Genomic DNA, 111,835 nt, shown 5'->3' on the forward strand with positions numbered 1-111,835 from the left:
GAAGAACGGGATAAAACAATCCTTTATTCATTATTTAATCCACCCTGTATAATGACCACAACCTTCCTTAATGTGACTGTGTGTGTGTGTGTGTGTGTGTGTGTGTGTGTGTGTGTGTGTGTGTGTTGTGTGTGTGTGTGTGTGTGTGTGTGTGTGTGTGTGTGTGTGTGTGGCTACGGTGTCAGTTTGGACCGCGGAGCGCAAGGGAGAAATGAACTAATCACCGGTAAAAATCCCAGTAAAACTCCAGAAAACAATCACCAGTAATAAATATTATCTCCCTGGTAAAGACAGTAGCTCTAACAACTGGTAAAATTATAAACTGATGATATTACAGCCTGTGAAGGATGGATAGGTGACGCACTTACTCTGCTTCTGGGTCCTAGTGCCTGCCGAGCGGTGAAGCCTGTTCCTTTTACCGTGTTTACTGAGGTCCGTGTGTGTTTAATAAGTCCGTGTGTGTTTAATAACTCCGTGTGTGTTTAATAAGTCCTTGTGTGTCCGTGTGAAAGTCTGCATGTTTATGCATCTGTCCATCCACTCTTTTCATTATATCCATGTCTTTTAAGGCTTTATTACATAATATCGGCTGTAGTCCGGGCCGCCGCCATCTTGGATTATGTCGTCACCAGCGCGTCATCGCCGCGCATCACAGAATGAGTCAAATAACTGTAAAGAGGTCTTATATTAGTCTATTATCTTTTAAAGTGGTGTTTTTTTGTGTCTTTAGACTCCAATTACATGTATGTATACAATATGTTCCCCACAATATAAACAGGTTCACAATATAATTAATTTTTATAGTTTCTGTTTCCAGAATAATAATAATAATTCTCAACAAGAACTATTGATTAATTTGTTACATGACTGTTCCAGTGTTTGAGTTTGTTTTATTTAGTTTCACATCTACCTGTAGCTCTATGTTTTTTACACTGATGACAACTTGTTTGTAGTTTTATTTCACAAAGTTTCACTTTTACAGTTACAGTTGGAAACCTTTGTTAATTGAAAATCCTAGTTACATTACAGCAACCAAATTAAACTATATCAACTAAGTGAATTAATAAAAATAACCCGTGTAAAGGCTTTTTCAAACTAAAAAAATATCTTGTGAACTCTGTGACCTGTTAAACCTGAACAACTCAAAGAATCAGAATCAAGAATCATTATTTCTTGGCAGAAATACTTTTAAACACTTGCTGTACATTCAGCTGACATAAAAATCTTGTTTTCAAATATGTAGAATAAATTGTGAATTTATCAGTAGCAGTTTTAATATTTTAGTTAATTTTTGCAGGCACCTTTTTTGTCCATCAAATGTATTTAAAAAACTAAATTAAAGAGAGAATGTTATTTAACTGTTGAACCTTGCCATAATTTTATTTATTTATATATTTTTTTAAATTGAAAAAAAAATGTTTATGGTCTTGGTCTTGGTCTTGGTCTCGGCTTGTCTCAGTCTTGGTCTTGACTCGGTCTCGGCTCCCGAAAGTCTTGGTCTTGTCTTGGTCTCGGTGCATTCTGGTCTCGGGCAAGTCTTGGTCTCGGATAGTGCGGTCTTGAACACAACACTATGAATTTTGTGACACAGGCTTCACTGTTAAGACCAGAGCTGTGGATGAGTTTTCTGAAAAATAAACAAAGCTTTAAGCAGATGATCACTCTAAAACAGGGGCATATTTTATTACAGTAGGGGACACACAAATATTTTGGGCCACAATATCAAAAATCATGTCAGCATTTGCAAAATTAACAATCTGGGTAATTGTGTATGTCTTGAAGTCATTTTGTGTAATTTTCTTTTTAAAAAAGAAAGAAAGACACCATGGATAAAGTGGTGGCTAAGCAGCTGACCTCATTCATGGAACAACATTATTTTTTATGATAAATATCAATCTGGCTTTAGGTCAAACCACTCCACTGAAACTGCTTTTGTGAAAGTTTCCAGTGATGTGTTGACGCTGACTCTGGTCGCGACACAGTTTTGATTTTACTTGATTCAACATCTGGCTTTGATATTGTAGATCAGTGGTTCTCAACTGGTGGGTCGGGACCCAAAAGTGGGTCGCGGACCTGTACTGGGTGGGCCACGGACAGCTTGGTCAAATTAAATAAATGCTTATTGTCTCTCATGTTGTATTTTATTTTGAAAGAGACTTTTATTTTGACAGGCATGCTGTGAAATGCATGTTAGACAGGGAAATATATAGATTTATGTTTGAAAAAAAACCATTATAGATGTGTGTTTTCAAAATCTATTTTTGAAAAACTTTTGTTGAAAATTTTGTTGGTTGAATTCTAAAAAAAAAAAGAAAAAAAATGTGGGTGGCGATTTAATGTCCGTGGTAAAATGTGGGTCCCAGGGTGACACCAGTTGAGAACCACTGCTGTAGATCACAGTATACTGGTTGATCGACTCAAATGGGGTTTTCTGGTGCTGTTCTCCAGTGGGTCACTTCTTATATAAATGGAAGAACTTATAATGTTGCTATTAACGATGTAATGTACAATGTGGTCCAACCTGTCATGTGGAGTAGCCCAGGGCTCTGTTCTGGGACCTGTTTTGTTTTTATTGTATCTGATGCCTCTTGGTCCGTGGTTTTAAAAATGTGTCTCATCTTTTTTATGCTGACGATATCCAGTTGTACTGCTCCTTTAATGACTCAGAGTTTCGCAGCCATTGGTCTCCAGACCAGGGTCTCCTAAAGATCCCAAAAACTACATTTAAAACCCGAGGAGACCCGGCGTTCCAGGCTGTGGCCCCCAGACTCTTGAATGACCTGCACCAGTCTCTCAGGGAGCTCAACTGTGTGGACACTGTGTGGGGTAATTTTAAGAAACTGTTGAAATATTCGCTTTTCAGAAAAGCTTTTAGTTAACTGGATTTTACATTTTTATTATCCTTTTATGTAGCTGCTCCTGTGATGTAAATGCACCATGCTTTATTATTCTACTATGATGTTGCACCTGTTGTTCCTGCTCTGTACAGCACTTTGTGATTTTCTCTGCAAAAAGCACTTTATAATTAAATTACTTACTTATCTACCTACTTACTTACTTACACCAATGTCTAACCTATGATATGGTCCAAATACAAATACTGTGAGATGACTTCTATCAAAAAAAAATATATATATACAGTATATACTGTATATATAAAGTATGGTTGAAAAAAAAAAAACATTACAAAAGAAAAAACTGAAATAACTGGTAGTGAAATGCATGACCAAAAAGGAGTGGGATTGCCCAATCCAGAGACGTTTTCATGCAGCCCTCAGAGAAAACATACTGATATTTTCATAAAAATCAGCAGTGAATAACTTTAGTATTTTTTTAAACATTACTTCTACTTGCTTCAGAATATCCATCCATCATCTGACCCCGCTTTCTTCCTTTTCAGGCTTGCACACGCTTCAGAATATATTGTAATTAATCCTCTTTGAATAAAAAATACATGGCCAACAAGAATAATAAAACAAGGGATTCAAATTGTAAAAGGGTTGTGATATTAAATGTATCTAAACCGATATATAGGAACCCTTCATCACTTTCTTTGGTGCTGTATTATCCCTCTGTGTCAGTACAACACTGGTTTTTATTAAAGACTCAACAGCAGTGAAATATAGAAACTCACATCCCTGCACAAGAGGAATTAGTGCAGTTATTTACCAGTAAGCTTTACACACTCAAACCATGATGGCAACAATAGCTGACAATAGTAAATATTGAAAACTTTCCCCACTTTAAAGTAAAGCTTTCTCTTCTCTGATGATGCTTTCTCCTATGTCTCCAGTGTCAAAGTTATATAAAATACTTTAAATAATATATTTTCTTAAACCTTTGATGTTTGTTTTTTTGTTTTTGCTATTCATTTATTCAACAGTTTAGATATCTACATGTTTTACAAATTTAATTTATTCAGTTTCATCTATATCAGGGGTCACCAACCTTTCTGAAACTGTGAGCTGCTTCACAGGTACTGAATAGTCCGAAGGGCTGTCAGTTACAAAAGCACTTCTTTAATACTAATGGTTGAAAATTTCACCTTAATTAGATGGTAAGATAACAAGGAAAGCTAACAGTAACGTAAAAAGGTAGGAAATGTTTCAATATGCAACACTTTATTTCTCCTAATTTATGCAATTCTTTCATTTTCATTAAATTTCATAGAAAATGATCATCTTCCTATTTTACTAGCTTCTAGCAAACTGATCGTATAACAAGTAACGTTTGTAAAATGTAACAATTATGTAATATTTTATGAAAATCCATCTTGCGTTTTTGAAAATATATTTTACATATAATATTATACATAACATACCACAACCCATACATGAAATCTGCAGCACTTTTAGTGAAAATTAATATTTAAAGATGGTAATTTAATACTTAAAAAAGCTTCTGAGGGCCCCTCACATGGTCCATGTGGGCGACCTGGTGCCTGCGGGCACCGTGTAGGTGACGCCTGATCTGTCTAGTGCCAAATACAACAGAACAGAATAGAATAGAATAGAACAGACCTTTGTTGACCTCCAGAAGGGAAATTCACATGTCGCAGCAACACAATAGAGTAGCAGACAGTAAGAAAATAAAATAAATACCAACATAAGATAATAGTGCAAAATGTATGACTGTAGGACATACATAAAATAGAAAAATAAATATAGATACACACACACACACACACACACACACACACACACACACACACACACACACACACACACACACACACACACACACACACACACACACACATATATACATATATATATATATAAACAACAGCAGAAACAACACAACAAATGTGCAAATGATATTTGAAGGAATTTGGTTGGGGTATATGATTATTGAATAGGTTTTGGCGGCTGCTACTTTCTTGCCTTGAAGTTTTTATAATTCTAAAGAATACGGACTGAAATACTTAATGACAACATAACATGACAACAACTTAATTACAGTTACTTGAAAACACAAATGACTACATAATGAGGCAATTAGAGACACAGAGACCAAAAATTATTTGAAATTTATTTTATTTGCAAAGTCGACACAAATAAAGAAACAAGCCACATCTGTACTAATTGTATTTATAAAGCAGGTAAATAAAATAAAATAAATAAACAATGTTCAATATTCTTTCCAGATAAAACAATAACATCTTCATGGTGTGGGACGGGCTCCATCCACTATCTGTAGTATGTTTGAGTTACCATGTTAAAAGAACTAAGCCCATAGATGACACCTGAAGATGTCACCATCTATGGAATTCAGTTCTCACAGCAGAGCACTTCTCAAACCCTGGTCCCCGGGAGTAGCCTTGTCCTTAAAATACTGAATAGTTTATTACTGTTAATAGTTCATTATCAGTCAAATGTACAGTTGAAGCACCCCGGAAATACAACAATAACAGCCACAAGGCTGTATCATAAAAAGGCGATACAGTGGCGGATGTGACTCAGTAACAGTGATCAAGAGGTTTAATCTAGGATCTGTAGAAGATCTGATGAATGGTTTATAACATATTTCCCATAAGGAAATAAGAGAAAACAAATAGTAAAGCCATCAGAGGGATATAACACGTTGTGTGAGGTTGGAGAGTTTCACAAACAAAACGAAAGTTTACTCATTGACTAGATACAAACACCAAATTAGGCCATGAATTGACACAAAAGTTAAAGTTGCACACACCCAGAAAAAGGAACTTTGATTCATGTTTGAACCCCACGGTCAGTTGGCTATCATTGACCTTTACATACAGTCATATCTAGAATGACTCATTCAATGTCTGTAGTAAATATTGATGAGAATACCTCAGTATGAGAGGCTTATTCAGTATCCAAGTGCATTTTCCACATTCGACACATTGCTATGAACATTCTGAGAAAGGTCACACCTGAATATTTTCTGGAAATTCATATCTTTCTGGTAAACAACTAGTTTAATAGCTTTTTACTAACAGCTTGGCACTCCTGGCGAGGAACGAATTGAGTCCTAAACTTTACAAAAACAAAATAATTAGTCTTCACTCAAGTTGTTTACAGTATAATGACAGTAGTTTTACTGTAGTGCTTTCTTTAAAATGGTCATTTAAAAATTACACAGATGAACAGATGAATTTCCTATTATTCCATCCACCAGTATAAGAGCTTTAAAGAGTTATACTTACCCTATAGTTTCCCAGTGAAGAATGTCAAACTTTCCTATAAACATTTACAAGGGTTCTCCACATGCAATGAACTCTCATCCCATCCCAGTTCACCTGTGGGTTCTGCTTCTTCTCCCATGTCATCCAGCTTACTGTGTGACATTCAGAGCTTAGAATCTTAAATACCACCACCTTTCACATCACAGGTCAGCCTCCCTCCCCCTTTTTTTTTTCTTTCATACACTCTCCCTGTACGGTAAACCTGACTGTCACTTCCCAGTAAGAAGGAAGTAGTGGGAGTGAACAGCACGCCCCCTCACAGTGAATCAACACATAATAGTTTCTGAGGAAAACCATCTGACTCGCCCTGCCTCGAGTTCCCATAAAGTGAGTAGGGGAAAGACTGGGTTGGACTTCAGGAACCAGGAATTCCCCAACGGGCCACAAACAGCTGTCGTGATCAGAGACAATGATGGAGCAGACACTGGAAATTTGGCTGATAAGAGGAAGTAATGTTTGGTGTTTTTAATATGTGTATGAAATCAATAATATTGCGGCAGTGGCTATCTGTACAGTTGCTGGATCAATATGCCGACATTCTATCCATATGCAGCGCCTCTATTTGGCCAGTTTAGGTCACATGATAAGTCAGTCATTGGTCTGTTTAGGTCACGTAACTAAGACTGAACCTTACCCTAAACCTAACGCTAAGCCTAACCCTAAAAATTGTTGCGATATTGGGCTATAACCTAACCTTAACCCTAACCTTAACCCTGACCTTAATCCTAACCTTAACCCTAACCTTAACCCTAACCTTAATCCTAACCTTAACCCTACCCTTAACCCTAACCTTAATCCTAACCTTAACCCACCCCCCCCCCCCTTTTTTTTCCCCCAGTACCTAAACCTAACCCCCCCCTTCCTAACCCTAACTTCCCCTCCCTATACCTAAACCAAACCCCCCCCCCCATACCCTAACCCTCACCTTCCTTCCCTAACCCTAACCTATCCCTTTCCTAACCCTAACCCTTCCTTCCCATACCTAACCCTAACCCCTTACCCTACCCTGCCATTCCTACCTAATCAATTTTTAAACTCTTATTAAATTATTTATGAATTGTTCAGCAAGTTTTTAGAGGTTTCCACTGTTTTATCAATTTGTTTCAGGTTGCTGCGCGGGGACCGCGCCCCCTGTTGTTCCAAACTCCCATGGGGACCAACGCCTCTTTTTATGTCCTTTTTACGGGTGTCTGATTGTTTGAATTGTTTTACATTTTATCTTTTATTCTTTTAAAATTTTTTATGATTACTTTTATTCTTTTAAAATTTTTTATGATTACTTTTAATCTTATGATTAAATGAAAACCCCACCTAAAGACGATATTAAAATAACAAAATGGGATTTTTTAATTGGGGGCCGAAAGGATATCCTGAGCCCGTGCTATTTTTAATAACCCTAACCTAACCTTAACCCTAACCTTAATCCTAACCTTAACCCTAACCTTAACCCAAACCTTAATCCTAACCCTAACATTAATCCTAATCCTAACCCTAAACCTAAACCTAAACCTAAACCTAAACCTAACCCTAAACATAACCCTAACCTTAACCCAAAGTCGCTACATACGTGTACTTCAGGAACCGTACCAATAGCACCGAGGGTTGTCCGTACGGCAACCGTACAGATAGACACTTTCTAATGTTTACATTACTGACTTTCTTTTAACCCTCCTATTATCCTTATTACTAACGCATTTTACCCTGAGGTCAATCTGACCCCAGGGATATTTGCCTCCAGAAAATTGTTGACTAAGTTCTTGTGTCAGGCACTTTGTATTTTTGTTGTTGAATACATAAATAACCCCTTGATAATGAAACCTTGACCTGTTCTCTAGCACTACCATCAGGCCTAACCTTTAAATTAGGATTCATTTATCTTTAATAGTTTTGAAGGTGTGGGGATGTAAGGTCACACACGGGTCACACACAGACGGATAAGTTTTACACAACTAAAACAGCTTGGGGTCAAATTGACCCCAGGGGAACACCAATACGTGTTATTATTTTATGCTTAATCAATTGTACCATCAAATCCGGAGAAGTCATGAAATATGAATATAAAAAATGTAAACTTTTCATTTTTTGAGTGATAAACATTGAATGGGGTCAAATTGACCCCCAAGGACAATAGGAGGTTTAATTATACACTACGGCAGAGGTGAGCCTGATTGATTGTCTGATCTGAGGGCCACATTATCAACATTCATGTTAGCATTTAGAACAATGATTGTTCTGAGCATTAATACAGGCAAGAACAAATAGTTTTTGGTATAATTTAATGTGTTTTTGGTGTAATATATTGTTTTGTTTTGTGTTTTAAAGTCATTTCGCACATTTCCCTCTCATTTTGTTTTGTGTGTTATAAGTCCATTTGTGTATTTTTGTTGTCATTTTGTAGTTTTGAAGATATTTTTTTGAGTATTCATTTTTGTTGTCGTTTTGTAATTTTTCCTCAAATTTTGTGGTGCTGTTTTTTTCCCTTTTTTTTTTTTTTTTGCTTTGTTGCTGTTTTGTGTGTTTTTGGAGTCATGTTGTGTATTTATGTTGTCTAGTGTATTTTTCTGTAATTTTTTTTACATCTTTCTCAGTCTTTTTGTGCATTTACTTTAGGGGCCGCATGTGGTCCCTGGGCCGCCAGTTGCCTATGTCTGCACTACGGTCACATATGAACTGACGACTTAATGCTAAACTGAGAGTTTTCATCAGTAAGGCTATCATGTAGGACTACTATCATCCCCATGTAAGGGATATTATCAGTATTGGTCATTATTTGCACAGCTGATGTCATGTCTTCTGTTGAAACCTGATAGGCGATCATTCAAAACACACATCTTAAGTTCCCGTAATACACATGAGTTAGCTTTCTGTTTGTAGTCCCATGAATCTGTGAGGGAAATATAGACTGCATTTAGTTAGTTAGTCGACACCCAAGTGGGAAATAAGTAACACAAAACAATAGCTAGAACACACAAAACGACGATATAAACACACAATAACAGAACAATATACAAAACGATCACCAAAATACATAAAACGTACAAATTTACTGAAGACATTAAAATGTGCAGAAAAACTCACAAAAGAATCATAACACTACACAACATGACTTCAAAAATATTAGAAAAATACACAAAACAACAACCAAAACACACATTAAAAAAACCCCATCCAAAATTACAGAGAAAAACATAAAACAATGACAAAATTGTACAAAATGAGTACAAAACAACAGAAGAAATAGACAAAATCTTTGTTTTTTCTCAGATTGGTCATAATTCTAAATGTTGAAATGAATGTTAATGTGGCCCTCGGATCAAACACTTGCTGTTGTGATAAAAGTTGCCCATCTCTAATTTAAAACAATTAATGAAACCAAATCCCCTCGTTTTATTCAATGGTATGTGAACTCGCTAATGTGATAACATCATAATATAGTTAAATATTATGTAAGGACAAGCCACATTAAGAGGGATGATGAGGTAAAATAAACATTATCCACTGCACTATAATGTAATTGAAAATAAAGTCAACTTAAGCATGTCACACACAAAGAATAAGCCCCGCCCAAACACGCTTTTAATACATTAAAAAACAGACTTTTAGCTTGCGTGACAGCATGAACGATGGGCTATGAAACTAAAATAAGCATTTTTTATTAATCGTGTGTCACAAAAGGCAACTGCGTGTTAAAGTAAATGACCTAATTGTTCAGGGGCTTTGTTATCTGCTAATACACAAACAAACAGCTTGTTTGTACTTGATCATTCTCTCACAATAGAAGGTGTCTGACTATTTCAGAAACAGGCATTTCTGTGTTGGTGAAATGACAGCCTACTTCCTCTCTCACACGGCTTTCATAATGTGTGAAAACCTTCAACGGGACGTCTTTAGTTTCACTGTCCACACTCAGCTTGGGTATTCAATGTAGGCTAAATAACACCTTCAGACCACTAACAGGAACAGGAACCCTGGAGAGTCCCACCATTGATGTGCAGCAACTCTAGAGTCCACTTTCAGGTTACTCCTTATGCTTGTGGGATAAGTTGCAATTGACATTTTGCTACTGGGCATCAGAAACAAGCCTGGCTTTCATGCTGCTGTTTGAACACTGACTTCCAAAGGTCACAGAGACCGTTTCCTTTCTTTCCTCCCCATGCATTTAAAGACCGGTAACAGCCGCTTTCAACCACACATTACCTACTGATCAACACATTTCTGTACAGGAAGTAGTGCTGTGCGATATGGAGAACATTTTATATCACGATATAGGTAAATCTATATCCTGATAATGATATATATCCCGATGTAGTATTTCTTCCTTAAAATGACATGAAATGAATGGAAAATTGCTATTCGTTATATATTTTATTATATATAAAAATGGTTTGTGAACTTTTCCTATTTCTCAGTAGCTTTAGGATTTTGCGACCAATTTCTGCAATTGTTACGGCCTAAAACGCCTCATTGTGACTACTTTTTTACTTTTATAATAAGTAGGGGTGTGTATTACCTGGCATCTGGCGATACAATTCGTATCCCGATACGATATATCCCAATATTAAAATATAAGGCGATTATTGCGATATTTTTTTTATATATGACTTAAGAAACAACTAATATGTAAATGTGTACACCTTCATGAGAACATTATGTATGAAATATATTTTATTGGCATATTTTACACTCAAAACATTGGCTTTAACATGCCATGTGCCAACAACTTAAAATAAAAAAAACCCAACATAATCTGCCTGTGGCTTTTAAACCAGCTTTGACTTTAGTGCAACTTAATTGAAGTATTTGCCTAGATCAATAAATAAATGCAGAAAATTAGGAGTTTATTTTGAGATTTTATTGAAAAAAACACTAGCTGGTCAACATGCCCAGGTTTCAGTGCACGTGTACATGTATGGATGCATTTAGAATCGATCTGAGAATCAAGTGACGTAATATCACAATATATCGCCAAATAAATTTTTCCAACACCCCTAATAATAAGGCATTATTATTTTCTATAACTTTGCATAGACTGGTCAATTTCCCCAAAAACACCTGACTGCCTTTCAATTCTTTCATATCAATACGGAAAAGAGCAGATTTACAATAATTTATCAAAATATGGATCATTTCCATCACAGTATAAAGGTCTAGTGCAGAGAATGTTACACAGAGTATCAGTGTTTGTGTAAGTTTTTAAAACCAAAAAAAAAAGGAAATATCTAAAAATAAATGGTACTTCTCTTTTAAAAATCTTCTCAATGAAGTAATATTTGTGAGTTTTTCTACATGTACTGTTGTCACACGTGTTCTGTATTGTAAATGTGTGTGTATGTGGAAATACCACCAGCGGGCACAAAAACAACAATAACAACAATAATGGCCACTAGTATCTCCGGGTGACGTAAACATGCTACTGCGTAGTAGCTGTGAGTGGATTAGCCTGCTTCATGATATTTTAGCAACTGAGTGGGACCATGACCACATACATTAAATTAGCGATATAAACGATAGGGCTATATCGTATCTTATGGTAGATTATTTTATATCGAACTACGATATATATTGTTATATATCGCACAGCATTAACAGGAAGTGAAAGAAAGTGCAACTCAATAAAAGAGTAAATGGGAGATTACATTTATTACAGATATTTTGATTGAACAAACAAGCCTGAACAACAATCCAATTAATTAGGCATCAGTTGATATGTTTGTTTTGGGATTTTTAAAACGCATTCCCACAACATGTCTCTGAAGTCCTTCTTTCCCATCCCATAGATGATCCACAGAAAACACTCCTTTCTGCTCCACATATGTTTCAAACAGATGTAAACCTCCACCCACGCCAAAGTAGTGAGACTTAGTGGTGAGGTAGACCAGTCCCTCTGCTGCTAACAGATTGTTGAGGGCTTCATGTAGCACGGGGTAATACGCTGTGTTGTAAATGGTCTCTGATGTTAATATTATATCATATTTAGGTGGTGGATTTTGTTTTAGAACCAAAGCTAGAAACGTGCTCCAATCACCAGAGAAGAAGCAGCACTTTGCCAGTAATGGATGCTGGGAAGGGTCGATAGCTGTTTTTTTGGGGTAAGGGGGGCTACTCTTTATTTTCTCTTTCCCTTTTGACTTCTTTCCGTAACCGTTATCTTTCTGGAATTTCCCTTCTTGGTCGTCTTCGCTGTCTTCCTCATCATCGTTTTGGCAGTTGAGCATGACGTTGGGCAGGGTGATCTGTTGGATGACTGTGCTGTTGTAATCCTGAAAGTGAACCTGTTTGGCTCCTCTCTTCAGAGCCAGTATTCCCAGTAGCCCTGCACCACAGCCCAAATCCAGCACAGCCTTCCCACCAAAGGTCCCCCCCTCTTTCTCAATCAGCTCCAGAAGGTCGTAGGTGCACTCCCACACCTTCAGCCCCCCCTCGTAGAAGCCCGGGATCAAATCAGACCTCTGCTCCGCCGTGCGGGAGAGGATGTTTTCCTCGTCGTCTCTTTCCGACGCCGTCGTCTCAAACACGGTCTCGTTGAGAAAGTGAAGAGGAGGCAGAGATCCAATAGTTACTGTTTCATAGACAGCGTCTGTGAGGGCAAACTGTGGGTCTGATGGTGGACGGTGTTCTTTGGCTTCTTTTATTGGCTTTGAAGCTTTGGTATCATCCTCTGCCTGCAAGACACAAAGCAGTCAACATGGTCAGACCAGGAAAAAATACCTACAAATAATATATGTATTTAAATACAAATAAATGATCTAAAAATCATACAATGTGATTTTCTGATTTTTTTTATTTTTTATTCTGTCTCTCAAAGTAGAAATGCACATACGATGTAAATTTCAGACCCCTCCATAATTTCTAAGTGGGAGAACTTGCAAAATTGCAGGGCGTTCAAATACTTATGTTCTTCACTGTATATTATCCACTGAACTAGAGACCAGTGTATAAACACAATAATATAATAAGAACCGTAACAACAACAATATTTATAAGAACATTTTCGAAAGAGATCCATTGATTCTTACAAAATAGTGCAAAAAAAAAAAAAGTAGTAAAATGCTTTCATAAATAACAATGATCATAGCTTTAAAATTTAAAATGACCCATTCTTATGATAATAATGCTCAAATGTGTACAAATGTTAGGCTATTTTCTCCAGCAAATCAGAGCCAAATCAGCAACTATGTGAATAGCATTAAAAACATATATAATTTCATTTGTGGATTTTTAACAAACTGTACAAAAATTGCAGTTGATTTGAAAATCAAAGTACAGCAGATTACAGGAAGAAAAAAAAAAGTGGTACATTAACAACATATCGGGTGTCATCACAGTTTTGATGCTCAGGAATTGTTCTTTGTGTAATGATAATTTGTGTTCCTGTAAAAATAATTACAGATAAACTATGTCAGTTTGTTGAGTAAAATTGTGTTAATAGGAATAACATTATAGTAAACGTTTTAAGGAGAACTGGAGTTGTGTAGAGAAAAATTCTAGAAAAAGGTTGTCAAGTTTTCCTGAACAGTAAAAGAAAAATGATTAAAAATAAAACTGTGAACATATGTGGCTTGTATCACTTTTAAAACTGGCTTCTGTTTAATTTGATAACATCATTATAATAATATTTCTAAACATACATGGCTGAGACATTTAGATATGGAAACAAGGAAACAATATTTTTGACTGAACATTAGAGCAAACAAAGGATATAATGAGGCACGTACAATGCTGACAATAGTTAACACAACTGTGCTTGTTTTTTTGGCAGACAAACAAACCACAAGAATGATGTAAATTTTGGACTTAAAATAAATAAATAATTTAGGAAATTTAAAAAAAAAATGCAGTTATTTAAAAAATATTTAAAAATAATGTGAAGTTTGTGAAATATAACCCTGCTGTCAGAATTTCCAAATTATGAGAACATTGTATTTTCTGTTTGGTTCTTGATTGTCAATATAGTGATCAGTTTTTGTATATTTTGTTAATGTGATATATAATATATATATATATATATATATATATATATATATATATATATATTATATATACACACATATATGTGTGTGTGTTGTTTTTTTTCCAAGTTCAATAGTTCAACTATCCTTAAAAGTGATCACAGCACGCCCCCTCACAGTGAATCAACACAATAGTTTCTAATGAAAACTATCTTGATCCGACTTGCCCCAGCAGGTAAATAATACTTTTTTTTCTTTTTTGTTAAAGTTAAACTCTTTTTCAAAATAAAAGCAGTAAATCAAACAAACCAAATCTAGAACAAATACAATTTAGTTGTTTTTTTTAATTCGATGCTGCACGCCATTTTTAAAAGTGTAATATTAATATTGATATTAATATTATAGTGTACTAAATATTGTCACAGCCCATTTGTGGACACGGCAGTGTGTAATCGGTCCATTCACTCATGAGGTTGTTACTCACAGTTATGGCGGAACGGTCCGTCTTTTTACTATGTGACGCTTTTCTCGCGACGTCATCAACGTTTGTCGTTTGTTCCGCAATGTCGAAGTTAAAACAGAAGGACATGATGAGAAATGGTTAAAGTTTAATGATGATAATCTTTCAGAAGAGCCACATGATCAAGAACTCCCCATTGTAGCATGTGGAGCTGCTGCTTATGGACTACATTTCCCAGCGTTTCCGAAACAAACGTCACATCACACTTCCGGTGACGTTTTTATTACAATTTTTTTTATTTTATTTATATTTTAAAAACAAATGTTGCAAATAATATAAAGATACAAAGAGGCAATATAACAAATGTTTATGATAAAAAATATGTATTTTTTATATATAGTAAAACAAATATACATATAATTATTTGGTTTGAGCAGAGCACGTGCTCGCGTGGGAACTTTACGTAGCACGCAATAAAAAAAACAAAACAAAAAAAAAAAAAACCTCGTGTCCCTTTAGGGGCTCCGTACATTTGCCTAGATTTTGTTACTAAAGCCGTTTGATAGTAGAAATATATTTAGCTCCTTAAATCAATCTTACATTAAAATCTGCCTCAATGCAACACTATAAATAATGTCATAAAATGCATCTGATTTTCCACAAAGCCCGGGGAGAAAGTGCACATCTGCGTTGGAATAATTCCTCTTTCTGCAATTAATTCAGTTATTTGCTAATGTTATCATGGCAAATATAATTTTGTCCTAAATCTGACACAATATGTATTTTCTTGAATTCATTGCCTCTTATAGGTCTTTAGTGGTTATTATTTAAATTATCTTCATTTAGTAACGTGATTATTAAAAAGTCTCTATGTTTAGTTGGGGTTTGACATTTAATATGGGGGATTAAACAAAGGTGACATCCCTGTCACATTTTTAATCTTTATTTCGTGCTGAAATGTGTTGCTTGGATGTGTCTCTTATTCATAATTAATATTGAAATAAATAATAATAATAATAATAATAATAATAATAATAATAATAATAATAATAATAATAATAATAATAATAATAATAATAATAATAATAATAATAATAATGAGTAAATAAGATTGTAATGAACTGAATCAGTTTCTCTGCATTAAAAATGTATTGATGACAAGAATCAGAATTGGACACAGTAAACTGAAATTGACACAAAAATTGACACAAACATGCAAATTTGACTCTGCGTATAATGCCATAAAACACAACAGTGGAACATGTAATTGCAAACTGTCATAAAACACAACAAAAACGGAATAAATGACGTATTGTTGGACATGAGGAAATAAGGATTTGGGGGATCAGAATTTTAAAGATATACTTTTTAGTTGTTGTTTTAATTAAAAGGTGGTGACACAAATAATATATTTACATTTTTTTTTTTTTTTACATGTATTTATATTTTTATTAGTGTTTCTTTCCCCTTTGTTAAAATTTCTACGTAACATCACTGTAACAAAACACATTCCCTCTGGGATTATTGCTGATTCTGTTATGAACAATGGGCATTCGGACGTTCAACTGGGCATGCTGGGGCTGGATAAGAGTTTTGTTTGTGGCCAAGTAAATGAATTTGTGGCTCTAAATAAAGAAACGGCTTGTCACATTTTTACAGATGGGGCTAAGGATCCGAGATCAGGAAAAGCAGGTCTTGGAGTCTACATTATGAATAATGAAATTGGGAAAAGTGTGCGTGTATCTGATTATGTATCTGTGTTCACGACTGAGTTGTTAGCCATTAGGTGGGCTTTAGATTGGATTGAACGAAATAAACCTGAGATGTCGTATATATATTCGGATTCCATGGCTGCCTTACAGGCAATTTCTGACCATCCCTCCGGGGCTAGGATAGATACTGTGGTAGAGATTTTGTGTTGCCTTCACCGGATAGAGTTGATGGGGTCTAGTATTGTTTTTTTCCTGGATCCCATCTCATTCAGGTATTGTGGGGAATGAAGCTATTGATAGGCTAGCAAAGAAGGCTCTTCTCGAGACGGAAATTGAATATGTGGTCCGATTGGGGAAGGGAGTGGGAGAATGAGTCTAGAGGGAGGCATTATTTTAAGTGTCAATCTTGTGTGCAGGGCACTAGACTCCTGTGGGCAACTTGCCGATCAAATCAAGTTAAGATAACCAGATTAAGACTGGTGCATTGTGGACTAGCTGCATATTTAAATCGAATAGGCAAACATCCGGATGGATTATGTCAGTGTGGTCAACTTGAGACTATTTCCCATGTTCTATTGGCCTGTGGATGTTATTCTGTTGAAAGGGGAACGTTATTTAAAGAACTTTCAACTCTTGGGCTGACAGTGTTTTCAATAAAGTCAATATTTGCACCAAGAACAGAGTCGATTTTAATAGATAAGGCAGTCGTGAGGTATCGTCAATCTTCCAACCTCTATTTGAGAATCTAAAATGGAGTGACTCTAAGTGAACAGAAGAGGGCAGCATTACGCTTCTTTTAGTGTACAGCCTGCCGGGAAGAAGAAGAAGAAGAAGAAGAAGAAGAAGAAGAAGAAGAAGAAGAAGAAGAAGAAGAAGAAGAAGAAGAAGAAGAAGAAGAAGAAGAAGAAGAAGAAGAAGAAGAAGAAGAAGAAGAAGAAGAAGAAGAAGAAGAAGAAGAAGAAGAAGAAGAAGAAGAAGAAGAAGAAGAAGAAGAAGAAGAAGAAGAAGAAGAAGAAGAAGAAGAAGAAGAAGAAGAAACAATGGGCATTGTTGTGAGAGATAAATTCCAGCAGGTGGCGGTATTGCAACTATTGAGTGGAAGCTACTAGAAAAAGCCCGTAGAAGAAGAAGACGATGAAGTTAGCTGTCACAGATCTCTAATCCTTCGCCTTTTTTTGATGAATATGTAGCCATAAACTCACCCTTTATTATTTCAAAGCCGTCCACTGTGGGTTATTTTAATGTGTCCGTAGCCAAGTGAGTATTCGATTTTATATCTGAAATTGTACGCGATAAAATAAAGAGTCACTGCGCTAAACTCAGATAATGATAGGGAGACAGTGTACATGTTAACAATAAGGATTAGTGGTCGCTGAGGTTTTTAGTGTCTGATGCATGGATTTAAATCTGACTGTGCTTTCAGGAGGTAGCAGGTGTAGCTAACTGCGTTAGTTACTGAGGTCAGTGCGTCACACTTTTGTCGTCTTGTAATGTCGAGGGGCATCTGCTGCTGTGTAAAGTCACTCCTGTCAGCGCGTGTCGCTGCTAGCTTAATCTCCACCCAGATCCACTCCACCCTGGGTGGAATGCAGCAAAGCCAGTAGCCAGACTTTACCCACATTGGATTTAGGACACCTTAAATACCTTTAATTGCTGCATGAATACTAACTGAAACGCACCTAAACCGATGAAGAGCCTAGACTGTAGAGCTTTAAATCTAAGGATACTCATTTTAACCTCTCTCATGCCATATACATTACAATGGGTTGCTTTTCGAGTTCTACATTTGGTAAGTTTAACTAAAGTGTTAACCTTTTAATTTGTTTACCGTGGCTATTGATACGGAAACGTATGAATAGATGCACGTTCTATTCATACGCCCCTCATTGGCCAGTTTAGGTGACGTGTTGGGTGCACCACGCGACTTAAAGTTCCGTCAGTTTTATTTTAGCTCATATTTATTTTTTTAGCTACACCGCTAACCCTTTTATTCTAACCCTAACCTAGAAAATACCCTAAAATGTTTATTTTTGTTGTCAATGTATTTTTAACCCTAACCCAGGAAATACCCTACAATGTTTTGTTTTTTTTGTATATGTTTTTTTAAAGGTGGAATTTGCCATGTTAAATGTGTTCAAATGAAAAAAATATATATAACAAAAGCGGTATTCAAACCATGACAGCGGAAGGAAGACTTCTTCCATATCAATAGACACTTCTTTTACTGTTATTTTAGCTGAAATACAAAATTACATGACTGTGCTTTGTGTTTTAAAATTATTTTTTAAATAACTAAAAATGTAACGAGTGTTTTTCGAAGAAAAGTAGATCTACCTCTACTTTAGATTTTTGTTTTACTCTGAAAATAACTTTTTTATGTAGTTAAAGGATTTATTTTAGTGCCACTCCTAGCCTCACAGTGCAGTATTATTAATTGTAGGTGTTGGTTATGACTTGTGACTGCATAATACTTTCACCCTCATTTGTCCATTTATCTTCTATTACACATCGCCTTTATGTTGCAGGGTGGAGTCACAAGTGCCTATCCCAGTTTACTCTGCTGAATGCAGCTACGCCCTGTGCCTCACAGCACACCTTTAGGTGCAAATAAGCAGAGAATGTGTCAAATTCACTTAAGAGGGATGTGAGCAGCACACAGACTCCACTCAGTAACCTACAGACAGAAAGTGCTACTGACCACTTCTCCATCAAGCAGATGCTACATTTGTCCTAATTATTTTGTTTTCTAGGTGTGTGCGTTTGCCAAATGCAGGATGCGGTGTTGTCCTGGCCAGGTGCTGCGCTGCTTACGACTGCACTGGTGCTGCAGGCGGGGAAGGAGCAAAGTGCCCCTGTGGATCAGGGAAACCTTGGCCTACACTAGAGTGCTGCAGCGATCACTTTACTATAACTCACTCACAGACTCAGATGTGGTTTTTGACTCTATTTTTGAACCAGTTTTTTGGATGGTGGACTACATCACCCGCAGGTTTGGGACGGTGAGTGTGTTTATTATTCTTATCTATACATGATCTGAAACAGCGTCTATGTTTTATTTTCTTTGAAAACACTTCAAAAATGCTCTTATGCAAATCCTCAGTATGAATATAATAATATACTTTTGCTCTAACTCTGGTGTTAATAATTAGATTATTACGACTCCTGCTAACTAGGAGTAGTTCACAGTGAGATGAGATTACACTGTGGTCACACACTGATACAATGCTTGTCATTTTAGCAAACAGGTTAACATATTTCCTTAGTCACAGACAGTACCACGTGTGTACCACATACATAAAGTAATACACATTCTATTGTAGGGATGGGCAACTGTTATCACAGCGGGGGCCACAAAAATGTGATTATCAGATTGGAGGATCAAATTATTAACATAAATAATAATAATGACAAATCTGAGCATTAATACAGGAAACAGGGGTTTTGTCCTTTTTTGTTGATGATTTGTGTATTTTTCTGTTATATTGTATGTTTCATGAATTCGGTTTGTGTGTTTGCATGATATTTGTAATTTTGTGTATGTTTGTTGTAATTTTGTATCCTTTTCTGTAATTTGTTTATTTTTGTAGTCATTTTGTGTCTTCTTGTATGTTTTATGGGAGTAATTTTGTGTATTTCTATTGTCCTTTTTTGTGTTCTGCTGTACGTTTTTTGGAGGTATTTTGTTTGTTTACTTTGGGGGCCATACAAAATTAGACAGAGAGCCACATGTGGCCCCCTGGCCACTCATTTCCTGAGTCTAATCTATTGTATTTCTTTAGTAATGATTATTAGAAGCGTAAATATTTAGTGCTTTGTGTGACTCCCACTGTTATGTGACAGGTATTTGTGTGTCTGGTGGTGGTACTGATCAGCTCCATCGTGGTCATTGCTTACATCGTCCTGCTGCCGCTGGTCCTATACACTTACTCCCCACTATGGATTGCTTGGCATCTCTGCTTTGGAAATTGGATTATCGTCATGATTGCGTTTCATTACTACAAAGCTGCTAAGACGTCACCAGGGTTTCTCCAAAAAGTAAGATATTGACTTCACTTTTCTGTTATAACGCAAGTTATTACCTGTGTAAAACAATCAGCTTCATTCGGCTGTGGATTTAAATAAATTAATTTCTCACAGGAAAAATGTGACAGACCATTTGTGTCTGTGTGCAAAAAGTGCATCTTGCCCAAACCAGCACGGACCCACCACTGTGGTATCTGTAACCGGTAAGTCATGGGCTTTTTCTTTTCTTAATATGGAATTTTTAATTTATATGTCTAACCAAGTTGGACACATGGATCTTATGTATTTTAAATAAAATAACTGTAGAATTGACATCTAAACAAACGTAAAACAAACGAGGATTGGCATGTTTTCCTTGTTTTTTCCTCAATATGGCGATTGCGATTTAATATGCAATTATTTTTCTCAAGGGCCTTTTGTCATGTATTTTTCAATGAACACAAGCAATAAAACAATCTGTTTGATAATAAACAATTTCAAATTTATTTAAACTTCAAATAAATATAAAATACACATTTTAAAGCACAAGCTACAACAATAAAGCAAACAAATCTGTGGCTTTACCTCTTCAACAATATTTAACTAACTTCACGTTTGCACTGCACTTCTTAAACACTCTCTGAACTTAACAGGACAGTACAATTGGCGCTATATAAAATAAAGTTGAATTGAATTGTAGTCACATAATGGAGGACCAGTGATTTCTTTTGTAAGCAAATGCAAGTGTTCAGCATTATTTTGATAAGTTACTAGTTCATAATGAGAAAATATTAGCTTTTCCATTACAATTTTGTATTTCATTCCTTTCTGATTTTTGTCGAAAGACGGAAAATATGTAATACTTCTATAAAGTATTCTACTTTCTTCTGTGTTGCAGGTGTATACTGAAAATGGATCATCATTGTCGTATCCTTTGTGCAAAGTTCCTCCTCAGGATTTCTAAATCAGCCTGACAATAAATATCTGTTATAGTTAAACTTTTTAACGGATAAATCTGTTTTCTTAACACGCGCATTTCAGCCTGGTTGAATAACTGCGTGGGCCACTTCAACCACCGTTACTTCTTCTCTTTCTGCCTTTTCATGACCTTGGGTTGTGCTTACTGCAGTATCAGTGGAAGAGATTTGTTCCTAAATGCCTACAATGCTCTCGAGGTGAGTTATTGTTGGAATTATTTTACGTGTGAGTGTCCTGGACTGTTTCCTTTTCTTGTCATGTTTTTTTTTTTTTTCGTGTTTCCCTCGAGCCTTTGTGTCATTTTTTTATGGATGATTTTAGTTTTTGACCTCAGGGTTTTTTCTTTGTGATGTGTACTTTTAGCGCTTTAGGCATTCAGACATGGAACAACCAGGGATACCAGTAACAGGGATGGGACCTCTAATAGGGCTCCTTCCTGTCGGGCAGGTAAAAAAAAAACTCAAAAAGAAATGACACCTAATCACTTTTAGCATGTCTGAAAAACCTGTCTCTGATAATGTGCTGTTGTTGTCATCACCCAGACTGACTTTCAAACTGCTGCGCCGCCATACACGCTTAAGGAAAGGATGATTCATAAAAGCATTATCTACATGTGGGTGCTCACCAGGTAATACATTTATTTTAACTTGTTACCTGTCAAACAGCTTTACTATACTAGAGGATTTGTCAACCTTGGGGTCGCCTGGAATTATAGTGGGGTCGCCTGAAATGTCTAGTAATAACACAATAAAAAAAAATATGAATTGTTCATTTTTATTTATCTATTTTGCATAATTAAAAAACACATAATATCACAGAAATAGATATGCAATGCAGGAAGAAGCATGAAGCTCAAAGAGCTTTAATAATAATAATTATTATTTTTCAAATTAAAACACCACACACAATCTTAAACATCTGTATTCTATTCTTTCTACTTTCTCAAATATAAATATAGTTCAAATAAAATGCAGTGTAAAAATATCTGAGCTGGTGCATATTGTCACTTTGTATTTGTAACACAGTATAACAAAAAAAAAGGCTCTGGGGTTGCCATAAATGTGTAATATAAAAATGGGGTCACAACAAGAACTATATTCCCATTCACACAAAAAAAAACTTCAAATACAATTGATTTACAGTTAAAACAACCGTAAGTGAAATTCTGTCATTTTCTGCTGCTAGTTCCTTTGTTCTTTGTTCCCTCAGTACAGCAGGACTGGCGCTGGGTGCCCTCACCATATGGCACGCACTTCTCATCTCCAGAGGAGAGACTAGCATAGAGAGGCATGTCAACAAAAAAGAGAATACGAGATTAGCAAAAAGAGGAAGGGTGAGCTTTTCCATGTAAAAGAGAACAAAAATCACATGTTTCCTTGGTGAATAAATAAGCCTAAATCGTTGAATATCGGGATGTAAATTTCAAATCGTTCTCCTATTTTTTTGTTGTGTCAGATATATGTGAACCCTTTTAGCTACGGGAGGCTGGACAACTGGAAAGTCTTCCTTGGTGTGGAAAAGAGAAGGTTTGTTCTTTTAATAAAGCTTTTAAGTCCATCATTTCACCACACCTCTTGAGATTTGTTCCTTGTTTTGTTTGTGTTATCAGTCACTGGGTGACGCGCGTTCTCCTTCCCTCCGGACACCCTCCACGCGGCGACGGTTTAACCTGGGATATCTTCAGCGTTCACCATGATGTCATACCTGTATGACAGACTCAGTCTGGCTAGCAGAGTCTCTTTATCAGACAGTCGTGTGCTCAGCCTACAGCGAGGCTGATGGAACATGAGGTAAAGGATCCTCGGCGACATGAAGACAATGGGGTCGTGTCACAAATACCTCAACAACATGCAGTGCAATGCTCTAAGGCTCTTTGACCTGCGTATTTCAGGAATTTAAAGTGTAAAAAGAACTGTTCACTCTTGACTGGTTTTTGCTATCTCTGCAAACTGGTTTTGCACGTTTTTCTGCACTGTGTCAAAATGGTTTTAACATTTTTTTTTCACAAGCCACGAATTACTGACTGAACTAACTGATAAAAATATGATAAAAAAAAAACTTAAGTCATCCTTTTTGTAAAAAAAAAAAACACCAAACAAGTAGAAGGCACTTAAATGTAGTAGTGTTTATCTCATCAACTGCCTCAAATCTCTCTTTTTAAATTTCCCAGTATATCGTGATGTTTAATGCTAAGTTATTACCAGTTTTTTTTAAAATATATATATAATCAAACTGTGTTGCTTTTTTATTGTAATTATGCTCTTATTGCTTTTTTTGTCAAATGACCAAAAAAAAGTTGTATTTTTTGGTACAACCAACTTGTTACAATTGATAAACTTGACTTTCTTATTTTCCTTTGTTGTGTTTTTTGTTCACCCACTGCTGAGTTACTTTATGATATTCTGTGCAGACACCAGCTCCAAAGTTACATCATAGTATTACGCAGACAGACTGGGACGTGTGCCGATAAAGGGCTGGATTAATCGAGATGTATGCATGATTTTATTTATTTAGTGTATGTCGATGTTACGTCACTTGCATGATTTACAGCTCGAGCCAAAAGTTGTTTTTTAAATTAGATTTTTGTCCCCTCCACAGGATGTTTATGGCATCGAAAAAAAATTCTTGTAGGCTGTAAATGTGTGATGATTTTTCATTGTATGTTATGACTTGCAACATTTTACAAATATTTCCTGCTGTCGCGACTAGTAGAAAGAGAAGCGTAAAAGAACACGATGAAAAGCCACCAGATTAAAGGATAATGGTAGATTTTAACCTTGGACTGTGTCCGAATAGTCCCTCCTATCTCCTTTCCTATCCAATTTTCCCTAACCCTGTGGATGACATCACGATAGTCAAATATAGCTTTTAAAAAATCTAGTCTGGATATGTAATACAGTAATCCGCAATTTAATTCTTCTTAGTCAAAATGAACATTTCAGATATCTACAATGACATTCTTCCTATCTACAATTGTAATGTCAGATATCTACAAAGTAATTCCTCCTAGGATAAATTATGTCACTTTCCCCGGTGATATGTATGTGGTTTGTTGTTACAGATATATTTAATTCAGTTATGGATAGGCGCAATGTGAGATGTGGATATCTGCAACTAAATTATGACTATCCATAACTCCATTTAGATGAATCTACAAGTGCATTCTGACAAGTCACGATTCCAAATCAAGATATCTTCAACTCCCATTCAATAAATACATATTTAATGACATTTGTAAATATCTTTAATCACGTTTTAACTAGTTAAAATTATGTTATAGATATCTTGGACTGGAATAACGCCTTATCTCTAGCTGGAGTTATGGATAATCATAATTTAGTTGCAGATATCCACATCTCACATTGCGCCTATCCATAACTGAATTAAATATCTATCTTCTATCTATAAAGCAAGGAACCTCTTTCTGTCTGTGTGTGTGTGTGTGTGTGCTCCTCCTCAAATATCTCAGCACATTCAGGATCAGACCGACCTGAGAGTGAAAATGGTCTTAAATGCAGCTTTGCGGAACCGCTCAATGTTGACAGGTAGTCATGACAACTCAGGATAAAGCTTGAAAGCTTCGTAGAATCTTCAGTAGTGACTGCACAAATTGGCTTTTAACAACGACTAAAGTGGGTCTAATATCCTTAAAAACACCCCGTAAATATTGACCAGCAGGTGTCCTCAGTGAGCAACGTTTGAAACTAAGGTGAGGAATAATGATAATTTAAAAATACGTGTGTGTAATTCAAAATTAAATTTGCATTAGGAAACGAGTGTTTACAAGGTAGGTTTAAAGATGATTTAACTTTTATTCTGAATTATAGAGGAATTAAAGCTCCCATGTAAACCATCCATGAAAAAGGTACTTTACCTCCATGACTCACACCCCTAACATACAGGACTTTAATATCACTGCCAGCAGAGGTCAGTGTTCAAAATTTAAATTTTATTTATTTATTTCTGAATTTATTTATTTATTTATTTATTGATTTTGTTTTCAGCCAGACGCCATAAAAAGTACTTTGCTGTCAGGTTGGTTAGATATAAATCCAAGTTTCATCAATTTATTCTTTTGCTAGTTTATTTTTATTTTGTGCAAATAATGAAATCATTCAAGATAAACTTTAATATATGTGTACATCTGAATAATGATGGCACAAATCATGTAATTAACTAAAATAAAAATAAACAATTAATCGAAAAATATCATTACAAAGAAAAAAGTAATATTAAGAAATATATATGTATATAATGTGAATTATACTAAAACAGTGACTTTGCCCAATGCCTGTAGGGTTATGTGTCTTATTTCAATCACAAAAAGTAGTGACGAATGCGAATAGAAACTTATCCTTTATTGGGAAACGTGTGTTTCACATGTTTTAACCTTTAAAAAAAAATAAATCTGATTCAGCAACAAAGATGCAATTACATTTTGAAATATTAGCTGATATTTTACTACGCTAGCAAGGTCAATAAAAAACAAAAACTTATTTTAAACAATTACTTAAGACTGATAAAAATTATTAAAATCTTATTGTACCATGGGCTTGATGTTTTTTTTCTTTTTATTTTTTATTGAACAAGTCCATATTTCACATTTCTACAGATTATAGACAAAGCTAAAAGACAAAACAATAAAACAATATGAACCAAGAGGCAAAAAAAATGTACTTACAATAAAACAACAAATTGAGCTATTGAAAAATATTATATATTTTTTTCTTCCATAAATGAAACAAGTCTAGAGGCATTTCTGTTATGAAGAAGAGGCCTTGATGTTTTAAAACAATCTCTTATTCTGAAAGTCTTTCTGATGTAAAATTCAAAGTGCGCATGCGTGCAGAGAGATTTAATACTGGATCGGGACGATCAGCCTTGATCTGATGAGCCTGTGCATCACGAGCTGGAGGAAATAGAGATATTGATCACACGGTTTTGGGAGACTTTTGATGATTTAAACAGAACCTCTGGTCCCAGCGGGAGTCTGAAGTCCTGCTGACTTCCATTTCTTAAAAAAACTTCACGCAAGTTCGGATGTGGCAGGAAAACTGCAGACGGATGCACAATTTAGCGGACTGGATCACAGGTGAGCGTGGGGAACACGCTCACAGGTGTGTCGTGTCCATGAATTAGACGTTACATGATCGCGCACGAGCCACCGTGTGAACGCGTCGCGTGGGGACACTGTGGCGCGTGTCCGTGTCAGCTGGCAGTACACGTGACGTAAACACAGCGGTCCGCCTGCGCTCAGGAGCGAGAATTGCTGAGCTGTCATTACTCAGCGCGCACACGCGCACACGCACAGCACTCAGCTCAGAGGCTCCATCGCATATGCTTTAGGGAATCACTCATGTCTGGGTGTGTGTGTCTGTCGGTCATTATGCAGACTGACCGTCTGTTGTCTCCTGGGTCTGTCTTCCAGGGTCAGTGATGGGAGGCTGTGTGAGCAGGCGCAGGAACAGACCAGGGAGTGTCCAGAGCTCCACGAGAACCAAGAAACGTGCAGGTAAGAAGTAGAAACACAGCAGAGAAATGAAGGAATACAGAGACTATTTATCAAGTGCTTATTAATGGGATTTACCTCAAACATGAAATCAAAAGGGTCCAATTTCTGTAAATTACTTAGATATTCTTTATTACTTACAAAGGTGCTAAACAGCATGTTTCTTAAAATATCGATCCGATATCGATATGACTGCTCCCCAGCGATGGGTTCAATTGCAGAGGACAAATTTCAATATATGTGTAACAACATATACATGACGAATAAAGGCTTAAAGCCCAATTTAATTTAATTTTAATTTAATATCAGCCAGAAAACAAATATCGGATTTCATGGAAAATCTCCGATATAAGCGCTCCGATAAGTTTTTGTTGTCGTTGTCTCCGCCCTCAATTGTTCCCACCATGTACCGACAGTAGAAAATAACTGAAGTGAACTTGAATTGTTGACTATTGTTCTCTGTTTGAGTACCATCACTTGATCAAGCCTTTTCTAACATTCCACACTACAAAAGAAGTCATAAAAGAATGTGTGATTCGTGCTGATATCGGCATCGGCCAATACCCAAGGCTTCAATATCGGTATCGGGACATCCCTACTTCCACTGTCCCTTCATGGTTGGATTCACTAAAAATGCACTTTCACTTAGACGTGCACTTGATCACAACCTAAATCTATGTAATTTTTTTGTAATCAACTTTTAATTTATCTGTGGTTAGTGATTACAGTCTAATTTATAGTTTAGTTATATTATACCCCCCCCCCCCCCTTTTCGATCCCACAAGTTCATTCCCCTGGCGATGGACATATTGATACATGTACACAAATGAGTTTAATACTTAATCTACTTCTGGAATTTACCAGTGTTTAATAAATTACAGTAGTGTTGTAGCATGGGAATGAACACAGAATTGTATGATAAATTCATCAACCACTAAGCCAGTGGTTTTCAACCTTGGTCAAGAAAGACACACACATTAAAAATGTGTTACACTAAATAACAATGTTAAATTGAATTCATACTCATTAATTTATATTTAAAATTGTTTTGAACAAAGCAAAACATCTGCCCAGGCTTACATGTGTGTATAAAATATATACTTATGTTTTGAAGAAATCATATTACAAATGATTCTGTGAATGCATTAATGTACCTTACAGGGTTCAGTACTTCTAAAAAAAAGTGAGGAATCACTGACTGCACTGATCATGTGCTAGCAACTACAGTTTTTTATGTTTACGTATGATCGAGGAGAAGAGGATAACAACAACTCCTGGGTCCACACATGAATATCAAACTTCCATAATATAAAATTACTTACGATATCATCATTCTGGCCCGAGATTTTCTATTTTTCAATAGAATTATCTGGACACCTCACACATTATCAATACATCATTTTACTAAACATTACTTCAATATTAGTAATTATGCACACATCAAAAGTGTATATTATTTGGTATTGTCCTTTTATTTTGTAAAACACTTGATTGCCATGTCTTTGTATTCAAAGTGATTAAAAATATATATATTATTTGGATTGACAGAGCTCGTGTTTGCTACATTCCTTTGCATGAAAGTCACTCCAAAGCATTGATTGTTATTTGAATTTTTATATACGCACTTACCTTGATCAATGCTTAAAGGTGCAGTTTAAATGATACCTTCATGGAAACCAAATATGTATATTTTTTGCCTGTGTGAGGGTACATGGACATAATCACCACACACACTCAGCAAGAGCATGCCAATTTGGCCTGAAAAAGAAGGCTAAGGCAAAGGATCACGCGTGACCATCCAGCTGAGCAACATCACTATACTCTCCATTCCATTTGAGTTGTAAATATTCATTAAAATCTAAATAATATATCCTCATTATATTAAGAGTGATCCGTCACAATGCGTTGCAGAAATAGACTCTTCTAGGTCACACGTATGATGATTATAGGGAACAGAATGGCTTCTTTAGCCTTCAGTGAAGTGTAAAAGTAGCTTTTCCTTGATTTGGATGATGTGTGCAGGTGTTGGGTGCGTATCAGGCATCCGTCATGTGTCTAATCTCTGCTGACAACCTGCACTAATATGACATATTATATAAACACAGTTTCAACCTTGGGCTTGTGTACAACAGCCTGTGTACCAGGCCAGGTTTGCATGTATTATGCATTGAGGAGCAGCATAATACAAAGTTCCATCACTGGGTCGATTCCCTTACATCCTGCATAATTTACTTGAGGCTGGTTTGCTTCGAAATGGAAGACATTTCACCTGTAGGATAGACTTGACCTCTTCCATGGATTGCTGGGACTAATATCTTGAGTTCAATTCAGACGTAAGGCCTCTGTGTGATAATATTAGTTGTAAATAAATAACAAAGCTTCCGTCAAGGTTTCCAGGAACTCTATAATTTATTTTTCAAGTGTGGGCTCTGCTGTGGTTGTCTGACAAGGGTTTTGTTGTCTGCTAATAGGTTTAGCATGTAACCTGAAGGTATTTCAACCTCGTCCCTAAATAGAGCTGATAGGATTAGACCTCTTGTGTAAAGGATCTACCCATGAGCAAGGCCGTCCAATCTGTTCTGTATCTGCCCATTCTTTGAACCGGTTTCCATGAGGTGATCTGGGGATATTTTGGGACAGTGGAGTGTTTGTTATTAGAAGGGATAAAAGAGGAGGTAACGTGGCTTTTTTAAGCAACTGTAGTGGAGTGGCCACATTGCAGCGAACTAGATCAGAGTACAGCAGGAGGCTGGTTGGTCGTCTCCAGGTTTGCCAGTTTCCTCTGGGTTATTGTGGCCGATGTGCAGAAGTTTGAGCGGCATCAAACCTTGGAGATATAGCAGTTATGGGTGTACCGAATTCCAGGGAATACAATTACCATCACGCACCGAATTCTCCTTTTAAGATTTTTCTGAAGCGTAAGTAGTTTGTGTTAAAAATGGGCTCTCGTGTGTGTGTGTGTGTGTGTGTGTGTGTGTTTATGCTTTGGCAGCTTCTGAATGTGTCCTAAAGTTTCTGCCAGAGTTTAGCGCTAAGGTGATGTGCTGAATACAAAGTCATCTGTTTATTAGTTCATGTTCTATAGGACTATTAGTCTTATAATTCTTTACACACAGAATATTGTGTTGTTATTTTACCATCTATTTAGTCTAATTTTGTAATTAAAGCTAGCTTCCTTCCCCCAATTTATGTCTCTCATTATTTGTTTACTATTATCTATTGTCTTGCTGGGATGCAAAGCTAAACATTACACAGGCCATTGTGTACTTATTTGGATGCTAATCCTTCTGACCTTTTGTATCCTCATGTATTAATAGTAATATGGATCTATAGGTCAGAGAGACAACCATAGCCACTCATTCTAAATATTACATACAGTAACAATAATGCTAAAATAACACCAGGTCCAAATATTTCACTTTGTTTTGCAGGCTTTTTCCAGCCCTTCACACTAAACTGCATTGTTTCCTTTATTCGTTTGATATTTCACCCATTTTATTAACAATTTTAACTCAGTTGCTCACTGTTTTTATCTGATTTTTGTTTTTTTGTATCGCATATTTGGTATGTTCTACATTAAGATCTTACCCCATGGAAAAGTGCTCCATGAAATAAAGTTGTTATTGTTATCACAGGGAGTATATTTTTATAACTGAAGGTTAGGTTTTTTGGACTAAAGAAGCAAAACGTGGCCCTAATTTACAGTTGCTGGTCTTAGATCACAGGTAGCAGCGGAGTTTGAGTTGAGGACGCGCTGTCAGTGTTGATCCTCGTACACAGACACTCTGTGGATGTACTGGATGGATGTGTTCGTGCTCTCAGATACCTGTCGTTTGTCATCACAGCCGTACATAGAAATGTAAAAGTTCACACAAATTATTCAGTCTTGATCCCTGTTTTCCTTCAAGCCAACATCTTAACAAGATATTTCTTAACTCTAGCATTAACACTTTGTATCATTTATTGAACAAAAAGATTTTGACTTAGCGGAACATAATTCAACAATGCCTCAAAACTCCTACGTTTGTGCTAAAGAGGATAGAACAAAGCCAATGTTTCAGGATCAGAGCAATATTAAATGCTCTGGTTATTTAGAATTTTGTTACCTGATTATTAGTGTTCTAAAATATGTGATTGCACATTTTATGTGGTATTTTTAATGAGTTTTGAAGAAGAAGATAGATGAGACACAGGTGTAGTTTGACAAAAATTACCCACAGAGCCTGGTAAAAATGCTCTAAATCAATATTTGGCTTCCTGATCAGTATTTCTTTTTCTGTAAAAAAAATTTAAAAAAAAAGAATTCTGTATCATTGGCTGAGGAGCAGCCAACACTCCAGCCTCAGCCTGGTGGGATGACGGCAGATAAATCCCGATTACTGCCTATAATCCACTGGTGTGCGTCTGTTTATGTCTGTGCACATGGATGCGTTACCATACTCCCATAGTAATCCATAGCACTAGAAAAATATCACTTTAATTTCCATCCATCTGCGAATCTGACTTACATTAATGGGTGCATTGGCTCTGAAGGGAAGATGGGATGGAAACATTGTGGATAGAAAATGTTTGATATCTGATAATGCAGTTGGAAATAAAAGCTCTGATAGGGATTAATATTAATAAAAAAGATGCTTAGCATTGCAGACAGCGACACGATTGATGATGTGCATTTTTAGAGGTCAGAGGAAAAGAAAAACCACATCTATTTGTGGGTCATAATATGGTCAGCAGCAGTCACAGCTATCTCAGGTAACAGATGGAGCTTAGCCAATTTATAAAGCAGACGCTACCTGTGCCAACCTGGCAACCATCTGCCAACCAAGCACTTTGCCTACTAGATGCTTGATGTTCAACCCTTAATCCTTTTATGATGCCATTGAGCTTATTGAACAACTAATTAAATGCAGCAATTTATATATATGTTTTTTGGGTTTTTTTTATCTTGTTTTAGGACGTAATGAGCCTTTGAAAAAGGATCGCCCAAAATGGAAAAGCGAGTACCCGATGACAGAAGGACAGCTGCGGAGTAAGAGGGATGAGTTTTGGGATACAGCTCCAGCCTTTGATGGACGGAAAGAGATCTGGGACGCCCTCAGAGCAGCTGCCCTGGCTGCAGAGTGCAACGACCTGGAGCTAGCACAGGCTATAGTGGACGGAGCGTGCATCACTCTGCCTCATGGTATGAAACCACCACACATGCCCATTCCCCTTTTTCTGATATGAAACCATCATCGAGCTATAAAACAAAAGCCGTCAATGTTTCACTCAAGCATGGGAAGCGATAATTCCCCAGAGTGCTGAAGAACAGTTTGTAGGAATCAAATGCATCAATTGTTTAGAGATTACTGTGTTGCAGTTACGTAATAGTCGCAGTGCTACGTGAGCACAGTAAGACATGAGAGTTGGGGAAAGAGGAAACCTGCTGTTCCTGCATGTTTATTATCTCCTTCTGTTAGGATTGTTTCTGATTTGACTGTTTAAAGGACACAGTGTTGAAATAAGTGATAGAGACAATCATGTAAAAAAAAAAAAGATTTATTTAAAGTGAGTTTAGTTTGAGCCAGTGGTTCTCAACCATTTCAAGCTGCGACCCCCAAAATAAAGGTGCCAGAGACTGGGGACCCCCACTGTACCTGAAGGTGTTTGAACACAGACATGAACATTGAAGAACAGTCATGTGGAGACGGAGCCATCTATAATGTGGAATAAAGGGGAGAGCTTTTTGGGGCCCATTCATAAAGTCGGCAAAAACATTGTTACATGAATCTGTAATAACCACATTTATTTATTTATCTGGATATGTTTATTATTTGCGCCATAATATATAAACATCTTAAAGATGTAAATCCTTGTTTTAATCACAAATAAAATGGGTTAAAAGTGACCAAAAATGGTGGAAAAGTTGGTGAAATGGGGTTTCGAAAACTACAGAAATTGGTGAAAAGTCGCAAAAACGGACACAAAAAGTGGTTAAAACAGTTCAAAGTGTCAATAATTGGTGAATGTGGTTAAATTGCCAAAAACTATGAAATATGGTGAAACAAGGTTAAAAGTGACAATAATGGGTCAACCTATGTGACATTAGGTGGGAAAAGTGGTGGAGGATTTATAAATATATATATATAAATGTCTTGAAAGTGGAAGTAAAGCAGAAGATACATTGAAATTTGATGGAGTATTGTAGCAAAAATGCATTAAAAGGAGCAAAAATATAGCAAGCAAGAAAAAGTGATGAAAATATATTAAAGTATAGCAATTTTGGTGTAGTTGCAGAAAAACTGTAAAGATAGGCAAAAATTGGCTTAAATTGTTCAGAAAATAGTTTTAGTTTCTTTAAGGCATCTGGTGACACCCTTCCATTGTCTTGCGACCCCAAATGGGGTGCCTACTCCAAGGTTGAGAACCCCTGGTTTAAGCAGTAGATCTCTGTAAGATGGTTAGTAATGCATGTTTTCCTCTTCCCTTCAGGCTCTCTCACAGAGAGTTACGATGAACTGGGAAACTGCTACCAGCTGCCGGCCTACACACTCGTCCCACCAGTCAACATCATCAGTGAGACGTCCAATGAGAGCAAAGCTTGTGATTCCTCTCAGAAACAAGCTCAGCCTCTTCCATGTCGACAAGAGTTTCAGTTGCGGGTGCGATTATCAACAGGTAAATGTGCTTTTGAATTTCTATTAGCTGAGTTAGCAAGGTACACACAAGAATTTTATCAATCTGAAGAGATTTTTTAAAAATCTGAACAGACTTTACACATGAAGATTTAAAAAAAACTTCTGTCCCACCACATGTCCTCCCCCAAGCCAGAAATCTAACTATGTGATCTAATACTGCATTCCAAGCAACTTGGAACTCTGGATTTTCCGACCTCCTTCTTAAAAAAGTGACTCGGTACGCCACCTGAAGTCGTAGCTCCTACTCAGTAGAGTTGGGGAAACTAATCTAATATAGCGGTCAGCCATGTTGGAGATATTTTGATGTGCTGCCGCTGAACTTGGTGGAACTCGGAAGTCAGAATTTTTAACTCGGAATTGCTGAAATCTGAGTGCCCTGGAAAGCAGCATTATGTATTTCTCAGTCAGCTTGCTTAATAGATTCGGTTCCACGTCATAAATCATGAGTCGACACACAGACACACGAGAATTTTTGGTCATAAATATTGAACAGGTATACTATTTACGAATTTTATCCCCGACTCATCTCAGAGCCGATTATCTGGACAAATTCACTTTCAACACCTCAGACCACCGTTAGAGTATAATCTGATAAGCCATAAAATAATCTGGCATTTTCCGGCCTTGGTCAAAAAGGGGGAAAATTGGGACAAAAACCAGCTTGATTGTCATCACATTCAATAATATGTGTAACATCTACTTATTGTTGTTTTATTATTGTCATTTTTAAACTGTAGGAAAAGATGTGCGTCTGACAGCCAGCCTTGCAGATTCTATTGCTGAGCTGAAGAAACAACTGGAGGAGCAGGAAGAAATCGAAGTGACTCGCCAGAGGTGGTTCTTTTCCGGGAAACTCCTGACGGACAAATCCCGCCTGCAAGATGCCAAGATCCAAAAGGACTTTGTCGTCCAAGTGATTGTCAATGTGAATCCTACAGTTGTATCCAACTGAGGATTAATGCGGCGTGAGTGAAGTGAAGCAAAAATAAAGGCTGTGCCAGAAATGAAATGAAGGGCCTGTAATTGTGTTGGTCCGAGCAGTAATAGTATATGTACATTTTTGTATAAAGAAGAATTATTGCTTTTATATTGCTCCTCCTTTTTCTATTTTTTCCTTTTTTTTCCAAACCAAGTTTGAGTAAGCACTGAAACACTTTAGATCTAAAGTAGAGTTCCAAGATGCGCATCCTGTTTGTTTGTGAAAAAAAAAAAAAAAATCACAGCTTTGTTGTTTACAAAGGCCTCCCAGCTTCTCATGTCTCTTTATTCATGTGTTTATTGATATGTGAACAACTTAAGGATACTCTTTTTTTTTTTTTTTTCTCACTCTTTCTTTTAAATGTAATAGCTGTAAATATCATGTACATTTTGTTGTTTTGTCAATGTGCAATTTTTGTCTTCAATTGTCAGCTGTACATTTATGCTGAATACATGGAATGTAATGGTGGATGTTAATAAGAAAGATCAGACTGGGTGCAGCAGTTAAATGCACAGTATAGAGCTCACTGTACTTGAATAAGTTATCAATTAAAAAGGAATATAAAAGAGTTTGTTGTATTTTCTTGATGCCTGTGTGATGTTTTATTAGCAGTAGTGGTGTCACACGAGGTAAAACAAAAGTTGAACTTGTTTTCAAAAAATAATCAAAAGATATTAATTTTTGAAACTTTCCCAATGATGAGCGAAAGGGATTTTTTTTTTTTTTTAAAACAGATCCGGAATCAGAATATTGATCTGATCCCCTCCAAAATAATCTTCCATGGCCTAAACCAGGTCTACCCTTGGATTAAATTTTGTGAAAATCTGTTAAGTAGTTTTGTAAATAACCACTTGCAAATGAAGATTCAGGATATTGTAGTCAGTGTATGTAAAGGGAACGTATTCAGTCTTAATTTTGATTTAGTTTTAATCATAGTCTTGACTAAAATACAATTTAGTTTTATTCAAGATTTACCCATCAGGACTATTTTAGTTATCTAGCTTTAGTCAACTAAATTACATCAAGATTTTAGTCGACTAAATTGTTATGGATATAGTCGTCTAAAATATAAAGGACATGAGTTTATGCTTTTTTCACCCTCTTTTTTTTATGAATAAATTACAGTTTATATGGGATGTTATTAATGAATAATACACAGACAGATTTGATGTGATCGAAGCATAAGACATGTTCACATGGATCTTGTTCCATGTGACGAAATTAAAGTTTAGTTTTTATTAGTCCACAAAAATAGCCTATATATTTTGATATCGTTTTTGTCAATGTGTATTTTTTTTTAAATGGTCATATTCCAGTTATTGTCACCTAAAACACTGTAGTCAACGAAAACTATGACGGAAATTTTGAGTCGACCAAATTAATTCTGCACAAAATATGAAGTTGTCACTCCTAAACTCACATACAGTAAATTTTAAATCTACTCAATGATTGATGATCTTCCTTTCATTTGCTTTCATTTAAGTTTATTATTTTCTGAAACTACTATTTTTCCAAAAAGATGATTAATTAATAAAATAGATAGAATACGATACGATCAACTAATTGTGGATAGCGGTGTCTGTAGGTAAAAAAAAAAAAAAACATTGGCAAAATCTAACAGTACAGACACGTGAACGCACCTCTGACGTCATCGGAAAGCGACGGTCTTCTCCACGGTTTGTCTTCGGGGTAAACGTGGATACTCCTTTGCCCCTAAAATGGTGAAGTCGGGCAAGCTGCGGTCCGGGACGGGGTCCAAACTCAAACGGTGGAAGAAAGGACACAGCAGCGACTCCAACCCGCAGACCAGTCGCTATCGTCAGGCTGCGAAAAGCCGCTTCTTCAGCCGACCCACTGGTGAGCCTCCCATTACACGTGGGTCGGTGGCTACTGCTAATGGCAGCTAACCACAAACAGTTACAAAACAGCTCTAATACTCTATATTTTACACCTACATGTTTCACTCTACATAGTCTAAATATAAACATGTGTAAGTTAAGTATTTATGGTTTAGTCCTGCTTGTATTCTGAAAGGCTGACAGTAGAGGGCAACTGTTTTGTTTTTGAAGATGTGAACCAAATATACACACAGTCTCACCCTGATCACATCTACTACCACTGATTGGAACAAATCACATGTTTTTAGCAGTCTTGAATACAAACTTATTTACTTTGCACGCTGATACAATCCACTTTTGTGTTTATATTGTTATAAAGGACAGAGATTGCATTCATTTTTCTTCTTTCCTCTACTAAACGATAATTATATGCATTAGTATTCCATGCAAAACCCTCACTTATTTAATTCTATTTCTCTGTATCTTCCTTGTACTGTTTTTTTTTTTTTATAATTGGCAATATTATTTATTCAGTTTCCTCATAAATGTCCTTTCTGTATATCTATAGTATATACTTGCTTTCACTCTTTCTTTATCTTTGGCTGTTGTAATGAGTGAATTTCCTCATTTTAGGGTTAATAAAGTCTAATCTAATTAATAAAACTGCACAATCTAATACAAAGATTATGTGTGTAGTAATTCATGCATGTATGATTATAAGATCGGGAAAGTAACTTTAAAGTTGCTTAAAGTACGGGAAGCTTTTGCAAGTGGTTCATGTTTTTCTTTTTTGTCTGCAAGTAAAGCAAAAAACATTATAACAGAACATAAAAAATAATTTCAAGTCTTAGTTTAGATTAGTTGATTTTCCTCTGCAGTTGTTTAGGTTTTAGTTGGGTTGTTTTTCATCTTAATATCACTTTATTAACCTACTGAGCTGCAGATAGGCTCTTATTTACTTTAATTGTTGTCACAGTAACAGACGTGTATCTTTTTTTTTTGTTACAGTAAATAGTGATCTTACAGTCGACGCACTCAAGCTTCACAATGAGCTGCAGACAGGCCCTCTGGAAATTGGTGGGGACTCCCGTAAAGAAGTCCGTATGGAGGAGGAGCCTGATGAGGCGTTATCTGAAAGAACCTCAGGAACCTTCCTCAGTGGTCTGTCAGACTGCTCCAACCTCACCTTCAGAAAGGTGCAGCGCCTCTGGGAATCAAACTCGGCTGCTCACAAAGAGGTGCAGACGCTCATCACATCATGAACACTGTTGGTTGCTCGTGCTATTGTTGCATTAATGGATTGACTGCTTACAACGAGGTGATGTGCAGCTGTTACACCTTGTGATATGCTTCTCAGATCTGTGCTGTACTAGCTGCTGTTACCGAGGTGATCCGAGGACAGGGCGGGAAGGAGACAGAAACCGAGTACTTTGCTGCTTTGGTAGGTGTGGCCTTGTTTCAACGCTCTTTTACTAAGCTATGGTCAATGTTTTTTCTTTGTTAAAAAGAAACATGTTGTCCTGTTGCAGATGACCACTCTGGAAGTAGTGGATTCAGCAGAGTCTATGGCTGCAGTTGCGTATTTGCTCAACCTGGTCATGAAGCGGTATGATGACCTCCACTCTGTGAGCTCTATGGACAGATCAAAGCTGCTTTGGGATTTTTAAAATGTATTTTGTGGATTTTGCTTTGTTGTAGGGTTCCTGCACCAGTCCTTATGTCTAAGTTCTCTGACACTACTCGAGCGCTGATGGATGTCATGACAAAGCAGGCGACATCTGACACCTCCTCAGCGCTAAGATGGGTGAGCTTTGTAAACAAACTTTGATTAATTCATTGTCTGACTCGGACATTCCTGCTGCTTATCTCCAGCACTCAAGGGCTCTGGTACACCAAGGGTGCTAGAAAAGTATCTTGATTTGTTTTAAACCTTGTTTAAATCTGATTTGTTATTTGGTGTTTGTAGATTCTGTCGTGTCTGGCCACTTTATTGAGAAAACAGGACACATCTGTGTGGAGTTACCCATCGACTCTGCAGGCTTACCACGGCTTGCTGAGCTTCACCGTTCACAGCAAGCCAAAGGTAGGCCTTCTCTGCCTTTGCTGGTCATGCTTTGATAGCTAAAGCCTTTACCAGATGTCTGTATCTGAATGTTTAGACAGAATCTTAATTAAGGCTTTAAGATTCAAAAAAAAGAGTTAAAATCTATAACCTGAAACTAAAAAGGCATCACATTAAAGTAGACTAACATCTACAAGCTGCAGATTGTAGAAAATATCACATCAGTTTACGTATGCAAATGAAGTCTATCATATATGGGTTTGACAAAAAATATTGAACTTTTTCCTGATATTAAATTTTTTTTAGATGTACCTGCAAATTGAAGCTTTAGGGTTTAGAAAGTGGACCAGTAAACGGAAGAAGTCCTTGGGATTATGAATTTCTGTCGACTTATCAGAGACAGCTTGTTTTTAATGTTTAGTTTTATTTAAAGCACACAATGAAAAAGTGTACAGTGTGTAAAACATAATAATCCACAGAAAACAGAAGACAGTTGGATTCATTTAATGCTCTGATAAAGAATCAAACTGTTTTTCTGTCCTCGTAGGTCCGTAAAGCAGCGCAGCAAGGCATTTGCTCCATTCTTCGAGGTAGTGACATCATGTTTAAAGATGACGCTCCTCTCCATCACCCTGCTGCACTTTCCACTGCCAAGTTTTGCATCAAAGAAATGGAGCAGGCTGGAGGTAAACCATCAGTGTAATGCATCCATTATATTGTTTTGAGAATGAACTGTTTGCAGTTTCTCACCACATTCTTTTCTTCTCAGGCAGCAAAGAGGACACGACCACACTTCACATGCTGGGACTTCTAAAGGAGTTGTTGGGAACGTTTCCTTTGGCTGCTGTTAAGTCCTGTTGTGAGACTCTTCTACGATTGATGACTCTCAGCCATGTGGTAAGAACGTGTCACGGCAAATTTGCGGTTGACCTCATTTGGAGACATGATTTATTGCTCTGGTTGAATGATGGAGTCCAGGCGAGGCATTGATGATTTTATAAAAAAGATTTATTATAAAATAAAATAAAAAGGAGTAAAAAAGAAGTTTCCATCCTGAAAGAATGAAAGGCAAAAGGCTCGTGGCAGAGCAAAAAGGCAAGACCCACTCTAACTAACAGTTTCACAGCTTAAGCTTTTATACAGATAACAGAAAAAGTTCCACCCTGAGGTGAGGAGAATGGGGGAGTCAGATGCCCAACAGTGGAAACGTTTGAGGATGATGAAGACGTGTATATTATGAGGAAGATTGGGCGCCACTCTTATCTATCCTTGATAGTGTGTGTGTTCGTGTGTATGGCCTTCAGCAGAGACTCTGTGTTGCACTGAGTACAATACGATCTGTACTGTTTAATCTAACATGACTCAGCTGTTCAAAAGTGCGAAGAGTAATGCAGTCATCATGGATTAAAACATGACAAATTGTACACATGAACACACATTTGACGATATTATGATGAATATAAAAATTGCCATAACAAACGCTAACTTACACAGAAGTGCAGACTGCGTGCATAACCTAGTGTTTTAATCTGTTTGTGGTTTTCAGCTCGTGACGGCAAGTGCGATGCAGGCTTTTCACAAACTGTTTAGTGGGAAACCAAATCCTGCAAACATCTCAGCAGACCTCAATGCTCAGATCATCACAGTGAGCAAAAACAAATGACTCAAGTGTGTCATGATTGCATCCAAATACTTTTTGACTGTAGTTTCTCTTCTCCTCAGGCTCTGTATGATTACCTTCCCAGTGAGAGTGACCTGCAGCCTCTGCTGGCTTGGCTTGCTGTCATGGAGAAAGCTCATATTCACCTGGCAGGGTAACGGCAGAGTTGGAACAAATCTGCTCTGTTAGATTTCTAGTCATTAATCGAGCATTGCTAATGTGTTTGTGTAGTTTGCAGAGCTCGCTGAGTTTAGGTCACCTTCCTCGTCTGTTCTCTGCTGCCATGTCTTGTCTGCTGTCACCTCATTCTCAAGTAGTTACTGCAGCCACCAACACACTGAAGGTAGTCAACTACAAGTTAACTATGGCTACGTTCACATTGCAGACAAATGCGACCCAAATTCGGTCTTTTTTCCCATTTGCGACCTGTATTTGATCTGTTAAAGACAGTCTGAACAACTCGGATTTTTTCAAATCCAACCCAGGTCACTTTCATATGTGGTCCTAAATCCGATACGAGTCCAATCTTTTGCAATGCATCTTCAGTCTGGATGGCCAAGGCGCTTTCTATCCAACTCCTACGTCATCACCATGCGAAAAGGTCATCATTCGGAGTCCCAGGAGAAGCTGTGTGCAAAACATCAGCCATGGCAGAGGATGCCGCAGAGTGCTGACTTATGTTGGAAAGAAAATTTCTCAGTGCGACACACAGTGCTACGCTGGATGCCTCCAATTTTACTTCCATAAACACTGTACGTGCCTATGAGGTCATGTGTAACCGTTGGACCGTTTCTGTGCAAGTTGGTCCCTTCAGGGTTGCATTCCGTTCATACTTCAAACTGATTGAAGACGCATTTAATATGTAATATGAACGATCACACAAAAAAATCAGAATTGTGCATTAAGACCTGCAGTGTGAACATAGTGTTAAGTACACAATTGGCTTGTGATTCACACGAATGACGGATACCTCAGTGATTATTCTTTTGTCTTTCAGACTTTGCTGACTGAATGTGTTTCGCCTCACATGAAGGAAATGGGCCCAATTACTGCCACTGCCTCTGCAGGCAATCCTTCGTACATCTGCAAAATGTTTCGGTACAATCCTGAAGAGTCTAAAACCTTTTCCTCAGTTTGCTGAAGAATTAATGAGCGACTCTAATGGGTTCTGTTGTGTGTCTTCCAGTATTATTGAAGAGGGCTTATCCTATCGCTTCCATGCATCCTGGCCATTTGTGCTGCAGATCCTGGGGTGTTTCTATCGAGTTGCAGGGAGTCAAGCTCACCCCATCATGACCAAGGTAGAGTCATTAAACTGAGGATATTTCAGTGGAGAAAAGTAAGATTAATTTGGATTGACTGGTTTTGTGTCCTGGTCAGTCCTTGCAGTCTCTGGCCGACCTACGCGCCACGCCACACTTCCCTTTCGGTGGTGAGTTGGATTTAGCTGTAGGGGGCGCTGTGGAGAGCATGGGTCCAGAAGTTGTGCTTGGGGCAGTGCCTCTCAACATCACTGGCTATGAGTAAGAACACACATACACAACTTTCCAGTCCTTTCCTTTTTCGCTTGTATGTTTAATACGTTTGAATTTCATCTTGTCAGTGATGACTTGGAGTTCCCACGCAGCTGGCTGATCCCAGTCATACGAGATCACGTGAAGAACACTCACCTTGGTTTCTTTAATTCCTATTTCCTCCCTTTGGCTAACACACTCAAACAGAGAGGTATAATAATAATTTGACATTTTCATGGTGACATTTTAAATGTTCTTTTTACTGAACTCTGTTTTTAATTGTGTTTTAGCTGAAGAGCTGGAGACTGCAGGGCAGAAACTTGAGGCCAAAGTCTACCAAACTTTACAGATTCAGGTAGCACAACAAAAGTCCTCTGCACACCCCAATGTGGTTATTTATAGCATTCAGGGAATTATTTACAATACATGCCACTTTTATTCTTCAGATTTGGACCATGCTTCCTGGATTCTGTACCTGCCCAGTGGATCTACTGGTTTCCTTTAAATGTCTAGCGCGCACACTTGGAATGGCCATTAATGAACAACCAGAGCTGAGACTCACTGTGTGCCATGCACTGCGCACCATCATTAATAAGAGCTGCTCAACAGGTAGAGACAAAACATGATGGAGCATAAAACTGCACAAATGTGTGAATTGTTTTTTGAATTTCACCTTCTAAATCTTTGTCTGTTTTTTTTCTCTTTAGATGAGGACAAAGCAGAAATTGGCCGCTTCTCAAAGAATTTCTTGCCCATTCTTTTTAACATTTACAGCCAGCAGCCTGCAGCTGGAGAGTCAGGAACCTACAGGATGGCAGTGCTGGATACCATCAAAGTCTACTTGAGCATCACTGACACACAGGTGAACACAGTGTCCTGTTGGGTTGTCAGAAGACTGTGTTAAATTGGATTGTTTAACATGAGTTGTTTTTTTTTAACCTATTTGTGAACTTTTTAGATGATCTGCACATTCTTGCAAAAGGCTACAGATAGACTCTCCAGTGCAGAGACAACTGAGTTCACGCGGTAAGTCGTCACTGCGGATACTTTACGATTGGTAAAAACCGTTTGGTTTACTTCAGTGTCATTTAATGAGCAGTAAAAGTTTGTTTTTGCATTATTACACTTCTTTTATCACCACTTGAGTCATGCTGAAGAACTCTGCATTCTTCCATTAATGTACACAAAAGAGGAAAACGCTGCAATACAAGAGGCTGATTTTCTATTGTAAGTCATTTGTATTTCAGTCTCTCATCCAAGGACACTTACCTTTCCAACGTCAGGATTAGAACCATGGTTGTAGAATTTTAGATCAAGTAAGAAAACAATATTAGTTTCAGATCGCAGCGGTTTTTATTTACTCAGACAAAAGTCCTCACACTTTTTTTTTTGTTGCTTTTTAGCTTCACAAAGCTCTGGGTTCATTGGGTCAAAAGTCAGTTGACTTGCATGATTTCATGCAAACACCAACTAACAGATACTCCCTTTGTCAGTCCTCCATTCTATATGATCAATATATATATTTGGAGGTCTTAGGGAGTAATTTGTCATCCACACAAAACTTTTACTTTTATTCGCTGTAAAAAAAATTTATGTCTTTCCATTTAGGTTGTCAGTGATGGACCTTGTGATAGCAATGGCACCTTTTGCAGATGAAGCTTCCATGACAAAAACCTTTGAACTGATCAGGCCTTATTTAGAGGTGGGAGATGTGTTTTTTTTACCTTTTTATTTAGATTAACAAACATTTGTGATTTCTCCATTTAAGGCCAGATGTGTCCCGCATTGTATCTTAAACTAAACCTGGTGTATTTTCTACTAAGGTAGTTAACCTTGTGTTGTGTTGTTAGACTAAAGATCCAGGCATGCAGAAGAAGGCGTATCGAGTGTTGGAGGAAATGTGTGGAGCCGAGAGAGACGAATGCCGATCATTCGTGGTTTCTAACCTGGAAACGCTTAAAGTCGTCCTGTTGGAGACTCTTAAAAATGCATCTTCACCAGCAAAAAGGGTGAGGCTCATTTGTTGAAACATAGTTCAGTAGGTTCATTCAAATGGTTCATGTGTGAATATTTGTGCTTCTCTTTCACAGCCCAGGTTAAAGTGTCTTATCCACATTGTGAAAAGGCTGGATGGAGGACACAAAGACTTCATCACTGCTCTGCTGCCAGAGGTATTGCATCATTTAAAAGCCAATGTTTGACTTTGTGAGCTGGGAAATATTACACTGAGAATTTTTGTTTTTCTTCAGGTGATTGTTTGTACCAAAGAAGTGTCTGTTGGAGCACGAAAGAATGCGTACACTCTGCTGGTGGAAATAGGAAACGCTTTTGTTCGCTTCTGTGGAAACACAAAAGGTGAGACACACATACATCTTTAGTTTAAAGTGTGTGTGTTAATTGTGCTCTTCTCTTATCCAGATGCCATGGATCAGTATTTGGTGCTGGTCTATGCAGGACTCATGGGTTCTGTGACCATGATCACATGCACAGTGTTGGCTCTCACACGCCTGGTGTTTCAGTACAAAGGTGGGCCTGTAAGCTCTGATTGGTTTCCCTGATGGGATTGGAGTGTTTAATTGACAATGTTTTTTCACAGACTCTATAGACAACCCCACCATGGAGCAACTCCTGCACAATGTCTGCCTGCTGCTGTCGTCTCGTACCAGAGAAATAGTCAAAGCCGGTTTGGGCTTCATTAAAGTGATCCTCTTTATAATGGACACCAAGACACTGGCCTCGCATGTCAATGTTATTGTAAGCAGCACAGAATGAGGTAATTGAATAATATTTGGACTGTTAGTAATTGTATGTTGTTTTTTTTGTTCAGATGGAGGGTGTCGGAAACATTAGGGATGATGTGAGGAGACACTTCAGAGCCAAGCTGAAAAACATTTTTACAAAGTTCATCAGAAAGTTTGGGTCAGTGTTCCATGTCGCCTCACATTTCAAGTGTTTTCACCCAAAATAGGCCTGTGTGTGACATTCTCCTGGTGTTTTCAGATTTGAGCTCGTGAAGAGCATGCTGCCTGCTGAGCACCACAAGGTGCTGATGAACATTCGCAAAGCAGAAGCTCGCACCAAGAGACGGAGACAGGCTTCAGAGGAGCAGGATGATTCTGATAGTGAAGAAGAAGCACAGAAAACAAAGAGTGAAAGGTTGGAGCTCATTGGCTGACACCAAACACAGCTTTCCTTTAGACCAGGGGTTCTCAACCTTGGGGTTGCGAGACTCTGGGCGGGGGTCGCCAGATGCCTTTAAGAAACTAAGTATATTTTCTGAACAATTTGAGCCCAGTTTTGGTTGTTTTTATTCTTTTTCTACAACTACACTAAACTTGCCATATTTTAACCTATTTTCACCACTTTTTCTTTCCATGTTTTTGCTCCTTTTAATGCATTTTTGCTACATTACTCCCATTACTGCCACTTCAATTTCAATGCCTTTTCTGCACATTTTTACAACTTTCAAGACATTTTTGCCAATTATAAATCCTTTCCACCTAATGTTGCATAAATTGACCTTTTGTTCTCACTTTTAACCTCTTTTCATCGTGATTCATGATTTGTCATGCCTATTATTTGCCTTTTTACACTAATTGTTCCTATTTTTTTCTGCAACTCTTAAGCCAATATTGATGCTTTGAACCCATTTTGCTACTTTTTCTGTCCATTTTTGGCCACTATAATTTGCAACCCTGGTCTCTGGCACCTTTATTTTGGGGGTCGTGGACTGAAAAGGTTAAGAATCACTGTTTTAGACACTCCCACAACCTCACTGATAACTGTGTCCTCTCATTCATAGCATTGAGGACATTCTTGCAGAGTCGGACAGTGATTTATCTGATGATGAACGTAAAGCTGGTCCCGCACAGAAGAAAGCAGGCAAACAGCAGAAAGGACGGGCGTGGCTCAAAGAGGGGGAGGAAGACGACCCCCTTAACTTCCTGGATCCAAAGGTTTCTCAGAGAGTGTTGGGTACGTTTGTACTGCATCTTTATTTGTTCCTGTCACTTTGCACTCCTGTGAAGAGGACTTCTCTCTATCTGGTGTTTTCTGTCATCAGCCACAAACCCTGAGAAGAAAAAGAGTTCTAAGGTGGAGCATGGCTTTAAAGTCACCTCTGATGGACGTCTCATCATTAGAGATGAAGAAGAGGAGGATGTGAAACAGAAAGGTGAGAAGTTTCCCAATCAGTGTAATGTTTTGCTTTTTATTTGAACAAGTTAAACAAAGGTTTTTTCACAGATGGGGATGAAATGGATGACATCTTAGAAGAGGCTGGAGTCAAAAGTGTATGAACTTTTTTTTTTTTATATATATATATATCTTGTCCAAGGTTTCTATGGAAAATTGAGTAGCGGGTTTGTTTACATTTGTCATTATACCTGTAGAAGAAGTCACAGAAGAGGAAGTTTAAGGATGACTTTGATGACATGGATGCTGACCCACAGCTTAAATATAAAGGTATTTGGTTTAAGTTGTTGTAGAGGACACTATAAGAAATGCATGTTGTGTTAATGATGCCCCGTTTTCCCCCTCAGCTGGTGGCTCGGGTATCCACAGACCTCTGGGAGGCCGTCAGGACATCGGAGCTGATTATAAATCCAAGGTGAGTTGGCTGATCTGCGTGGAAAAGGTCTGTGGTGGTAAATGACAAATCTTATTTCATATGTGTGCTCTTACATTTCAGAAAGGAAAAGGAGATGTGAAGAAAAAAGGAAAGTTAGATCCTTACGCGTACATACCACTAAAGAAGTCTCAGCTCAACCGCAGGTGCGAATGGAAGCAGCTCATTAAAGAACAATAATCAGGTCAGATCAGTTTGTAAAAAGACCACATTTTTTCTTCTTCATCCACAGAAAACGAGCCAAACTTCAAGGCCAGTTCAAAGGCATGGTGAAAGGAGCCCAGAAGGGGGCGCTGTCTGGAAGGAAAATGCAGAAACGGAAGAGGAACGCTTGACGAGCACTGTGTGTTCAATGAACTGACTCTAAATGGATTTTGTCTGATGTGCTTCTCAGCGTGCTAAAGTGGATGTACACTTTGTGTGTTCTGTGTGTCTGAGCAAACAGATGTGTGGATTTAAAAACTATCATTTTTCTCAAATTACCCACCAGTATAAACACTTTTTATACTGTTGGTAACCCAATGCGTCTGTCATGTGATAAATACAGTATTTACACAGTTAAGGTATTTGAAAAAATCAATCATCAATCCATAAAATTACTCGAAGAATAATAAGTGACTGGTAAATTTATCAGAATCAGAATTATATTTATAAAACGCCAATTATCTTCTGGATAATAAAATGAGAGAAAAATGCTTTTTGTTGTTTTATGTACTTCTACCCAGGACTGCTCTGGTTTATATTTACAAAGCTAACACAAATCTACTCTGATGATTGAATAATGTGACAATTTACTGTTTAAAATACAATCTAAAGTAATGGCAGTGTATAACTTATTAAGTTTAGCTTCACAAAGATTTAACAGTTCCAACATTTTGACTTGATGAGTTTCATAAACTGGACTAGAACGTTGCTGGATAATTAAAAACCAAAAATAATCTACAGCAATCTGAGTCATGAAGTGACTCAGCGTCTTATTAATTACACCATAGAGCCGTGCAGCATATGTAAATATACACCAGTGAGAAGACAGGAAAAAATGTTTGGAAACTAATTTTAAAACTTCTGACTTTTTGGTTATGATTTATTGGAGCTCTAATGTCCTTGGGAGAAGGCTGCTAGTACAGTCCTGAAAGTTACAATTAATGCAGGTGTTATAAGGCTCGTGGAAAGGTTATTAAGTGTCCTCACTGCAGTGCTGTGTAATTACTTAAAGAACATAGCTTGGAGCTAACTCATTACATCACATCCTGCAATATCCAATTACCTAATAAATATGTCACCTAGGTGTCTGTTGCCCAGACGTTAACATGTTAGTCAAACTGATTTAAAACAAGGTCATTAAAGTATTCCTCTTAAAACATTAAAATGTAGAAACCCTAGACTTTATTCAAGTAAGTAATTTCAGGCTGACAGCATGTAAAAAGTCACTTTTATTGAAGACAAATTGCTTGAGAAACAACACTAATGATCATTTCAGTCACTAAATGTATGAGAAAACCATGACGATACATATTTTCATTGCAGTCGTAAGTAATGCCATGCCAGAAAGCCTTGATAGCCCGTTCCCTTAAAGCCAAGAAACCCATGTTGATACAAAACTAATCCAGAATAACAATAAATAAACACTGGAGAAACTGTCCTGCAGTTGTAATAAGACCACTGAACAAAAAGCACAATGTGTCTTTGGTTGGAAATGTTGCAGCCACATAAGGACACTTACTGTAGTTAACATTTCAAAAAGCTTGCACTACATATCATAGCTCACCTTACATTGATAATCCTTCACCATGCTGCGTTTCCTGTCTTTACTTCCCTCACACTTTACTTCTACACTGTACATGACATCAACCCTGTCTATAGGCTTTTAAATGGTGTTTGTGCAAAAACACAAAATGATAAAAACACCTTTTATTAGTAATTGACGGCCTGCAGGAGAAATGTCGGAGAAAACATGAATCATGGAAATGAAACTCAATATTTGCAGGGCAGCAGTTTTTTCGGTGCTTTTAAGACTGTTGAAAAAACCTCAAAATTCTTACAAATTTTTTAAATTTCAAACAAATTATTGCATAACATTTTTCCTCATTAAAATAGAAACTGGTCACAAGTGCAAACGAGGGAACAATAATGTTGAAATTCCTCTTTTTCCTGAAGAAAAGTAAAAACTGGCCCTCTTGAGATCAAACTGCTCCGTATTTGGCCCCTGAATTAAAATGAATTTGACACCCCTGCCTTAGACTTACAAAAAGGCAAATCTCTCCATTAAATCTATGGAACCAACTATACACAACTCATATCACACTTACTAATACACTGCTAACTTTCAACACAAATCTAGACAGGATTGCACTTCTACCACTTAGACCAATAAGACTAATCTCATACTGTACACGCTGACTAAATCAAGTAACTCCATGCATTTTTTTTTTTTTTAATATTTATGTTTTCATTAAAAAAACTTTGGCAAAGCTCAGTAGCTGATTTTTTTTTTTTTAATCAGATAAATCTTTTTTTTTTTTTTTTGCTGTCCAGCAACAAAGCAAAGAGTGTTCAGTCAAAGCTCGTGCAATATTCTTTTACTTTCTGTGTCTGTAAACTCAAAGGAGAACATGTTTTTATGTACCGAGCTGACTGTTTGTTGACGTCCCTCGTTGCATCCCTACAGTCTGGGTGGGGGTCGTGATGGTGGAGGCCCCGGTGGCCCAGGGGGTGCACGAGCTGGGGGTGGAGCTCGAGTGGATGGGACCACTGATGGGGGTGAATGTGAGGGTGGCATATTGTGAGAGGGTGGCGTGGTCCGAGGCCCTCTGAGAGGCGGCTTGGTACGTGGGACGGAGTTGGATGCGAGAGGACGCTGCACAGCGGGCGGAGGAGGTGATGGAGGAGGCGATGGAGAACGACGGGCAGGGGGACCTGCCCGGACAGTTGGAGCGGATTCACCATTTTTGACACGCTGGAAATTTATACAGCGTCCCTGAAAGAGACACACAGAAGGATCCATATTATCCAATGCAGGGTGGAAAAAAAAAACAGAGTTCCTTTGTGATGAATCAATGAGCTTCTATATATGATGGTCCACTGAGGCTATAACAGACACACATGTGTTTGATAGCCTGGAATGAAATAGAGCTTTATCTGTCTGAGGTCCACACCTGCTCTACAATAGTCAACAAGTTCTAAAGCCTAGGTTCCCAAAGTTGGGTACGGGTACCCCCGAGGGTATGCAAATTGTCACAGGGGGTATTGGAAACTAGAGTTTAAATGTGCAGCAGTCAGGGAGCAGGGTCAGGCCAGCTGTGGGGCATTTCAGATGGGCTACAAGACCACCTTAGTGGGGGTTCCGGTAGCTTTTCACTAACCACTCAGAAAGGGTTTGAAAAAACATCATGTCAAAGTCAAGTAGAAGAAACCCTCACCCTAACCCTTTTTGCTGCTGGTCGGATGAAATACCAATCAAGACCGGACGTTAAGTTACAATTCAGAAGCGAATACCCACTTGTACCTGCTTACAAACTAAAATGACCATTTTTGCTGCTGGCCGATGATATTGCTGTCAGGAGCCTCCATGCATTGCCACAAATTACATATTGGCTCATGTAAGTCTACCCTCTAGCTGTGAGCAATCATTACATTAAAGTTATAGCGAGTTGTATTTCGCAGTTTCAGGGTGATAAAAATATTGTATCACTGCAGTGCATCCCGACCTTTTTTGGAACGTGGCCCCATTTAAATATCACAAATTTAAGAAACTTTATTTTCTCTCTAGAATTAATTTTGCTTATGTTTCAATCATGTTTGTTATACTGTATTACAAAGACAGAGTGGCCAGTATTAGTGGCTTTTTATTATTTATTATAATTATATTATATTTTGGATTTATATTAAGGAAAGTGCAAATATATAATACAATTATAATATTGTGTGTTGTTGTAATTTTGAAAAGAATAATAATAAAAAAAAACATCAGTTAAATTTTTAATTAATCAATTACGAGACATTTTAGGCGTCCCTGGAAAAAACAAAGATAGTTTCTCATGGAAAATGCCAATAAGCTAATTAATTATATAAATCAACCAAGTAATAATTCTGAATAAGGTGTTTTCTTGTGTGCTTACAGATTATTATTAATTTTTTATTATATATGTACAACTCAGAGACAAATTTCACTGTGGGGCTATATTGCATTAGGTGTGCAGGAATAGGGGTTAAATATCTGAAGGGGTACGGGACTGATCTAAAGCACTGGTTGTGTTAAGAGTTATCACACAAACGCAGCAGATTCTTTGGTCAGCTCCAGCAGAGGTTCCCAACATTTTTTTGTTTTTGTCTCATGTACCCCTAGAGTTTCTTTTTTAAATGATGAGTACTCGCTCAATACTACACCAGTACCTCTTGTTTTAGTTGCATGTTTACATTCTGACACTCTGAACTCTCTTTTGCAGCTCAAACAACTTAGTAACTGCATATTCCCCTTATTTAGAATGGTTTCTTGGTGGTAAATCACCACCATGGTCCGACCTCTGATGACTTGGATTTCTAATGTGCCTTCGCATCGAGCCACAAATAAATTCCTAATTATTTCTACCCCTGAGCTCCAGCTCTCTCCCTCTCTTCTCTTTTTGACTTGATGCAAATCTGTAAGTAGTTTACATCTCATGTGCTTGAGTTAAACGGAATGCAAGTTCACACAATTCTGTGTAAGTCAGTGGAGAGGGTTAAGTAAAGTAAACAAGCCCTTCAGCGTGTTGCATAATTCAAAAGTCAGAATACAGGGGGCGATGTTTTTATTGTCCTCATTGAGGAGTTTCCCTCATAGCATCTTCCAGACAAACACTCGCGACAAAAACCCCCTTGTCTCTGAGTCAGTGTGTGAAGGATGGGGAGAGGGCTCCTGTGTCACAGACTCTTGGTGGTCCGATTATAACACCTTATTAAACAGAGAGGCCCTAAAGTCACACAGGGGCCATTTAGAGAAACTCAGCTTTGTGACTGTGGGGGCATTGTGTGTGTATGTGTGCGTGCGTGTGTGTGTGTGTGTGTGTGTGTGTGTGTGTGTGTGTGTGTGTGTGTGTGTGGTGTAATTGATTGAGGGCAGCCTGGTTGAGGAAGAGGGGGTAACTGCTGGGGTCTTGATGCAGGGCCGCAGTGAAAAGGCCAGTTTGTGAGCAGAAGCACAACACCAGAAAGAGCATATGGACACAATGAGAACACAGGCTCATGAATATGAGTGTGTTTCCCTGTCTGTGCGACTTTAAGCACGACTCCACCAGAGCATATGGGCTGAATGGAAGCTCGGCTCTATGGCTGATGACAGATAGAGAGAAGGGGGCGGGGGGGCATGGTTGCTTTGGGTGAGTAATGTTCGGTGCAGGCAGTGATAGCTGACAATTAGCATTTTTCTAATTTCTAACACTTATGTCCATTTTGAAGGAAAAACAAAACCCTAAAAATCCCCGAAGCATCTCTTTAGTGTCTCTCTTCTTTCCAAACACTATCATAAAAAAATAAATAATGTCTGGTTAGACTGGAATAGACAAACAGCTAAACATCTCTTTTTTTTTCTACCTTGTCTGCACATGCTGTCAAAGTCAACACTACATGTAGTGCAATCTGTTGCAATTAAATAAATACATTTATTTGATTGCATAATTGTCACCATCACCAGCCCTCTCTAATGAAGGGTGAGAAAAACATTATTCAAAGAGAGAATATAAAAAGAGAGGGCAGTGTTACACCTTGGTGAGGGGCAAGGGAACAGGGAAGAGGGAGTCAGGGTAGGAAATTTGGAAGGGGCTAAACATATCAACATGCAAAATGCAGTAAAACTGCACAGGCGCCTATCATGATCATACAAATACACACTCACAAAGACTGCATTTTAATCAGTTGACATATAGATAATTGGATCTAGTTATTAAATCATTTTTTTTTTTGTGTTTCAATACAGTAAAGAAAATAATTAAATAAATGAAATGCACGAGCAAAACACTTGGAATATATGACCTCCTTAGCGTAGGTAAAAGTAATCAATCCTGTTTTGTGTGTTTTTTAAAAACATAATCCATAATGCCAATGTGTGTATGTCACCGAGGCACTCAGAATGACTTGTCCTCTGTGTAACCTACCAAAAGCAGCTACACCCCTTAAAGTTGTAAGTCACTCGCTTTAAACACTTTTCAGTGATTTACACTTTCTGATTAAAATACTTGAATAAAGAAGTTGCGAGCCATGCCATTATTTTTTATAGATTTGACCTTAAAGTCTCAATTTGTCTCTGCATGGTGCCCCTCCTCTCATTGGGATATATTAGTGATGTGATAGAGGAGGTAGAAAAAACAAAAACAAAAAGGAGTTGAAGGAACGGAGGTACTGGGGGTAAAAAATGTAGGCTTTGGTCTGAGATGCGTTGTCTGTGTTGTTTGTCTGTCTCCTTCTGTTGTGTGACAAGGCCATCAGTGCCATCAGCTCTGGAAACAAAAGATGGAAATCTAGTCTGTCACAGTACGGCTCGTGGCCTTTCAACTCCCATCTGTTTGTGTGACACTCGCTCGGGAGAGCTGACACACACATTACAGTGGCAAAAACACACATCTATGCATCTACACATAGTCCCAGATCAAGATAAAGGTCAAAGTAAAGCAGCAGCGTGGCAGAAACGGGTTGCCTGCTGCGCACTGAGGAAGGGAAGTCGGTTTGGTAATGGTGTGGTTTGGTGCGGTGGGTGAATGTTCACTTCTGATCAGTGCACTAAGAAGTCTGGTCCTTGTTGGTTACTATTAGCATAAAGACAGACATGTTGGATAGATTGAACATAAAGGAAGAAAACAAGCCATGTACTTGTATCACTGGACATATATCTACACAAAATCCAAATATGGTCTTAAGTTGTGTTTTTTAAAACATTGTCCTCATATGTTGTCAGTGGTTAACACATACAGTGCAATCTTTTTGCGACAGCTATGCACGTATTATTCCAGCAAAAATAAAAATAATCAATCTATTATATTGCTTTTGAAGGGTAAGCTAGACTTTAAGGAAGTTAAACATAAAAAGAGAGGACAGTGTTACACCCTAGTGAGGGGGGGGATTAAGGGAGAGTGAGTTGGGGGTATTAAAAGGAAGGGATTTGAGAAAATGTAACATGACCTTACAATTACTTTTAAATACTGAATGATACATATGCACAATTTGCGTTAAAACTATTTCATGTTTGTTTTTCCTTTGAGAACAGATGTGTGTTATTAATGTTTTGCTTTTATTGTTTTGATGTTGCTTCCGTCGTGAAGTTTGAGGCAAAGAATCCATCCGTCCATCCATTTTTTGTCCCGCTTGCTCCTGTTTTCAGGGTTTGCGGGCGTCTGCTGGTGCCTATCTCCAGCTCTCTATGGGCGTCAAACAGAGGTACACCCTGGACAGAGCGCCAGTCCATCGCAGGACAACACACAGACACAGAACCACCCACAATGACATTCACTCTTACGGGCAATGTAGAGACTCCAATCAACCTAACAGTCGTGTTTCTGCATTGCGTGTATTATTTCATTCTTGGCTATTTATTGTTTTAATAATATTATTATTTTTTGCCCTGATTGTATGAAACGACAACAAAAAAGAAGTAACCCCCCAACTTAATGAAGACTGGATTTTAGTTAAAAAAAAATCAACAGAATCTAAAGCTGGTTATTATGGGAGAGTTAGCCTCAACATGCTAAGCATTATTATTAGGGATATACCGATACAACCTTTTCACTTTCGATGCGATACCGATATTGCAGCCTTGAGTATTGGCTGAAATCGATATCGATCCGACGCGATATCAGCAATAATGATACATACTTTTATGACTTATTTTGTAGTGTGGAATGTTAGAAAAGTCTTGATCAAGTGATGTCACTCAAACAGAGAGCAATAGTCAGCAACAGTAGGTATGATAAAAACTGACCCATTTATTATTAACCAATTGGTTACATCAAATTTAACCTTCAACATAATATCTACAGTATTCTACAATTGAATAAATGTAGGATAATGTATATCAGAGATTTTAGATGCAGTCCGATAAAATCCGATATTTGTTTTCGAGCTGATATCGGACCGGGACACCTCTATTATCTTGTAGAAAACAGGTATAGATATGAATAGTCTTACTGTTAGCATAGTTTGTGAGTTAGCCACAGTTGTGTGCTTTTACATAGACATTTGATGTAACAACAAACATTAACCAAGCCTCAGTTATGCCATCCATAATGAATTTCCCTGGGTTTGCTTGTATGCCAGCAGTAATTATTGGCACAACTTCTCTCCAGCTAAATGTGCTGGCACAAACACTCAATCGCTGCCCTCACATGAGAAGCAGCTTCTTTTTTTTTTTTTTTTTTTTTTGCAGTTAATGGTGTGTGAAGGAAGTTGTGGGGGTCGTTGTTCTGAAAGCTTCCTCAGAAAAAAGTGACAAAGACTCCAGAAACGTCTGCCCTGATTGAGACAATTTGTTCTATCCAAGATGGAAACCACAAAAAAAAAAAAAAAACCCACTGAGGGCGCTTTGTACCATTTGATTGAGTTCAGATACAGTAGGAACACACATACACACACACACACACACTGCTGCATAGTGAAGATGAATCACACCATTTTAGGAAGGAATCAATAGGTTTTACAGTGACATGACATTGGCAGAAGTAACAATGGAAACCATTTACAAGGGAGCAGATGTTTCACCATGACAACCAGCGCCATGATGAAAACATGTGAGTGGGGTTATGGGATGCTGCGCACAAGGTCAAGGTTAAATAACAGAGACTACTTCTAAATCTCTAATTTTTTCATCCCTTATCCCTAAAGTTTGCATGTAGTGACCATTAAGCCAAAATACGGCGCTTAGGGGCGTATTCATCTAGCAAATTTGAGGTCATTTTGAGCCAGAGTCTGCGCAGTAGGGTTGGGCGGGAGGAGCCCTGCTAACACGCCCCGCCCATTCAGCGTACTGCCCTGATGACTCACACAAGCCCAGCTACGTCAAGAACCTAAGTATCTTTCCTGCTGGAAATTCTACCAGCGGCTTGTTCTGATCATAGAGGTTAGTACAAAACCACAATATATTTCAACTCAAAAATCTAAACATACACTCTTTAAAAATGAAGAAAATCACGCGTTTTGGCATTCCTTCATGACGTAAGAGAGCTACGCAAGACCTGCGGCTGTCAATCATTGTCATATATGACGTAAAGTCCCGTTTTGCAACCTCAAATAACTTACTTAAAACAAACTTCACAGAAAAATGAGCACTTGAACGCAATGCAGAGTGATAATAACTAATGATCACAGCAGAGTTTAGGTTTGAAAAAAAATTATGTGACGATTATTTTAACTTTACATTTTGACCAACATCCCATCTGTTATCATTGAGGAGGCGGGGTTTATGACCTATTGACCTATGCTAGAACCAGTCAGCAGGGGGACTTCTAAAAATAAAAGCTTCACTCCACCGGGGAGCTTGTCTGTGCAATTTTTTTACAGTCTATGGTGTAAACAGGGAAAGCTGGTGGTGCTCACGTACAAGCACAAAAGGACATACTGTACTGTACATCTTTGTCTGCAAGACCAAAAGTGCAGGCATCCTCTTAAAATGTTTTTATTTTGTCAAAAAAATGGAGGAAGTGCAGACAACAACAAAAAAATGATTGTAGAGACAACACTACTTGTCACAAACACTAAAAGTGGACATATCAATATCAGGATTTTACTCTTTTTATGTACCCACAACAACAATTTATACCTAACTGAACTATGCAGGAAACCGAAAATATCCAACAATTACTTTTCTGAAAAAAAGTGAGGAAATGAAAAAATATTTAAAGATGTAATCTACATAATTTCCTGGGTCTTACATAGACACAGAGGAGCACGGTTCTCCAGGAGTGTGGATAATCGTAGCTTTGAAGCAGAGAGCACGATCAGTAGCTCATTGACCCACTGAGTGAATGAGTGTCAGTGTGTGCAGACAACCACAACTGTGTTGCACTGTTGGATCTTCCTATATGTGGATCTCACTGACAAACATCTTTATGCACTCTGACGGCCAGAGGAAAGACACAGATGCTGCCTTCTCCACAACACAGACAGAAACCTACACTACCATCCAACCAAACTGCAAAGCAATCCTTTATTTGCACATGATTAGCAAATGCTAGCAATTGTAAAAGCAGCTATAGGTTGTAGACTCACCTGATCACCGGGCTGAGGTCTCATCAGTGATACCTGGTCGTACCCTCTTTGACACAAAGCCCACAGAGCATCTAATTTCCCCTGAACGACCAAAGAAAAAATGAGTTTAGCAAATACAAAAAAAAAAAAAAAACACACAGCAACTGGTAATTAAAATGTCTTTGAAGAAGTTTTACCTGAATGGGTGTGTACCACCTCCTCTGCTGTGGAGGGCGGCGTGGGGGTTTTCGTGGTTTGGGCTCGTACGGTTCAAATTCCTGCTCTGGCATCTTTACAATTGCATTCTTGGGTTTGTCCAGCTTGGCGCCTTCTTCAGTGGATCCTTTCTCTCCCCAACGGACCTGAAAACGACAAAGTCAGACGATTTATGATGGTGGTTGGTTACAGATTGATCCACTGAGTCATGCTCAGGGGAACCTGAGTGGGAGGGAGGATGAGTCCCTCAGAAAGATGGATAGATGAAATAGCGACGAAATCAGCAACAGCTGAACATGGAGAAGTGGAGGATGCTTTTTGTGGAAAAGCCTGCAAAAAGCCATCATGGCTGAATGAAATGGTTGGTGCAGGGGAGTTTGACAAAAGGTTTGCCTTTCTCCACACGACAAGGACGAATACCATCATTCCCTTGGGAGTGGACCAGCAGGATGGTGGACATGCAGCAGCAGGGAGCATGGACAGGGTGGGAAGAGGTGCTGGACACGAAGGTGACCTGAGCTGAAGTCTGGCAAGTAGAACCTCTGCGAATTAAGGTTCATTATCCAAGTCTGATGTCAAAATGAGTATGTAGTGCGTTCACATTAGATAGTATGCAAAGATTGAGTATGAGAGAAATAACCAGATGTATATTATATCAGGACATTTCGTAAGTATGCACGATGGGCACACTAGTCATACTCAACCGCCCTATGATGCATTCAAATAATAATAATGTATCCTTTATTAATCACCATAGTGAAACCATAGTGAAAATCTTTCTCTGCATTTAACCCATTTTCCCAGAGGGGTAGCAGTGGGCTGCCACAGTGTGGTGCCCGGGGAGGAGTTAGGTTTAAGGGACTTGCTCAACATCCCACAATTACGGCCCAGGTGAGATTCAAACAGGTAACCCTCCAATTACAAGCCCTCTTCCTTAACCACTGGGCCACCACCATTACGAGCTGAACGTAAAATCATCCTGGCACCAGCTTCAAGCTAAAAATCAAACATTCCCTTTTCAAAACAAAAGCCTCTCCTTTTGTCTTCCATTCGTTTTTTAACCCTTTTGTAAATGGGGCTCTTGTTTTGAAGTGAACCAGAAGTTTTGTAAGTTGCATCATGGCGGGTCTCCAAAAATCTCTGAAATGTCGGTATGAAATGATTTTTCCGTGAGTTTTGACCACATGTTGATGTCACTTTTTCGCTTAAAATGTTTTCAGAACTTTCAAAGGTGGTGAATCAACAGAGATATTTAACCTCAGTGTGCTTCAGGTTGTTGTTGTTGTAGGTTCGAAATGCATCTTGGGAAACTTTGAAGTATACTTCAGTGGGAAGGGTCACCATCCCAGACTTGGGCGGTGTCCAAATTTTGATACCGTCAAACCCCCTCCCTATTATTATATACAATATTACCGTGACTAATTAAAAATTGTAACCTAAGGGTACGTTTACATCGAACGTGACTGTGGCGACTGCAGTGACTGCAGGAACTTCAATCGCCCGGGATGAGTCGCTTGAACATAGTGGTGCTTTTCACTCCATCACTTCATCGCTCCAGTGACATCATGACCAGGGAACAGTGTGTGTGTGTGTGTGTGTGTGTGTGTGTGTGTGTCTACGGAGCCGGGTGACAGGGGAGAGAGAGGACTTAACATTTGCAGCGCCGCTTTTACGGTTTAAATGATCAACTTACGGAGTTACTGAAGGATGAGTTCACTCAGAATGTAGGCTTATTCAAGGAGTTAACCACTTTAATTTTGCCCTGGTAAATTAAGGAAGTGTCTAGCGGTGGCCTCCTGCTGCAGCCGTCTCACTGTAGTGGGAGGATGAGGAGCTGCTGCCTTGGCTCTACAGACAGTGAAGGACGGGAGAGTTATCGCTTGAAAAGTTCAAAATTTTCCACTTTGGGCAACAAGGTCGCAATCTAGTCGCTGAAATCACGCAAGTCACGTTGCTTGAGGGGAAATAACTTGAGGTTGCGTCATTTACGTTGATTTGAATGTAATCTAGTGGCTTCAGCGGGCTCCTGGACATAGAATAATGTTTAGGCATTAAATAAATCATATTTAATATTTAATCTTTATCTCCTATATAAGTGGATTGTGTTTTTTTTAAACGGCAGTATTGAAACTGATACCGTTGCTATTTTTATGGAACAAGGTATTACCGCCCAAACCTATCCAAACCTTACTTATCGTAGACAATATATACTCACTGAGTGCATAGTGTACGGTGCATTAGTATGCAAGTTCGAACACAGTCCATCTCTTGATCTAATCTAATCTAATGTGCTTGTTTTTGCAAATGTGTTATATATTTATAGAGGTGGTGATTATTTCCTGTAGTTTTGGATGTAAAGACTGGTGTTTCTCAAACTATTTTGGCTCAAGTACCCCCTTTGTCCGTCTACAGCATTTTGCTCAGAATACTATGAAAAATCCACTATAGAGCATAATGATAGAATGAATGAGTGATAACACACATTTAAAAAAAACTCATTCTGTAAAGAAGTATTTTGTGCCTTGTGAATAGATTTATTCCTATAGTTTTTATCATTTCCGGTCAACTCCTGGATAGTGTGGAAGCAAGGCATACCCTTGTATTTCCAGTTGGTGTTCTTAATCACGATCATTTCCATCATCATTATAATGATTATCAATTTTAACTCAAAATAAATACTATAAAACCCCATATTTTTCATGGTTTCATTTGTTAATTTTCCTCTCTCTCTCAAGTACCTCCTGTACTGCCATTGCGTAACCCTAGGGGTACATGTACCCCCAATTGAGAAAAACTGGTAAAGACCACTCTTTTTTTTCTATCTTTTTTTACATTTTAGACACAAAGAATAAATAAAATCATGAAAAATATAAAAAGTTGAACTCAATATACCCTTTGCTGAAAAACCACGTAAAGGCTTCACATACAAAAGTCCCAGTGAAAAATGAAAGTGTAGCTTTTACTGTAATTGCTGCAACATGAAGGTTGAAGTTTAGATGCTCTCAGTTTAAGGAAGGATTAAATATAAAATTATGAGACTGTGTTTATGAGTGTACCTCCATGCGTTTGATGCCACCCACGCCTCTCCCTCCATAATAAGAAGCATCCACTGTAGGCCACTTCTTCTTTGGCATCCCATCCTCATCATCGGATTCCTGTGAATCGAACGCTCAATATCAATATCAGACTCATGCAGCCCCACAATTCTCACCATACTCTATAGTATCAACACTTCTAATTTCAGTTTTTGTTAATTCCCTGTGAAACTGACTAAGATGGACTGGAACTACTGAGTGGAAGGAAACTATTGTTTAGAGAACAGAACTGGTGACTCACTGGCTCTGGGGGTGGAGGTGGCGGGGGTTCTTTAATCACCTAAAACCCAGAAAAATATAAAACCACACAATAAAGTCAACAAACCAATGATCTCCGGGATGCGTGAGCTGCTTGTGCGCACGTACCACAGTGCAGCAGAGAGGCCAGAACCACCACATCAGCAGCAGAGCCAACAGCAGGAACACCACCAGCAGCGATATCAACACTATGGTGCCATCAAACTGCACGCAAGCACAAAAAAGATGACAAAAATGGTTACGCTGAGTTACCAAACAATGGATATGAAGGAGGGGGTCAAATGAAAAGCGACAGTACTCACAGTCTCCTCTGATGGGAGACACAACAGAGGAGAGCTCAGCGAGCGAGGAAGAGAAAGGAAAGAAAAACCAAGTGAAAATAGAAAAAAAGCTGAAAACAAGTTGATTGAAAAACGTGGGGAAAAAAAAAAATCACTGTCGAGGCAAAAAAGAAATGAAGATGTACTCACACACTCAGTGGTGGTGATGTGAACAGAGCTGGTGATGTAGGACAGACCCTCATTCATGCTCACCTGCAGGTAAATATCCCTGAAAGACACAAATCCATCCTAGTTAAACATACATTCAAATTTCACTATAAAATACATTTAAATATAGTCACAAAGGCTTGATTCTAAGACACACTATCAGCCCCAAACATTTGACTGTACTCTTTAAAGTGCTGATATAGCTGGGACTACATAAAGACAGGCTGCATGGGGGTAATAATTAGGGTAAACCAAGGTGTCTGGTGAGGATACTTCCTCGTGCCAAGGTGCATTTCACACCCGGGTATTAAGGCAGCTTTCCCATTATGATAGTCCAGGACGCGCCGGAATAGGCAGAGAACAGCTGATAATCTTAACACTTTGATTTGGCTTGGTTTGTGTTTCCAATGCACTTTTGGGAATCGCTCCAAAGTGACAGGAAATCCCCATCAGTTAAAGAGCTGCTGGTTTTTAACGTGACGTTTCTACAAACATCAAATCCCAGCTGCCCCTCCTAACTTCTTTATGTCTCCATATGAACTCGTTGTTAAATTTTCATGGTAGTTCTTCAAGTAATCTTGATGCATTTGTTTGATAAGTTTGTTTTACGAGTTATCGTTGCCTGGAAACAAATTCTGGAGTGATTAAAGTGAGCCAGGGTTCACTACTGTGAACTTAACACGTCAATGCATTGCCATGGCAATAGAAACCATTAATATCATGCAGGAGCTGTTTATAAAGGTCTGCAATAACGTTTTAATCTAATTGATAAGGCAGTTTTTTTTTTGCCTTTTATTTCAGTCAACAGGTGATTCTAAAGGTTTCAAGAGCTCTTAAATCTGATTTAAGGAAAACTAACTCTATTTAGCAATGGGAGAATGTATTAAAACTAGAGATGAGCGTAAAATCACCTCTGTAAAGTTTGTAGAGCTTCTACAATTATGCTATTATAATAAAATGGCTTTTAAAGAAGAGCTCACGTTTCCAAATCTCTTGGTTTGAGGCAGTTTACATTAAATTTCCCCCCAAAAAACATGAATATACAAAGGTTAACAAATAATGGTATAAGTAAGGCAGAGAAAGACTTTCTGGTGTGTAACTGGACCCTTCAGTTGACTTGTTAATGAGTCTTTCAACAAACCAGGCCAGAGAAAGGCGAGTGATTGAGAAGGCAGGCGCAGGTCTCGTCTGTAGCTGCTGATTTGAAGAAGAATGGAGAAAGGCCCCTTGTGCCTTTCTAATGGTTTAGGGCGACAGACATAAGAGGGGCATTGAGCTTTACGTTGAGATTTGAGGAGGGGGCCGCAAGACGGAGGTCACGGGAGGGTGGTAGGGATGAGGAAGCAGTGGGTGGGGGATGGTCGGAGGAAGGCTTTTCCTGTTTTCCATCCCTTCAGCAGTGCTCCTCCCCTCTCAGACTCTTTAACACACCCGGTTTTTAACACCTCACCATGTCCTACATCCTCTCCTAGCCATTGTAGCTTCATCTATTCCTGAAACTGACCGACAATTACCGCTAGTGTTGCATGCACCTCCGACCATTTCTTTTACTTCTTACTACATATAGTATTTATCTAACTTTACTCATCTTTGGGTCAACCTCCTATTCACAAAGCCTGTATACGAGAAGTGATCAACTCCATTCAGCCTGTTTAGATCACTCATCTGTTGTATGGTTCATATATAGGAACGGTTCTGTTTGGTTTGTGTTTAGCACTTTTGTTCTGAGTCTGTGTTTCAGGTATTCCTGCTTGTGGCTCCACCCCCCAGTGGTGTGTGTGTGCTTGATTGGTGACTGATTAGCTCCCTCATGTTTCCACCCAGGTGTGGCCCATTCCCAATCAGGCCTCCTCCACTATTTAGCTGAGTGCTTGGACATAGTGTGTTTGCTGGTTCATTGTTAATGTCATTGTCTACTTTCCTTGTGTCCTGCTGTGTTTTACGCCCTGATTTCTTCATGCTTTGGTTTTTGTTGGAGAAATAAACATGAGCTGGTTCCAAGAATGCTATGCATGCATTCTGCCTCCATCTCTCCTTGCATTTGGGTCCACACCCACACCACCCCGCTACAGAACTGATAGAATCCGAGTCATTAAACAACCGAAAATGAGTATTTACAATGTAGTCTGACTCGAGGAGTATTTACATCAGTGTTTCTCAAACAGTGGGCCATGCTTGTGATGTCATGAAAGAATAAATGTGAAAAAGGCCTTTTTTTTTTTTTAAATTCATTATTATTATTGGTTGAGAATATGTGATTGTGCATTTTGTGATGTTTTTATGGGGACTGAAGAAAAATAATCACAATGTTTTTGACTAATTTTGTTGGCAGGGGGCTGACATTTTGAAATACTTCAAAAGGGGTGCAACAGAAAAAATTTTGAGAGCCATGATTTAGATACTTTTACTTGATAAAAGATGCTCTAGGTATGTGGGCTGAATAAAGCCCATCAGAAAACTGAATTTGGCCTGAATGACAATTTTACAGCAAGTGAATTGACAAAAAAAAAATCATGATTAATTGTTAAACTATCAAATATTTCAGTGGTTGAGTTCCAGCTGTAACTGAATGCACACATTGGATAATTATGAGTGATTGGTAAAACACGTATTAATATTATGACACAACGCTGAAAAAGCACTTTAAAAAATAAGATGAGTTTGACACAACAGTCTAAATAGGCTCGAGTCATTATAACCTTAATAAAAATATTTTTCTAAAACTTTAGAGAGGAAGAGCCCAACCTAAAATGCTTATGATTACTGTTTTATTTATTCTTATATCCTACATATTAAGCATGCTAAGCAGACAGACATGTACATTTCATTTTTCTCAGATCAGGCCTGATGTTGACTTCCACATTCTCCGATCTTTGTCTTTGAATATGTTTGTTGATGTTTGGTTAAACTTGCTTTAATGATCTGTTTTATTGTTTCTTAGGAGGAGTTACATTTAATCTTAAGAATTTAATGCAGGTTTTTATGAATTTTTCTTTTCAATGCTTAACAAACAGGGTTGACACAAACAGACCAAACAGCCAAACCCTAAAAAGACTTTACTCTTGTTTACATTTTAGGGTCATTCAACAAACTAAGTTAAAAATCAAAACTATAACGGTGTAGCAAATATTATTAATAGCCAGACAAACCAAAGGCCAGACTAACTTCACATTTTGATTTAAAGGAAACATAAGCAATAAGGTTCCTGACAGATTAAGTGCTACTTTGATATAAACTCTAACGCTCTTGTGTAAAAAACACCAGTACAACCATTAGCAGCACCTGTCCAGTCTGCACAGTGTCACGCTCACGTCACCACATATTTTCACATGGATAGCGTAGAAGCTCAGGACTCATCATCCAGCTGTTGGCCTTCTCTCTCTGACTCCCCCTTTAGCCGTTCACAGCTGACTTCGACTTTAGCGCCACTCTGGGTGTCAGGCAGTGCGCTCTAATGGGCCACGCTTACATGGAAGGACGCCTCCTTCAGGCATCACTGCGGAGCGTAATGATGCTTCCTGTTTGGCGTTGCTCTCAGGAGGAGCTTCTCCAGCTGTCACAGACTCCTGCAGCTCACACCCAAACCTCGAGAACCACTGAGAGATTTCACAGCTTATATCTGATCTGTCATTATGTTAAACCACGAGACCTATCTGACACTTTTGAAGTGTGAGTAAAATGATCTGTGGTTTTAGCTGTCACATGGAGAACTTTTTCACCCCCCCCCCCCCCAAAAAAAAAAATATGTGAATTGCACTCTTAACTGGCAGACGAGACAAGCTCAAATCATGGTATAAATCTGAGTGACAGAAACAAGACAGATGATGACTGGGAGGTGTCTGCAGCCACAGGCCCGTGTGTATAATTATGCACCAGTACCTACCCTCAGCATCTTTATCTAGCCTGAGTCGCTCTAAATCACCAAAAGGAAAGCTAACAGTCCTCAGAGGAAACTTTACACTGCCCCTCTGACGCCCCTCACACTTTGGGAACATCACAAACACGGTTTCCTTGGCGTTCCCAAAGCAGTGCACTCATTAAGTTATGTTTCTGGGCTCTGCTTCTGTTCTACCCTTTGATTGGTGTCAGGCTTCGTTAGCTGTGACAAACATTGATTGATCACAGACAACACGATGACTTTGGCCCTAATTTGTTCAAGGACAGCAGAGTGTTCTGCGTCCACACGAAAAACTAGAGTGCAGCTGGCAAATATCTGCACGACAGCTGCACGCGGGTGAAACAAATGAGGTGGTTTAAAACGTGGGAGGAGGGACGCGAGGTGCCGCTGCTTACCTTCCCACTTCTTCAATAACGGGAGCAGGACACAGGAGGAATGTGTCCTCTATTTCAGCAGGTCTCTCATCTGCAAACAGGGTAAGCAAATCCCACCAAACCCCATTTTTATTGAAGAAAAATGGGCCAAACCACAGTTTCATAAAACTGTAAAATTTAAAGTTCACATCCTTAAGTGGTGCTCATTGTGTTGATCATCATCCACCTACAGGAGGAGGAAGAGAAAGGGAAACCCCAATGACCAGGGCAAGCCACAATAATAGGAGCCACCCCATAAAGCAGTGGTTCTCAACCATTTCAGCCCACGACCCCCAAAATAAAGGTGCTAGAGACTGGGGGCCCCCACTGTACCTGAAGGTGGTTGAACACAGACATGAATATTAGACAACAGTCATGTGGAGACAGGGCCATCTATAAGAGGAAATAAAGGGGTGAATTTTTTGGGGCCCATCAATAAAGTCAGCAAAATGAGGGTCCATTGTTCTATGAATCTATGAAAACCACATTTATTTATTTATTTGAATAATATCTGCTGTTTTTCAGGAAGTTTATTACTGTATATAGTCATCTTAAAGATGTAAATCCTTGTTTTGATAAAAATAAAAAGTGACCAAAAATGGAGGAAAAGTTGATGACATGAGATTTAAAAAACCACCGAAATCAGTTAAAAGTTGCAAGTTATGGGTAATGGAATTTATAAAATGTACAGAAAATTAATTTAAACTGGCAAATAATGGGCATAGCAAATCGTGAATGTGGTTAAATTAGCCAAAATAAATATGAAATAGGGTGAAAAGAGGTTAAAAGTGACAAAAATGGGTCAACATAAGCAACATTAGGTGGGAAAAGTGGTGGAAAGGGTTTATAAGTGCCGAAAATGTCTTTTAAGTGGAAAAAATGTGCAGAAGAGGCATTGAAATTAAATTGAGAAGTGGCAGAAATTGGAGTAATGTAGCAAAAATGCATTTAAAGGAGCAAAAATATGGCAAGAAAAGGTGACGAAAATAGGTTAAAGTATGGCAAGTTTGATGCAGTTTCAAAAATAGCGTAAAAACAAGCAAAAATGGGCTTAAATTGTTAAAAAAAAAAAGAAGCAATTCTTAGTTTCTTGATGCATATGGCGTGGCGACACCCCTCATAGTGTCTCGTGATCCCAAATGGGTTCCTGACCCCAAGGTTGAGAACCACTGCCTTAAAGGACAGTGTGCTTTCACTGATCGGTCTTTCTTTTAATAATCTCAATACAAGGAAGAAGTCGTACAATGGTCAATAATTGAAAACATGTCCAGACTCATTGTGTTTCCTTCCCGTTCTGGTGCGTGTTAGCAAACCTTACCCACAGTGTGCGTGTCGTTCAGTTTGAAGCTGCAGAGAACCTGGTTGATGTTTCTGGCATGAAGAAAGCCGTTGCCTCTCACAACCACCTGGAAACTCTCTGGGGGAAAAAGAAGAGCGTGGCACATCATAAATGTTGCTTTAACGTGCACGCTTGTGCATAACTGTGGTTGAAAAATGAAAAAGAAAAAAAAAAAAGCACATTTCTGGTTGTGCATGAGTCATTGGAGACTTTTTATTTTAATTTAACAAAGCAGAAAATATCCTAAACACAATTACAGCTAGTGCGTAAGGAACATTACCTCCTCTGATGTGCTAACCTGAATTCGTTCATGCTTCATTAGCGATTGTTTGCATCACGGTAATCATGCATGTTGTGTGTGGAAAGGCCATAATATGCCCCAGTGGTGCTAATGCTGAAAGTGCTGCAACTCACAAATCTTCCAGAATGTGTTGTAGCTAGAAGGTTTGTGTGTGTGCGCGCATGAGTGCACGTGTGTGTGTGTGTGTGTGTGTTTGACCTTTAGTTTCCCCCAGGCTCCGTTAAAGTGCACTGACAGAAGCTTGCCAGCATATGCTTGAGTGTCTATGTGGCTGCTACCCAGCATATGTTAAAGAGCGAGGGGGAAAATCAGTTGCTTAAAAACATGCCTGCAGCGTTGACAACAGCTCAGTACTGTCAAAGTAGGTCTAGCCTTACCTATGGCATCGAGCTGTGGCAAGAGCATGTTTGCACAGGAATGCATGGTCTTGCATTTGTCAGCATTAAATACCGCCATGTGTGGTGCGCACATGGCTTTGAACATGTGTGTGTGTCAGTGAGGTTTCCTCAAGCGCTATCCAAGCTAATAGAAGTGAACACTTGCCACACCTTTAACATTTGAAGCTTCAGCGTGAAGATCAGTGGATAAAAAGCTCACACAGTGTGGGTGTATATGTGACAGTAGTTCTTTAAAGGTCAGGCAAGCAGCTATGAAAGCCCATGTTTACAGACAGAAGAGAAAGCAGAATGAAGAGAGGAGAACAAACACCAACTACTCAGATGGATGCACATCTGAACATGTTTACAGACACTGCAGCACAACAGCCTGACGACGACGACTGCACATTTGTGTTCAGAGGAAATGGAAAGAAATGACAGACACGGATGATCAAACTGTGCAAATGGACATAAAGACAAGTTCTACCAATGCACAGCAACACAGACACTGTGTGTTGGACTGATACTACCTTCAAATATGTTGGTTATCTAAAACCCTGCAGCTCATTACGACGAGTGCTAATTGTGATTCAGTTTTAATCAAAATGATGTCGTCACGGACTACTTTAGTTATATTCAAGTTTTAAATCAACTAAATGACATTATGGTTTTAATCGAATACATCTGTTAGCATAAGAATTTATGCATTTTTAAATAACAATTAATTACCATTTATCAACCCCATATGGGATGATATTAATGTTTGTAAATACACACAGAGAGATTTGATGTGATCTTTGATCAATGATCACGTGTTCTGAATGGATTTCATACCACGTGGCAAAATGATAGTTTAAATAATTTCAGATTTCTTTTTTGTCTTCTTTTTTAATAATATGTTAAGGTTTAATTTATTCAGACAAATGTTTTTCTGGAAATTTACTTTGATCTCGTGGCATGTTTCCACTGTCAACTGTCAGTCTTCTTCAGAGGCGTCTGCTGATCGCTTTGATGTTTCCTCGACTTCCGCGTAATAATTCCAGCAAGTTCTTTTTGTCTTTTTTTGAATAATATGTTAAGGTTTCATTTATTCAAACAACTGTTTTTTTCTGGCAATGTACTTTGATCTTGTGACATGTTTCAACTGTCAACTGCCAGTCTTCTTCAGAGGCGTCTGCTGATCGCTTTGATGTTTCCTTGACTTCCGCGTAACAATTCCAGCAAGCTCTTTTTGGATATGTTAATACATTTCCTGAAAAACAGTTGTCTGAATAAATGAAACCTTAACATATTATTCAAATTATAGTTTAGTTTTCATTAGTTGACAAAAATATATTTTGCTGTGGTGTTCGTTCACACAAAAAAAATTTATTTTTATTTTTAGTCAACAAAATTAACAGTGTTTACAGTAGATACGTCTCCACATCTCTGTGACATAATTTAACCCTTGCAATCCTTTAGGTTTTCCACTTTGTTAATCCATCTGGAAAACTCAGACACAATCAGTATCAGTCGCTGTGATGAACGTAGCTAAAAAAAAAAGAAGCATGCATTCTAATAAGAAATGACTTGGCATTTATTACCCATGATGCCTAATACTGACTGTATTCATCTCGCTCTAACAAAATGCAACAATGAAACAGGCTGCCCACACGGAAAGTCCCACAGCATGTGATGTTCAGCGTAGGGATGCGACTATAAATAGAAAAGTGCTACAATCCTGTGACAAAGACAAAGGCTGATAGTTTCATCTGACTTATATTGCAGTACCTACGCAATACATGCAGGCTGGAATAAAAAAAATCTATATTGGTTATCAAAGTTTTCTGATTTTATTCCTTTACATCCATCAACCAGAACAAAACTGTGCGGCTTGTCAGATTTTGGCGTGTTGGGCTCAAAGTTCAGCGCTGTCAAACACATGGTGGGCAACGACTGGTGGCCTCCTGCCTGCCGCTGTGGCCCCATTTACATCTACACCTGAACGTGTGACTAAACACACATAACATACATTGTGTTTGTTTGCATGTGTACGTGTGTGCGCAAAGAAAAATGGTGGGGGGAAGGCTTGTCCGAACGCAGCTCCCTCAATCACGTTAGTGCGAGAGGACAGTGAAGGGAAGCAGAAGGAGGGGGGGGCACAGGACGAAGGGAAAAACAGCGAGGAAAGGGTCAGACATTAATGAAAGCAGCAATCTCTCCTGTCATGTCGGATCTACGGCCTAACTGCACGTGTGTGTGTTTGTGTGTGTGTGTGCCTGCTCGTATGTGTGTGTGCGTGGGGGAATCGGTGCTGTCATGTCCGATAGTGCGGCCCAACGTTCACTGTCCAGTCTGATGGCCTGTTTGCAGGCGGCGCGCTCTGGTCACTTCACATCACTGTGAGGGACATGTGAGTGTGTGCATGTATGTGTGCGTACGTGTGTGTGTGTGTGTGTGTGTGTGTGTGTGTGTGTGTGTGCTGCACGCTGAGCTGACTGAAGCTCATCTGAACGTGTATTTACGTGTAAAACATGTACGATATGCTTCGTGACCATGCTAGATAAAAACAGAGAAGGAATGTCACAATATATGTGCTCTGTGACACATGGTGTGAATATTTGAGTGTGTCAGGATGAAAGTTGGAAGGTTATTGCAGAATCCAAAGGATTTCTGAGAGGTGATAATGGTTGATCACATCCAGTAGAAATGAGACAATGGTTGTTTTTTTTGCCTATAAAAATAATGTCAATCTATATACTAGATCAGGGGTGTCAAACTCATTTTAGTTCAGGGGCCAAATATGATTTCAACAACAATTTGCACTTCCACGTTGGAAAAATCCAAGCAATAAGTAACATATATCAGTCCCTGCAGGATTTTACCTAAATTTACTTGATTTTGTGATTATTTTTTATTCTATTTGGGTAAATTTTGTGGAATAATTTGAAGAAAATTGCAGGATCTTGGAATATTTGAGAGTTCTTTCAACAATTAGCTTTTATTAACGGCTGCCACCTTGTTTCCAAGTTTCATGGAATTTGTGCATTTGAAGGGACTGAAATCTACAATTGAATTAGTTGGTAATTTACACATTTTTTTTAACTTTTTCCTGTTGGCCAATTTGGATGGTCTAAAGGGCCGGAACATGCCCCCGGGCCTTGAGTTTGACGCGTATGTAGTAGATCATCTAATATGTAGGAGATCTAGTTAACATGCTCTATTCTCAAGCCTGTCCTACACAATCTTATTCAGATGTGGTCTGTGTGGTGCAAACCACTGGTAAAACTTTTTTTTAATGAATGCTGGTCACAAAGGCTCACGTGGTGCATTACAAGCACATCACAAATGTCCTTAATTAGGCCAGAGTCGGACCTTTGGTTGAAGGCGATCCCTGGTTTCCTAGTTCACTGACCATTAGGACGCTCATCAATCGAATAATAAATGAGGCTGTTGGAAGATATTTGGACACATCTTGTGACAACACACTCCACAGCAGCTATTTTTTGTTCTTAGAGCAATGTCACTCTCATCTTTGGTTCTCTTATCCTTTGCCCTGTCATATCCCATAATAGACCCTAATCACCGCTGGTTGTCCTGGTAGCAGGGCGGCAAATGCTTTCTCTAAAGTGTATTCTAATAAGGTCATGTCAAAGCTCATCCATCCTGCTGCTGACTACCCATAAAGACTCTCCATCTCCCTCATCCTACTAACGCATTTTGCTTCCATAAACTAAAGTCTTGAATCAGAAGAAGTGGACAAAGCGACGGAGGCCAGAGAACAAGATAACACACACAAAAAAAAAAAAAACTACAATAACGTGTGGCTGCTTAGCATATAAGATGTGGCGAACTAGGCCAGAGATGCAGCCATGCTTAAAGATTTACAACTAATTCCTTGGACCCCGACTCCCCCAACCCCTTCTCTTTTTGTTGCACCCATGCTGTGCTGCAGCGGCTATGCTAATTTCCCCCGGCCGTGGATGACAATACGCTCTCTGTCACTCCGCGGTCATAAGCGTCCATGCGATTACTCAACCTCATGCTCCCCTCCAGAGGCTTTAGACGACTGTCATCTGACAGGATCACAAACAGTCACTGCCCACCGTCCACCGTCCCATTACAAGGAGGATAAAAACACCTCTTACCTCCTGCACACACGCTGGATGGATCGGCTGCCAGTATCTCAATACAGGATTTTTTAATGATCTGTGGGACAAAGCAAACAAACCATAGCAACAACGTAAACTTTTGTAGTTTTTGTCGTGTGGAATATGTGTGCGTTACCGAGTCGATGATTCCTCGGAGAGCTTGGAAGCCTCCCCATACGGGAAAAACATACTCCACTGTGTCTGCAATAGTAGCAAGCTGGAGGAGAAGTACACATATACACACATACAGAGATGTGTTTGTTTATGGCTCAGCGGCTTTTATGATCATAATTTGTGATCCACACCTGGGTCTGGTTGAACTCTTTGACCCCTACGCAGTAAACGATGGCTCCCATTGACCTGGCCCTTTGCGCCTGCAGGATAAATATACACATCTTTAGGTAAATAAAGAATCTTTGGTAATAATAATACATCAATTTTATTTAGCGCTTTTTTTGGACACTCAAAGATGCTCTACACAATCAAGGGACTATTCTTCACTTCACAGTTATAGTAAGCTACTACTGTAGCCACAGCTGTCTTGCCCAAGGGCACAATGACAGATACCACTGTGGTTTCCACTCTCAGTGGTCTCCCATCCGACTACTAACCAGGCCCAGACCTGTTTAGCTTCAGAGATATAACAAGATCAGGCAATGACAGGCTGGTTTGGCCACATGTTACGTGAAGTTTTATAAATAAGGCTGACATCACACTGTCGTTATCTGTCATTAGCATGAATAAGGTGTCATAAAGGCTGTCATTAAGTGCCGTTCGCCAAGTTATGACACCTTTTGCTAAATTTTGATACCTTTGGAGCTATGTTGGCATTTTTTTGGGGTTAGATGGAGATATATAGTGGGGTCAGGTAGGGTTAGGATAGGGGAGAAATAAAAAAAAAAAAATGCATTTTTGTTATTCATGCTAATGACAGGTCATAATAATGACAGCGTAATGTCAACCTTACGTATAAAACTTCAAGTTTACCGAATCTTTAAAAAAAAAACAACTAATCTTATCTAATGCGAAAGTAATTTAAAATATTAATAATATTTAAAATGAAACAATTATTGCAAAATGACTGTAATACAAAACCATTTTTTAAATAAACCAATTAAATAATTTGGTCTCTTTTTTAAACATGTGCAAAATAATTGTAACACAAAGGTGATTTTTTGTTGTTGTTGAATTTTGATCAAACCCACACGAGCACTGATGAGCTTTGAAGGATTATTATGGCTTTTCAGAGCTTCGCTCTGGGGTTTAAGGATCTGCAAAACATAATTTTCTAATTAAAGCTATGCCATATTATTAAAAGGAACCAATGTGCAGATGAAATAAACATTGTGGCACATTAAGTACCATAATTACCCATATTAGTGTGCACTAATAAAATCAAAATGAACAAAAACCCTTAGAAAGCACAAACCTCCACCAAGTAACATGATCATTCACACTTTAAAAGCTTGGAAGAAATTTCCATTCCCATTAATAACGATGCAGTACACTAAAATGTATGGACACCCCCATTATTTTGAAATATCACGATGAAACTCTGTTGAGTAATTGAGTTAAATTTCATGAAGATCGATCTGGAATCCCTCCATGATTTAATGGATTCTTCTATGGCTTAAGGTCTATCTTTGGTTAAAAGTTTGTCAAAACCTGTTAACTATCGGTACTTTTGACATGATCCTGCAAGCAGAAACACAAATAAATAAATAAGCGCCAGTGAAAGTATGACCTCTTTGGCGGTGTACAGTAAAAGTCATTGGTAACAATGGTTTTTCACACATCTTACCTCTCGCTGCGCTGTGTCAAACTGCCACTCGTTCAGTTCTCCATCAGTCAGCGCGATGATGACACTAGCAGTCCCTGCAGAACACAAACAGAATGTCAGATTGTCTGAAAAAGTCAAATGTACAGTGAGAAGTAGGGGTGTTGAAAAAAAATCGATTCGGCAATATATCGCGATATTACGTTGCGAGATTTTCAGATCGATTCTGAATGCATCCATATCAATTTTTTTTTAATAGATATTTAAAAAAAAACATATATATATATATATATACATATTTTTTTTTTTAACCTTTATTTAATCAGGATCCACTGCAGGAGACATTGTAACTGCACAAAGAAGCGCTGAAACCTGGACATGTTGACCAGCTTGTGTTTTTTCAATAAAATCTAAAAAGAAAGCACTAATTTTCTGCATTTATTTGTTGTTCTAGGCATATACCTCAGTTAAGTTGCATTAAAGTCATGTTGCACTAAAGTCAAAGTTGGTTTAAAAGCCACAGGCAGATTGTATGTTGTTTTTTTTTATTTTAAGTCGTTGGCACATGGCATGTTAAAGCCAATGTTTTGAGTGTAAGAAGTGTCAGAATATGCCTCTTACCGTGCTTCTCTTGGTATATCTGTGCATTAGCCTGTAATTGGTAAAAAGGCAAAATGTCAAGTTTCCAGAACAATCATACATATACACTTTGCACAGTTAATGAAATGAGAAACATTCACAATGACTAAGGCTACATAAGATTTCAGTGTTGGTTTTCTCCTCAGTGATGAATGCAAGGTATTTTTTTTTTTTTACTTTCTCTATAAGAGGTTATAGATTAACAGGTGGGTTTAAGCCACATGTGGTATTAAAGTTTGCATGTTCTCTTTGAGCGTGCTTAGTATTTTAGATTGTTGCTAAATGTCTCAAAACAAACTAAAGCAACAACAAAAAAATAACGACTTTAAAATGAACAGGAATTAGATGTCGACAGATTCAAAGCTGCGCAAAGATAATAAATGCAACCCAACATAAAAAGCTCTTTATTAAAAGACATTTTTTATAAATATTTTATAGATTTTTTATTAATATTTTAAATATTACATATTTACATGTTATATATTTTTCTTCGGGATTTTCAAGCTTGGATCTGAACAGGAAATTTAAAATCAAAACACTTCTAATAGGGGGAAAAAAGCTGATTTAAACATGTCCTTTGTTTTGCACAACTGAGCAGCGTCCATTGGTTTATAATTCAAACCACTCCTCAGAGTTACTCACAGCATCCTGGATCAAACTCAAATATTTCTAAGTGGATGTTTTTAAGAGTGAAGTCTTACAGTGATGGCACATCATCACAGACTTACCATCTCCAAGCCCAAGTTCATAAATGTGTCTCCTCCAGGGATAACTCTTTTCAGTGCCAGCAAGCCTCCAGTAATCGCCTCTCTGTAGGGTAAACAAACATGTATTAAATATCCTGGGAAGAAATTCAGAAAGGTTCCCAATGCCGTGGTAACTAGAGTGATTTCAGCTGGCAAGTATTATTTTGGCCCATAAAGTATGTAAGATTAGTCGTAATTTGGCTTGTGCGTTGGAGAAGCTTGTCTACTGTTAAACTAGTTCAAAAAAAAAGTTGGATTAACTAGCAGAGCAGAGGGATAAATTAAGACACATAAAAGGACATTTTGACAGAAAGAAAAAGAGTCTGTTACCTGTTTTCAGTCAGCTTCATGATGATGTTTCCTCGCGTGGAGAAGACGATGAAGGACATTCTCAACATGGGGCTGCAAACCAAGAGTTTCTCCACATTAACACTTAATGTTCACAGCGAGGAGAAGAAAAAAAACCTTCCCATGACACAAACTCTACATTCAGCTCAAACCTGATGAACTTCTCTGCCAGCTGCTCCACAAACGAGTAGATCTCTATCCAGTGATGCTTCACGCTTCCAGATCTGAAACAAAAATCAGAGAGCAAGCACAATGAGAAAAAAGAGGATTTCCTGAAATTGCCCTATAAAATGCAGAAACTTTATTCTATGCAAAAATTAGGGCTGGGATAAACGATTATTTTTTAAACAATTAATCTAGCGATTACTTTTTCGACGCATCGATTAATCTAACGATTCATTTGTCCAGTTCGATTCCATTATCGATTATCTCCCCATTAATTGACTAAAAGTAATTCATGCATGTTGATTTACATACCTAAAATGTAAAAAAAAAAAAAAAACACACAAATTCCTTAACATTGCAATATGTTTATTGCTCTCCAACTCAAAATTCCAAAATAAAGTTCAAGTAAGAATATAAAAGTTCAAAATAATGCATTCAGAGTCAGAAAGTGCTTTTCAAACAAAAAAAAACTTTCCTTTTACCTTCAAAAGTGTGTGTGTGTGTGTGTGTGTCACTGCTTTGCACTTTTGAAACTTGAAGGAGGTACTCGCGTCGTTATTCTCCGGCGCCGCCATCTTTGTTTTGGTCAGACGATGCATCGGCGCACATATTTTGCATCAACGTATTTTTGACGTCGGCGCGTTGTCCCGGTGTCAGCAAAAATGTAATGAAAACGCCTGGATGTCAGTTTTTTGAATAATTCATTTTTTGTCTGTTTTTCACGCTATTTTTTCTTCTGAATTATGGAAATACTTGGAACATCCATCCTATGGCAACTTTCTAGTCTCTACCCATTCCTCCTCAGCTGTACACCGTGCAAATCCAGTATTATCAGCAGTCTCCAGATCTTTATCTTGAGTGACTACGTACAGTACGTAGCCAGCCTGAATGCACTTCAAATGCATCATTTTATATCCATGGAACATGCCATATCTGTCCAACTGATCTTGGAGAGACGTCGCTATATCCCACAGATCTGCATGGGCTTTCCTTCTGAACAACCGTAAACTCCACAGACTAACTGTAATGCTGACAATATTATGGCTTAAAGATAAAACTGTCTCCCAGTGTCTTAAACCAAGTTAAAAGTACAATTTTAGCAAATTAAACAAGCCGGCCATGTTTGCTCTCAATGAAGAAATAAATGCATCTGTTGTTTCAAATGCTTTCTAAGCTCAGAAAAAAACAAATAAAAAAAAAAAGCCCGAAAAAACAAAACAAAAAAACAGATTATTAAACAAGTCATTAAGAAACAACGTTGTTAGCTGTCGTTTTTTTTTTTTTTTTTTTTTGGCATTTCGATAATGTCTTTGTTGTGGTCTCTTAATCACATTCCTTTACTTCATACTTTAATAAGGCCGGCCCAGCAGCATGCTGCTATGTCCATGACAGTCTCCCTAATGAAAGCTAGTCCCATGGGGGTGCTAATGGGGGCTAATTGCTGCTGGGCCAGAGGGGTGAGGTTAGACAGGGACAGATGTTGCAGCCTGCCTCTAGCAGGGACCATGTAGCAGGCAGCTGGTCTGTGTTTGGTATACGTGTTGTTGTGTGTATTTGTGTCTGTGTCTGACCATGTGTGTGTGTGTGAGTGTGAGACTGTGTGATGGGGGTAACAGATGGTCAGACAGAGCAAAGCCAGCCCGACAACAGGTTGATGATCCAGAGGGTGAAAAAGAGTGAGACATGGACAACAGAGGGACAAGAAGTAAAACTCAGCAGGAGGGAATGCGTTTGAAGGACACAAACATCAAAGAGTGCTGGTGGGAAAATGACGCATTCTGTGCACGTGTGGGTGCACGTGCATGAATGCGTGTTTAACGGGGGTCCATCAACAAAGTGAAAGTCTGAGTGGGTTTGATTTACAACAGCTCCTTTGAACAAAACTACTTCCTGATGCTCGTAACATCCTCCCTGGAGGTGAGAGATGCATAAAAGGGATCAATGAAAACAGAACCAGACGTACACACACACAAATACATGATCAGATTGACTAAAACAAACAGAACTATTGGGTTTCAGTCGAGAGCTCTCAGTGTAAAGGTATTACAAAGCAAAAAGATTGTGTTTGTTTATAATTTATTTAGTATTTAGTATGCATTTCTACCATTGTGACGCTTGAAAATATAGACAATGTGCAAAAGTACAACAGTAATATAACTAGAAAAGCACTCAGAGAGCGCAGACCTCCACCAAGTGATTTATTAAACCACAGTTCACCATCTTTTTAAGATTTATCACAAACACGTAAGGAGTACAGCACGAGTACCGGGCGGGACATACACACAATGCACTTCCAAAACCACTACTACATTACCCATAAGCCACCACGCTTAAAGGAGCAGGCTCAGGCACAGCTCACATCCACCCATATTGTGATTTCCATGAGTAGTATTTCCTCATTTTTGGTAATGCAGAACATCACCAAAATGTAACCACCTGTTCCTTGTCCCATTATCAACTATTTCTGAAACTTTCATCAAAATCCGTTGCTAACAGACAGACAGACAGACAGACAGACAGACAAATGCAAAAAAATAACCTTCTGCTCTTGGCGGAGGTAATCAAAGGTCAGAACTAACAATAATTGTATATAGCGCTTTATCAGAGACACTCAAAGTCACTTTACAGAATTAAGGCATTATTCTTTCACGCCACACTTAGTGGTGGTAAGCTACTATTGTAGCTACAGCTGCCCTGGGGCAGAATGGTGGAGGCGAGGCTGCCATGGTGCGCCATCGGCCCCTCCGACCACCACCAACACTCACTCACACACTACATTCTTACTAGGCAATGACATAATGACAGATACCACAGGAGCGACTGGCCCCCACTGTGGCACCTAGAATTCTCAGTGGTCTCCATCCAACTACTAACCAGGCCTAGACCTGCTTAGCTTCCAAGAGCTAACGAGATCGGGCAATGACAAGCTGGTATGGCCACATGTAGTGCGTAGAACTACGCGTAGAACTACGCACTACATGTGGGTCACCCTGGGACCCACATTTTGCCACAGTCTAAATCGTGACCCTATTTTTTTTTTTTTTAGATTTTAACCAAACAAATTTAGTTTTTTTAAAAATAGCTGTTGAAAACACACATTTATAATATTTTTAAAAACATAAATCTATATATTTTCCTGTGCAACATGCATTTCACAGCATGTCTGTCAAATTAAGTTTCTTTCAAAAATAAAAAAAAAACAAGTCCAACATGAGAGACGTTAAGTATTTATATTTGACCAGCTGTCCGCGACCCACCCAGTACAAGTCCGCGACCCACTTCGGGGACCCAACCCACCAGTTGAGAACATTTGAATTTACAACTTTTTTTGCACCACAAACTGTTCCATGGTCCCAACATCCTGCTGGTGTCATGTGATTGGATACTGGGAAGTGTTTTCTTTGTTTTTTAGTTTAGTTCTGTCCATATTTGTGTATTTTTGTTGTTGTTAATTGTGATTGAAGTTGGTGGGTTGTGGTAACAAAGTAGCTTTGCTGTGTCCATAGGGACAATGACAGTGGCATTTCTTAACAATCTGCAAAAATGTACATGGACCACTGAAATAATTATTACTCTTTTTAAAGCTGTTTTAAAAACTCAGCGTTAAAAAAACAAACACAAAAACAACTCTCGAAAAAAAAAGAACCTCTCACGCTCAAAAGGAAACTATGTATCAATGAAGACAAATGATCAGAAAAATGCAAAATAAACCTTTTTGTGAATCTGTTGATGCATCAAAGTAAAAGAGTTCAGGGTCCACCTTTAAACACACATTCTTTTGTGGGTTGCCAGATAGCAAAGAAAAATGCAGTCAGCTATTTAATGTGGTTGAGACACTGAGTGTGGGAAGGAATCTACTAATCCAGCTCAGACTTACTAATGTTTGTGGCTGCTGAAATACTTCCACAGGAAGACTTCTCACCCACCAACATTATCATGTTCGCCAGCTAAAGCTGAATATTTTAGGATGATACGACAATAATGAGGTGAAATTTATGTTGACATGAAAAACCTTCATCCACAACGCATGATTGTGCTTGTTCTCCATCAGATTAGGCCCCCACTGTCTGGCATTTAGAATATACACAAAAAAAGGCAGCAGGTCAGCATATTTCTGTTGTAAAAGATCAGCAGTTTCCCGAAGGCCTGCTAGGACCTGCAGGACGAGACAGTCAAACCAACATGTTGGTTTTACAGTGCTCGCTAATGCGTGACACGGCTCACTCCCCGGGGTTCCCCTAAACTTTTTGAAGCAAAGGGTAAAGAGAGGGGAGCAGCTGACAGATGCTAGAGATCTGATGACGTCCTCACACGAGAGCATTCCATAGGAAAACGCCACTCACAGTGTCCACCTCACTGCTGAAAAGTGTCACGCAGAACAAAGACCTCAATGTGTGGCGTCATGTTTAAGTGCTTTGCGTCACTGTCATTTTATGAAAAGAGCCATTGTTAACATGTTACTGTTTAAATCTCCATTCACTCCATTAAAGAAGGGGTACAAGAAGTAAATTTAAAAAAAAATCCATTGGAAAACAAAAACAAATTTTATTTTTAATCAGTTTAAGGAGTGAGAGCTAATCTCATCAAATCTATCTTGTCAAAGCGATTGCCAAAGAGCTTAGGTAAAGTCTTTAAGCTGAAGTATGACTTTGGAACAGCTGCTGATCAGGTCCACAGCTTAAAGCACTTCCCAAATTGTTTACAACGTGAACAACAAATCAAGTCCAAAAGAAAAACTATTTTTTCGACAGTGCCAATGCGGAACCTAGAATGAACAAACATATTGAACATAAATCACATAATAAAAGGCTATATATTACTTACCTAAATATTGAATAATTCATATTCAAATACTTCCAACAATGTAGATTCTCCAAGGAATATAATCTAGGAAGAAGATCTACATGACCAAAATAATCATAGTCCTTGCAGCTGCAGCTTGTGGCAAAGCATCTCTGACGTTTACTTCACCTAACCAACGTATGGCCTGACTAATTATTACAGCACCAAAACAATAGTTCTTATAAATGCTATAGAAATTGAATTGAAGCCCAAAGATTATCGTGCAAGAGGAAGGAAAATCTAATTATTATTGTTATGGATGAATGGATGGGAAAAATGAACTATAGAAAGGTTTGTGCTCCAAGTATGAAGAGGTTTTCCATTAGTGAGCAGAAAACACAAACCTTTTCATGGTTGATGGAAATGATCTTATTCCTCACACTACCACTGACCCAAGTAAGAAGGTACAACCTCTATCTCAGTGGTCCCCAACCACCAGGCCATGGACCATTCGGTAGCAGGCCATAACTAAAGTTTCAAAAATGATATGCATTTAATTTTCAGGTATTCTATTATGAAAAATCCCTACTTCAGCACTGAGTCTAGTTATGCTGGTGGTTTCTTCCTGTTAAAAATAAGTTTTTACTCTCCACCAACAAAGGATTCTCAAAGAAATCAGGGTATTTTTTTCCCCGACTTTTACCGAGTGGGACCTCCGACATCAGGTGGCGTTCCGAGTCACTTTTTCAAGTAGGAGGTCAGAAAATCACAAATTCTGAGTTGCCAGGAACCAGCCTAACGCTTTGACGCACGCAGCCACGCACACACAGCGAGCCGACCGCGGTGAGACAACCACGCCTCTACTCCACTATCTCCACTACGGATCCTCTCATTACTCACTACTTTTTCTCTCCTGTCAGCTTAGGTTTTCTTCATTTGCTTCAGTCGTAATACTAAAAAAAAAAAGTTTCTGTTGATCCCCATATGCATGTTGTCCCAGTTTTACCAAATCCTATTACATCAATCTGGTCAATGCAAGAGCCAATCAGAGAGAGGCAGGTCACATCTAATAGGGTTGTTGTCTGGAAAATTGTTAGGGCAGAGAAGGATGAAGATACTGCATCTAAGCATCCATGGCTGTATTTTAGGCCCACGTTCAAGGTTTTTGAATCAAAAAGCAGCAACGTAATGCTGGCAATATAAAGTCTGGTTAGCTAAACAAAAGAGGCACCGAACAGTGCATTTTTTGTTTGATGCTCAAACGGAAATATGCTTTTTTTTTTGTTAGTAATAACACAGGTGTTAGATTTGTTTTTGGTCAAATAAAACAGTTGTATTGATGAGGGCATCTGAGCTTTTAAACTCAGATTTCCTACTTTTATTTATGGAATGCTGAGCCTCTTTGTTCATTCTGTGATCAATGTTAATTTGCTTAGTTTGATGTGGTTGCATAAACCCAAACCTAAATGTAGGTCTGGGCGATATCGACTAAAACTCATATCTCTATATTTTTTTCTCAAAATGGCGAAATACAATATAAATCTTGATCATTTTAATTCAAACGTAGTCTAACCAGAAAGACAATTCAGGGTTAAATTTGCTGATGCAAAATGCCACACAGGCACATTTATTAACAAACAGTTGCACAAAATGTGCCAATTTTGGCATTTTCTCCTATAAGGGACAGCACGTGTGAGTGAGTTCGGTAGTGCGGCTTGTTTATGTCCATGCTTCTCAAACTTTTTTGGCTCATGTACCCTCATTCTCTTATTTCTGAATCCATGTAGCCCCTTTGTCCGACTACAACACTTGTTTTGTTAATAAGTTAAATGAAACTGTATTTACTGCCTCTAGAATAGATTAATTTCGAGAGTTTTTATCGTTTCCGGTCATCTTCTGCCTGGCATGAGTCCTAGACTGACCCTTGTATTTTCAGTTCATGTTCTAATCAATCAATTCTCATCATTATATTATGATTGTAATTTTTAACTAAAATAAACATTATAAATCTCCATATTTTTAAGGCAGTGGCTATCCGTACAGTTGCCGTATCAATATGCCGACTTTCTATTCGTACGCAGCGCCCCTATTTGGCCAATTTAGATCACGTGACTAAGACACTTTCTATTTTTAATGCTTTCATGTTAATTTTCTGCTAACTCTCTAAAGTACCCCTTGTAGTGCCATCGCGTACCCCTAGGGGTATACATACCACCTGATTACTGGTTTGAATCAGGTGTTAGGTGAGAGGGCAGGCTGAGAGGCCAGGAGGCACCAGGCTTAACAAGGCAATATTATAATTTTATGTATTGCCAAAATAGAAAACTGGATGTGTCTTTTGTTTCGATATAGAACGTGTCTATTTGTACGGTTGCCGTACGGACAACCCCCGGTGCTGTTGGTACGATTACCGAAGTACAAGTACGTAGCGTCTTAGGGTTAGAGTATAACCCTATATCGCAACAATTTTTAGGGTTAGGGTTAAGTTTAGGTTCAGGGTAAGTTTTAGTCTTAGTCACACGACCTAAACTGGCCAATGACTGACCTATTATGTGACCTAAACTGGCCAAATAGAGGCGCTGCGTACGGATAGAATGTCGGTATATTGATACAGCAACCGTACGGATAGCCCCTGCCTTCGATATATCATCCCGCCCTACCTAAATATTATGATAGGTGATGAAACATTGTGCTACAGCACTATAACATGTAACAGATTGTGCATCAGTGTTTGCCAATTTGCAATTATTGATGAGGACAATGAAGTTGAAGATCCCTATTTCATTTTAATACTTTAGTCATTTTGTTATGGAAACACATCAGTACTGTCACTTATGTGATATTTTTGGCTGACCTACTTTTACTTGTAATAATAAAGTAATAAAGGTGAGTAGTTTGTGCACCTCTGCTGTGGCTCATGGTCGTACAGGGAGAGGCTCTGTGCGTCATCCTGTAACTCTATCCATCCACGCTGCTAGCCCCGCCCACATCCCGTGAGTCCACGCTAGGCTGAGAGGTGGACAATAAGAATGTCCAGATGTCCACATCATCCGTCCTACTTCTACAACAAAGCACCAAAACACACCTGTATTCCTGTTTATTTATTTATTCAAAAAGAGATAGCAGCCATAAACAGCCACACACTGCACTTTCTAACGCTTTGTCTGTAGTTTTACTTCTTTTTTTTTGTTTTCCAGGGTGCGGGTTGGATCATATTTAAGCTCCTCAAAGACAATAAGCTAATGTTAAAAATCTGGATGCGTGACTTTACCAAGTCTTTGTGCTACTTTTCTTAACCAGTCACAAAAGGCCGTTATTATTTATGAGTCTGATGCGCCCCGCGTTTCCAAACCACCTCTGGGTTGCACGGCGATGCGCAGCCAGCAGAAAGTAGAAGAAAGCCATAAATAGTGAGAGAGACTCACTTGTCCAGGACAAAGTAGAGGTCGAAGGCTCCCTGACAGGACCTCTCCACCTCCTCCTCCTCCTCCTGTTGCTGTTCCCCTTTCACCAGGACGTGGAGAAGGGAAAGAAGTCCGAGCAGAGCCAGAGCGAGAACCATGCGAGTCTGCGTCCTCGCCATCTTTCCCCCGGTGTTAGCTGTAGATCACCCCCCCACCCAAAGTCTGCTCACATTTCCCCTTAAACTGACCCTTTTCCTAAGACTATTGTGTGCACATGTTGCTCTTCTGTGCTAGCATTCAGTCTGTCTGTGTGTGTGCGTGTGTGCGCGCTCTCTCCGTTCCACCCTGGAGCCGTGCTCTCTGTTGGCTTTGGGCTGAAGGAGGAGAAAAAAAGAAAAGAGGCAGAAAGGATCAGGGCAGGATGAAGGAGGGAGAGTCACCCATAGAGACACACACTCATTTCCACACAGAAACCTGAGAGTATGACTTACCCTTAATGAAAAAATATATCTTGTACTTATTTGAAAATCGTTTTTACGCAAATTTTTTGGCATACTTTAAAACTGATGCTTAAAATTGCAGTTTTATAATACACCGAGAGCACATTTCAGAAGTAAACATTTTGAGATCAATACTCTGATATTAGGTCTGAACGTTACATTTAGGTCCAATTATGAAGTTATTTTGAACCTTAAGAAATGTATCTGAAAAGTGTCCAACAGTATTACTGTGAACGTGCCACGTCAACCCGTTTATGAAATGTTGTGCTGTGAGTAAAGTAACCAAATGTTGACCAGGTTTTGCAGGATACAATAACATATTACAGTCATCACAAGAGCTGAAACAGCAAATTGCATTGGTGTCGTTTAAACTGAAATGATGGAGGCATTTCACAGTTTGTGGGAAATTTTAACCCAACTAAATGTGACAGATTGAACATCATTTGTCTAGTTTTTATTTGATCTTTTGTTGTTAAAATGACAAAAAAAAAAAAAAAAAAAGTTATGACAACTCTTCCCCACCCCTTCCTTTGTCCTACCCAGACTCCCTCTTCCCTGTTCCCTTCCCCCTCACCAAGTGTAACACTGCCCTCTCTTTTTATATTGTTCCCTTAATAAAGTGTTTCTTACCCTTACTTAAGAAGGGCTGGTGATGGCCACAATTATGCAATAAAATGAATGCATTTATTTAATTGCATCAATACAACATGCATAGTTGTCACCAAAAGATTGCACTACATGTAGCGTTGACCTTCGACGGCATGTGCAGACTAGGTGAAAAAACAATACACAAAAAAAATAATAAGCTCAATAAAGTAGTTCCACAATAACTTGTCACACCTCTTCAATTATTGCATGATTTTAATTACTACATCGATGACACACAACTATATATACAACCTTGTAGTAACAATGACTTAAATGTTTCTTTTGGTCCTTTATGTGTCTGATTAAAAAAAAAGAAACATCAAAGTCATTATGGAAGTCACAATGAACACCGTTGAACTCCAGCAACAATATATTTTATTGACAATTCATTCATTTGCATTCTACACCATTTGTAGCCTATAGAATTTACAGTGCATTTATTTTACAATAACATAAGGTGTAAGGTGCATTTCTTCCAGGACAGAAGACAGACTATTGCAAAGCCTAACAATAAGAAATAAGTCTTACAGCAGACTCAATATTTCACGTTTTTGGACTATGAGAGGAGAACAGGCAACCTCCACTCAGAATCTATATTAGGAGCCTAAACACAGCGCCCTCTAGCTGTGACTCCTCTGGAACACAAAGTCCCTTCTTATGTATTTATTTATTTATCTCATTACCATTCTGGACAATTCTCAATGGCAAAAAGATGTGATGAACACTATATTTATCTACACTATTTGGATATATATATATATACTGTATGTATTTTATCTTATGGAGAATAGACTACTGTACTATAGTAGACAGTTGGAGTTTGCAAATGGTGACTTTTATGTAAACACTATCTCTCATTCAATAAATAAATGGCCTGATAACAGCAGAGCATTTATCCTAATTAGAGCTCTGATGCAGAATAATAATTAAATGCTCATTAGACAGAAACATTTGGTTTAATGAATAATGCATTTGCCCCGTGGCAAATATGGACCATCATGCAACGGGTCGTCTAATAGCAGCGACTTTGTAAGCACATACTAGCTTAGACACTGCTGTAGTATAACTGAACTTTAATGAGCTTTGTGTCTCCCAAAGTCATTTTTTTAAGCAACATTTGTTAACTTAAGTTGTGATTATTGTCTTTTCTCCTTTTGTCAGTGCTGTTTATATGAATATCACGCGCAGTTTGTCATTATCATAAGCAAGTATAAACTATAGCTGTCCCTTTGTGTCGGAAATTGTGCAAAGTTGCTTTTTTTTATGTTTTTATTACTGCCTCAATATTTGGTTTCATAGATTAAACAATGATTTTAAATCTGTGCCATTGATTTTTCTTCATATTAACAAGATAACATTGCAGATTTGTCACTGCACCCAGTTCCACTACATCTTTAATATACCTTGATAGATATCGAGTGAGGACTTTGAATTATGCAATGTTTTTGATGAGTGTTTTGTTAAATAAAGCTTTTATCATGTAGATTGATAGATATTGGTCATAAAGATAAAGATAGGAAACATTATTCACCCATGATAGTAAATCATTGCTTATTTATTATATTTAGGTAAATGTGTACGACAACAACATACCACAACACCAGCCTAAAACCAGTAACATATGGCTTAATGGAATTAACAAGTTGTGTCAGAAATGGTCTTCTTATGTGTGCTGGTCCCATTTGGCAGTAAGTGGATTAATCAGTGCAGAAAAAACATTTGTAACTTCACCATGTAATCAGTTTGATCATGCAGGCTAATCCTTAAAATACAGTTTTTTGAGTAAAGGGACATTTATTTTGACAAGTCAGAGGGTAAACAATAAGACACATCCAGCCTATGCAACTAAACATAACAATTCGATATCAACATAGTTCTTTCAATCCAACAGATTACACAGCTTCGACAGATGCTAGTTTATATAGAAGGGGCGGAGCCAACAGTGTTGTTTTATGACGTAAGAAGCCACCAAAACGTCACAAACCACCATTCTCAGCCAATAGCAAAACTCAGTTGTAATAAGTAAGGTTTCAACCCATAGAAGGCAATCACTCTTACATGTTTACAACAAAATACACCAAATTGAAATCCTTTAACTAAAATATCAGAAGTTGAGTTGAATCAATCAATCAATCCACTCAACATCACTAATCCAATCCCAAATACAATGGTTTTCAGCTGAAAAAAGTGGTTTTGGGGTTTAGATAGTCTTTAATAAATAATTACCTCAAATAACGGTGTACTGAAATACAAAAGTAATCAATATAATGTGTGGATATTTATGGTACTATTGTGAATCAAAATATATACCCCAACTAGAAATGTATAAGGTGGATACATGTTTGACAGTGTTATGTTTTTTAACACACTAAAAATAACAATTACATAATGATTGGATTTATATAACACTTTTTTTTCCCCCAAGGCGACTCAAAGCTCATTACAAAAACCATTATTCATTCACACCAATCATACCAGTGGTGGTAAGCTACATTGTAGCCACAGCTGCCCTGGGGCATACTGACAGATTACACGTACAATTACAGATGCTCTCGTAATCAAAAATAAAAAAAATCAACAATAAGTCATTGACATTTGCAACTGTAAAATATTGTTATCTTATATTTCGGAATACCACAAACTCAAGCAGTTATAGTGGCTGGCCAACATCTCTTATATGGGAGTTTTCTCTTGTTTTAATGAAAATGCTTATAATAATCTAATACAAGTGTAATGACTATGTTGTATCTTAGATGAATGAATGATGTTGATTTGTTTGGGGTTACATTTTCTTAGATCACCAAACAGGATCTTGTGGTGTGTCTGACACAGCTAATGTAGCTGCTGTAAAGTGAACCACGTTAATTGCGCTGCATTGTCCTCAGTAATCAGTGCAGAGTGCCATTAGAGGGGTTTGCTCTAGTCCCTCTCCCTCTCTCTCCCTCCCTCCCTCCCTCACGCACACAATTACTTTCAGTGACAGCACTGTAGTTCAGACAAAGGAGATTTTACCAATCAATGGCTAAATTATAGGCGCGTGTGCGTGCGCGCCCCCCGCCGCCGCCGCCGCGCGCCACGCTCCAGTGCGCTCAGTGAAGGGAGATAAGTGGGAGTGTGAAGACTGAGACGACAGTGCGGAGGAGGACTCGCTCAGTGAAATAAGTCGTCACCGACATAACGACATAGAGCTCGGTTTGGAGCTCCACTGCACCTGCTGCATTTTACGGACGCGCCGCCTCCTTCATGTCCGACGGGTGAGTCCATTTATCCATCCACACACACACACTGCTTATCCATTTCACGCGTTTTCTGCAATATGCATGTTTGAACTTAATAGAAAAAAATAAAAATGCAAGAATGACCATTTTCAGATCATCATCTTAAAGGATGCAGCGCACGCAGTCACATTATTGGTCATTGCAATTCATTTACAGACGTTTGTCTGCGATTTAAACAGGGATGCGATCCGAATTCTTGGTGACGCGATATTTATTATCGTATCCTAATCCTTATAGATGATTTAAAAACATATTGAAGTTATAGACACAGAAGGAGGCAGATGGATTTTCCAGCAGATGTGGAGACAAAAGGAGTAACCGAGTGAAAAACTGAGACAAAGGACGGTAGAATCATTTTTGGCCCGAAACCGAGTGTCTGCATCACAACGCGTCCCTTGATTTCACCAAAGGAAAAAAGAGAGAGAGAGAGAGAGAGAGAGAGGGAGAGAAGCGTCCATCTGGAAGCACAAATCTTTGTTTTTCACGGTAACGGCTCAGCTCTGCGCAGCCTTGGAGTACATCCAAATCTTCTGATGATATACCAAACAATTGGCACGATTCTTATTCCCCAGTTATGCTTCATCGGGTTTGGATTGGATATATGAAAAAAAAGGCTTTATTTGGTTTAGCCTATAATTTATTTTGATGGTTTAATCCTTGCGCTAAATCTCTCCAACCCACCCACGCTGTCCACCTGCTCTGTAATCACTTACTCACTGTTCTTCTGTTACAGTGTGACGATGGATCACACCTTCCTGCCTCGGACCATCTGGACCAGTGACAGCAAACTCCTCCAGCATCCTGCGGATCTGTACACCAGCGTTTTGGTTACGCGCAGCATCCCCGCGGGCACCAGCTTCGGTCCATGTCTCCTGCAGAACACTTTCTATGACACTATTGCTTTCATCGCGCTGAAGTCCACGGAGAAAAGGGCGAAACCCTGTGTTTTCAGGGTAAGGAACAGAGATGTGTGCTTGTGGTTGGGGAAAATATTTGGACATTTGGACCATGTGCTTGAGTTATCTCCTTAAAATCCTCTGATAATGTATTAAACCTTTTGTATGCCAGAATTTCTAGTAACTCTACAAAGGCCTGGTATTATTTTACCTATAAATGTCATTTTTGGATTTAACCCCCAAACCCCTTCCTTTATTTATCATTTTCTCGTTTATTTTGTGACATGCAGTCATTCGATGACGTGATTTGCATACAAATATGAGAAATAATCTTCATTATTAATGAAGTCATCATGCAACATCCACAGAGTAAAAATATTAAGCCGTTTCTTTTCCACAGGTCGACCCAGAGGCCATGCGTAATTCTTCCCTGGTGCTCTCCTGGCTGCGGCTCATACAGGCCGCGCGCAACAGGGAGGAGCAGAACACGGAGGCTTTCCTAAAAGCAGGCCAGCTGTACGTCCGAACCACACGGGACATCCAACAGGACGAGGAGCTGCTGGTCTGGTACGACCAGGAACTGTCTCACCTTTTGGGCTTTACAGACTTGACCAAAGCACCAAAGGAAGGTGAGTTTTCAAACACAATTAAAGCAGGACGAAGTGCGACTTCTGCCTTCATCTTATGTGTTAACCAATCATTTTTATTGTTTTTGTTCTCTTCTGTCCTTTAGAGTTCATATGTGGGAGATGTAACCAGGTCTTCAAACACCAGTACCCATTTCTGGCTCACTGCCGATTCCTCTGTCCTCAAATCAGGAGTGACATCTGGAGCAGCGAGGTGTACGAGCACAAGCACATGGAAATGAAAAGGCAACACCGAGTGACAGATTTCCACAACATTGCCAGAGACTTGGAGCATAAAAGACCCGGCAGCAACCAGGATGCTGAGATTTCCCCCAAGAAGAAGAAATTCGAGGATGCGTTTCATCCCAAATGGAGAAAATCGGTTCTGCTGGAAAAGACCAACATTTCAAATGATCATAACATCACACAGCTTAACAAGGACTTCGAGCAATCAGCAGGAGAGGCCTCTTCATCAGATGGGAACCTGAAATCTGACAAGACGAAACTGGATAACCCGGGATGTAAAAGCGATGGCCAAGGTGAGGAAACCAAAAGGGCTTTTACGCACGAAAAAGAGATTGGTGAACAATTACCAGAGAGAGACACGGACACTGGGGTGCAGTCATGTAGCACCAGCGCCTTTTCTCTGGTGCTGTCTAACAACCGAGGAGAGCTGAAAAGCGCTTTTTGTAGACCTGGCACTAAAAGGCCCCCCACCATTGAGCGCCAGGCGCACCTGACAGCCCCCTCCAGCCGCCTGGAGGAGATGAGCGATGCCTTCAGCCCCAGGACTGTGATGGGCTTCAACAACCTGATGGCATCCAACATCCTGAGCGGTGACTTGCAGGCTCTCCCTTCCACGGTGGCGGTAAACAATGCTTTCCATTACGCACCGGAGCACTGGTCGAGAAACGTTGGCGCACAGATGCAGAGCACCCCCTCCCTCACCATCCTTCCTCCGACCTTCACTTCGTTGGGCGTATCTGTGCAGAACTGGTGCGCCAAATGTAACCTGTCCTTCCGCATGACCTCGGACCTAGTTTTCCACATGCGCTCCCACCACAAGAAGGAGTTCACGGCCGAGTCGCAGGTGAGGAAGAGGAGGGAGGAGAAGCTGACCTGCCCGATCTGCCACGAATACTTCCGTGAGCGGCACCACCTGTCCAGACACATGACTTCTCACAACTGAGACCCGAAGGGACCGAGACTCTATTTATACAACAACACACAGACTCTGGAGTCTGACTTTAGGGTTGAATGTAGATTGCTGTAAAAAACAAAAAAGAAGGAAAAAAAAAAAAAAAAAAAAAAAAAAAAATCCACATGGGCACCAGGTTTGTCCTCTAGATGGCGATAAAGGTACGTGTGTGAGTCTGTCCCCTTTGGTTCTGTACGTTAAGTTGCTGATTATGTGGTGCCTTAAATTACACAGAAGACTAGAAAAGAGGACAGCTCATGATTGTCGTGAATATTTGGGCGTGATCTTATTTATGGCTTTTCTCTGCAATGATTTGTACAGCAGACGTTCATTGGGTGTGTTTGCACATTTAGTTTCTAAAGGTATAAAAATGTAAAGCAAATGTGTGGAGTATTTTTCTGTTGGTCTGTCTATTGATATTAATTCATTTTGTTCATTCCCCCCCAAAAGGGATCCATTAAGACCATATTTATCTTTGTAGATTATTCAAGGGTTGGGCTTTTCCTTCCGAATGGATACCACAATTCTGGTGTTTATTTAACAAAAAAAAAAAAGAGAGAAAAAAAAATGTGTACCAAACATAAGCTGTTACCTACAAAGTATGTTTAGACAATATTTAAGACATATTTCTCTTTTTATTCCTGCCTTTAAAAAAAAATTAAACCAAGCTTTATCTAAACTGGTTTCATTGGAAGCAATTGTTTGCATCACAAACTTACTATTAGCTCTATTGCACTCGTGTATTTTTCTGAGTTTCTTCTGCAACACTCGACTAGTGATTCCCACACATGGGTATATTTACCCATTTTACCCATCTTGTGTATTTTAAGTTGTGTTCTACATATAGTCAAAACAGTGGCACCACTCCTGGAAGACACATTTGCAAAAGCAAAATCCAAACACCAAAGTTACCAAATTATTGATGAATGTCTTAACAGCAGATTCCTCTTCAAAACTCCTTCCAATCAGAATTATTCATGATGTTTGGTGACAGGATGTTAGATGAGCTAATCACAAGTAATCTCCATGTGGATGTTAGACAAGGACCTTGGTAAGACTCCCCTGCTAGCAGATAAAACTGACTCATTAAAGGAAATAGAAATAATTTAGATGCCTTGATGACTGCAGCTGATGACTTCAATAAATTATAAATGTGTCTCTTTAATTATAATCAGCGGAAGACCTTGATTTGACTAGTTTTATTTAAAAGGTGAGGCTTAAACTACTCAAATAACAATCAAAAGATCCATTAACCCCCCCCCCCCCCCCCCCCCCCCTGTAAATATGGTCTTTTTGACGACAAAATGACATTTTTCAAGTTATATGTGATAGGGAAACTAACATTTTCGAAGAGGAAGTTACACCTTGTTCAGAAAATAACCAAGACTAACATGATCGAATGTGTAATCAAAGATTCATTGTCACTCAGAGCTAATAAATAGAGCTACAAGCTTTCTGAACTTTGTCACAACGCAAGGAAAGATCTGTTCATGCCAGACAAAAAACCCTCTGTTGTCTAACAATGGCTCTTTTGCTCTACATGAATTAAATAGAAATAGTCATCTTACGGAACATTTTCCTTGCATTCCACATTTCCCTGGTTTCATTCTGGCTTTTAAGCCTGTTTGGCACAGTGTGTCTACATCGCTGTGGATTTCCTAACTGGAATTAACCATTGTACGGACACTCACATGTTTTAAGGGCAGCATGTGAGCACAGTTTGGATTTAGGAAAGCCTTAGCTCAGTGTTTTTCAACCTTGGGGTCGTGACCCCACATGGGGTCGCCTGGAATTAAAATGGGATCACATTAAATGTCTAAATTGATAATAAAGCAAAAATATTGATTAAAAGTACATTTTTAATTATTGTTCTTTTTCAAGTTACACAACTGTATTATATAATTTCACTTCCTAAAAAATTAAAAATAAAAACATTTTTTAAATAAAATTCACTCTAAAAATATCTGAGTTCATTTTGTGCACTAATCCTGGCTACTCTGTGTTTGTAATCAAAAAGTAATTGTAGAAAAAGTAAAACATGTCTCTCTGAGGTCGTCAAAATATCGTGATATCAAAATGGGGTCACGACCCCAAAAAGGTTGGGAACCTTTTTATAGTCGGGCACTGACTGAAGCAGAGGTTTGCAATGCAAACTCTTCCTGAATGGCTTTGATTCAAATCCATCAGAGTCCCCATTGGTTTTCTGTGGGTAGTTCAGGTTCTCCCAAAGTTCTAAACACATGGAAGTCAGGTTTACTGTATATGAGTTCCAAGCTATTTCTTTTGATTCTGATAATATTCTCTCTTTTGAAAGGGTAAACACAGTCAAACACAAATACTTGTGGAAATTTTTCATTCCTAACATGGAAAAGAAATACATTTTTGGAACAATAAAGGTATGACAACAGTACACTGTTGTACTTATTAATGGCTACACCAACACTAAAGGTGGGAGGAAATATCAAGCAACAAGATAACGCAGGATATAATGTTCAGGGTATACAAGCGGTATCGCAAGGGGGAGAAATCCACATGATTGTTATGGTTTGTTTTTATTTTTATAGTCCTATTCAGTTCAAAAGATCCGGACCTGGCCCTTTAGAGCAGTGGTTCCCAAATAGGGGTACGTGTACCCCTAGGGGTACAGGAGCACATTGCAGGGGGTACTCGGAAAGGTTTAACAATTAATTTAAAAATAATCGGGGAAATGTTAGTTCCTTTTTAGGCAATTTTTTGGGACACATTCACCACAAACTAACAGTACTATTGCTCAATTAAATACTACATTTTCTTGTATTTATTGAAACAGGATTATTTTATGCTGTAGAGGCCATTTTATCACAATAGGAGGCAATAATTAGCTGGATTTTACAAAGGAGACTATTTATTGACTGAATTTACTTATTGAAATAATCACATAAATGTTGTAGTTTAACTAAATTTCACTTTAAAATTCAAAAACTACAAATTCAAAACTCATTGTTTTGAATTTGTAGATTAAGCCTTAGGGAGCCAATGTTTGAGACATATTTAGGGTTTTAGGGGAGCCCGCTGTTCCACAAATGAAAAAGCATATGATTAAACTATATAGAGGGTACTTATGATATTAAGAGGGGGTATGAATGACTTGACAAAAATACAAAGGGGGTACACGGAACAAAAAAAATTGGGAACCACTGCTTTAGAGCATCCAATTTGACCCATAGGAGACTGTAAAACAGACAGAGAAATCATGAATCATCAATCACAGAATCATTGACTATATCTCAAATTCACAAATGTAATGAAGCTCCACAATATTTTCAGCGGCTCGAAGTTTTCCCACGCTTATATCACATGACTGCAGTCATTCTTAATTGCAAATTGTGAAAAGAACTCACCCATTTTTGTAAAAATATATTTTCTCCAAAACAATTCCACACATTTCCTTTGAATTACACACAAATTTGTCACAAAATCTCAAATTGTTGAGGATAAAAATTAGGGCACAATAATGTTGAAATTGCTCCTTTTTTACATTTAAAATCTGCAGCCCACTTGAGGTCAAAGTGGTCTGTATTTGGCACCTGAACTAAAATGAGTTTAACACCCCTGACTCAGAGTAAGTACAGTATGTATGTCCAGAGGTAAAGTCTAATAAAAGCATTGTTTTTTCTCAAACAGCATTTTTTCTTCTTCTTTTTTCCTTTTACAAAAATATCGCATTGTATCGTCATTGCCAAATATAATCTATTGTACATAGTAAACTAATACTTAAGCAGATAAATTGAATAAATGGATGAATGAAACATTAGCACTATAATCAACCAATAAATAAATTTACTAATTTAATCAAAAAATATATAATAACATTTGATAACATCTATCTGTTTTCATCAAACAGACGATTTAATTTTATCGTGTCGTATTCAGCGTCCACTGAATATTTATTTGGAATTATATCACATCATTAGATCAAAAGGGATTAGTTGTTACTTTTAGTCACATTAACACATTGATACATCAAAGTCATTTGTGTGTATTATAAGGCTGTCACATACAGAACTAGTAGAAATTGTCTGTTTTAGTTACATTTGTCATGGACGTGTTTGTGCACCAGCAATCTTATAGTTTGGGGTTTGACGGCTGCATTTAAGCACCAAAGAATTAATGTGCATTCCCATTTTTTTTTTATTTCACATTTGTTGTTTATTTTTGTGGTCCAGAAGATATGAACATTCATACAGTTTTTGTCTGTACAGGCTTTATCCTCTCGATTGCAGAACAAAGAACACAGACGGAACACTCCACTCTAACACCTGTTCACGCTTATGGGCAATTCAGAGACTCCAATAAACCTAACATACATGTTTTCAGACTGTGGTAAGAAAACATGCAAATTCCACAAAGAAAAGTCCCAGGTTTTTACAGTGAGGCAGATATTCATAGTCGAAAACCTGATTTTTGGACAACATTGATATCCAAGGAGAGTGAGTATTAATCTAATAATCACTTATCTCTAAATTCAGTTATTTTGCAGATGAGAATGCAAATACCACTGATAGAAGTTATTATTTTTTTTTCCCCCACACAAGAGCGTTCCCACTTGTGTGTTTTCCTGTGGTTGCACGACGACGGCAAAGCCTTTGAGACTACAGTTACTGTCCGTTCATGGCTGACTTCAAAGCATTTTGTTGTTGTGAACAGATGTGGGACCCCTTGCCAGAATTTGAAGGCTGAAGGCCAAACAACCACAGAGTAATAGCTTGGTAATCAAACGCTTCCCTCTGTCATTTCACTGTCAGTTTGACGCAGTGTTCAGGCGCCACATGGGTCACCTTCCTCCTCCCGTGAGCGGAAAATGAGAGGCGGCTGAATTGTAACGGTTGAGATGGAGTGTGATAACGCGTTCAGGAAAAAAAATCTATGGAGAAAATATTTGGAAAATCTTCTCCTCCAGAACAGAATGAGAGGATCCTGTTTTTGAAGTCCAAGCAGCTGACGTCCTAATGGGTGCGTTCATCCTTCCTCCATCAACCATTAATCCACGGCAGTCGCATTATTTGGTGGACAAGAGACTTCTGAGCCTTTGGTGTGGGTTAATAATGGGTTCAGGGCCCTTTGAGGGATGCTGGTTATCTTTGAGTGGAGGCTTCCTCCCTTTGTAGGGAGTTATTTTTAAAAAGTGGCCCCATTCTAGCTTTTACAGGAACAAACCGCATGAAATCAAAGCACTGACTACACAGCAAGGCCCAGAAATTAACACAGACTGTGAAATGAAACTTTAGCAGGAAACAATGGATTAAATTAGTGTTTTATTCTATCATTTTTTTTATAACTTAAACAACATGTATGTACAAAAACAAAAGTGTCTAGATAATAGAATTAGATAATCCAGAAACCAAAACACAAAATATTTACATTTAAAACAAAGGAAAACATGTCTGGTTCTGCTATAACATTCTTGAGGTGTTATAAAGAGGTTGGAAAGTGTATATTCCAGATGCTCTCTTCATGTGATACTTCCTTTTTAAGATTTAGCTAACACTAAATTACATACAGACAATTGTAGACCATTCAACAATCCATGTTTGTACAAAGAACAACTGGACACAGTGCGAAGAAATTTTTTTTCACATCTCTCTCATGTGTTTGTTGCTGCAAAAGCTGCCCAGTGACTCAGTAAAACAATTTTTTCATTGTCTTTGTATCCAAAAAGAACATGAACAAAAACTCACTGTGAGCTGTTTGAAAAACATTCTGCGGTTTTTAGTTTTTTTTAAAAAAAAAGAGTAAAATGTCCGTCAAACGCTCCTGCCCACGAATCCTTGTTGTTATTTCAAACACAGAATAAATCTACTGGGCTCCTACACATGTGACTGTTCTTCCTGCCAGACAAAGTGTCTTTTCACGTCTGTTGCCGTGGGACAGAAGAGATGGAAGTGATTTCTCTGCAGCTTGAGTTCCTTCAATGGTGCAAAGTGCCTGTGTTTCCCAGCTTCAGGGAACCACTTAGGTACAGATTTGTCTACATTGGTCCAGTTTTATGCTCTCCTCCTTACTCCATTTCCCCCATTTCTCTTCTATCTACAGGAGCAGGACTGGACAGACATATTAGGGTAGATCTTAAGCACCGGGTTCATAGATTCATCCTGGTATAGAACAGCCAATGGACGCATTTTTTCCGGGACACAGCAGGGTTCAGGAACTCCCGGGATGATCCCGACAGCTCGGACTATGCTCTGAATGGTAGCATGGTTCGAAGGCCTGGCCACCTGATAATATTTAAGCAGAAAACATGAGAAAGTCATCATACAATGGACACACAATAAGAACAATGTATTACAGTTACTCATAAGGCTGCACGATTAATCGATATAAAATCATAATCAGATTATTTATTGAGCTAGATTTTTAAAAAGTCGAAATCTGGGAATCAAAATCGGAAATGAAAATCGAGTAAAAGACTGGGATTTTGTTTTGAGCTTAAACCGTGCAGCCTTAGTTACTCATAACAATAGCCTGCTCAGGAGTTTTGTCTCGTACCTTCGGCATGGGGAATCCACAGATGCCAGCACAATAGTAGGCATCAAAGGCTTTCGGGGCAATAACCCACTCACTCCAACCAATATCTGCAAAATCCACCCTGAGGTTCCGCCTGGAGCAGCCTCTGTGGGGCGCGCTGCTCCACTGCCGCCTTCTGGCCCGACGCATCGTCTGTTCATCAAAGTTCAGAACAGGTGACTGAGCGCCATCACTCCCCTTGTTCTTTTTCCCCTCCCTTCCCTCTTTCCTCCCCTCAGGGGTTCTTCTGTCACCGATTGTCAGTTTTTGAATGTCTCTTTGTAGTTTTCTCATGGTTAAATCATCAGTTTTGTGCCTTTGTGAATCTCGTTCTGCTTCCCTATGAACGTGGTGTCCGTGCACTTCTCTACCTGCCTCCTGTTCATCCTCCTCCTGGTTCTTTCTTTTTTTCTCCTTCTTGTCTGATTTAGGCTTTGGTTTGATTGTTAAATACCAAGTGCTCTCCCATAGGTCATCTTTCCTGTATCCATCTGGCTTGAAGTCAACCTCAGGCAGCTCATTGTTCAGAATGGTTTCAGCGGGCAGGTTTGCTTCCCTCCTCGCTCTTCCTTTTAACTCTGGAGACAAGGTAGGTGTGTGCACTTGTCCCTCATAGAGAGGGTCATATCTCTGTAGGCTTGGTACCACACTGTTGGGCTCTCCTAATGCTTTGTCATTAGCATACAGTAAGAGGTAGGGCATGCTGCTGGCAGAGTGCGTCACCCCTGGATTATTCTGGTACTGCGTCCCAAAATCTAACTCAACTGACACCAACAGATGACCCTTGTGTTGTGCCTCCTTTATGACCTGGGACACATCTTTCATCTGCCACACCTCTCTCCTGTGGGGGTGGTAGGTCACGTTGCCTAGAAACGACCCCAATGACCCAGATTTGACCTCCGACCCCGCGGAGCGAAGGATGAGACGAACAAACTTTGAATGGTAGATGGCTGCAGGATGACAGGATGGGCTCTTGAAGCGTTTGCAGAACCAGGGTTTTTGATGTGGCTGCTTGTCGAGCAGGAAGTGGAACGTGGCGGACAGGATGACTTCTGAGTCCTGGAGGGTGGTCAGGTTGAGCCAGTACACCATCCTGTGTTCATCGGCGTCTGTGCAGATAATAACATTAGCATCAGTCAGGCAAGTAGTCGGAGAAGGTGATTTTGTTACATACAATCTGTTAATTTTAACTCACAGCCAGGAGCGGACTGGGACAAAAACCTGTTTGTGTCAACATTGCCTGTTCTAAATAAGCCGATGGACGTTAACATGCCGAAAACCAATCGGACAAAATAGGAAAATAAGAGCTGTGTCTGAGCCTGCACCTTTAAGCGTGGTGGCTTATGGGTAATGCGTGGTGGCTTATGGTTAATGTAGTAGTAGTAGGGAAATGCATTGTGTATATTTCCCGCTTGGTACTCGTGCTGTACTTGAGGAGGTCTGCGCTCTGAGTGCTCTAATTTTAATTATTATTCCCCCAAAAAACCTTAAAAAAGGAAAACTTTTTAAACACTTTTTACCTATTTTCTTTGTCCCATTTTTGCCCCTTTTCAAAACATTCTGACAATTTTTTCAGCTCCTTTTGCCAGTAAATATCCCTTTTTCCTATTTTTTGTCCATTTTTGGAGGTTTTTTTTTTGACTCTTTAAGTCAATTTCTTTAAAAATGTTTGGCTTCTTTTCATCCAAATAAGCTAACTTTTGCCATGTTTCCTATTTTACTCTACATTTTGCCATGTATTGTTCCACATTTTTGCCCTTTTTCACAATTGTTTACCACATTTGGCCATTTAAACTACGTTTAACCATTACCTACCACCTGGTTCCTCTTTAATTTTCCATTTTTTGAGGACTTTTGACTGCTTTTGGCCCATTTTTGTCACTTTACACTTTTTTCTTGCCACGATTTTGCCACTTTTGGACAACTTTTTACCATCTGTTACCAAGTTTGCCTCCACTAACTCAAACCCCCCCCCCAAAAAAAAAACAAAAAAAAAACGTAGCGGACTGGACCGGCCCACTTCTGGTCAACGGCCCACTGGGATGATGCCCAGTATGTTAGATGACCAGTCCACCTCTGCTCACAGCTGCTTTTGAAAAATGAGTCCATGTTGTAAATGTAAGATAATTGGAAGATTTACTTTGAAATTAACTTAAATTGAACTCAGACATTTGTTTGTGCCACTGAAAATAGAAAATGTATTGATGACCCATGATATTACAACATAACATATCTTTATTTGTGTTGCTTCACTGAGCCGTGCAGTGTGCCTGGTATTTTAGAAGGTGCCCTTAAGAGGAACCAGACCCTGCTGCTTGGGTTGGTGTGTGTGTGTGTGTGTGTGCTACATATTCATGATGAACATAAAGTCTAACAGCAGCTTTATTGTTCATTGTATAAGAGTTCAATGGAAGCATGGGCTGACTGGAGATATACATTACCTTGGATTGAGTCTGCATATGGAAATGCTTACCTCAGTTTCTCTTACGAGTTCACCTTAAGCCTAATACAGCCAGCACTGTCTGCCCACTCACTAAAGACATAATCAACTGTTTTAACAGTTCTTACATTGTTGTGAAAACTCCCTTACATCTCTGCTAAGATTACAGCAATGCTCCGCAGTAAAAATACACAGGTGTTATGATAAGCTATCTGAGAACTATGTGGGGTATACATGTCAATGAGTTGTGTTTATATAAACAGCATCAGACTGAGGGGAACGACTGTGCTTTAAGCCCCCATGACTCCAGGACCTGGAGCCAATGATGTTCTGCAGGAAAAACCGGAACAAAGGAATCAGGATAATGAGCAGTTGGGTCTTGCAACTGGCGCTGAGGGCATACTGGACATTACTCCAGCCTATTCTGAGGGAATCCCATGCATTCATACATGAGCTCCCTGGAGGAAAAGTGATTATGCTCAATGGAACTGAGACCCCAAACACAGGGAGCACACTGCATCCCACACTATTGGGACATTCTCAGACTGTTCCAATACAAGCCTACCTATTTAGAGTGTCTGGCCAAGTTAAGCAGCTTGTGCTCATGCTTTACTTTTAATAGACAGGATTTGCAACTACACTTTAAATCAGTGTTTGTTAAGATGTGGATTCTGACCCAATGGTTTTTTTTTTCAGCTTGGCTATAAAAACTTTTAACAATATTTTAAATGTATTATTTTTCAGATTTCTATTTTTTAAACAATATGATGTTTAGATAGGAAATCAAAACATGATCAGTAATTTAAGAAAATATTCAAATATTTAAAACAATACCAAAACAAGTAGTTTCAAAAGTTTAGGACTTGAGATTAACAAAAAACTACAACAACACAACAATAGCAATATACTACTACTACTACTACTACTACTACTACTACTAGTAGTAGTAATAATATATTCAATGCACACTTCTTTGTAGGATGAAGGGGTACGAGGTTACTAAGGAAACGCAAAAAAATTCACTTCTACAGTAAACTTACAGAATCTATCTAACCCATATCTCAGAGAAAGACCCTGGCTAGGAACCATAGTCCATTCATTCATTCATTCATTCATTCATTCATTCATTCATCTTCAGTATATTTTATTCTGTACAGGGTTGTGATGTCTGTTTATGCCTATACAAGCTCACATTGGGTGCAAGGCAGGGTGCATCCTGGGAGAACATGCAAACCAATAAGTCTCACATGGGTCTCCTTACTTTGTTGTGTGGCAGAATGTCAAACCACCAATAATAATAATAATAATACATACATAAATAAAATATATTTAATAGTAAAGTTTTAAAAAATGGACTCACTTTGACTGGTTCTGAAACTCCTGACAGTGTTTCCCTCTTTAAGTCGCTTTTCCTGGTTGTATTTCTCGTACAGCCTGTGCATGTGTTGATAGACCACGTCCACATTAAGGTCATCAGTTAACTGACCTGACGAGGACCGGAAAAAACTGCTATTCGCGGTCGAACACAAGAAAAAGTTTACCATCAACAGAAGCAGGTGCGTTAATGCCATTTTAGAGTCAGAATTTTACTGAAATCCCAGATTACAAAAAAAAAAAAAAAAAAAGAAATAGACAAGGTCCAATAAAGTATCCAAGGGCGCGTGACGGAAATCCGTAGTGGGAACGCCGTGCGTAAAAGTTGCGCTCCTATCTCTCCCTTCACCTTCACTGCTCTCACAGTCAGGTGAGAGTCTGGAGCGCTCACTGCTTTGGTCTGAGCAACAGTTGCGCTGCTTCTTTTACACATAAGCTCGGGTGACCAGAGACTGGAGGGGGTGTTACTGGAGAGACGTGAAACGCTGACGTCAGCTGAGCCAACAAGGTCCACGTACTAGAGCGCACAGCACAGCCAGGTCACGATGCTGAGCCCTGATCACTTTCCTTATGATGATGACGATACTATTTTCCATGTGTTGGATCGGTGCACTGAACAAACTATAGCCTCATTTGAAACTCCATAAATTGATATATTGTTGTTGTTATTTCTTTGCTGGCAAAGTATTACCAACACTAAAGTTCCAGCACACCCCATTACTTCCAGTAACTGCTTTTGACATTTTGTCAGTCACACATAATTACCACTATAATAGCATGACCAACCACCCAGGGCTATTGTTTGAGCATAGAAGGACTCACATTTTGTAAAGTGTTGTGGGTGTTTGTGAGTGTGTGAGTTTTGGACCAAAACTATGTAACGAGACCCAACAAGATAAAGACAATCTCTGAGTTTATATAGTGTTAGTGAAATGAACATGACCTCTGTTGAGATTTAAGATAAAACCAAGGCCAGGCATTGTTGCTTGTGTGTAAATATTTTTATATGTGAGTGTGCATTCAGGTTATTTCCAGTGTAGGTCTCTATGGGTCTGAACTTCTGTACCAACAATGCTTGTTTTGTGAAAGTGGCCGTCTCCAGCAGAGAGGCTGTAACTAGCTGGGCCTCTCAGGTCACCACACACACACACACACACACACACACACACACACACACACACACACACACACACACACACACACACACACACACACACACACACACACACACACAGCTACTTAGTACCTTTCTGGCCCTCAAGGGCCCCACAGGATACTCCTTTTCACTGCTTCACACAAGCGACCGGTTTTAAATCTGGACTTTTCTCAAGTGTTTGAAAGTGTGAGTGTGTATGGGTGAAAATATGTGGGTGTTTGATAGCAGAGGATAATTATTAAGGAGCCTGATGAAGTGGCAGGCGATGGCGTTTCCATTACCCACACAATGACTGTTGAATATTTTCATTCACAATTAAAACAAAAAAATTGATGAATAGCTTTGGGTTTCTGGTTTTTTACTCCCCAGGTCACAAAAACACACATTATATATATATATACTGTATATATATATATATTTTTTCCTGTCAATTTTGAATGACAGGAAAACATAAAAATATAAAGTATGATTTATATGGTTATTATTATAGTTACTGAAAACATAGGAGGTGTTCAGTCAATTCAGACAATTTGTAACTGTGCAATATATTTATCGCCTTAGTGCTTCTCCTTGTAAATACTTTACCTATCTTTATTTTCATTTTCTCTTTATCTTGCACCACAAGCGTTGTCTCTTAATTTTCTTGTACCTTGTGAATAATGACAATAAAAACATTCAATTCAATTCTGATCTATTCTAATATCTGCTTTGTTGACACCACAAACCAAAGAGAGAAAGAGAAAGAGCTGCATTAAATCATATCCAAAACAAGAGCGACAGTGTGAAGACAAACAATAAAGGGTGGAGGCAGAGCGACTGCTTCAAACGACGGAGATGAAATTGCTTTGACCTCTAACCTTGAACATGTAGGGCAGTGCGAGATTAATGCTGAGCATCATCTCCATTAAAACCCGCTCTCTCCATTACACACAAACAGTGAGGACAGAGGCAACATGCATTAGGATGGAAAAATAAACCAGCAGGACGTATAAATCACTGGTCATTCAGTGCACATCAGCCCAACCATGACTTTTTGTTTCTGGTGTGCGTGAAGTGACACAAAAATTGGAGCCTGCTCATGATCCAATTATATCTTCAAAGTTGCATGTGGAAGTAATCACACTGAGATCATATACTCACACATGTTTGTTTTTTATAGATACTGACACATCAAATGAATAACAGTCATTTTCAACACTGTATAATCTTTCAAACCCAAAAATCTCATTAAAGAGGACAAAAGTCACACTGTGGGATGAAATGTGCGTCGGGGCTTAAGTTAAAGAGATCGGAAATAGAATTTTAAAAACGGATTACAACAAGAAGGTTTAGCTGTTAGAAATGAAACCTATTGAAGACTTTGGAGAAGAATGTAATTAGTTCATGGAATTAATGCTTTGTAGTCCAGGTCTTAGGAGATATGAGAAGTTCCTGCTCACTGATCACAACTGTGAGGCCTGTTGTGTCTAACTACTGCTGCGTTACAGAGACACAGTGTGTTCCAGTTTGTTCAACATGGAGGTCCCCTCATAGGGGTGTCCAAACCAAACAGGAGTTGTGTTCTACTCTCAGTGGAGAGGAGTGTGAAGAATTAACATGCCTGTGTGTGTGTGCGTGCGTGTGTGCGTGTGTGGCAGTAGGACCTGTGATTCTGGAAATGCTCCTAGTTTAACACCTTTGTGTGGTATTCGGCCGAGACTTTCTGGTTCCACGAGAGTGCAGGGGGGTCTAATTGGTGTTTGTGGGTGAGCGGAAAGATTTTAGTGTGGATCAGTCAGCATTTTAGTGAATTATATCATCATGTTTTGTCCAAAACGAGCAGGGTTTTGCATGAGAGTGGTAAGAAACTGCTTGTCTCGCTTCCAAAATTCTTCTTTGTAGTGTTTGGCATAATGTTGATCTTGTTGAACTTGTAGAAAAACTGCATATAATGGCTCTATCATGTTGTTTAAAGCCCCACGTCTGCAAGTTTGAATTTGATTCAGCCAAATTTAGTTCCTGCACCAACAAAAGTCCATTGAACTGAGGTGAAATCTGATGTCTCAATAGCAACAACCCAAAAACGATAAGCCCAGCTAAGGAGCAGAATTTCCTCATCAGCGAGCCAATCAGATTTCCCTCAAAGCTTTTCTATTGTTTCAGAAAATAAACTTTGTGACCGGCAAAAGTTTATTGAAATCAGCACAGTTAATGCTCAGCTGATGACAAACAACGCAGCTGCGTGACCTTGTAGTCAGCAGCTCTTAAGGCTTTCCTACTTGTAATTACTTAGCAATCATTTCTCCAAAATAGTGTGGCCCTCAAGAGGGCAATGAGCGGATAAGTTGGATAGTTTGAGACATAATCGTTTTAACACACACAAAGACAGAAAGTGGATAAGCCCTTGTAATCCCCTTGAAAATGATGTTTGCAAAGCCATTTATTTTAGCTAGTGGTGAAAGAAAAAGAAATCAAGGCGGCGGCTAAATTCATTGATTCACTTTTTATACACATTCCTGAGGCACTCAAGAGTTAAATATTTGTTGAAGTTTAAAAAATAAAAGCATTGACTGCAAAATTTCTGAATTTCCGTGTACATTTAGTTATTTTTTCACTTGTGAAAAATCAAAAGTAACTAAAGTTGCTTGATGACTGTTATATGGGACAACATAGTTCTTATAATATCACACAATCCATGTTTACATGAAATATGTCAAAAAATAAATAAAATAAAAGGCACCGTGACCTCAGAGGAGACACAAACGGGAGAGAAATGAAGAAGAAAAAAAAATCTTACCACGTGAGTGCCATCCAGTTAGTTTTAGAACATGTGTGTGAAAGAGCAGGAGCGTGTTTATACGTGTGTGTATGTGTGGGAGTGTGTGTGTGTGTGTGTGTGTGACTATGGTGTGCAGTTATGTTAGGGGGTGTAGTTCTGTGACCCCATCACATGGTTAATAAAACATTCACACAAGCAGAGGAATGTTATATGTGTGTATGTGTGTGTGTGTGTGTGTGTGAGAGTGTGTGTGTGTGAGTCTGTGATGTTGGGCCTCCTGCAGTGCCCCCACGGAGCGCACCATTCTGTCTGCAAACAAAGGGCCGGCTGTTCCCCCCAACTTCATATGTGGACTGCTCCAACACCACCGGCTGCTCAGCGCTAAGCTAACCAAACATTTCCCTTTCTGCTCTGAATTTGTCTCAATAAATATTTTCGTGTTGTGGGTTTGTCTTTCTCCATTTGTCAGAGGGCTCCTGAACTCACAGGTTGTGAATTCATTGGCCGAAGGCGGACATCTCATTTTACCCAGGAGTAAGACGCCCTTGACTTCTCACAATTTCACATAAGATTGAGTGTGTCTGGAAAACTGATCCCACAGAACAGCAGCTCTCTGTGGGAATATTGTTTCATGTTTAATTGACATTTGATTGATTCTGATTCACTTTGGTTCCTGGATGTCTGCACTGCCTACAGCGACGTATAGAAAGGCGTATTGTGTTTAAAATCTCACTCAGTGTTTCCCCTCGTGCTGCAAGTATGAGGGTGAATGTGGGGTATGGTATACGATTAAGAGAAATAAACGACAATGTGCGATTTCTCCACTTTCCCAGGTTTGACCATGCAGCAGTTGTTGTCCTATCTCCCTCCATCTTTCGTTGTCTGTTATTCACTGTAGAAACATGACTGGCCCACCACCCCCAACCCCCCCCACCTTCTCAACCGCTAATTTTTAAAGCTTTTTTTTTTCTTCACACGTTCACACAATCCAGTCTCAGCGTCGTGCGAGTCACTCAGACTCTGAAGTAACTGATTGTGCAGTGTTTGCCGGGAACGCAAAAAAAAATGTTTTTTTTTTTTTTTTTTAACAGAGTGGGACTTGAGCTGTGACTGCTGGTGTTGTGTTTACTCTGATGCCCATGATATTCATTACAGGCTGTGCTGTGTGATGTTACTTCCTTAGCATGTCCCATAGGTCCATGACCTTCACCTCCACAGGCTGCTCTGAAACCCCTATTGGGCAACAACCAGGGATGGATGGAGGAAATTGCTCAGAGAGATTGATTCGTTAAATCCTTTAATTATTAGGATTTCACAATGAGGGGGATTTTGGTAAAAGACTCTGTCACACAGTGAAAACGCTGTGTTTTTATTAGCTTATTTTAAAATTTGAGCTATATTTAAAGATTTATTTGAGGTCTGGGAATTGCAGCGAGTTACACAATATTGCCAAAAAAACAAAGCCGTGACATTTGGGAATCAGTTGTGTGTTTTTTTTAGCTGTAAAATAAATAAAAGCGCTTCTATTTGTCACTTCCACTTCCCTTCAAACCTAATTTAGATTGTACTTGGATTTCTGAAATGGGAAAAACAAGCTTTTGTGTGTTTCTTGTGAGGCATGTGACTGTACCGTACAATCACGTTTTTTTAAAAAAAAAAAAAATGTTTATTATCAAACTGTGATATTTATACATTTTGATTTGATTTGATTTTTTATTTCAAACATGAATACAACAGCAGTGCATTTACCACAATGAGAAAACAATTATAATACTGTAATAATAATAAAAAATCAAAAATCAAACAAAGCAAAGTGAGAATAAATGGTTACAAAATGTTGCAAGTGAAGTCTGTACATGTTCGAAAAGGAGGAAGTATAAACTTATATGATCTTACCCCTTAAATACCCATGACTATACTTTCTATACATTAATCTTCTTATAATATACACCCATTTACACTATTAAATGAGACATAATTCAACTCCACTATACATTTGTCTGTCCAAACATTCACATACACAGGTATACACACACCAATTTATCATTTTTTTCCACTTTAACACTTATTAACACTGACTGATATATTTTATGTATTTATATATAAATTGCTTTGAATTCAGAATTGTTTTTATTTCCACATCACACACAAACTGTTCCAAAACTGGTACGACTTCCTGACACACAAAAGCTTTTTTTTTTTTGTTTTCTGTGCATGCAGCGAAAGTTCATTTTGTCACGTAAATTACAAGTCTCAGCCTTCTCAATAAACACTTTATGAATATTTCACATTCACACATTCCCAGTGCACAAACCCACTGAGATTTTGATGCGATTTGTTACCGTTGGGATTAATTTTGCCCAGCGGCTTGTGGGTTACTATCTGAAGCAGGCAGATATGTATTACATGTTGGGAATACAATGGGGGGGGTCAGCTAGCCATAGCTTGATGGATCCGTCACACTAACCCCTGCTATAATTTGTTTCTGTCTCCATCGTTTAGTATGACAGTGTGTGATGTTTGCTAATAAATCTGCCCTCCTTGTAGAGTTCTAACTGCTGTATCTATTTCCCATTTGTGGAGGTTTCAATACTCCATTTGCACTCCATCGTTTAATTGGACGTGACCGTTGCTCTGGTGATGTCATGTTGTTGCATTACCACGAAGTGGGACGCTGGTAGTGATAAGTGACTGTGTACTGAAAGCCAAAAAGAGAAATGTGTTTTTCTATTTCCAAAGTGGTGCTGACTGAGATTATACTCCATGATTTTGACTATGATGAATGCATTAACTAACACTTTGCCCAGTGGGATCTGTTGTCTCTGGTCGTGTTCGCAGCAGACCAAACATACGTAGTGAAAGAGTGAGAGTCATGTACACTGGCAGGCATTGAAAGCCAACTGCCAAACCGGCATTAAGTGCTCCCACAGGAACTTCGGATTCATTTAATGTCAATGAGAATCTTTTGTTTATCACTTCCTCGTTATAAACAAGTGGGGTTTGATGTTTTATAACCTATTTCATATGATCTTAAGTCTGAGGAAATCCTTGTCTTGTTTTGTTTTCTGATTTCACGAGAATCAATAATAGATTATCCTTGAAGGGATTTTGTGTGAGTAAATCACCCTTATGAAAGGGGTTATGTTTATGTCATTATTTTCTACTGCGTGAGGTCGCCCCCCACCCACCTTTAAACCTTTAAACTTTATGGAATCAGAAAATGATAAAAAACCAAAACAAATCATCCCTATTTCTTTACTTATATACAATCTTCTTTCTTCTCAATGTTTGTCCATCACGTCTCGTCAGCTTCCTCTGGTTTTGTCCTCCTTTTGCGCCTATAACCTCTGTGTTTTATCCTCTTCCCTCTGACCCTCTCCGATTTCACCCTGTGACTTTTGCTGTGTTTGTGTATGTCTGTGCTCGTTCAAAAACATAAATCTTAATGATATATTACTTCTGGTTAAAGCTCAGACTCTGGTTTTCCAGACAGGAAATGCTAACAGTGTTGTAACTGATATGTTTGAATGTGCGATTGCTTCTGAGCTGTCGACGGATGAATAATGTTGCGATGTATCGAGAAAAATCCTGATACCAGCCAATCGGATGTTTGATAAACATGTGGTCAGAGGACCTCTGTCTCGCCTAAATAGATAAACACAGCGTGCCATCGAGGACTGCGCCTGTAAATCACACTATTGCCCTTAAATACAATGGTCTATTGGATGGTTTAATGTGAACTATAGCTGATAGCAATGGGTCCCGATGTAAACTGAAACCCCAGCTCTGGTTTGGAGTCTCACTGATTCACAAGCCATTTTTGTGAGATGAATGGGCCTCCCCTCCTGACACTGAGGGAGCAGCAGGGAAGCGGTGTCAGATGTTACAGCCTGTGTGTATTTACTGAGTCTGTGCACGTCCCTGTATGTCTATGTGTAGCGGTGTGGCATTCATGACAGCTTCCAAGGTAACTGTGAACCCGAAAGGTCTTCACATTCAGTCTTTTGTTCAGCTTCACGTTGCTCCAAAGTGAAGCCACAAGAGCCACAGTAGTGTGCATTTCAAGAAGCTTGTATAAATAGAATCAATGTGAAGAAAACTTCAATGGACTATTTAAAGCACTTTTTAATGCCAGTTCAGGATGTGAAGAATAAAAGCATTGTAGGGAGAACAATGTGTTTTCACGTTGTTTGAATTCTTCACACTGCTTTTTCTAATTGGCCATCTTTAAACTGCTTCCCATTTTCATTCATCGCACACCCAGACGTCACAATCCAAAAGCCGCTCATCCTTGGATTTATGTCTTTCTCTTTCGATTGAGCAACTCTTTATTTTCATCCTCCATCACATTTGATGGATATTATTTGCAACCTTTCAAGAAAGTCCATCATAATCTAATGAGATCCTAGTTGTCATGAACCCTGAGCAGTACTCTGACTTCAATCTGCGCCTGGCTATTGAACTAAGGACTGATGACAATATGATGACAGCAGTGGGAGTGAAGAAGCCTAAAAAGTGAAAAACGAGAGCCAAAGAGAACCAAACACAGGCAAACACAGTACAGAATGCCAAGCATGAAGAACACGAGAGGAAAACGTGGTAATATATACAGTATGTCAGATGCACTAAATGGATGGGAGAGGTTTTTCTCCCAAGCCAAAATGAGAAACAGCTTCTAAAATCAAACTTAAAAATAAACTTGCTATTGGCTGTGTCACACCTGTAAGCACACACCCACCCCCTCTGCTCACTTCTGTTTTCATAGAGTCTGAGCAGTGGGATGTTCTCCCTCTAATACGGCCACCATTTAGGTCACTACACTGACACAGCAGTTTTCACTCTTAGCAGCATCACATGATACCAACGGCGCAACCAAAAATGGCTTTGCTCTTATTCTTCTTTTTGTTGTCTTTCCACACTCTCAAAAAGAGTGAGGTTTAGTGAGTTTTGGCAGTGCAGTCAAAAACAGCTGTGCGTTTTTTTTTAACTTACGCTCATGGGAGAATAAACCCCTTTGTGAATAGCAGTTACGTTGTGAAGGAAAGCCGAGACGCCATTAAACTAGATATTTGAGTTGAAATACATCATGGTTTTGTACTAACCTCTATAATCTGAACAAGCCGTTGGTAGAATTTCGAGCAGGAAAGATACTTATGTTCTTGGCGTAGCTGGGATTGCGTATGTCATCAGGGCAGTACGCTAAATTGGCGGGGCGTGTTACCAGGGCTCCTCCCACTGGACCCTACTGCGCAGACTCCGGCTCCAAATGACGTCAAATTTGCAAGATGAAAAATGCCCTTAATGTGAAGGTAGATATGTTGCAAAATGTGAGAGCTTGTAGAATGTGATGTGAGCTTGTGTATAAACGATCCACACACGTGAAATAAATTTAATGTCACAAATGATGGGAACAAATTTATAGACTGATATTTACACATAAATTACCGCTGCAAACTTCTATTCCAACATTTATTCACATGTTTTTTTAATTATACACAATATGCACAACAGTACATCACATAATACTTTCAGCACAACCAAAATAGTTGACTGTCAACCTCTTCTTCCATTGTCCAACCCTAACTCCCTCTCCCCTGTTCCTTTTTCGTACCATTCCTTTGGGGGTGCTGGTGATGGTCACAATTATGCAATAAAACAAATGTGTTTGTTTCATTGCAATCATAAAACATGCATGGCTGTCATAAAAAGATTACACTACATGAAGTGTTGGCCTTCGACAGCATGTGCAGACAATGTTAAATAAATCAATAAAATAAAAATATAATAACCACAATTCTACTACATGAAGAATACAGCGAGGATTTTTTTCCATCAAAAGACGTATACCATGCTTTGTTTCACTGCCATCGAACAAAAGAGACATTCAGTTCACTTCAACTTTATTTATATAGCGCAATTTAAAACAAAGTCATCTCAAAGCGTCCAGAGTAAGAAAGAAAGAACCCATCAAGATCCACATGAACAAGCATTTTATAGGAAGAAATCTCCAGCGGAACCAGGTTCAGAGGTGACAGCCATCCGCTTCCACTGGTTGAGCTTAGTGAACAGAAGGGCAAACAGAATAGGATAGAAGGATAGACCATCCAAGTGTTCCAGACTAGTTGAGCTGTGAACCAATGATCAGTCCATCCATCGATCAGGAACAGCCAGCTCCACCATCAAGACACCTGAAACAGAAAAGAGAGCGGAGGGCGAGGAGAAGTCACAGACTGCAGGAAAAACATGATACACTCATTCCTAGTGGTTAGGTTGATATTAAACGTCTTGCGGCATCCTCCATGCTCGGAAATGCTACCACTACAGACAAGGTTTCGTCTTGTACTGGTCGCACGTATTGATATATGGGGCGGTCATCAGTGTAAATGGTGTGAAGCAGTGTGAGCAGTATGATGGGTTATGCATCAACATAATTGACATATTCCAGGACTACCAGTATACTGAAGAAGAAAATGAGAATAAATATGTCAACATATGTAAAGTAGGTAAAGTTGGATGATTAGACTAATTATGATAAGCAGGATAAACAGTAAGTGTAGTAAAAAGTTAGAAAAAGTAACTGGAAACTTTTTCTATTCCTGTTTAAATGATTGATTCAAATAGAAAATAGCTTAAGTCACAGCTGGCAATTTGAAAGACTCACATGAGTGATGATGTTCGGTTTTTACAATGGCCTTAACAAAAGGTGGTATATACTGATTATTCTGAGGCAAAATATGATAAATGTGTGTGTTTGGCCAGCTGGATGTGATTAATGTAAAAGTGGTTCCTGGAAAAGTCATTCAATATCGATTAAATATCAATTGGTAAATAACTGTCCAAGAGTCGGCAGAAGTTGTGATTTCAACACTTCATCCATCACAGGAGAGGTGCATGTGTGGCCGTGTTAGGAAGATAAAGTTGTAAGGAGAGCGTAGATTGGATCCTGACAGTGTCAGGGGTGAGACATGTGGCACACACCCGAGCATGTCTGCTAACACCCAGACGTCTGCTGTACCACACAGAGCTGATTGTTCCACAACCATTGGCCTTTGCATTCAGCACTTCTCCGGTCCAACCCAAGCCCACAGTGGACTGGCCTATCCTGGGGTGACTAATGCTGAATGACAGGCAGACGCTGATCAAAGCTGCTCCTGGAAGCCCTCCTGTCACAGTTCGAAGGGGGCAGAGGGGAGACGATAAGTGAAGAGACTGGAGCAGTATGCCTGATGCTGGAGCTCGGCCAAGGATCAGGGATCAGACTGCATGGCTGGACTTTATTAGCTTCATCACAGACAATGCACTCCCCAGCAGTGGACCTCCATCATTGCCAGATTATCTCATCCCTCTTTATAGCTCCATGGCTCAAAGCCACACCACACTGGGTTTGGAGACGCCTTTGGATAGGAGGTGAAATTGGCTACATTCCTTTTCTGTGCAAATACAGGAATAGATCGATGCCATTCCTGCTTCTGTTTTTCCACAAGAAAAAAAAGCCTTATGCCTCTATTTCTGGAGGCCCAACTGCACAATATGCACAAACACTTGAATCTGTGTTGTTGAAGATGTTCAAGTTCACAAGTGACAAATCAATATGGACAGCCATTTTTTTTTTTTTTTTTTTTTAAATTGTTTAATTTAAGTTTAGGCTATTTTAAATTATC

General features: G+C 38.7%; 7 protein-coding genes across 12 annotated transcripts; 4 read left to right on the forward strand and 3 right to left on the reverse strand.

Annotated features, from left to right (window-relative positions):
* Positions 1 to 11,869: 11,869 nt before the first annotated feature.
* mettl18 (methyltransferase 18, RPL3 N3-histidine) lies at positions 11,870 to 14,855 on the reverse strand. The gene is made up of 2 exons (XM_028469190.1): positions 14,642 to 14,855; positions 11,870 to 12,870 (listed from the first exon to the last, which is right to left on the reverse strand). Exons 1-2 carry the CDS (start codon positions 14,744 to 14,746, stop codon positions 11,899 to 11,901), a joined length of 1,077 nt encoding a protein of 358 aa, XP_028324991.1. The 5' UTR covers positions 14,747 to 14,855; the 3' UTR covers positions 11,870 to 11,898.
* Positions 14,856 to 17,323: 2,468 nt separating this feature from the next.
* On the forward strand, positions 17,324 to 23,408 carry zdhhc16a (zDHHC palmitoyltransferase 16a). 4 transcript variants are annotated; one of them, XM_028468460.1, is made up of 11 exons: positions 17,324 to 17,586; positions 19,080 to 19,328; positions 20,170 to 20,364; positions 20,467 to 20,555; positions 21,230 to 21,258; positions 21,373 to 21,506; positions 21,673 to 21,756; positions 21,852 to 21,937; positions 22,519 to 22,642; positions 22,765 to 22,835; positions 22,919 to 23,408. In XM_028468460.1, exons 2-11 carry the CDS (start codon positions 19,104 to 19,106, stop codon positions 23,019 to 23,021), a joined length of 1,140 nt encoding a protein of 379 aa, XP_028324261.1. In that variant the 5' UTR covers positions 17,324 to 17,586; positions 19,080 to 19,103; the 3' UTR covers positions 23,022 to 23,408. The 4 variants fall into 4 exon arrangements, 3 of the variants coding, with proteins under 3 accessions (XP_028324261.1, XP_028324263.1, XP_028324260.1); XR_003675628.1 differs by lacking the exon at positions 17,324 to 17,586 and adding an exon at positions 17,667 to 18,118 and having other exon boundaries at positions 22,524 to 22,642; positions 22,919 to 22,985; XM_028468462.1 differs by lacking the exon at positions 17,324 to 17,586 and adding an exon at positions 17,667 to 18,118 and having other exon boundaries at positions 18,855 to 19,328.
* Positions 23,409 to 24,884: 1,476 nt separating this feature from the next.
* On the forward strand, positions 24,885 to 34,739 carry ubtd1a (ubiquitin domain containing 1a). Of its 3 annotated transcripts, none has more exons than XM_028468898.1 (5): positions 24,885 to 25,018; positions 26,738 to 26,821; positions 31,773 to 32,000; positions 33,290 to 33,475; positions 34,233 to 34,739. In XM_028468898.1, the coding sequence occupies exons 2-5, from the start codon at positions 26,746 to 26,748 to the stop codon at positions 34,445 to 34,447; spliced, it is 705 nt and encodes a 234-aa protein (XP_028324699.1). In that variant the 5' UTR covers positions 24,885 to 25,018; positions 26,738 to 26,745; the 3' UTR covers positions 34,448 to 34,739. The 3 variants fall into 3 exon arrangements, with proteins under 3 accessions (XP_028324699.1, XP_028324698.1, XP_028324700.1); XM_028468897.1 differs by lacking the exon at positions 24,885 to 25,018 and adding an exon at positions 26,156 to 26,401; XM_028468899.1 differs by lacking the exons at positions 24,885 to 25,018; positions 26,738 to 26,821 and adding an exon at positions 29,528 to 29,736.
* A 1,393-nt stretch (positions 34,740 to 36,132) lies between these two features.
* rrp12 (ribosomal RNA processing 12 homolog) lies at positions 36,133 to 46,869 on the forward strand. Its single transcript, XM_028467859.1, has 34 exons — positions 36,133 to 36,331; positions 37,321 to 37,550; positions 37,670 to 37,753; positions 37,842 to 37,918; positions 38,011 to 38,116; positions 38,279 to 38,395; positions 38,922 to 39,060; positions 39,144 to 39,271; positions 39,921 to 40,019; positions 40,097 to 40,188; positions 40,266 to 40,377; positions 41,032 to 41,132; positions 41,221 to 41,335; positions 41,415 to 41,557; positions 41,638 to 41,759; positions 41,839 to 41,903; positions 41,995 to 42,157; positions 42,256 to 42,410; positions 42,507 to 42,574; positions 43,157 to 43,250; positions 43,399 to 43,557; positions 43,639 to 43,719; positions 43,798 to 43,903; positions 43,967 to 44,074; positions 44,145 to 44,302; positions 44,376 to 44,467; positions 44,549 to 44,704; positions 45,351 to 45,523; positions 45,612 to 45,722; positions 45,794 to 45,840; positions 45,940 to 46,012; positions 46,090 to 46,157; positions 46,239 to 46,321; positions 46,408 to 46,869. The coding sequence occupies exons 1-34, from the start codon at positions 36,193 to 36,195 to the stop codon at positions 46,508 to 46,510; spliced, it is 3,867 nt and encodes a 1,288-aa protein (XP_028323660.1). The 5' UTR covers positions 36,133 to 36,192; the 3' UTR covers positions 46,511 to 46,869.
* Positions 46,870 to 47,595: 726 nt separating this feature from the next.
* Positions 47,596 to 83,126, reverse strand: antxr1d (ANTXR cell adhesion molecule 1d). Its single transcript, XM_028467860.1, has 18 exons — positions 82,779 to 83,126; positions 74,559 to 74,630; positions 74,389 to 74,460; positions 74,041 to 74,122; positions 73,295 to 73,325; positions 72,698 to 72,771; positions 71,202 to 71,270; positions 71,033 to 71,113; positions 70,894 to 70,954; positions 66,068 to 66,166; positions 64,732 to 64,801; positions 60,421 to 60,499; positions 60,059 to 60,154; positions 59,934 to 59,972; positions 59,654 to 59,752; positions 56,579 to 56,743; positions 56,403 to 56,483; positions 47,596 to 49,152 (listed from the first exon to the last, which is right to left on the reverse strand). Exons 1-18 carry the CDS (start codon positions 82,934 to 82,936, stop codon positions 48,838 to 48,840), a joined length of 1,743 nt encoding a protein of 580 aa, XP_028323661.1. The 5' UTR covers positions 82,937 to 83,126; the 3' UTR covers positions 47,596 to 48,837.
* Positions 83,127 to 86,897: 3,771 nt separating this feature from the next.
* On the forward strand, positions 86,898 to 90,023 carry znf488 (zinc finger protein 488). The gene is made up of 4 exons (XM_028469623.1): positions 86,898 to 87,159; positions 87,917 to 88,136; positions 88,480 to 88,708; positions 88,813 to 90,023. Exons 1-4 carry the CDS (start codon positions 87,149 to 87,151, stop codon positions 89,892 to 89,894), a joined length of 1,542 nt encoding a protein of 513 aa, XP_028325424.1. The 5' UTR covers positions 86,898 to 87,148; the 3' UTR covers positions 89,895 to 90,023.
* Positions 90,024 to 94,005: 3,982 nt separating this feature from the next.
* Positions 94,006 to 100,481, reverse strand: gdf10a (growth differentiation factor 10a). Its single transcript, XM_028469622.1, has 3 exons — positions 100,247 to 100,481; positions 96,429 to 97,555; positions 94,006 to 96,157 (listed from the first exon to the last, which is right to left on the reverse strand). Exons 1-3 carry the CDS (start codon positions 100,455 to 100,457, stop codon positions 95,966 to 95,968), a joined length of 1,530 nt encoding a protein of 509 aa, XP_028325423.1. The 5' UTR covers positions 100,458 to 100,481; the 3' UTR covers positions 94,006 to 95,965.
* Positions 100,482 to 111,835: the final 11,354 nt, after the last annotated feature.

This window comes from Gouania willdenowi, chromosome 15 (genome assembly GCF_900634775.1).
Source record: "Gouania willdenowi chromosome 15, fGouWil2.1, whole genome shotgun sequence".
NCBI lineage: Eukaryota > Metazoa > Chordata > Actinopteri > Blenniiformes > Gobiesocidae > Gouania > Gouania willdenowi.

Coding starts and splice junctions, on each gene's coding strand:
- ubtd1a (XM_028468897.1), top strand. CDS start 26,350: ATGTGGCAGGAAAACTGCAGACGGATGCACAATTTAGCGGACTGGATC. Junction 26,402..26,737: donor TTTAGCGGACTGGATCACAG/GTGAGCGTGGGG, acceptor TCTGTCTTCCAG/GGTCAGTGATGGGAGGCTGT. Junction 32,001..33,289: donor GTGCATCACTCTGCCTCATG/GTATGAAACCAC, acceptor TCTTCCCTTCAG/GCTCTCTCACAGAGAGTTAC.
- antxr1d (XM_028467860.1), bottom strand. CDS start 82,936: ATGGCGAGGACGCAGACTCGCATGGTTCTCGCTCTGGCTCTGCTCGGA. Junction 64,802..66,067: donor GAACGACACGCACACTGTGG/GTAAGGTTTGCT, acceptor CCCTGTTTGCAG/ATGAGAGACCTGCTGAAATA. Junction 60,500..64,731: donor GTTATTGAAGAAGTGGGAAG/GTAAGCAGCGGC, acceptor TGTGTCTTTCAG/GGATATTTACCTGCAGGTGA.
- gdf10a (XM_028469622.1), bottom strand. CDS start 100,457: ATGGCATTAACGCACCTGCTTCTGTTGATGGTAAACTTTTTCTTGTGT. Junction 97,556..100,246: donor GAGTTTCAGAACCAGTCAAA/GTGAGTCCATTT, acceptor TTATCTGCACAG/ACGCCGATGAACACAGGATG. Junction 96,158..96,428: donor GTGGATTCCCCATGCCGAAG/GTACGAGACAAA, acceptor AAATATTATCAG/GTGGCCAGGCCTTCGAACCA.
- rrp12 (XM_028467859.1), top strand. CDS start 36,193: ATGGTGAAGTCGGGCAAGCTGCGGTCCGGGACGGGGTCCAAACTCAAA. Junction 37,919..38,010: donor CTCAACCTGGTCATGAAGCG/GTATGATGACCT, acceptor GCTTTGTTGTAG/GGTTCCTGCACCAGTCCTTA. Junction 46,158..46,238: donor GAGCTGATTATAAATCCAAG/GTGAGTTGGCTG, acceptor CTTACATTTCAG/AAAGGAAAAGGAGATGTGAA.
- znf488 (XM_028469623.1), top strand. Junction 88,137..88,479: donor CGAAACCCTGTGTTTTCAGG/GTAAGGAACAGA, acceptor TCTTTTCCACAG/GTCGACCCAGAGGCCATGCG. Junction 88,709..88,812: donor GACCAAAGCACCAAAGGAAG/GTGAGTTTTCAA, acceptor TCTGTCCTTTAG/AGTTCATATGTGGGAGATGT.
- zdhhc16a (XM_028468459.1), top strand. CDS start 18,017: ATGAAGAGCCTAGACTGTAGAGCTTTAAATCTAAGGATACTCATTTTA. Junction 21,507..21,672: donor ATGCCTACAATGCTCTCGAG/GTGAGTTATTGT, acceptor GTGTACTTTTAG/CGCTTTAGGCATTCAGACAT. Junction 21,757..21,851: donor GGCTCCTTCCTGTCGGGCAG/GTAAAAAAAAAA, acceptor GTCATCACCCAG/ACTGACTTTCAAACTGCTGC.
- mettl18 (XM_028469190.1), bottom strand. CDS start 14,746: ATGTCCTTCTGTTTTAACTTCGACATTGCGGAACAAACGACAAACGTT. Junction 12,871..14,641: donor CGGACCGTTCCGCCATAACT/GTGAGTAACAAC, acceptor TGTGTCTTGCAG/GCAGAGGATGATACCAAAGC.